We start from the raw sequence: 144,179 nt of genomic DNA, 5'->3' as shown, positions 1-144,179 counted from the left end.
TCTAATCACCTCTCCCTCAGCTCGTCCTCCCTGTGACCTATGGTAACTGCTGATGCAGCGCTATGAGACCGTCTGGTGATATATGCGCTTAATAAATGTCACAAAACATAACATAACATCAAATGTCCAAATGACGTGTTTCGGCCAGACATGCGGCCTTGATCACTTTTGAATAAATATATTCAAAAGCTCTGCTTTCTCCAAGTCGTGCTCAGGACAGAACGGACAGGGACCACAAATTAACATGTGGAAGACTTTATTTTGGATTGTACGCCATAACGAGTTTCGGCCGCCCTCGCCTTGATCACATGACGATTGATATATAATTACCTACTGGCGATAGCCAGTAGGTATATATAGTTAGGATTTTTTTCCTATGGGATTTTTGAAAATTCTATGTCTAATAACTTTGGCGTTTGAGGACAGAATTGGCTGAAATTTTCAGGAAAATGGAACATTTTGTTTCTGAGCAGCCCCTGAAAATTTGGGGGGGTTTCGTCAAGGGGGGGCCGAGAAAAAAGGGGGGTCCCAAAACGCGTTTTCCCATGCAATTTTCCATAGGGCGGTTGGCCTCACTTTTAGCCTGAACGGCTGAATGGATTTACACCAAACTTGGCAAAATTGTAGGGACTGGTAGCCCGATGTGCCTTTGCTATGTCTCAAGATATAGGCTCCAGTGGTTTTTACGAAAATTAACTTTGAAAAATATATATTGGGCTACATTGGGCTATATATATGTTGGAGCCCAAATGTAGCCCAATGTAGCCCAATGTAGCCCAAAGATAGCCACCAGAGACAAAAAAAACAAATGTAGCCCAAATATCAGCCAGATGTAGCCCAACTATAGCCCAATGACAGAATGTCCCAGAGTGTTCTAAAGAACAACTAGAGTGCTAACAGTCCTACTTATTACAAAGGTATGGCACACCTGAAGCCATCTTGATTGGAATAAAGTGGTAACTCTTAAAACATTTAATTTAAAAAGGAACAAAATGAGGGGGTTAATTTTGCCATAGAAAGTATGATTAGCGAATATATGACGAAATCCCGCATACCATCAGTCCGCAAAAAAAATCCCGCATGTACTATTAGGCCGCAAATTAAAATAACGAAAACATTTAGAACGAATATGCCTTTAGCATACACTAAACAACTAAACTACCCTAAACCCTAAAACACTACCCCCAGCATGACCCTACACTACACAAACAGTACAACACTACCCTAAACCCTAAAACACTACCCCCAGCATGACCCTACACTACAAAAACACTACAACACTACCCTAAACCCTAAAACACTACCCCCAGCATGACCCTACACTACGCAAACACTACAACACTACCCAAAACCCTAAAACACTACACCCCAGCATGACCCTACACTACGCAAACACTACAACACTACCCTAAACCCTAAAACGCTACCCCCAGCATGACCCTACACTACGCAAACACTACAACACTACCCTAAACCCTAAAACACTACCCCCAGCATGACCCTACACTACGCAAACACTACAACACTACCCTAAACCCTAAAACACTACCCCCAGCATGACCCTACACTACGCAAACACTACAACACTACCCTAAACCCTAAAACACTACCCCCAGCATGACCCTACACTACGCAAACACTACAACACTACCCAAAACCCTAAAACACTACCCCCAGCATGACCCTACACTACGCAAACACTACAACACTACCCAAAACCCTAAAACACTACCCCCCAGCATGACCCTACACTACGCAAACACTACAACACTACCCAAAACCCTAAAACACTACCCCCAGCATGACCCTACACTACACAAACACTACAACACTACCCAAAACCCTAAAACACTACCCCCAGCATGACCCTACACTACGCAAACACTACAACACTACCCAAAACCCTAAAACACTACACCCCAGCATGACCCTACACTACGCAAACACTACAACACTACCCAAAACCCTAAAACACTACACCCCAGCATGACCCTACACTACGCAAACACTACAACACTACCCAATACCCTAAAACACTACCCCCAGCATGACCCTACACTACGCAAACACTACAACACTACCCTAAACCCTAAAATACTACACCCCAGCATGACCCTACACTACGCAAACACTACAACACTACCCAAAACCCTAAAACACTACCCCCAGCATGACCCTACACTACGCAAACACTACAACACTATCCTAAACCCTAAAACACTACGCCCAGCATGACCCTACACTACGCAAACACTACAACACTACCCTAAACCCTAAAACACTAGCCCCAGCATGACCCTACACTACGCAAACACTACAACACAACCCTAAACCCTAAAACACTACCCCCAGCATGACCCTACACTACGCAAACACTACAACACTACCCTAAACCCTAAAACACTACCCCCAGCATGACCCTACACTACGCAAACACTACAACACAACCCTAAACCCTAAAACACTACCCCCAACATGACCCTACACTAAACAACCACCACAACTCTACACTACACTAACACAACACTACACTACACAACACTACACTACACTACACAATCACTAACCCACGAAAAAATTAACACAAACCCACTTACCTCTCTCGTCATCGTGGTTTTCACAACGCAAATGCATTTACCATACATGCCTTTAAAACGTAATTCTTTGTAAAGGCATGCGCGATAAATGCACATGCGTTTTGAAAAAATGCGGGATAATGGTATGCGAGGTCAATGACCTTGGGGGATAATGGTATGCGGACTGAAAGTCTGCGGGATAAAAAATGCGGGAAAATGGCTGCAAACCATGATTAGCAGCAGACTTCCCTGGTGAGCACTAGCTTTACTACAGTGATCTAATGAGCAACTAGAGTGCTAACATTCAGAATTTATGGCAAATGTGTGACACATCTGAATGCCTTCTTGATAGAACCAAAGTAAACAAGCATTGAAAATGCAATAGATCTCGCCCTCGTTTAAGTTAAAGCCATTCTGTTTGTAATGAGGTGGCTTTTTAGCTTTGCTTTTATTAGTGTTTTTAAAACTTTCATGTAAATACCATGCATATGTATGCATATATGTATATGTATGCATGCATTTATATTTATATAGATATGCAGATTATATATGTTTATATATGTATATTACCTACTGGCGATAGCTATCTATGGGATTTCTGAAAATTCTATGTCTAATAACTTTGGCGTTTGTGGACGGAATTGGCTGAAACTTTCAGGAAAATGGCACATTTCGTTTCTGAGCAGCCCCTGAAAATTTGGGGGGGTTTCGTCAAGGGGGGGCCGAGAAAAAAGGGGGGTCCCAAAACGCGTTTTTCCCATTCATTTTTCCATAGGGCGGTTGGACTCACTTTTAGCTCGAACGGCTGAATAGATTTACATGAAACTTGGCAAAATTGTAGATATGGTTTGCCCGACGTGCCTTTGCTATGTCTCAATATATGTGCTCCAGTGGATTTTGAGAAATTAACGTTTAAAAAAATATATATATCTGTGACAGCGCTCCGGTTAGCTCCCCGGTTCGCGTACCTGACGTGTAACGGAACTTCGCGAAGCGAAGCTGATTGGCTCTCCGGTGTCTGTCAACATTCTAAACAGTCCGGAGCGGCCGCCATCTTGTCTCTCGGTACGATCGAGAGACAAGATGTGGTGAAAAACAAAGGGGGAAATGAAGGAAAGGGGGCAAGGTAGACCACTCCTGACCCCCTAGGATTGATGAGGGGGATATTAAAGTGCCCCGCGGGGCAAAAAAAAAAAAAAAACGGGCAGCTCACCGGGCAGCTCACCAGGCAGCTAACCGGGCAGCTAACCGGCAGCGTAGCTGTCAACATTGTAAACAGTCCGGAGCGGCCGCAATCTTGTCTCTCGGTAGGTTCGAGAGACAAGATGTGGTGAAAAAAGAAGGGGGAAATGAAGGAAAGGGGGCAAGGTAAACCCCTCCTGACCCCCTAGGATTGATGAGGGGGATATTAAAGTCCCCCGCGATTTTTCGCGGTAGAGGCGCTTCCCGGTACGCGAACCGGGCAGCTAACCGGCAGCGTAGCGGGAGTCCGCCATCTTGTGTTTTTGGAGCGTCCGGTTCGCGTACCGGGTAGCGTCCCGGTAAGCGTAACAAGGGGAAAACCAAGAGAAACAGTAAAAAAAAATTAAGGGAATAGATTTCCAGCAAACTTGGCAAAATTGTAGGGACTGTTTGTTTGATGTGCCTTTGCAAGGCCTCAAGATATGTGCACGTGTGGATTTTGTCTAATTAAGGTTAAAAAAAATATATATATCTGTAAGCGTGCTCCGGCACGCTTACGTTACGGGTTTTGTTTGCGCTGCAGAGCCGATACGTCACGGTTATGCGACGCGTCATGAGGCGTCTCACGTGGCTACGTGATACGTCACGTAATAAAGAATATATTTTACAGCTATAGATATTAGCTTTTAAAAAACCAATGAAATTCACTGAAAAAACCATAGGTTATAGACCATATATAATTAGGAATTTGCATTAACAAAACCTTGAAAATTCACTGAAAAAACCATAGTTTAGAGACCATATATAGTTAGCTGGACATTTTATTGACATAAAACCAATGAAATTCCATATATAGTTAGTTGCACTAACTATATATCGCGCACCCGCAATCCACTGCTGATGATGTCACATATTACATCATTCATGACATGGTCAGTGACATCACTGATGACATCACTGATGACAACTCAAATGACATCTCAAATGACATCACTGATGACATCATGACACACCAATACCAGTTACTACATACGCACTCACTGATTCCTACGTCTACACACACATTCACTCATTCACCCATACAATCACTCATACATACAGTCACTCATTATTACAACACTATCATATGCACTCATACACCTATGCAGACACTCACACACTGCCACTCATCCATGGAGTTACTCACACACCTAGTCAGTCCTGTAAAGAATCAATCACACTTCCATTTCCTCATCTATACAGTTAAACACAGAACACCATATTTCAGTGACAGCACTGATGACATCACTGATGACATCTCAAATGACATCACTGATGACATCTCAAATGACATCACTGATGACAGCATGACACACCAATACCAGTTACTACATACGCACTCACTGATTCCTACGTCTACACACACATTCACTCATTCACCCATACAATCACTCATACATACAGTCACTCATTATTACAACACTATCATATGCACTCATACACCTAGTCAGTCCTGTGAAGAATCAATCACACTTCGATTTCCTCATCTATACAGTTAAACACAGAACACCATACTTTTCACACATATACTAACACATACTTACTCTCTTATATAATCACTGATACAAGTACACATTGATATGCACAGAGTCACACACCTCCCAGCCAGCCACACACACACTCAGTCGTCCATACATCCACTCATTCTTCAATATGTAAAACATATTTAAACTTTACAAAAACACACAGACACTAGATGATGTCATCAGTGATGTCATTTGAGATGTCATCAGTGATGTCATCAGTGATGTCATTTGAGATGTCATCAGTGATGTCATCAGTGATGTCACTGACCATGTCATGAATGATGTAATATGTGACATCATCAGCAGTGGATTGCGGGTGCGCGATATATAGTTAGTGCAACTAACTATATATGGAATTTCATTGGTTTTATGTCAATAAAATGTCCAGCTAACTATATATGGTCTCTAACCTATGGTTTTTTCAGTGAATTTTCAAGGTTTTGTAAATGCAAATTCCTAACTATATATGGTCTATAACCTATGGTTTTTTCAGTGAATATATATATATATACATATATATATATATATATATATATATATATATATATATATATATATGTCTGAGTCTTTCTTTATTACATTTTTTAGCAAACAAATTGATTGCAATAATTAAGATTATGTTGAAAGAAAAACTCACACACAGACATGTTTATTTTTTAATATATGTTTAATAAACATTTCTGTAATAATCACTATTTTTAAATATGACATTGTGTAAATTATTGAAATGTACACTAGAAAAAAATAGTGATGATTTATGACAAAAGATGATGATAGGGTCACTTTTTATATTTTGCTTTTATGATTCTTTGGCAGAGTCTGTAAGTCTACCTGAGTTCAACCAGGACCTGCGTAAGCCAGAAGGCTGTGAAATGCATGACAAGGGGATGTCTGCTTGCATGTTATTTGATGCAGGACCTGGCCAGAGGCCAGGCTCTGTGACCAGCCCCACGCTTTGTACAGCAGAGGGTTGACTGCCAGCTGGGGTACTGTAAGTGGGGCCTGGCTGAACACCATGCATGGCAGGAGATTGGCTTTACGTGTGACAATAAAATATAACTTTACATTCCCAAAACACTTTTAGGCAGCAGCCATGCTCGGGAATCAGTCCTGAATCCTAAAAAAAAAGATATAATGGTGCAGGGTAGGGATACCCTGACCACCTAGGCCAGGTACTGTTTGTTTATTTTTTGCCCGTAAATTCACAGAGGAGCTGCAAATCTGCAGCAATTGTTGAAACAAAGCACGGTGGGATCTCATGAGTGAGTTGGTTTTCTCACAATCTTTCTCGGGGGTTATCACCTTTCATGATAACGTGTTCAGCATTGAGGTTTGACTATGGGCTGATCCACATCAAGATTATATTGGTGGTGTGCTTCAACAACCTAATTTTTTTACTTTGATCTTACTATTATAGTTTTTTTGTTGCTAAGTTCTATATGTAGATTTGACTTAAAATAAGGGGTCTAGAAGTAATATCAACACACTGTCCTGGAGGACGTCTCAAGTACTGTTTAGACTCCGGGGACCCGATTCACAGAACTAACTTAAGACAAAATCCTAAACTTACTACTTTTGGTATTCACAGAAGTTAGGATTTTGTCTTAAGACAGACTTAAGACAAAATCCTAATTTAAGTCTGTCTTAAGTCTGTCTTAAGTCTGTCTTAAGACAAACTTAGGACAAAATCCTAACTTCTGTGAATACCAAAAGTAGTAAGTTTAGGATTTTGTCTTAAGTTAGTTCTGTGAATCGGGCCCCTGGAAACTGAAACATTGGTGGATATACCACCACAATTGCCAAAGAATGGACTTCTCTTTAGAACAACCTAATTTAAGGAAAGCATTTGTAATGAACAGTTAGGTGGTTGCCCTAGCTGTCTCAGCTCACTCTGTGAGAAAACATGGAACTTTCGTGATTGCTGATTGACAGTGGGATTGTGCTGTTCATTTTAACCCTGTGTACATGTGGATTATTGTCTAGATTGTTTTGACTACTTAAAAGGAGCACACCAAATACTGATGCAATGTTTGTATACATTTGAGTGCATATTTATCATTCAGTTGTTTTGTCCTTGGACCATGCAATGTGGCTCAAGGGCAACACAACCACTTAATCAGATTTATGAAGTAAAACAAGGCCATCTTTCATGGCCCTGCATGATTTGATCAACCTAAAGCATGGGTACTCACAACATTTCTCACGGGGGCCAAATTGACAGTGTGGTTTTGTGGCAGAGAGATGCACTGGTGGGGCGGGGTCAGTGGGGGGGTGGGGCTAGAGCAAAAAAAAACTGGGACCATGAGGTTGAACACAGCCCCCTGCAGCGGATGCATTTGTCTACTGAGCCACTAGACCCGGCAAACACACATCTCTCTATCTCTCTTTCCCTCTCTATCCCTCTCTCTCTGTCTCCCTCTGTCTCCCTCCCTCTCTCCCTCTGTCTCCCTCCCTCCCTATCTCTCTACCTCTGTCTGTCTCCCTCCCTCTGTCCCCTATGTCTGTCTCTCTCCCTCTCCCTCTGTCTGTCTCACTCCGTCTCCATCCCTCTCTGTCTCCCTCCCTCTTTCTCTCTTCGTCTCCATCCCTCTCTCTCTCTTTGTCTCCCTCTGCCTCCTTCCCTCCCTCTCTCCCTCGGTCTGTCTCCCTCCTCCCTCCCTCTGTCTCTCTCTGTCTGTCTCATTCCCTCTGTCTTCCTGCGTCTGTATCCCTCCGTCTGTCTCCCTCCCTCTATCTCCCTCTATCTCCCTCTCTCCCTTCCTCTCTAATCTCTCTCTCTGTCTCCTTCCCTCTTGATCACTCTCTGTCTCCCTCTGTCTCCCTCCCTCCCGCCCCCTCTCCCTCTCTCTCCCTCTGTCTGTCTCCCTCGGTCTCCCTCCCTCTGTCCCCCTCTGCCTGTCTCCCTCCCTCTCTCCCTGCATCCGTCTCCCTCTGTCTCCCTCCTCCCTCTGTCTGTCTCCCTCCCTCCCTCTGTCTCCCTGCATCTGTCTCCCTCTGTCTCCATCTGTCTGTCTCCCTCCTCCCTTCCTCTGTCCCCCTCTGTCTGTCTCCCTTCCTCTGTCTCCCTGCGTCCCTCTCCCTCTATCTGTCTCCCTCGTCCCTCGCTCTGTACCCCACTGTCTGTCTCCCTCTGTCTCCCTGCGTCCCTCTCCCTCCCTATGTCTGTCTCCCTCCCTCTGTCTCCCTCCCCATGTCTCCCTCCCTCCCTGTCGTCCTCCCTGTCTCCCTCCCTCTGCGTCCCTCTCGCTCTCTCTCTCTCTGTCCCTACCTCTGCCCCCTATGTCTGTCTCCCTCCCTCCCTCTATCTCCATTTGTCACCCTCTCTCTGTCTCCCTCCCTCTGCCTCCTTCTCTCCCTGTGTCTGTCTCCCTCCTCTCTCTGTCTCCCTCCCTCTGCCCCCTTTGTCTGTCTCCCTCCCTCTGTCTCCCTGCATCCGTCTCCCTCTGTCGCCCTCCCTCTGTCTCCCTCTTTCTGTCCCCTCTGTCTGTCTCCCTACCTCTGTCTTCCTGTGTCAGTCTCCCTCTGTCACCCGCTGTCTGACTCCCTGCGTCCGTCTCCCTCCTCCCTCTGTCTGTCTCCCTCCCTCCAACTCCCTGCATCTGTCTCCCTCCTCCTTCTGTCTGTCTCCCTCCCTCTCTGTCTCCCTCTTCCCCCTGTCTCCCTCGCTCTGTCCCCCTGTCTGTCTCCCTGCGTCCGTCTCCCTCTTTCTCTCTCCCTCCTTCCGCTGTCTGTCTCCGTCTCCCTCCCTCTTCCCTGTCTGTCTCACCTTCTCTGTCCCCCTCTGTCTGTCTTCCTGCGTCTGTCTCCCTCTATCTGTCTCCCTCCTCCCTCTGTCTGTCTCCCTCCCTCTATCTCCCTCCCTCTGTCTCCCTGCGTCCGTCTCCCTCCCTCTGTCTCCCTGTGTCCGTCTCCCTCTGTCTGTCTACCTCTGTCTGTCTCCCCCTGTCTGTCTCCCTCTGTCTCCCTTCCTCTGTCTCCCTCCCTCTGTCTCCCTCCCTCTGTTCCACTATCTCTCTCTCCCCCTTCCTCTCTCTGTCTTCCTCCCCCTCTCTCTCTCTCCCTGTCTCCCTCTGTCCCTCTCTCTCTCTCCGTCTGTCTGTCTCCCTCCTCCCTCTATTTGTCTCCCTCTGTCTCCCTTCCTCTGTCTGTCTCCCTCCCTCTGGCTCCCTGCATCCGTCTCCCTCTGTCTCCCTCTTTCTGTCTCCCTCCTCCCTCTGTCTGTCTCTGTCTCCCTCCCTCTCTCTCCCTCTGTCTTTCTGTCTCCCTCCCTCTTCCCTCTGACTGTCTCCCTCTGTCCCCCTCTGTCTGTCTCCCTGCGTTCGTCTCCCTCTGTCTCCCTCTTTCTGTCTCCCTCCTCCATCTGTCTGTCTCCCTCCCTCCATCTCCCTCCCTCTGTCTTCCTGCGTTTGTCTCCCTCTGTCTGTCTCACTCCTCCCTCCCTCTGTCCCCCTCTGTCCCCCTCTGTCCCCTCCCTCTGTCTCCCTGCATCCGTCTCTCTCTGTCTGTCTCCCTCGTCCCTCCCTCTGTCCCCCTCTTTGTGTCTCCCTCCCTCTGTTTTTCTGCATCCGTCTCCCTGTCTGTCTCCCTCTTCTCTCCCAATGGCTCCCTCCCTCTGTCTCCCTCCCTCCCTCTCTCCATCCCTCTCTGTGTCCCTCCCTCTCACGCTCACTCTGTCTCCTTCCTTCTGTCTCTCACTGTCTCCCTCTCTCTCTCTGTCTCCCTCCCTCTTTCCCTCTGTCTTCCTCCCTCTCTCTCTCTCCCTGTCTGTCTCCCTCCTCTCTCTCTCTGTCTCCCTCCCTCCTCCATCTCCCTCCCTCTGTCCCCTTCTGTCTGTCTCCCTGTATCCGTTTCCCTCTGTCTCCCTCTATCTGTCCCCCGCCTCCCTCTGGCTGTCTCCCTCCTCCCTCCCTCTGTCCCCCTCCCTCTGTCCCCCTCCCTCTGTCTCCCTCCCTGTCTCCATCCCTCTCTGTGTCCCTCCGTCTCCCTCTCGCTCTCTCTCTGTCTCCCTCCTTCTGTCTCTCTCTGTCTCCCTCCCTCTCTCTCTGTCTTCCTCCCTCTCTCTCTGTCTCCCTCCCTCTCTCTCTGTCTGTCCCCTTCTGTCCGTCTCCCTGTATCCATCTCCCTCTATCTGTCCCCCTCCTCCCTCTGTCTGTCTCCCTCCCTCTGTCTCCCTGCGTCCGTCTCCCTCGGTCTGTCTCCCTCCTCCCTCCCTCTGTCTCCCTCTGTCTGTATCCCTCTGTCCCCCTCTGTGTGTCTCCCTCCCTCTGTCTCCCTCCCTCTGTCTCCATCCCTCCCTGTCTCCATCCCTGTGTCCCTCCCTCTGAATCCCTCTCGCTCTCACTCTGTCTCCCTCCTTCTGTCTCCCTCCCTCTCTCTCTGTCTCCCTCCCTCTCTCTCTCTCTGTCTCCTTCTGTCTCCCTCCCTCCATCTGTCGCATTGCGTCTGTCTCCCTCTATCTGTCTCCCTCCTCCTTCGGTCTGTCTCCCTCCCTATATCTCCCTCCCTCTGTCTCCCTGCGTCCATCTCCCTCTGTCTGTTTCCCTGCTCCATCTGTACCCCTCTGTCTGTCTCCCTGTGTCCATCTCCCTTGGTCTCCCTCTGTCTGTCTCCCTCGCCCCTCCCTCTGTCCCACTATGTGTGTCTCCCTCCCTCTGTCTCCCTCCTCCCTCCCTCTGTCCCCCTTCCTCTGTCTCCCTCCCTCCCTGTCTCCATCCCTCTCTGTGTCCCTCCGTCTCCCTGTCGCTTTCTCTGTCTCCCTCCTTCTGTCTCTCTCTGTCTCCCTCCCTCTCTCTCTGTCTTCCTCCCTCTCTCTCTCTGTCTCCCTCCCTCTCTCTCTCCCCCTCTGTCGGTCTCCCTCCTCTCTCTCTCTATCTCCCTCCCTCTCTCTCTGTCTCCCTCTCTCTCTCTCTCCCTCTGTCTGTCTCCCGCCTCCCTCTGTCTCCCTTCCTCTGTCTCCCTTCCTGTCTCCCTGCATCCATCTCCCTCTGTCTCCATCTGTCTGTCTCCCTCCATCTTTCTGTCTCCCTCTGCCTCCCTGTCTCCTTCTCCGTCTCCCTCTGACTCCCGGTCTCTCTGTCTACCTCTGCCTCCATCTGTCTGTCCCTGTCTCTGCCTCTATCTTTCCCTGCCTCTATCTCTGTCTACATCTCCTTCTGTCTCAGTCTGTCTCTGCCTCTATCTGTCTCTGCCTCCATCTGTCTCTGCTTCTACCTCTCTCTGCCTGTCTCTATCTCTGTCTCTATCTGTCTCTGCCTCTGTCTGTACCACTCTGTCTCTATCTGGCTCTGTCTCTACCTGTCCCTGTCTCTATTTGTCTCTGTCTCTATCTGGCTCTGTCTCTATCTGTCCCTGTCTCTGTCTGCCCCGTCTTTATCTCTGTCTGCCTCTTTCTGTTTCTGTCTCTGTCTCTCTATCTGTATTTGTATCTCTGTCAGTCTCTGTCCAAACAGGAAGCTTCCTGAAACGCCCTTTTAAAAGTCAGCTGGGAAAGCACTTACAGCTGACAAAAGGGCCTTTTGGGAAGCTTTTTAAAGGTGCCCTTATGTCACAGAGGCGGGCAGTAAACACAGAAGATGGCCACAGGAGCATACGTAGTGAATACCTATTTAATACGGATTCACTACGTAGGCTCCTGTGGTCATCTTCTGTGTTTACTGGCAGCCGTGGAAACTGAAAGGCAAGGTCTGCGGGCCGCCAGAGAAGACGTGTTGGGACCCTGGTGGCCCGTGGGCCATAGTATGAGTACCAGTGATCTAGAGTAATACAACGCAGTGCAAATCACTGCATTTTGTTACTCTACCCAGGGAGGCGTTCCATGGGTGGAGTGTGGGTATTTCCATACATGGATTATGGCGAATTCCCATATTTACCAATACTGTTGTATATGGGACTGTGTCAAAATGCTGCACCTTCCCAGGTGAGGCCTAGCGAGAAGAAAAATATTTATCTCTCGTAGTTTTTTGCTCTTTCTTTGTGTGCTGCATTCTTCAGCACACATATAAAAAGGATAATGCCTCTGAGGATCGTGTTTCTGCTCCTTCCTCCACAAAAATGGTCCTGCCGTCAATGCAAGCACCCTTACACCACGACACAAGAGTGCCTGCATTGTCGCAAAAAGGTGTCAGCACAAGGAAAGGACAGGAATGCACCCTTAAATGTTAAATACAGTGCATTCCTGCAATTTCCCTTTCCTGCAGCGTGGCAAGGTGATTTGCTGTGCAGCGTGAAAATTTGATAAACGTGAATCTTGATTTATTCTCTGTATTTCAAACTGATTTCTGTATGCGAGTTGGATGATATGACCAAACCAGGATATGTACATGGGCATACCTTCATAAAGCCCTGCCCCATTGAATAACATCAAAATGGCAGACACGCTCTACACCAAAGCCCTGAGAAAGCAAGTAATTGTTGAATGTGCGCTTAAGAACAGGGTTACATCACATTGATAAGAGAGTAGTGGGACCTATGCTATTCATAATATGGGATGCATTCATTTAAGGTATTATTAAGAATGGCGCAGATAGTTGTATCTGCAAGATGTGTTTGAGTAAGCACAATGTGTTGTCTTTATAATGCTAACAAAGTGTTCCTACTTGGCGGGTTGAAAGGTTCCAGCACTGAGCACCCCTATTCAGACAGATGCTCTAGATGCAAATCATATTTAGATCCTGGCGCCTATAGAGGATCAATTCATTCTCAGATTGTTAGATTGCTGTGGTTTCCATTAAGACATTCAGCACCATCACCATGTCAACACATCTTGAATTAGGCCAGTGTTGTAATCTGTTCCATATCGTGGATAGGGGGATGGGGGGGGGGCGGTGTCAGATACCTCATACTGTTGATATATGGCACATAGACAGCAACAGTCTCCTCGGTCCTCCAAGCCAGAATGCCCCGAGGTGCAACTCATGAATTGTAATGGTTGTCAGGTAAACATCTACGTTCCATTTCGGTTCACAAATTCAGGCAAGCTAAAACAGATTTTTTTTAATGGTGACCTGTTTTTTCCACATTTATGAATCAGTGCCAGGGTGAGGCCTAAAATGAGATCTGTATTTATTGAGTCACATTCCCCTTGATCACATCCTACACCAGCATAAAAAGTAATGCATATATACATTTTAGTGTTCCAAAAACATCGAGATAAGGAATCATAAGCATGAATGTAGAGAGGCGAATAATGCCTTCACTCTAACACAGAAAACCTTCACACGGTTGGACCCATTGGCCAGCCTTAGCATCGCAACGAAGCAGGTGAACACGTTTAACTTAAGAAAGTGCCTGCCCACCTCCTTGTCCAGGGTAATGGTTTGAAGTGGTTGTAAAAATAGGCATAAAGTCATTTTGGTACTTTCTGAGAGGGCCCCAGATGTTTCAACAAAACGTTCTATAACCCTCAGTTGGAGACCCCTTGTAAAATAGTCAAGTAAAGAATGCAGTCTACAAATTAAAACAAAAATAACAAAGGGCCTATTATACTAAGCATTTTTACTGCTATAAACAGTCAGTTTTGGGTCCATATTTATCATTTTTTCATGCAACGCAGCTAGCAACTTGCTGTGCTGGGTGAAATGGAAAGGGCAGGAATGCGCCGTAATTAACATTACACTGCACATTTCTGTCCTTTCTTAACTCATGGGCATTTTGGCTGCCTAAGGCCAAAGCAGGCGCCCTTGTGTCATGGTGCAAGGGTGCCTGCGTACTTGGCAGGATTGTTTTGGTGCAGGAAGGGACACTTTCCTGTACAAATACAATCCTGAGAGGCATGTTACTCTTTCTATGTGTGCTTCAGAATGCAGCATGCATAGAAAGAGTTAAAAACTAGGAGAAATAAAGATATTTCTCCTCGTTATGCCTCACCCTGGGTGGCTTATCATTTGACAATTCCCAGGTCTACCACTAGTAAGTCTGGAAATGCAACAAAATCCAAGGTTGAATTTGTGGGAACACCCAGGCTCCACCCATGGAATGCAAGTGGCAGAGTACCACAAAGCAGTGATTTGCACTGCTTTGTGTTACTTTCGATTTATCAAGCCATGCAGGGCCACACAAGGTGGCATAGAGTGGCTTGATACATTTCACTTAGGTTTCGCAACGCCCGTGCACCACAAAACCTTAATAAATCTAGCCCCATTTGGGAGTAGGTAACCTTTTACAGACTCCTAAAACGGCTTCACAAAAAAATATGTGTTCACAATTTCGAAGGCAAATGTAGGCATCCTTTTCAAATTGAAAAATCAGTATGTGTTATATCAATGTTTGAAGTAGGCAGTGGACAATTCTTGAACTTTAAAAAAAAGATTTTTTTCAAAAGCCCTGTTTCCTTTAAGCAAAATGGGAACCATTTAAAAGGAAGTTTTCTTATTGAGATATGTCAGATTGAGACTATCTCCAAATTTTTTTGTGAACTAAACTATTCGTATATGGTTAAATTGTCAGAAACTTCCTGGCTGCAAAATTACAGGTCACAACTTGCGACCAGTTTTTATGACCAGAAAGTACATATATCTGGCCCAAATTTGAAATTAGCCTCTGCAATAATGGACCTAACACATAAGATGCTAAAATAGCAGGAAGGAAGTTTAACATTTGGGGTCCGCATAATGAACGAATTACAGTTGTGTAGAGTGCAGTTCGATGAAAATGAGTTAAATATCAAGTTATTTGAGGGAAAGGGATTCCTCTTAGGCAAATCAAATAAATCCTTCTGATACTAATAAAATATTTTGGAATATTTCAGTTCTCAGCACTTTTTGCATCTGTACAAAAAAGTCTTCATCTGCACTAGATATTAAATTACTAATGTAATATTTTCATAGTAATTTCTGAGTGAGAACACTATAAAACCAACATTAAACCACACACTTAGGACCTCATTACGATGTCGGTCGGAGTTGCCTCCCACCGACACAGTCTCTGTGCAGGGACCGCCCGACCACAGGTCCGTGGTTCCACACACCGAATAAGGATGCGACAGCTTATGATGCAGTTGCAAACTACCATTTCTCTATGGGAGCTTGTGCGGAGGGCAGAAACCGTCCGCAGCACAAGCTTCCATTGTGAAATGGGAGTTTGTGAAAATCCCTGCACCGTGTGCCCCCAGGCCCTAAGCAAAGGTCCAAGGGGTGAAGGGGACCCTGCTAGTGGCCCCCAAAGTCACTTTGTGACAGCCTTTCCATGTCAGAAAGCCTGAAATGGAAAGGCTGTCAGAAACTGACATCTTAATCCCGGCGGCAGAAACGTCGTCCTTAAGGTACTATGAGGCCAATCCAACTGGCTAACGGGCTCCTTGAGCCCGTTGGAACTGCGTTGGATGCCCCAACTGGTTTAAACTCTGATCTCCACGTTTGTCTTGAAAATGAGGTTGCACTGAACTGCAGTTCATTCATCCAAATTGATTTATTAGAGGAACCGGCAAGTTAACTTTCCAATCATTGTGCCTTCCTTGACGCGTTTCGGAGCCCCGGCTCCTTAGTCATAAGGTTCACTCCAACTGTGCAGATGCACTACAACCAATGCTTTTAATGTCACTCTAATGAGTTCAATCACCACCCAATGGGTCCCGCAGGTAAATAATTATTTTCACATTGCATGAAGGGGTTTGTAGTTTTATCAATTCTTACTCCGACTGCCGTCATTGTAATACGGCGGTCAGTCTTTAAACCTACCATGTTGGTCGGAAAACCTCTGACCAGCAGTGGCATTCTGACTGGCATCGTAATTAGGCCCTGAGCCTACACATGGAACACCCACAAATATAACATGTACCCACCCAACACTATCACCAATAGTAATAAAGCAGTTACAAAACAATAAACATATTACCTACTGGCGGTCGCCAGTAGGTATATATAGTTAGGATTTTTTCTCTATGGGATTTTTGAAAATTCTATGTCTAATAACTTTGGCGTTTGTGGACGGAATTGGCTGAAATTTTCAGGAAAATGGAACATTTTGTTTCTGAGCAGCCCCTGAAAATTTGGAGGGGTTCGTCAAGGGGGGGGGCGAGAAAAAAGGGGGGTCCCAAAACGCGTTTTTCTCATGTTAATTTCCATAGGGCGGTTGGCCTCACTTTTAGCCCGAACGGCTGAATGGATTTGCATGAAACTTAGCAAAATTGTAGGGACTGGTCGCCCGATGTGCCCTTGCTAGGTCTCAATATATGTGCTCCAGTGGATTTTGATAAATTAACGTTCAAAAAAATATATATATCTATAACAGCGCTCCGGGTAGCGCTCCGGTTCGCGTACTTGACGCGTAACGGAACTTCGCGAAGCGAAGCTGATTGGCTCTCCGGTGTCTGTCAACATTCTAAACAGTCCGGAGCGGCCGCCATCTTGTCTCTCGGTAGGATCGAGAGACAAGAGGAGGCCAAAACAAAGGGGGAAATGACCATAAGGGGGCATAGTAGATCCTCCCTCACCCTCTAGGTTTGATGTGGAGGCTTTAAAAGGGCCCCGCGTTTTTTTGCGTGGGGAGCGCCCGGTACGTTTTTGTGCAATGGGCGGTGGTAATCTAAATGATGAGGGGGGGGGGGCAGCGTTCAAAAGACATCAGCGTGCATAAACACGAAAATGTTTTTATCTACCACGTACTTGACTTATCTCTAGCTTTATTAATACAATAATCAATAATGAAAAATCGACATCAATAGGGTTGTCCGTATTCCCAGTCAGTACCCTTCCCCGCCCGCCATGTGCACAAAGACCGCATACATCCCCCATAACGTCAAGGCTAAGTAACTAGAACGTCATAAGGAGTTGCAAGTCGCTCCCATACTGGCGCCATTTTGGTCGAGGCCAGGCAGGTCCAGAGTATAGTTCAATGTCTCCAATAAGTAGCGGCAGGACCAGAATCCCTTTCGGCAGTTCTGGCTTCGTCATTACGAGCACTAGAAAACAAGACATTCTGGGCAATACCACCCTTGACGCAGCCCTTTATTCTACAAGATGGTGTCTTTCAAAAGCCAGGGGTATAGGAGTATGTAACAAGCGGTCCATTTAATTGAAAAAACTAAACGTGACAAACGGTTGCAGGATCAGTGAAGGTTGATTTTATAATTGAAAGTATAACAGGATCAGTTACAATAAAATCGTTCATACGCACACCATGGGCGAGTATCATGGGTAACATTATTTCGAAGCTTTATTAATACAATAATCAATAATGAAAAATCGACATCAATAGGGTTGTCCGTATTCCTAGTCAGTACCCTTCCCCGCCCGCCATGTGCACAAAGACCGCATACATCCCCCATAACGTCAAGGCTAAGTAACTAGAATGTCATAAGGAGTTGCAAGTCGCTCCCATACTGGCGCCATTTTGGTCGAGGCAAGGCAGGTCCAGAGTATAGTTCAATGTCTCCAATAAGTAGCGGCAGGAGCAGAATCCCTTTCAGCAGTTCTGGCTTCGTCATTACGAGCACTAGAAAACAAGACATTCTGGGCAATACCACCCTTGACGCAGCCCTTTATTCTACAAGATGGTGTCTTTCAAAAGCCAGGGGTATAGGAGTATGTAACAAGCGAGCCATTTAATTTAAAAAACTAAACGTGACAAACGGTTGCAGAATCAGTGAAGGTTGATTTTTTAATTGAAAGTATAACAGGATCAGTTACAATAAAATCGTCCATACGCACACCATGGGCGAGTATCATGGGTAACATTACTTCGAAGCTTTATTAATACAATAATCAATAATGAAAAATCGACATCAATAGGGTTGTCCGTATTCCCAGTCAGTACCCTTCCCCGCCCGCCATGTGCACAAAGACCGCATACATCCCCCATAACGTCAAGGCTAAGTAACTAGAACGTCATAAGGAGTTGCAAGTCGCTCCCATACTGGCGCCATTTTGGTCGAGGCCAGGCAGGTCCAGAGTATAGTTCAATGTCTCCAATAAGTAGTGGCAGGACCAGAATCCCTTTCGGCAGTTCTGGCTTTGTCATTACGAGCACCAGAAAATAAGACATTCTGGGCAATACCACCCTTGATGCAGCCCTTTATGCTACAAGATGGTGTCTTCCATTCAGAAAATATTGTTGGCAGCATTTTGAAAGGAAAGATAAACGGCCGTTCTCCTACTGAGTCTCACATTGTTACATTTATGAAGAATGTTGAAGAGTAGTATGTTGAAAATCTGAAGCCATCGTTCTACAAACTCTCAACCAGCCTTGGATGGAAAAATCCTGAAGAATGTACAAACTGAAAACCAGTTTTTGTCTGCATAGCATCAGCAGCAACACTTGAGTCAGCTTTGTGTGAAGCCGCCATCTTGATCCAATCAATACTGTCCACCTGCACACATTCAGGGACCAGGCCGCATTGCGAGGGCACCGCAAGACGTGTCTTCAGGTCAAACGGATTGTGGGACAAGGTCCAGAATGAAGAGTCACCAAAAGGCAAAAAGTTCCGCCGGACCCCGGGAGCCAGCCGCCTATGTCGGGGGCGATCTCAGGCCACACCAGGGCAACAAGACTTGGGGAGGGGGCAGGAGCCAAGCGCCACCTCCCAGTCCGCACCACCACACCGCCCCTCGGGGGCCTCCGTCAAGCGGTTCAGGGAGGCACCGCAGGCAGCGGTTCTTCAGGTCAGTGGCTCTCACCGGCAAGGCTCCCCTCCGTCAGCAGCGATCGTTGGCGCTGTGGTTGCGGCCGGAGGCCCCGCCTAGTCAACGCCCCGGCCTCTCCATGTCGTAGGCCGCAAGAGTGGGCGCAACTCAGCTGGATGGCGGGTGAGACGCTGTAGCCGCAAGAGTAGGTGAAACTCAACCGGCCGAGTGAGGCACTGTGCCGCAAGAGCGGGCGGAACTCAGCTGGCCGAGCGAGGCACTGTGCCGCAAGAGTGGGCGGAACTCAGCTGGCCGAGTGAGGCACTGTGCCGCAAGAGCGGGCGGAAATGTGCTGGCCGAGCGAGGCACTGTGCCGCAAGAGTGGGCGGAACTCAGCTGGCCGAGGGAGGCACTGTGCCGCAACAGTGGGCGCAACTCAGCTGGCCGAGTGAGGCACTGTGCCGCAAGAGCGGGCGTAACTCAGGTGGCCGAGCGAGGCACTGTAGGTCTTCCTCTCACAAAGATGAAAGTCAGAGTGAGGAAACAAGGAGGGGTTTTCATCATTTGGGACAAAAAAATAGTTCTAAACCAATGAAAAGTGTCATTTTTAGGTCACATGACCTAGCCTTACATCATTAGGAAACCAAAAGTGAAATGAACCAATGAAAATTTTTATTAACAAGTAACATGACCTGTTATGCTTACGTTACGCGCTACGCGTCGCGCCCCGGATCGCTTCCGGGAAGCTGCGCTTCGCGCCTCGCTTCGCGCCTCGCTTCGCGCCTCGCTTCGCGCATCGGGTGCGCTAACACGGCGCGTCATATGACGCATTACGCGACAACGCGATACTACAGTGTTTCTGGATGTTTCAGACTGAAGCTGGCGTCAGCATGAGAGCACCACGTGGCTACGTCGTGACTGTTCCGCGAGCAATCATGGCAGTCGCTCCCCACCGGAAGTCTGCGGGAGTCGGGGGCCCCGGTGACTCTTGTAGAATCTTCAAGGCTGAGGGGACGCTTTTGGGAATGGGGCCCATGCCCTAGCAGTCAAGCGTCCGAGTTCCAGGGTTGCCCAGAGCCATCCTTGCAGGCCAGGCCCAAGTCTGTGGAGCCGACCGCCATTTCGTGAGCTCCGTGGCAGCCGCCTGTCGCTGTACCGCAAGAGTGGGTGCAATTCAGCCGGATGGCGGGTGAGACGCTGTAATAGCAAGAGCAGGCGCAACTCAGCTGGCCGAGTGAGGCACTGTGCCGCAAGAGTGGGCGTAACTCAGCTGCCGAGTGAAGCGCTGGGGTTCAGCTGAGAAACCTCCACCTGGGGAGGTGGGGGAGGCTCGTTCGCGCCGCCTCTCCCTTCCAGTGCACCCCACGCCGTCTCCTGGCGCAGGTATATGTGATGGTCGGACCAGGGCACCGCAGGACGTGTCTTCAGGTCAAACGGATTGTGGGACAAGGTCCAGAATGGAAGAGTAACCAAAAGGCAAAAAGTTCCGCCGGACCCCAGGAGCCGGCCGCCTATGTCGGGGGCGATCTCAAGCCACACCAGGGCAACAAGACTTGGGGAGGGGGCAGGAGCCAAGCACCCCCTCCGAGTCCGCGCCACCACACCGCCCCTCGGGGGCCTCCGTCAAGCGGCTCAGGGAGGCACCGCAGGCAGCGGTTCTTCAGATCAGTGGTCTCACCGGCAAGGCTCCCCTCCGTCAGCAGCGATCGTTGGCGCTGTGGTTGTAGCCGGAGGCCCCGCCTAGTCAACGCCCCTGCCTCTCCATCTCGTAGGCCGCAGAGTAGTCGGGGAGAAATCCCGGGAACGGCGGCATGTATTTGGATCGATGTTGCAGCAGGCTGCCATGTAAATAGTTATTTAATAAAATGTTTTACCCTGTTACTTTGCTGTTGTGTTGTATATATTTATAATATTTGCATAGGGTTTGTCGTTATTTTGGGCGGGGTGGGCGGCGGAGCCGAGCTGTCTTGCAGCCATCATGGCGTCGAGCTCGGTTCCTCTCACTAGTTTCGTATTTCTCATGAGGGGTTGTTCCTAATGTTTCTATTTTAGCAAGGTCAAAAAGAGATCCCATTAGTGGCCTACTGATTTTGCTTGATTCCTTTTGTTTTTTCTAACGATTTTTCACTATCTGCAAAGACTAAACAGAGTATTGCGACTCTGTGCTTGTTTGTAAATAGAGAATGAACCAAAGAGAATCAATTCCAAAACAGTAAATGCTTGGATAACAATCAATCAAATGGAGAGGGAAGCAGGCACGACGGATTACAACGGGGGCAAAGGCCTGCGTTACCTACCCTTCACTATCTGCAAAGAGAGAATACTCCTAAAAGAAAAGAGGGGGGGGGGCAGCGTTCAAAGCACATCAGCGTGCATAAACACGAAAATGTTTTTACCTACCACGTACTTGACATTTTAAAGCTTTTGATATTTGCTAATAAAAAAACATTGAAATTCACTGAAAAAACCATAGGTTATAGACCATATATAGTTAGGAATTAGCATTTACAAAACCTTGAAAATTCACTGAAAAAACCATGGGTTATAGACCATATATAGTTAGGAATTAGCATTTACAAAACCTTATTTTACTCACACAAAACCATTGAAATTCCATATATAGTTAGTTGCACTAACTATATATCGCGCACCCGCAATCCACTGCTGATGATGTCACATATTACATCATTCATGACATGGTCAGTGACATCACTGATGACATCTCAAATGACATCACTGATGACATCTCAAATGACATGACTGATAACATCTCAAATGACATCACTGATGACATCACTGATGACATCTCAAATGACATCACTGATGACATCTCATTTGACATCAATGGTCACATCACTGATGATATCCTTCATGTGACAGTACAATGCATCTCCTCACACTTTAATATAACCTCTGTTACACCCAGTGTTAAATACAGAATATAATTTTTTAAACCATTGACACACCAATACTAGTTACTACATACGCACTCACTGATTCCTACGTCTACACACACATTCACTCATTCACCCATACAATCATTCATACATACAATCACTCATCTTTACAACACTATCATATGCACTCATACACCTATAAAGACACTCACACTCTGCCACTCATCCATGGAGTTACTCACACACCTAGTCAGTCCTGTAAAGAATCAATCACACTTCCATTTTCTAATCTATACAGTTAAACATAGAGTACCTTACATTTTCAAACATATACTAACACATACTTACTCTCTTATACAATCATTGATACAAGAACACATTGATCTGCACAGAGTCACACATCTCCCAGCCAGCCACACACACACTCAGTCTCCCATACAAATACTTGGACAATCAATCAATAACCCCTATAGTTACTCATATAGCTACTGATCAACACATGCAGCAGTTTACAGAACAACAGACATAATGATGCACAAATTAAGACAGTTTAGTCACTAACCCATGCATTCAGTGAGACACATTTAATCACTCAATCATACAGTCAGTCACGCACCTACTAAATCCTTCATCCAGACACTTCTACATCTACTCATTCTTCAATATGTAAAACATTTAAACTTTACAGAAACCACACAGTCACTGGATGATGTCATCAGTGATGTCATCAGTGATGTCATTTGAGATGTCATCAGTGATGTCATCAGTGATGTCATTTGAGATATCATCAGTGATGTCACTGACCATGTCATGGATGATGTAATATGTGACATCATCAGCAGTGGATTGCGGGTGCGCGATATATAGTTAGTGCAACTAACTATATATGGAATTTCAATGGTTTTGTGTGAGTAAAATAAGGTTTTGTAAATGCTAATTCCTAACTATATATGGTCTATAACCCATGGTTTTTTCAGTGAATATATATATATATATATATATATTACCTACTGGCGGTCGCCAGTAGGTATATATAGTTAGGATTTTTTCTCTATGGGTTTTTTGAAAATTCTATGTCTAATAACTTTGGCGTTTGTGGACGGAATTGGCTGAAATTTTCAGGAAAATGGCACATTTTGTTTCTGAGCAGCCCTTGAAAATTTGGGGGGGGTTCGTCAAGGGGGGGCCGAGAAAAAAGGGGGGTCCCAAAACGTGTTTTTAACATTGAGTTTTCCATAGGGCGGTTGGCCTCACTTTTAGCCCGAACGGCTGAATGGATTTGCACGAAACTTGGCAAAATTGTAGGGACTGGTAGCCCGATGTGCCTTTTGTAGGTCTCAATATATGTGCTCCAGTGGATTTTGAGAAATTAACGTTTAAAAAAAGATATATATCTGTAACAGCGGACCAGGCAGCGCTCCGGTTCGCGTACTTTACGCGCAACGGAGCTTTGTGAAGCGAAGCTGATTGGTTCTCCGGCGTCTGTCAACATTCCAAAAAGTCCGTAGCGGCCGCCATCTTGTCTCTCGGTAGGATCGAGAGACAAGAGGAGGTCAAAACAAAGGGGGAAATAACTATAAGGGGGCATAGTAGATCCTCGCTGACCCCCTAGGTTTGATGTGGAGGTTTTAAAAGGGCCCCGCGGGGCAAAAAAAAATAATAATAATAATAATCGAACGGCTGAATGGATTTGCACGAAACTTGGCAAAATATTAGGGACTGGTAGCCCGATGTGCCTTTGCTAGGTCTCAATATATGTGCTCCAGTGGATTTTGAGAAATTAACGTTCAAAAAAAGATATATATCTGTAACAGCGCTCCGCTTCGCGTAACGGAGGTTTGCGAAGCTGATTGGTCATTCTGTCACTGGGCTATAGTTGGGCTACATCTGGCTGATATTTGGGCTACATTTGTTTTTTTGTGTGTCTGGCGGCCATCTTTGGGCTACATTGGGCTACATTGGGCTTCATTGTGCTACATTGGGCTACATTTGGGCTCCAACATATATATAGGCCAATGTAGCCCAATATATATTTTTCAAAGTTAATTTTCGTAAAAACCACTGGAGCATATATCTTGAGACATAGCAAAGGCACATCGGGCTACCAGTCCCTACAATTTTGCCAAGTTTCGTGGAAATCCATTCAGCCGTTCGAGCTAAAAGTGAGTCCAACCGCCCTATGGAAATGAAGGAAATGAATGGGTAATTTGTAATTAGCAAATAGCTAATCGCAAACTAGGAATGGTAAAGAATCGCTATTTATTCCTTAAAGTTCGCTATTTAGGAAATGCAAAAAACTTTGATGATACATATGGCGGTTCATCTCTAACAAGATAAGAAGCATAGGGATACATTTATGATGACTGGCGCATCACCAGGGATGTGTTAGTCATTCTGTGCCGCTGTTCCGTCACCTATGGTGTGCTGCATTTACAATGCGGCGCATCATGGGGCAAAAACAGCACAGATGCGTGATGTATCTGTGCCGTAAAGGTGGCGCATTGCTGGAGTTGTATCGCAAGTGTGATGAAGCTCCAGCAAGGGTCGGGGGTGCCCCTGTCGCAGGGTTTCTGTTCTCACACAGAACTGTGGACAGAGGATTGGAACCTCAGCGAATTAGGGTGTCCCAAAACTCACGTTAGTAATCAAAAACTCCTTAGCAAGCTAGGTACAGTGTCACATTGGATATAACAAACTCTCAATGTTTAGACAATCCAGAATATGAACTTATAGTACCTCAGGATACGTGGAACTCATGAACAGTCGGTCGTTATATATTTCTTAGAAACCAGAACATGGAGTTAAGAAGAACACATGTGTATTTGAAATGTTTATTTACTAATGCCGTCTTCTCAGGCGTAGTATCTTAGATAATAGAAGTACACATATTATCAGTAGCAAAATTACCAGCATAGTTACTAGTACATAAAAAGCGAATGGTGACAGTATGTTAACATGCTGTAAATGAATAAGAGTTAGCAACACTTATAAGCAGCCGCGGGCCGTGGAGGGAGTTACGGTGGGGCAGGGAGGCGGGGAGGGGGAGGGGCAAGGTAGAGAGGGCTCCACCCTGCTTCTCCCCCTCCCCGCCTCCCTGCCTCACCGTAACTCCCTCCACGGCCCGCGGCTGCTTATATCTCACCCTCCCTAATACACATATTATATTATTTGCTAAGAAGGTCTCTTTGTGTTGGTTTAGGGCGTGCCCATACTTTAGTGTCTTAGATTTGAAGGAATCACATCAGCATACACCAGCTCTCTCTTCATGTGAACCGCATCAACTGTTGTGTATGTGTGTTCGGCAAAGCAATATAAAACTCGCCTCATGCCCAGAATTGGCAGAAGTTGCACTTATGTTATGAGTATGAAGTCGTGGAGATCAGACCTCATAACAATTCTGTATCGTGTTGTTCTTGAAACTTTAGCACTCGCTGTACAGATATAGTTTAACAAGCAAAGCAGATAGTAGAGCAATAACATATTATTCTCATGTAAACCACGATGAACTACTAGGTGGAAAGCTAAAGCAACAACTAAGTGTCGTGTGCAGAAGTTGCAAAAAAGGAAAAATGGCGTTTAAACCGGTAATGAGCCCATGCTAACTTAACACGGTGTAAAGATATCCAGGACCTAGATGACACCTCCCCATGATCCGGAAACAAACTGAATAAGATAATAGAAGTGCCATCTCATGAGAGCAGATTGCAAGTTTATATGTGGACGGTCCGCAAGGTAAAGCATTAAAAACTAGGAAAATTTAATGCTAAAGAAAAATAAAACAGCCAAGTACTTTATCGAGTCTTAAGCCAATAGGCAAGGTAAATAATAAAAACTTGACAAATAAGTCAATGAATTGTCAATGAAATGCTAGTACTCAGCATATCAAACATGAAAAAGGTCTATGACATAACTGTGTATGCAAAATAAGCTGCAACAGCCTCCAATAGGAAGTCACCGTCTTCATCCGAAAACAGTTCAGCCATCCAATTTAAAAGCGGAAAAGAACATACGTGCTCTCCCAGCACCGGATCCTCTATCACCATCAGAGGACAGCTCGGTGGGTTTTCAAGAAAGCTCTGTTCCAAGAAAGACTGTGCTGCCGCCAGTAAATTCCAGGGACCAAGTAGTCCATGCATCAATGCCACAGCCATAATCCTTTCGCCAGGACAAACCAACTTGTGAGTAATGATAGGAGTCATCAGCTGATTAAAGTCGACGTCAGGAGAAACCGGTCCGCAGAGACACAAATCAATGGCCCAATCGAAATCACAGGTCAGGCAGTGAAATACAGGCTGGACACAGGTGAAGTAGGAGAATCGAAAAGATAATCCATATGCCGTGCTTAATATCGCCAACGGCATTGTGCCATAATATTCTAGCATGCGATTGCGGAACAGTGTCAGCAGCTGCAGGGTGGGAGGTTGCATAGGAGGGACATCCATATTTAAAAATGTAAAAAAGCACAAGAGCGTCCGCTGGTAATGCAAGTAAAAATGCCAATCCACGAACCGGAGTGGAGAAAATGGAATGAAAGGAAGCAGGGATGACTCCAAAGATTTTCTCAAATGAAGTCACGAGACCACTGGTAACAACTTTAAAAAAGTGCGCCAGGGTCTTTGTGGAGGATGCGTTAAAGATAGTCGGAACCATCTTGCTGAAATTGAAAGGCAAATCTGAATTAAAAGTATTCCTTTTATCGTAACAGTAAGTGAACGGGTTATTTGCTGCAGAAATGTTCTATTTCCTCCCACACATGAACATAGGGAGTTTTCAATCTGGCCACAAATACCAACCTTGGGACAGATTTCAACGGCATGGCAAGAATAAGAGCTCTTTTGTCTCAGAGAGAGGTGGCCTTGAGTTCGGCCCGTGAAACTTTCGTGCTTCACATAGCGAACACCCGTACAGAGGTGCAGACCCTTTTCAATTAACTCAGAACAATCTTCATTATTGAGCATCAAATAACTACCATTTTCCAACAACTTGAACGTGGGGATGATAGCAGGAACTGGCGTGCCTTGCAACACGCAAGCCATATTTGGTCGGTGTTTGTTGCATGAACCGTGTAACTGTATGTGCCTACACATTAGTGAATGATCTGGCGTCTCAGTGCATTCCTCTCCATTCAGATAAACTTCTTGATCATCTTTGAAACATCTGTATGTGTATGGAAGCGACCAGACCTCATGAAGAAAAGCACTACCTAAAGGTTCATAACGACCTATTGGTATATATTTCATACAATTTGAAAACTTATATAAAGCAAAAGGCAGCGTTATTAAACCGTGGATAAGGCACGTTGCCAAAAAACCCGCAATCCTCTGCTGATGATGTCACTGAGCATGTCATGAATGATGTAATATGTGACATCATCAGCAGTGGATTACGGGTAATAGTATCTCTAGTTTACTCCCCTATAGCTGTCTTTCTTTTAACATAAGTGTCTGTTTCCTTCCCTTATACTTACTGTTTTTGGTTCGCTTCTAGTTCGCGTACCGGCGAGCGAACTGGGAAGCGAACTAAGAGAAATAGAGGTTGGCACAGTTCCAAATATTGTACCAATTTTTTAATAACGGGGAGGTAGTTCTGAAAAGAACTTTTTTTTTATTGTTTTCTGAAGTTTTATATTTTTTTGGGTTTTTCTTGGAGGGGGCAATGAAAACGATTCATTGTAAAGGGCTCAACAGGAGCAACAAAACAAAAAAAGAAGTATTTATTATTTTGGGCGTTTCGTACAAACTTGCATATGATAGTCAATAGCTCTGTTGATCAGAGTGATGCTTTTTTCTCCGTAGGAAATGAATCCATCGCAAAATACGCAGGTGTGTTTTACTTCACCAAATTTCATTTGTATATTTGGCACCATCTCCCTGCCCTCTGGTCCCGTTACTTCCGGTACAACAGATCTTCTGGCCATAATAGGGAGATTATCTAGGTCGTTCCGAAACTGTGCAGCACTGTAGTTGTTAGGATGCCACCTAGTCATATGGCGATGCATTGTGTAGTTTCCGAAACTGTATTTTTTCTCGGTTCCTCTGGACAGTCTATCTTGACATATAAGGCAAGTTACGTATCTTGCATTTACTTTTTTCTGACCTTTGGGAATTTTAAAAAATTGCCAAATGAAGTTTTCTTTCCGGTGAGACGTCCTGGGCTGCTCAGGCAAAAACTGCCTCTCTTCGTGCTCGTCGTCCTGTTCCTCTTCTTCTTCTTCTTGTTGAATTATAACTTGAGCAGGTGGTCCACTCTTCCTTGGATGTGGTGGAGGTGGTGGGGAAGCACCAGCTGAAGCTACTAAAGAAGCCATTGCTCAGTGATCACAAAGGGTCTTTCTCTCACAATGATGAAAGTCAGAGTGAGGAAAGAAGGAGGGATTTTCATCATTTGGGAAAAACAAGAGTTCTCAACCAATCAAAAGTGTTCATTTTAGATTATATGACCTAGTCTTACATCATTAGGAAACCAAAAGTGAAATGAACCAATGAAAAGTGTTATTACCAAGTCACATGACTTGCTGTGTTTACGTTAAGCGCTTTGCAGGGCCTCCCGGTTTGCTTCCAGAAACCTGCGCTTTGCGACTCGCTTCGCGTACCAGTTCGCTAACGTAGTACGTCATATGACGTATCACGCGACAACGTGAAACGTCATGCGGACGGGAGGCGTCACGATGTTGTTTTCTAACGCGGCACTTGCGGTAAAGAAACGTTTACCGGCTCGCGGTCTATTTCGCGGCATCAAGGTCAGCTAACGGGAAGCTTCCCGATTCGCGAAGCGGGAACGAAGAAAAAAAAATATTAAAAAAAAAATTATTCATAAACATATAAAATATATTTTTGGATTTAAAGAAGAATACATTTTACAGCTACAGATATTAGCTGTTAAAAAACCAATGAAATTCACAGAAAAAACCATAGGTTATAGACCATATATAGTTAGGAATTAGCATTTACAAAACCTTGAAAATTCACTGAAAAACCCACAGGTTATAGACCATATATAGTTAGGAATTAGCATTTAGAAAACCTTATTTTACTCACACAAAACCATTGAAATTCCATATATAGTTAGTTGCACTAACTATATATCGTGCACCCGCAATCCACTGCTGATGATGTCACATATTACATCATTCATGACATGGTCAGTGACATCACTGATGACATCACTGATGACATCTCAAATGACATCACTGATGACATCACTGATGACATCTCATTTGACATCAATGACCACATCACTGATGATATCATTCATGTGACAATACAATGCATCTCCTCACATTGTAATATAACCTCTGTTTCACCCAGTGTTAAAAAGAGAGTATAATTTTTGAAACCATTGACACACCAATACTAGTTACTACATACGCACTCACTGATTGCTACGTCTACACACACCTTCACTCATTCACCCATACAATCATTCATACATACAATCACTCATCTTTACAACACTATCATATGCACTCATACACCTATACAGACACTCACAGTCTGCCACTCATCCATGGAGTTACTCACACACCTAGTCAGTCCTGTAAAGAATCAATGACACTTCCATTTTCTTGTCTATACAGTTAAACATAGAGCACCTTACATTTTCAAACATATACTAACACATACTTACCTTCTTATACAATCATTGATACAAGTACAGATTGATCTGCACAGAGTCACACACCTCCCAGCTAGCCACACACACACTCAGTCTCCCATACAAATACTTGGGCAATCAATCAATAACCCATATAGTTACTCATATAGCTACTGATCAACACATGCAGCAGTTTACAGAACAACAGACATAATGATGCACAAATTAAGACAGTTTAGTCACTAACCCATGCAGTCAGTGAGAAACATTTAATCACTCACTCATACAGTCAGTCATGCACCTACTAAATCCTTCGTCCAGACACTTACACATCCACTCATTCTTCAATATGTAAGACATATTTAAACTTTATAGAAACAAAAAATCACTGGATGTTGTTATCAGTGATGTCATCAGTGATGTCATTTGAGATGTCATCAGTGATGTCATCAGTGATGTCACTGACCATGTCATGAATGATGTAATATGTGACATCATCAGCAGTGGATTGCGGGTGCACGATATATAGTTAGTGCAACTAACTATATATGGAATTTCAATGGTTTTGTGTGAGTAAAATAAGGTTTTCTAAATGCTAATTCCTAACTATATATGGTCTATAACCTGTGGTTTTTTCAGTGAATTTTCAAGGTTTTGTAAATGCTAATTCCTAACTATATATGGTCTATAACCTATGTTTTTTTCTGTGAATATATATATATATATATATATATATATATATATATATATATATATATATATATTACCTACTGGCGGTCGCCAGTAGGTATATATAGTTAGGATTTTTTCTCTATGGGTTTTTTGAAAATTCTATGTCTAATAACTTTGGCGTTTGTGGACGGAATTGGCTGAAATTTTCAGGAAAATGGCACATTTTGTTTCTGAGCAGCCCTTGAAAATTTGGGGGGGGTTCGTCCAGTGGGGGCCGAGAAAAAAGGGGGGTCCCAAAACGTGTTTTTAACATTGAGTTTTCCATAGGGCGGTTGGCCTCACTTTTAGCCCGAACGGCTGAATGGATTTGCACGAAACTTGGCAAAATTGTAGGGACTGGTAGCCCGATGTGCCTTTTGTAGGTCTCAATATATGTGCTCCAGTGGATTTTGAGAAATTAACGTTTAAAAAAAGATATATATCTGTAACAGCGGACCGGTTAGCGCTCTGGTTCGCGGACTTTTCGCGCAACGGAGCTTTGTGAAGCGAAGCTGATTGGTTCTCCGGCGTCTGTCAACATTCCAAACAGTCCGTAGCGGCCGCCATCTTGTCTCTCGGTAGGATCGAGAGACAAGAGGAGGTCAAAACAAAGGGGGAAATAACTATAAGGGGGCATAGTAGATCCTCGCTGACCCCCTAGGTTTGATGTGGAGGTTTTAAAAGGGCCCCGCGGGGCAAAAAAAAATAATAAAAATAATAATTGAACGGCTGAATGGATTTGCACGAAACTTGGCAAAATATTAGGGACTGGTAGCCCGATGTGCCTTTGCTAGGTCTCAATATATGTGCTCCAGTGGATTTTGAGAAATTAACGTTCAAAAAAAGATATATATCTGTAACAGCGCTCCGCTTCGCGTAACGGAGGTTTGCGAAGCTGATTGGTCATTCTGTCACTGGGCTATAGTTGGGCTACATCTGGCTGATATTTGGGCTACATTTGTTTTTTTGTGTGTCTGGCGGCCATCTTTGGGCTACATTGGGCTACATTGGGCTTCATTGGGCTACATTCGGCTAATTAGCAAATAGCTCATCGCAAACTAGGAATGGTAAAGAATCGCTATTTATTCCTTAAAGTTCGCTATTTAGGAAATGCAAATAACTTTGATGATACATATGGCGGTTCATCTCTAACAAGATAAGAAGCATAGGGATAGATTTATGATGACTGGCGCATCACCAGGGATGTGTTAGTCATTCTGTGCCGCTGTTCCGTCACCTATGGTGTGCTGCATTTACAATGCGGCGCATCACGGGGCAAAAACAGCACAGATGCGTGATGTATCTGTGCCGTAAAGGTGGCGCATTGCTGGAGTTGTATCGCAAGTGTGATGAAGGTCCAGCAAGGGTCGGGGGTGCCCCTGTCGCAGGGTTTCTGTTCTCACACAGAACTGTGGACAGAGGATTGGAACCTCGGCGAATTAGGGTGTCCCAAAACTCACGTTAGTAATCAAAAACTATTTAGCAAGCTAGGTACAGTGTCACATTGGATATAACAAACTCTCAATGTTTAGACAATCCAGAATATGAACTTATAGTACCTCAGGATACGTGGAACTCATGAACAGTCGGTCGTTATATATTTCTTAGAAACCAGAACATGGAGTTAAGAAGAACACATGTGTATTTGAAATGTTTATTTACTAATGCCGTCTTCTCAGGCGTAGTACCTTAGATAATAAAAGTACACATATTATCAGTAGCAAAATTACCAGCATAGTTACTAGTACATAAAAAGTGAATGGTGATAGTATGTTAACATGCTGTAAATGAATAAGAGTTAGCAACACTTATAAGCAGCCGCGGGCCGTGGAGGGAGTTACGGTGAGGCAGGGAGGCGGGGAGGGGGAGAAGCAGGGTGGAGAATACAAGTACACATATTATCAGTAGCAAAATTACCAGCATAGTTACTAGTACATAAAAAGCGAATGGTGACAGTATGTTAACATGCTGTAAATGAATAAGAGTTAGCAACACTTATAAGCAGCCGCGGGCCGTGGAGGGAGTTACGGTGGGGCAGGGAGGCGGGGAGGGGGAGGGGCAAGGTAGAGAGGGCTCCACCCTGCTTCTCCCCCTCCCCGCCTCCCTGCCTCACCGTAACTCCCTCCACGGCCCGCGGCTGCTTATATCTCACCCTCCCTAATACACATATTATATTATTTGCTAAGAAGGTCTCTTTGTGTTGGTTTAGGGCGTGCCCATACTTTAGTGTCTTAGATTTGAAGGAATCACATCAGCATACACCAGCTCTCTCTTCATGTGAACCGCATCAACTGTTGTGTATGTGTGTTCGGCAAAGCAATATAAAACCCGCCTCATGCCCAGAATTGGCAGAAGTTGCACTTATGTTATGAGTATGAAGTCGTGGAGATCAGACCTCATAACAATTCTGTACCGTGTTGTTCTTGAAACTTTAGCACTCGCTGTACAGATATAGTTTAACAAGTAAAGCAGATAGTAGACCAATAACATATTATTCTCATGTAAACCACGATGAACTACTAGGTGGAAAGCTAAAGCAACAACTAAATGTCGTGTGCAGAAGTTGCAAAAAAGGAAAAATGGCGTTTAAACCGGTAATGAGCCCATGCTAACTTAACACGGTGTAAAGATATCCAGGACCTAGATGACACCTCCTCATGATCCGGAAACGAACTGAATAAGATAATAGAAGTGCCATCTCATGAGAGCAGATTGCAAGTTTATATGTGGACGGTCCGCAAGGTAAAGCATTAAAAACTAGGAAAATTCAATGCTAAAGAAAAATAAAACAGCCAAGTACTTTATCGAGTCTTAAGCCAATAGGCAAGGTAAATAATAAAAACTTGACAATTAAGTCAATGAATTGTCAATGAAATGCTAGTACTCAGCATATGAAACATGAAAAAGGTCTATGACATAACTGTGTATGCAAAATAAGCTGCAACAGCCTCCAACAGGAAGTCACCGTCTTCATCCGAAAACAGTTCAGCCATCCAATTTAAAAGCGGAAAAGAACATACGTGCTCTCCCAGCACCGGATCCTCTATCACCATCAGAGGACAGCTCGGTGGGTTTTCAAGAAAGCTGTGTTCCAAGAAAGACTGTGCTGCCGCCAGTAAATTCCAGGGACCAAGTAGTCCATGCATCAATGCCACAGCCATAATCCTTTCGCCAGGACAAATCAACTCGTGAGTAATGATAGGAGTCATCAGCTGATTAAAGTCGACGTCAGGAGAAACCGGTCCGCAGAGACACAAATCAATGGCCCAATCGAAATCACAGGTCAGGCAGTGAAATACAGGCTGGACACAGGTGAAGTAGGAGAACCGAAAAGATAATCCATATGCCGTGCTTAATATCGCCAACGGCATTGTGCCATAATATTCTAGCATGCGATTGCGGAACAGTGTCAGCAGCTGCAGGGTCGGAGGTTGCATAGGAGGGACATCCATATTTAAAAATGTAAAAAAGTACAAGAGCGTCCGCTGGTAATGCAAGTAAAAATGCAATCCACGAACCAGAGTGGAGAAAATGGAATGAAAGGGAGCAGGGATGACTCCAAAGATTTTCTCAAATGAAGTCACGAGACCACTGGTAACAACTTTAAAAAAGTGTGCCAGGGATTTTGTGGAGGATGCGTTAAAGATAGTCGGAAACATGTTGCTGAAATTGAAAGGCAAACCTGTGTACGGGTGTTCGCTATGTGAAGTACGAAAGTTTCACGGGCCGAACTCAAGGCCACCTCTCTCTGAGACAAAAGAGCTCTTATTCTTGTCATGCCGTTGAAACGTGTCCCAAGGTTGGTATTTGTGGCCAGATTGAAAACTCCCTATGTTCATGTGTGGGAGGAAATAGAACATTTCTGCAGCAAATAACCCGTTCACTTACTGTTACGATAAAAGGAATACTTTTAATTAACTCAGAACAATCTTCATTATTGAGCATCAAATAACTACCATTTTCCAACAACTTGAACGTGGGGATGATAGCAGGAACTGGCGTGCCTTGCATCACGCAAGCCATATTTGGTCGCTGTTTGTTGCATGAATCGTGTAACTGTATGTGCCTACACATTAGTGAATGATCTGGCGTCTCAGTGCATTCCTCTCCATTCAGATAAACTTCTTGATCATCTTTGAAACATCTGTATGTGTATGGAAGCGACCAGACCTCATGAACAAAAGCACTACCTAAAGGTTCATAAAGACCTATTGGTATATATTTCATACAATTTGAAAACTTATATAAAGCAAAAGGCAGCGTTATTAAACCGTCGATAAGGCATGTTGCCAAAAAACCCGCAATCCTCTGCTGATGATGTCACTGAGCATGTCATGAATGATGTAATATGTGACATCATCAGTAGTGGATTATGGGTAATAGTATCTCTAGTTTACTCCCCTATAGCTGTCTTTCTTTTAACATAAGTGTGTGTTTCCTTCCCTTATACTTACTGTTTTTGGTTCGCTTCCAGTTCGCGTACCAGCGAGCGAACTAGGAAGCGAACTAAGAGAAATAGAGGTTGGCACAGTTCCAAATATTGTACCAATTTTTTAATAACGGGGAGGTAGTTCTGAAAAGAACTTTTTTTTTTATTTTTCTGAACATTTTTTTACTGTAAGGTTCCCGATTCGCGAAGCGGGAACGAAGAAAAAAAAATATTTAAAAAAATAATTATTCATAAACATATAAAATATATTTTTGGATTTAAAGAAGAATAAATTTTACAGCTACAGATATTAGCTGTTAAAAAACCAATGAAATTCACTGAAAAAACCATAGGTTATAGACCATATATAGTTAGGAATTAGCATTTACAAAACCTTGAAAATTCACTGAAAAAACCATAGGTTATAGACCATATATAGTTAGGAATTAGCATTTAGAAAACCTTATTTTACTCACACAAAACCATTGAAATTCCATATATAGTTAGTTGCACTAACTATATATCGCGCACCCGCAATCCACTGCTGATGATGTCACATATTACATCATTCATGACATGGTCAGTGACATCACTGATGACATCACTGATGACATCTCAAATGACATCACTGATGACATCACTGATGACAACATCCAGTGACTGTATGTTTCTGTCAAGTTAAAATATGTCTTACATATTGAAGAATGAGTGGATGTATAAGTGTCTGGATGAAGGATTTAGTAGGTGCATGACTGACTGTATGAGTGAGTGATTAAATGTGTCTCACTGAGTGCATGGGTTAGTGACTAAACTGTCTTAATTTGTGCATCATTATGTCTGTTGTTCTGTAAACTGTTGCATGTGTTGATAATTAGCTATATGAGTAACTATATGGGTTATTGATTGGTTGCCCAAGTATTTGTATGGGAGACTGAGTGTGTGTGTGGGTGGCTGGGAGGTGTATGACTCTGTGCATAGATGTGTGAGCAGTTGATTCACTAGATGTATGGTTTCAAAAGTGCATGTGGAAACAGCTGTATGGGCGGTTGACTGTGTGCATGAGTGTATTGGTGAGTAAATGGATATCTCAGTGCTACATGTCAAAGTAAGTACATATGTAAAACACAGTACATGTGAGAGTTGACATATATAAATAACTGTGCATAAGAGCCAGTGAATGTGTGAGTGGCTGTATGGATCATTGTGAACTTGTATCAGGGATTGTATAAGAGAGTAAATATGTGTTAGTATATGTTTGAATAAGTAAAGTTTGTATAACTGTATAGTTGAGGAAATGGAGGTGTGATTGATTCTTTGCATGACTGACTAGGTGTGTGAGTAACTCCATGGATGAGTGACAGTCTGTGAGTGTCTGTTTACACTGATTGTATCTAAGGTTATATTAGAGTCTGAAGAGGTTCATCGTATTATCACATGAATGATATCATCAGTGATGTGATCAGTAATGTCAAATGAGATGTCATCAGTGATGTCATCAGTGATGTCATCAGTGATGTCATTTGAGATGTCATCAGTGATGTCATCAGTGATGTCACTGACCATGTCATGAATGATGTAATATGTGACATCATCAGCAGTGGATTGCGGGTGCGCGATATATAGTTAGTGCAACTAACTATATATGGAATTTCAATGGTTTTGTGTGAGTAAAATAAGGTTTTCTAAATGCTAATTCCTAACTATATATGGTCTATAACCTATGGTTTTTTCAGTGAATTTTCAAGGTTTTGTAAATGCTAATTCCTAACTATATATGGTCTATAACCTATGGTTTTTTCAGTGAATATATATATATATGTGTATATATATATACACACACACAACTTCCACCTCCTCTGAAAAAGCCTGGACACTCCACGCCGCGGTGCATCTCCGGGTCAGAGGTAACCCGGTTACCCAAATTCCTCACTGTTCTTTAAAGATTGCACTGCTTTTTGGCGCTCTATTCAAACATCAGAGTAAGGCGGATGCCGAAACGCGTTATGTTTGCTCCTAATAAACATTGATGGATATTGATAAAGAACCCCCGTGAGTGCCTTTTTCTTGGATGAGACTTTCAAGAAAACTGAGCAGTTATATATATATTCACTGAAAAAACCATAGGTTTCCCGAGTGTTATAGTTAGCTGGACATTTCTCTCGTACAAAACCATCGAAATTCCTCTGTTATAGTTAGTTGTGCTAACTTTAACTCACGCGCCCGCAATGCACTGCTGATGATTTCACATAATACATCATTCATACATGGTCAGTGACATCACTGATGACATCACTGATGACATCTCAAATGACATCACTGATAACATCATCCAGTGAATGTGGTTTTGTTTGAAATTTAAAAATCTATTATATATATACCAATCTGTATTGAATATTGAGTGGATATATAACTGTCTGGATGGAGGATTTAGTAGCTGTCTGACTGTTTGATTAAGTGAGTAATTAAAGGTGTCTCACTAAATATATGGGTTAGGAACCAAACTATCTGAATGTGTGTATCACTGTCTCTGTTGTTGTATAACCTGCTGCATCAATTGGTCCCTAACTACATGAGTGTCTATATTAGTTATTGATTAGTTGGCTGAGTATTTGTAAGGGAGACCGAGTGTATCTGTGGTTAGGTGGGGGAGTTGTAACTCTATGCATAGATGTGTGAGTGGTTGATTGTCTAGGCATATGGGTTTAGGAGTGTTTATGAAAACAGTTGTTTGGGTATCTAAGTGTGTTTATTTGTGTGTTGGTAAGCGAATATATGTGTCAGTGGTACATCTCCAATAAAGTAGAAAAATAAAAGGCATTATATATGAGAGTTGGTGTATATAAATAAGTATACATAATAGCCAGTGATTGTGAGAGTAACTGTATGAATGAGTGTATAATTGTAATAGTGATTTTTTAATATAGTTACTATGATTTACTATGTGTATGTATAAATCAGGTGTTGTGTGTATAACTGTGTAGGTGAGTAAATGTAAGTGTGATTGATTCTTTTCATGAGTGAGTAGCGTCACTGCATAACTGACTAGGATGACTGCTGATGTGTCAATGTCTGTATAGGTGTATGAGTCCATTTGATAGTTTTACCATTGATCGGTGACTGCATGTATAAGTGATTCTGTGGGTGAAAGGACAGTTGTGTGTGTAGACTTAGGAATCAGTGAATGCGTATGTAGGAACTGGTATGTGTGCTTCAATGCTTTCAAATATGGTGCTCCGTATTTTACAGTGAGTGATCAAAGGTTATACTAGTATGTGATGAGGTGTATCAGATTGTCACATGGAAGATTTCATCAGTGATGTCATTTGAGATGTCGTCAGTGATGTCGTCAGTGATGTCACTGAACATGTCATGAATGATGTAATATGTGACATCATCAGCAGTGCATTGCGGGCGCGCGAGTTATAGTTAGCACAAGTAACTATAACGTAGGAACTTCTATGGTTTTGTACGAGTGAAATGTCCAACTAACTATAACACTCATGAAACCTATGTTTTTTCAGTGAATTTCACAGGTTTTTTAAATGCTAATTCTTGACTATAATGTCTCTGAAAATTATAGTTTTTTTCAGTGAATTTCAAAGTTTTTTTAAATGCTAATTTCTAACTATAACATCTCTGAAACTTAAGGTTTTTTCTGTGAATTTAAAATGTTTTTTAAATGCGAATTTTTAAGTGCAATAGCAGTTATATCTATTTTTTTACTGAATTTCTACAGTTTTCTTTCTGTTGATTTATAAATATTTTATTTATTAAACATTATATATTTTTCTGAAAATTGCAAAATAATGAAAAATAAATTTAAAACAAATATTTTTTAAGATGTTGTTTTTTTGTATTTTAATATATTTATATAATTTGCTTTTTATCAATTTGTTTTCAAATATTTTTGGGGAGTCGCACACCCAAAGCGTACCTACCGCAGCGGGTCTGCGTATTCTAGCTGTCATCTTGCAAAATTCGTGAAGGATCCGTGTATGGTGAGCGACGAGTGCGTGTTTTTTTTCAGTTACGTTATATACGTACAATGTTACGTGGTGTGCGCGACTGGTATGCGACTGGTCCATGACTCCTGCTCCTGCGCATTCGCAGCACATGCGTATTACGGTACACGACGATTGTGCGGTGGCCGGCCCCATGTGACGTCATATTCGTGCTGGGGCGCGCTGGGTGCGCGACTCCTGTTAAATTTTTTATGTTTTAAAATTATATGTATGTGTCTTTAATGTACATATTAGGGGAAAAGATTATCTAAGGTATTCATAAAATTAATATATTTCTACTTGTAATAAACGTATATTATTTTAAAATATATTTTCGTGAAGTCGCGTCGGGAGCGCGCTTCGTGAGCGCACGGTGCATGGATCGCATGTGACCTCCTAAAAAAAAAGATTTGATTGGTTCATAACATTTCCCACTGTAACTATTGAAGGACCCCACCCATTTTAATTATTTTGTTTGGAGCAGTTGATAAGAGACATCTCTTCTTCTTCCAGAGCTGTTTTTGGAATTTTTTTGGTGTTTTAAAAAAATTGCATTGGAGAAATGGCATCTGGTTCGCAAGCTCCTCATTATTCTTCAGATGAAGATATCTTGGAGGAAGATCCACCCAAGCAGAGTGCCTGTATCAGTAGTATGGACATTTTTCATCTTTCCTGCCGGAGAAAAAAAGGCCAATGCAAGAAAAGTCACATGCTTGCTGTGTGACAGGGTCCTGTTGCGAGGCAGTGACAAGAAATACTCCTGTGGAACAGTAAGTATGTATAAACATCTGCGGACCATTCACCTGAAGAATCTGGCAGGAGAAGAAATAAGGCATTCAGCAAAAAATCCACCACCAGGCATTGCTAGCACCTCCGGAGCGTCCACTTCAGCACCACCAGTAGACATTCGCCCAGAATTTGCTTTTCTACAGCAGCACTGCACTAAGTGCAAGACCATCATCTGTTATGGTGAACAGTCAGTGGACGCTATTTGTGCAGCTCAATGGAACCACAAATGCAATTTATTTATTTATTATTTTTTGGGGAATTATGTTGAATTCCAAAAGCTAACTGTTTACTTAGTTCCTTTTTTGTTAAATTAAAAAAAAACACCAAGAAAAGTACAAAACTGTTAAAAAAAACTACAAAAAAATAGAAAACAAAAAACAGAAGAAAAAAAAAGATCAGAACTACCTGATCTGGTTTAAAAAAATAACTATAATTGCATGGTAATGTCTGAAAGTTTGGTTGAATGTATGTGTAGAGCATGGTTGACTGAAAGAATGCATTAGTACTGTATGGTGAATTTATAGGGGCAGATCTATGAGGAAGTGCTTCAGTGTGACACTGCAAGCCCTTTAGCTGCACCGCGCAGCGGCACTTCTGAAGCACAAGGATGTGACATATTTACATGAATATGTTGCAATTCTGTGCTCCCTCTGCACTAGCACACAAACTGCAGCCATGCAGTGACGCAGGCACCCTTGCACCATGGTGCAAGGATATCTGTGTCGTGGGGAGGTTGTTTTTGTGCAGGAAGGGACTACTTCCTGCACAAAAACAATCACTAAAGGCATTTTCCTCCTTCAATGTGTGCTGTAGAATGCAGCATGCATTGAAAGAGGAAAACACGAGGAGAAATAAAAGCATTTCTCCTTGTTGTGCCTCGCTACATCACCTCTACGGTGGGGCACCATTCAATAGTATTTACAGATTTACATTTTCTCGTAAATCTTGAGATGTGTTATGCCATGGGTGTTGTGTGAGAACATACACATAAACACCCATGGTACGCCTCTTCAAAACAAAGTGCTGCGTTTGAATGGGTTGTATTTTCAAGGAGAGGAAAAGCCATGCAGGGTTGCTTTTCCTCTCCTTGTAAATATGGAGGAGTCCCCAGCGCCATCACTACGTTACAAAAAGTGACATTCTGGTGGCGCAGGGGGCTTGTAAATCTGCCCCAGAAGTGCTTAGGTGTTGGCAGAGTGATACAATAAGAACATGGTGCTTGATGGGTGATTGACGAACTGCATGAGACTGACAGGAGGTATCCTAGCCAGCATGAGTGCTACTTCAGTACTTAGTGGAGTGTACCAATAGTATGTATCTGCTTTGAGTTTTGTAGGGATTGTGGACAGAATATTGTACTGTACTTGTGTTGATGCCTAGGCCATTCTATAAGAACATCACTAATAACTAGAATGATGACAGTGCTGCAAACAGAGTGTTCAGTTAATTTATAAGTGCTTAGGTATTGTCTCAATGCCTGAGTCATTCTGCAAGTGCAAAGACTTTGACTGGGTTCCTATAGTGCTAGTAGTTGACAGCAGGATAAGTTTATAAGCGCTTATGTTTCAGCAGAGTGATTAGATACGGACATGCTTCTGTCAGGATGATTGTAGGAGTGGACACAGACTCACAGTGTGATTCCAGACAAGCATGACTATTACATGGACTTTTCCAAGACTGACTCAGTAGTCTGCAAGGGGTAAAGGGACCGCATACCTTGTGCACATTTGACTTACCACTGCTTGTTTCAATGCCAGTGTCATTCTGCAAATGCATAGACAGGGACTGGGTTCATAGAGTGCTAGTAGTTGACAGCAGGATAAGTTTATAAGCGCTTATGTTTCAGCAGAGTGATTAGATAAGGACATGCTTCTGTCAGGATGATGGTAGCCGTGGACACAGACTCACAGTGTGATTCCAGACAAGCATGACTATTACCTGGACTTTTGCATTACTGACTCAGTAGTCTGCAAGGGTTTAAGGTACCGCATACATTGCGCACATTTGACTGTAACACTGCTTGTCTCAATGCCTGATTCATTCTGCAAGTGCATAGACAGTGAATAGGTTCTTAGAGTGCTAGTAGTTGACAGCAGGATAAGTTTATAAGGATTTATGCTTCAGCAGAGTGATTAGATAAGGACATGCTTCTGTCAGGATGATTGTAGAAGTGGACACAGACTCACAGTGTGATTCCAGACAAGCATGACTATTACCTGGACTTTTGCAGGACTGACTCAGTAGTCTGCAAGGGGTTAAGGGGCCGCATATATTGTGCACATTTGACTGTACCACTGCTTGTCTCAATGCCTGAGTCATTCCGCAAGTGCATAAACAGTGACTGGTTTCCTAGAGTGCTAGTAGTTGACAGCAGGATAAGTTTATAAGCACTTAGGTTTCAGCAGAGTGATTAGAGACGGACATGCTTCTGTCAGGATGATTGTAGGAGTGGACACAGACTGACAGTGTGATTCCAGACAAGCATGACTATTACCTGGACTTTTGCATGACTGACTAAGTAGTCTGCAAGGGTTTAAGGTACTGCATACATTGTGCACATTTGACTGTAACACTGCTTGTCTCAATGCCTGATTCATTCTGCAAGTGCATAGACAGTGAATAGGTTCTAGAGTGCTAGTAGTTGACAGCAGGATAAGTTCATAAGGACTTATGCTTCAGCAGAGTGATTAGATAAGGACATGCTTCTGTCAGGATGATTGTAGAAGTGGACACAGACTCACAGTGTGATTCCAGACAAGCATGACTATTTGTAGGACTGACTCAGTAGTCTGCAAGCGGTTAAGGGACCCCATACATTGGGCACATTTGACTGTAACACTGCTTTTCTCAATGCCTGAGTCATTCTGCAAGTGCATAGACAGTGAATAAGTTCCTAGAGTGCTTGTAGTTGACAGCAGGATAGGTTTATAAGGACTTATGTTTCAGCAGGGGGATTAGATAAGGACATACTTCTGTCAGGATGATTGTAGGAGTGGACACAGACTCATAGTGTGATTTCGGACAAACATGACTATTACCTGGACTTTTGCACGACTGACTCAGTAGTCCGCAAGGCCTTAAGGGACCACATATATTGTACACATTTGACTGTACCACTGCTTGTCTCAATGCCTGAGTCATTTTGCAAGTTCATAGACAGTGACTGGGTTCCTAGAGTGCTAGTAGTTAACAGCAGGATATGTGTATAAGCACTTAGGTTTCAGCAGAGTGATTAGATAAGGACATGCTTCTGTCAGGATGATTGTAGGAGTGGACAGAGCTGCTTTAGAGCTGTAGAACAGGTCAGCAGAGCTGCTTTAGAGCCAGAGAACCAGGTCAGCAGAGCGTTTGTAGAGCCAGAGACCCAGGTCAGCAGAGCTGCTGTAGAGCCAGATAACCAGGTCAGCAGAGCTGCTTTAGAGCCATAGAAACAGGTTAGCAGAGCGGCTATAAAGCCAGAGAAACCAGGTCAGCCGAGCTGCTTTAGAGCCAGAGAACCAGGTCAGCAGAGCTGTTGTAGAGCCAGAGAACCAGGTCAGCAGAGCTGCTCTAGAGCCTAAGAAGCAGGTCAGCAGAGCTGCTCTAAAACCAGAAACCCAGGTCAGCAGAGCTGAGCTAGAGCCAGAGACCCAGGTCAGCAGAGCTGGTCTAGAGGCCGAGAACCAGGTCAGCAGAGCGCCTGTAGAGCCAGAGAAACCAGGTCAGCAGAGCTGCCTTAGAGGGAGAGAACCAGGTCAGCAGAGCTGCTTAAGAGCCAGAGAACCAGGTCAGCAGAGCTGCTCTAGAGGCAGATATCCAGGTCAGCAGAGCTGCTTTAGAGAGAGAGAACCAGGTCAGCAGAGCTGCTTTAGAGCCAGAGAACCAGAACATCAGAGCTGCTCTAGATCCAGAGAAACCAGGTCAGCAGAGCTGCATTAGAGGGAGAGACCAGGTCAGCAGAGCTGCTTTAGAGCCAGAGAACCAGGTCAGTAGAGCTGCTCTAGAGCCAGAGAACCAGGTCAGCAGAGCTGCTCTGGAGGCAGAGAACCAAGTCAGCAGAGCTGATTTAGAGGGAGAGAACCAGGTCAGCAGAGCTGCTCTAGAGCCATAGAACCAGGTCAGCAGAGCTGCTTTAGAGCCAGATAACCAGGTCAGCAGACCTGCTTTAGAGTCTAAGAACCAGGTCAGCAGAGCTGCTCTAGAGCCAGAGAACCAGGTCAGCAGAGCTGCTGTAGAGCCAGAGAAACCAGGTCAGTAGAGCTGCTTTAGAGTGAGGGAACCAGGTCAGCAGAGCTGCTTTAGAGGGAGAGAACCAGGTCAGCTGAGATGCTTTAGAGCCAAGGGACCAGGACAGCAGAGCTGCTCTAGAGCCAGACAACCAGGTCAGCAGAACTGCTTTAGAGCCATAGAACGGAGTCAGCAGAGCTGTTGTAGAGCCAGAGAACCAGGTCAGCAGAGCTGCTCTAGAACTTAAGAACTACGTCAGCAGAGCTGCTCTAGAGCCAGCGAACCAGGTCAGCAGAGCTGCGGTAGAGCCAGAGAAACCAGGTCAGCAGAGCCGCTTTAGAGGGAGAGAACCAGGTCAGCAGAGCTGCTTTAGACCCAGAGAAGCAGGCCAGCAGAGCTGCTTTAGAGCCTTAGAACCAGGTCAGCAGAGCTGCTTTAGAGCCAAAGAACCAAGCCAGCAGAGCTGCTCTAGAGCCGGAGAACAAAGTCAGCAGAGATGCTTTAGAGCCATAGAACCAGGTTAGCAGAGCTGCTTTAGAGACAGAGAACCAGGTCAGCAGAGCTGCTCTAGAGCCTAAGAACCAGGTCAGCAGAGCTGATCTAGAGCCAGAGAACTAGGTCAGCAGAGCTCATGTAGAGCCAGAGAAACCAGGTCAGTAGAGCTGCTCTAGAGCCTAAGTTCTAGGTCAGAAGAGCTGCTCTAGGGCCAGAGAGCCAGGTCAGCGGAACTGCTGTAGAGCTAGAGAAACCAGGTCAGCAGAGCTGCTTTAGAGGGAGAGAACCAGGCAATCAGAGCTGCTTTAGAGCCAGAGAACCAGGCCAGCAGAGAAGCTTTAAAGCCAGAGAACCAGGTCAGCAGAGCTGCTTTAGTGCCAGAAAACCAGGTCAGCAGAGCTGCTCTAGAGCCAGAGACCCAAGTCAGCAGAACTGCATTAGGGCCAGAGAACCAGGTCAGCAGAGCTGCTCTAGAGCCTAAGAACCATGCCAGCAGAGCTGATCTAGAGCCAGAGAACAAGGTCAGCAGAGCTGCTGTAGAGCCAGAGACACCAGGTCAGTAGAGCTACTTTAGAAGGAGAAAACCAGGTCAGCAGAACTGCTCTAGAGGGAGAGAACCAGGTCAGCAGAGTTGCTCTAGAACCAGAGAAGCATGTCAGCAGAGCTGTTGTAGAGCCTAAGAACCAGGTCAGCAGACCTGCTATAGAGCCAGAAACCAGGTCAGCAGACCTGCTGTAGAGCCAGAGAAACCAGGTCAGCAGAGCTGCTTTAGAGGGAGAGAACCAGGTCAGCAGAGCTGCTTTAGAGCCAGCGAACCAGGTCACAAGAACTGCTTTAGAGCCAGATAACAAGGACAGCAGAGCTGCTCTAGCTGACACTGACTGACTGAAACTGACCGACTAACACTGACTGACACTGTTTGACTGACACTGACTGACTGACATTGATTTACACTGATTGACTGACACTGACTGATTGACACTGATTGATTGACACTGACTGACTGACAGACTGACACTGATTGACTGACACTGACTGACACTGACTGACTGACACTGACTGACTGACACTGACTGACTACTCTCTACTACTCACTCTCTACTACTCTCTACTACTCACTCTCTACTACTCACTCTCTACTACTCTCTACTACTATCTCTCTACTACTCTCTACTATTCACTCTCTACTACTCACTCTCTACTACTCTCTCTCTACTACTCACTCACTACTACTCTACTACTCACTCTCTACTACTCTCTACTACTACTCCATACTACTCACTATCTACTACTCACTATCTACTACTCTATACTACTCTCTACTACTCACGCTGTACTACTCTCCTACTCACTCTCTACTACTCTCTCTCTACTACTCACTCTCTACTAACTCTACTACTCTCTACTACTCACTCTCTACTATATCTCTACTACTCACTGTACTATTCACTCTCTACTAACTCTACTACTCTCTACTACTCACTCTCTACTTCTCACTCTACTACTCACTCTCTACTACTCACTCTCTACTACTCACTCTCTACTACTCTCTACTACTCATTCTACTACTCACATCTACTCACTCTCTACTATTTCACTACTCTCTTCTACTCACTCTCTACTACTCACTCTCTACTACTCACTCTCCACTACGCACTCTCTACTACTCACTCTCTACTACTCTCTACTACTCACTCTCTACTACTCTCTCTACTACTCTCTCTACTACTCTCTACTACTCACTCTCTACTACTCACTCTCTACTACTCTCCACTACTCACTCTCTACTACTCTCTCTACTACTCTCTACTACTCACTCTCTACTACTCACTCTCTACTACTCACTCTATGACTCTCCACTACTCACTCTCTACTAGTCACTCTCTACTACTCTCTACTACTCTCTCTCTACTACTCACTCTCTACTACTCACTCTCTCCTAATCACTCTCTACTACTCACTCTCTACTACTCACTCTCTACTACTCTCTACTGCTCACTCTGTTCACTACTCATTCTCAACTACTCACTCTCTACTACTCAATTTCTGCTACTACTCTCTACTACTCTCTCTACTACTCACTCTACTACTCTCTACCACTCAATCTCTACTACTCTACTACTCACTCCCTACTACTCTCTCTACTACTCACTCTTTACTACTCACTCTACTTCTGTCTACTGCTTACTCTCTACTACTCTCTCTCTACTACTCACTCTCTACTTCTCACTCTTTACTACTCGCTCTCTACTACTCACTACTACTCACTCTCCACTATTCACTCTCTACTACTTGCTCTCTACTACTCTCTACTACTCTCTCTATTACTCCCTCTCTACTACTCACTCTACTACTTGCTCTCTACTACTTGCTCTCTACTACTCACTACTACTCACTCTCTACTACTCTCTTCTACTCATGCTCTACTACTCACGTTCTACTACTCACTCTCTACTACTCTACTATTCTCTCTCTACTACTCACTCTCTACTACTCACTCTCTACTACTCTCTACTACTTACTCTCTACTACTCACTCTCTACTACTCTCTCTCTACTACTCACTCTCTACTACTCACTCTACTACTCCCTACCTACTACTCAGTCTATTACTCAGTCTACTACGCACTCTCTGCTACTCACTCTCTACTTCTCACTCTACTACTCACTCTACTACTCTCTCTGCTACTCACTGTCTACTACTCACTCTCTACTACTCTCTACGACTCACTCTCTACTGCTCTCTACTATTCACTCTCTACTTCTCACTCTCTACTACTCACTCCCTACTACTCTCTCTACTACTCACTCTCTACTACTCTCTACTGCTCACTCTATACTACTCTCCCTCTACTACTCACTCTCTACTTCTCACACTCTACTACTCACTCTTTACTACTCGCTCACTACTACTCTACTACTCACTCTCCACTATTCACTCTCTACTACTTGCTCTCTACTACTCTACTACTCTCTACTACTCTCTCTACTACTATCTCTATTACTCACTCTCTACTACTCACTCTACTACTTGCTCTCTAGTACTTGCTCTCTACTACTCACTACTACTCACTCTCTACTACTCTCTTCTACTCACTCTCTACTACTCATGCTCTACTACTCACTACTACTCTACTATTCTCTCTCAACTAACTCTCTACTACTCACTCTCTACTACTCTCTCTCTACTACTCACTCTCTACTACTCTCTCTACTACTCTCTACCTACTACTCAGTCTACTACTCACTATCTGCTACTCACTCACTACTTCTCACTCTACTACTCACTCTCTACTACTCTCTGCTACTCACTGCCTACTACTCACTTTCTACTACTCACTCTCTACTGCTCTCTACTACTCACTCTCTAATTCTCACTATCTACTACTCACTCTCTACAACTCACTCTCCACTATTCACTCTCTACTACTTGCTCTCTACTACTCTCTACTACTCACTCTACTACTCTCTACTACTCACTCTACTTCTTGCTCTCTACAACTCACTCTCTACTACTCACTACTACACACTCTACTACTCACTCTCTACTACTCTCTACTACACACTCTACTACTCACTACTACTCTCTACTACTCACTCTCTACTAGCCCACTACTCTCTACCACTAACTCTATACTACTAACTCTCTACTACTCTCTACTACTCTCTCTACTACTCACTCTCTACTACTCTCCTCTACTCACTCTCTACTACTCTCTCTCTACTACTCACTCTCTAGTACTCTCTACTACTCACTCTCTACTACTCTCTACTACTCACTCTACTGCTCACTCTCTACTACTCTCTGCTACTCACTCTCTACTACTCACTCTCTACTACTCTCTGCTACTCACTCTCTACTCCTTACTCTCTACTACCCACTCTCTACTTCTCTCTCTATACTACTCTCTACCACTCACTCTCTACTACTCTCTACTACTCACTCTGTACTACTCACTACTCTCTACACACTCTACTACTCACTCTCTACTACTCTCTACTACTCATTCTCTACTACTCTCCACTACTCACTCTCTACTACTCTCCACTACTCACTCTCTACTACTCTCCACTACTCACTCTCTACTAATCTCTACTACTCACTGTTCTACTCACTACTCTCTAATCACTCTACTACTCACTCTACTACTCTCTACTACTCACTCTCTACTACTCACTCTCTACCTCTCTCTCTACTACTCTCTACATCTCTACCTCTCTACCTCTCTACCTCTACCTCTCTACCTCAACACCTCTAACTCTACACCTCTAGCCTCTCTACCTCTCTCTACATGCACACATATGCACATATATATATGCATACATATGCATTTATATATATGTATGTGTGTATATATATATATATTCACTGAAAAAACCATAGGTTTTACACACGTTATAGTTAGGAAGTAGCATTTAAAAAACCTATGAAATTCACCGAAAAAAACATAGGTTTTACACCAGTTATAGTTACCAGGAAATTTTACTTGCATAAAACCATTGAAATTCCCACGTTATAGTTAGTTGGACTCACTATAACTTGCGCGTGCAATGCACTGCTGATGACGTCACATATTACATCACTCATGACGTGGTCAGTGACATCACTCATGACATCACTGATGACACCATCCAGTGAATGTTTGTCTTTCTGAAAAATAAATATTAGTAAGTAATGTTTAAATTTTTAAACATATGTATTAATGTTTCACTTTGTGTATAAGTGGCTGCATGGGTTGGTGAGTAGCTACATGTGTAGGTATATGGGTTATTAGATGTTTTTTTAATATCAATATGAGCGTCTATATGTTTGGTGGGGGTGTTACTTAGCACATAGATGCATGAATGACTGACTCTCTGTTTGTATGTTTTTGAATACAGCATATGTGCAGGACTGTATGGGTGGATGAGTGTGTATATATGTATGTTAGTGAGTGAATCACTGTCTCACTAGTGTCTTTATCTGTAACTACATATGTTTTAATCTAGTATATGTGAATATTGATGTATATAAGTGAGTATATGTGAGAGTAAGGGATTGTAAGAGTTCCTGTTTAAATAAGTATGTGTTTCTATAAGTGATTGTTTAAGAGAGTAAGTATGTGTAAGTTTCATTAGAAGTAAAGTGGTAGTGTGTGTATAGCTGTATATGCAAATAAATGGATGTTTAATAGTTTATTTGCATGTGTGAGTATGTGTGAGAGTATCTTTTGGATGACTGTCGTTGTGTAACAGGATATATAGGTGTATCACTATATATGATGAGTGAGTATATGTATGAGTGACTACATAGAACTGTTGGTGAAAGAGTGGATGTGTATATAGATGGTGGATTTACTGAATTGGTTGTTGTAACTGGTATGGGTATCTCCATTTTTTTGAAAATTTTAGTTTCTATTTTTGAATATGTGTTTCAAGGGTTACATTACAGTGAAAAGAGGTCTGTCACTCTGTCGCAAGGATGGTGTCATCAGTGATGTCATGAGTGATGTCACTGACCACATCATGAGTGATGTAATATGTGACGTCATCAGCAGTGCATTGCACGCGCAAGTTATAGTGAGTCCAACTAACTATAACGTGGGAATTTCAATGGTTTTATGCGAGTAAAATTTCCTGGTAACTATAACTGGTGTAAAACCTATGGTTTTTTCGGTGAATTTCATAGGTTTTTTAAATGCTACTTCCTAACTATAACGTGTGTAAAACCTATGGTTTTTTCAGTGAATTTCATAGGTTTTTTAAATGCTACTTCCTAACTATAACGTGTGTAAAACCTATGGTTTTTTCAGTGAATTTTCAAGGTTTTGTAAATGCTAATTCCTAACTATATATGGTCTATAACCTATGGTTTTTTCAGTGAATTTCAATGGTTTTTAATAGCAAATATCAAAAGCTTTAAAATGTCAAGTACGTGGTAGGTAAAAACATTTTCGTGTTTATGCACGCTGATGTGCTTTGAACGCAGCCCCCCCCCCCCTCTTTTCTTTTAGGAGTATTCTCTCTTTGCAGATAGTGAAAGGTAGGTAACGCAGGCCTTTGCCCCCGTTGTAATCCGTCGTGCCTACTTCCCTCTCCATTTGATTGATTGTTATCCAAGCATTTACTGTTTTGGAATTGGTTCTCTTTGGTTCATTCTCTATTTACAAACAAACACAGAGTCGCAATACTCTGTTTAGTCTTTGCAGATAGTGAAGGATAGGTAACGCAGGCTTTAGCCCCCGTTGTAATCCGTTGTGCCTATTTTTATCCCTCATTTGATTGATTGTTTGGCCGAACATTGATCGTTCAGAATTGGTTCTCTATGGGTGATTCTCTATTCACAAATAAGCACAGAGTCGCAATACTCTGTTTAGTCTTTGCGGATAGTGAAGGATAGGTAGTGCAGACTTTTGTCCCCTTTGTAACCCGTCATGCCTATCTCTGCCCCGTTTGTTGGTAGTTGGTTCAGCCCGGACCGTTTATTAGAGGTAGATCATCCGACTCCACCGGAGGACACCCTAATAAAAAGGACATATATATAAAATGCGGACTAGCCGCTGTATCGTGCAAGCAAACTATAACATAAAAATCGTTGGAAAAAACAAAAGGAATCAAGCAAAATCAGTAGGCCACTGATGGGATCTCTTTTTGACCTCGCTAAAATAGAAACATTAGGAACAACCCCTCATGAGAAATATGAAACTAGTGAGAGGAACCGAGCTCGACGCCATGATGTCTGCAAGACAGCTCGGCTCCGCCGCCCACCCCGCCCAAAATAACGACAAACCCTATGCAAATATTATAAATATATACAACACACCAGCAAAGTAACAGGGTAAAACGTTTTATTAAATAACTATTTACATGGCAGCCTGCTGCAACATCGATCCAAATGCATGACGCTGTTCCTGTCGAGGTAGCATAGGTGGCGGCCTAGGGGTGGAGCACCGTTGTGCAAATAGCCCGGGGGCGACACCACGCGCCAAGGCCCATCCCCGCGGTCAGCTGCAGCAGGGCGACCCTTAGCGTTTCACTCCCCGGTCAGCTGCACCATGACTGCCATTGGCGTTCCACTCGGTTGGATGGCCGGGGACCCGCTCCGGTGGCCGGGCTGAAGAGCGGCTGTTGCTGTGGAATGCTCAAAATGGCGGCAGACTCCCCGGATTTGGGCCTGGTCCACTAGAACGACTCTGGACTACCCTGGAACTCGAATAATGGCATAGATTTTCTGTCAATACACACTCATATATGTCTCCTCAACCAATCATATTTGTTTCCGCACAATTTCATATTCAAATTAACATTTCAGTTGGATATCCTTTCAATATTTTCAAAGTCACATAACGGTCACCCTTCACCCTCTGCCTTCTCTGGCTATTACCATGGTAACAGCTCAATCTGCACCTAGCTGAAGGCACAGGTCAAAAGTTCATATCTCAACGTTCTAAATCCAAGCAAAAAGGATAATTTCCCTCCAAACACACCTGCCTATCCACTCTTGTTTTACATTTCTTTATTTTCCACGACCAATAGAAGATTTGTTTATAATAAAACTATAACATACAGCGTAGTCTTCAATCTTGAAGTATATCAATTAACCAATCATGTTCAGTTTTCCTTTAACACCAAACCTCACACACTTTTTTTATCGTGACTTTCACCATCTACTTGCCATTCCACTTCACGAACCCATCGGAGTACTACTGCATCTACCTTGAAAATGAAGGTTTGGCTTGTAGGACACAGTTATATTCACTGGAGTGAAAAATATGCTGCAAACAGACGAATTTGTAACCTTGACTTAGCAAATGTGCAGATTACGTGGATTGGCCAAAGAGGATTAAGATGTCACCAATTGATACCATTGGTGAAAACTTTTATGCATCTCCCTGAACCTAACCTGATAATTGTGACTGTGGTGGCAATGATCTAGGCACATTAACAGGGGTAGGTCTGGAAATGCTTCTAAAAGACACCTTTCGTCAATTTATGTCACTTTTTCCTCGAACTGTCTTGGTGTATTCAAATATATGCCAAAGACAAAAATGGAATTGGTCCAATGAACGTTGTCCACAGATTGAGAAAGCAAGGAAACATGTAAATAAATCTGTTTCTGCTTTCCTCAGAGAATATAACATGGGTTCTATATACAACAACAACCTACGTTTCAACATGGAAGGCATCTATCGGAGAGATGGTGTTCTTTTCACGGATGAGGGAAATAGAATTTTCCTCTGTAACATGAGACTCTGCATCAGAACTTACTTATAAGTTCAGCAAAAACTCAATTAACACAAGTGCTCTTTTAAGAGCCACCTTAGATCTAAACACTCAAACTTGTAATTTATCTCCATCTTTCCTTATGTTTTTTGATCGCCGTGCGCGACCGAGTGCGCGCACCTCGTAACTTATTTGCGAAAAAAAGCTACTTTTACACTTTCGTCATCCTTAATAAACCCCTCAAGAAACCTACGAAATCAAACACTCTCCACCCTGCTCCCTTTCCATTCTCACCACTATAGTTTTTCACAGTCTTGTAAATAGGGGTGCGCGACCGAATGCATGCACCCCGCAAATGTTTTCTCCCAAAAAAAAATAGTATTTTCGCGTTCAGGGTCCATACTGTACCCCCTTAGAAAACCTACCCAGCCAGACAATCTCTACCTTCTCCCCTTTCCATGTACTAACCCTTTGTTCTGTATTATATATTCACTCGCACTAACAAAATGGCAGACAACACTTCCTGATTTCCTCCGAATCGAATGTTGACAGACGTTAAACAGCAAATCACAATGCCGCTCGCGCACACCCGCATAGGTGCGCGCACCCGTGCTCGCTTACAGATATATAACTGATTTCAACTTTAATTTTCTCAGCAACTACTGAACGGATTTACACCATTTAAACAAAAGCGTGATCTGCGACCCACACTCTACCTTTCTACCAAATTTCTTATAAATCCATTCAGCCGTTCGAGCTGTAGCCGTGTCTAAACGTCCTATGGAAAATAACATGGGAAAAACACATTTTGGGACCCCCTTTTATCTCAGCCCCCACTTCACCAATCCCCCCAAAACTTTCACAGAATGAGCGCAGCGGACCTAGCCATCTTCTTTGAGAAATTCGCAAACATTCGTCCACCAGGGCCAAAGTTATTCCCAATAGAATGTTGCGGATTTCCTATGGAAACTAGGTCCTAACTATAACTACCTACTGGCGACCGCCAGTAGGTAATATACATATACATATATGCATACATATGCATGTTATGTACATGAAAGTTGAAAAACACTAAAAAAGCTAACAGAATTGCTATAACTTAAACGAGGGTGAAACCTATTGCATTTTCAATGCTTGTTTACTTTGGTTCCATCAAGAGGGCATTCAGATGTGTCACACATTTGCCATTAATTCTGAATGTTAGCACTCTAGTTGCTCATTAGATCACTGTAGTAAAGCTTCTGCTGACCAGAGAAGTCTGCTGCTGGTATTCAAAGGGCATGTTTCAGTCTGCATGTTAGAATTTTGTAATGAAATAGAAGTAGATTTGAGAAGTCAAAATGTGCCCTAATTTTTCTTTCTGCAGCACTAATCATAATTTCTATGGCAAAATGAAGCCCCTCATGTTGTTCCTTTGCAAATTAAATGGTTTAACTGTTACCACTTTATTCCAATCAAGATAGCTCAGGTGTTCCATACTTTTGTCAGAAGTAAGACTGTTAGCTCTCTAGTTGTTCTTTAGAACACTCTGGGACATTCTGTCATTGGGCTGTACTTGGGCTACATCTGGGTGATGTGTGTGCTACATTTGGGCTCTTTTGTCTCTGGCGACCACCTTGGGAGACTTATTTTTTATGAAGTTTCCTAATTTCCTCATTTACTACAGTCTCCTCAGTAGGAAATACTTTCAGTTTTTTACTTTGGTTCCATCAAGAAGGCATTCAGATGTGTCACACGTTTGCCATAAATTCTGCATGTTAGCACTCTAGTTGCTCATTAGATCACTGTAGTAAAGCTACTGCTCACCAAGGAATTCTGCTGCTGGTATTGAAAGTACATGTTTCAGTCTGTATGTCAGAATTGTTTTTTATGAAATAGAAGAGGATTTGAGAAGTCACTCAAAATGTGCCCTAATTTTTCTTTCTGCTGTACTAATCATACTTTCTATGGCAAAATGAACCCCCTCATTTTTTTCCTTTTTAAATTAAATGTTTTAAGAGTTACTACTTTATTCCAATCAAGATGGCTTCAGGTGTGCTATACTTCTATGAGAAGTAAGGCTGTTAGCACTCTAGTTGTGCTTTAGAACACTCTGGGAAGCTGCAGTAGAACACAAATGAATCAACTGACAGTCTCTGCCCTTGTTGGATGTACACGTTTTACTGAGAATGTCAGACTTCATTCTCACATGATTGAGAAAGATAATGTGAATTTACAGAAAATATGCTCTCAGTTTAGAGAGCCTTCTCGCCGTATACGGTGAGAAACACAAGTGGCAGGAGTTTGAATAGAAATACACGGAGAAACCAGGATTTGAATGTCAAAGGAAACTTTACTTTGGATTGATTACAAGTAAAACTAGCCGCTTGAACCGGAACCCCAATGTGGGTTGGAAGTATCACCACATTTAAAATTTCACTGTTTGGAAGGTTCTAGCCTTGAGGAAGTGGCGGGACCACGCCTTTTAAGCGACGAAACACGTGTTGGCTTTGGCTGTTAACAACTGGTGTACAAGACCACGAGAATAAAACTCGAATGAAAAGAAAAAAAGACAGAATTGTGTACAATTTATGTTGTGTGATAAATAATTATTGGCCTGTGCTTATTAACAATGGGGAGACCCTTTTGAATTTAAAACGTGTGCTGGGGAGTGAAGTATAATGCTCTCAGTTTAGCTTATAGATCACCTTCCAAACCTCAGTGGGAAAAGCATGAGAAAATAGTTTTCTCTCAAACATAATTCATGATATCCCAGCAGAAGGCTTTTTCACATGGTAAAATCACCTTAGAACACACCAAAAATCCTAAAACGAGTATGGTACCATCAACAATTGATTTATAATGTAACTAAAGTCTTAAAACCTTCTATTAACTGCAATGCTTTTTAATGAGGTGCTATCATGTATATCGGTCCCAAGATGGCTGCCAACACTTCTTGGATGAAGTGCTGACAGCCAATCTCACGATGAGATGTGTGGTTAGTCTCCGCCCAGATATATATATATATATGTATATATTTTTCCTTTAATATCTAAAAAACTACAGAACAGATTTACAACATTTAACAAAAAGGCAAGAGTATGAACCAAGGACTACCTCTTTGCCAAACTTGGTGTAATTCCGTTCAGCAGTTCTGGCTGTAGCTGCGACTAAAGGTTCCTATGGAAAATTGCGTAGGGAAAACAAGTTTTGGGACCCCCCTTTTTTCTCGGCCCCTGCGTGACGAAACACCCCAAGACTTTCAGGATAGGAGCGGACTGGAGCTGGCCAAAAGTTTTGAAAATGTCGCGAAGATTCATCAACCACCGCCAAAGTTATTGGGAATAGATAGTGCGGATTTCCTATGGATTTGTGAGCAAGGTGTGAGGAGACATCGAAACGCGTCGATCAATCTCGCTTTAATGTCCTTTCAAATGAAGGAGAAAAGTCAGTAAAAAGTGCAAAAAGTACTTCGGGAGTGCGGTCCGTTATTTCTTCCTGTCAGGAAGATTTGTGTGGTAATAAGTAGCGGCGTGGTTCGACCACAGGAGATCACACCCACATACATTGAGCGCTGTGGAACCCGGTGTCGGAGAACCAAATTGGTGAGATATTACCTACTGGCGGTCGCCAGTAGGTATATATAGTTAGGATTTTTTCCCTATGGGTTTTTTGAAAATTCTATGTCTAATAACTTTGGCGTTTGTGGACGGAATTGGCTGAAATTTTCTGGAAAATGGAACATTTTGTTTCTGAGCAGCCCCTGGAAATTTGGGGGGGGTTCGTCCAGGGGGGGCCGAGAAAAAAGGGGGGTCCCAAAACGTGTTTTTAACATTGAGTTTTCCATAGGGCGGTCTGTCGCACTTTTAGCCCGAACGGCTGAATGGATTTGCACGAAACTTGGCAAAATTGTAGAGACTGGTAGCCCGATGTGCCTTTTGTAGGTCTCAATATATGTGCTCCAGTGGATTTTGAGAAATTAACATTTAAAAAAAGATATATATCTGTAACAGCGGACTGGGCAGCTCCCGGTTCGCGGACCGGGGCGCGTACCAAAACTTCGCGTAGCGAAGCTGATTGGTTATCCGGCGTCTGTAAACATTCCAAACAGTCCGGAGCGGCCGCCATCTTGTCTCTCGGTAGGATTGAGAGACAAGAGGAGGCCAAAACAAAGGGGGAAATAACCATAAGGGGGCATAGTAGATCCTCCCTGACCCCTTAGGTTTAATGTGGAGGCTTTAAAAAAGCCCCGCGGGGCAAAAAAAAAAAAAAAATTTTTTGTTTTTTTGCGTGGGTAGCGCCCGGTACGCGAACCGGGAAGCGTTCTGGGCAGCGTACTGCAATGAAAAATGAATGATAGACTTTTCAAATGCTGTATGTTAATTGATTGTTGGTTTTGTTGATTATTTTTTATTTTTTTTTATTTTTTAAGCATTTTTTATTGTGTTTCATAATTTATTAAACTTTCTAACATTTCATTGTCAGAAATTTCAAAATTATCATGGAATATACATTGTAGTCTCTGAGGTTGTAAAATGTCCTCATTTGCAAGGAGGTTATCTACTGCTTGTACACATTGCAGTAGTTCTTGGTCCCAAGTTTCATCCATAAATTCAATCTCATTTGGATCAATGATTTCTGTGTTGGACTCTGGAAGGACAATTTCAAATGGAATTTTTTGTTCGCTTTCCATTTTCCCTGAAATTTGCATAAAAAAATATATATTAGTAGAGGTAGGGCACTGTTGGGATTAATTTTAGATAGGCAGTTTTTAACAGTGAATTTATCTTTGGGCAGTGTATAGTATCAGAGTGGAAGTAGGAATATAAAAAATTGTATCTAAATTTATAAGTACTACAGAGGGATAGTATATAACTAACAGAAAAAGTTTGCCATATTAACTTAAAGTGCACAATATACTTCAGTTTTAAAAATAACAACTTACCTTTAAAAAGAAGTTGAAGTTATTAATGAAAATCCTATTGAAATGTACACCAGGAAGTAGTAGTCAAAATGGCTGTGTTTCCTTCTCTTCCTTTATATATATTCGGGTACATAACCAATCAAATGTCAGGTAAAAAAAGTAGAAAATGAAAGTAACATTTTAATTGGTTGTCAATTCCAACACTTCAGATGTGTTTTGTGAAGTAATTTACCTCACGGTATTTAGAGAGGTCTACAGGCTAAATGGCTAAATGGAATTCCAATCAAATTTGTGAAAATGGTAGGGATTGGTATGTAGTATGAGCTAATCTATATTTGGTGAAATTGTCTCAAGTGGCTTTTGTGTGAACTACTTTCCCACCTTTTTTGATGGTGCGCTTCCCAGGGAGCGACCCGGTACGCGAACCGTTGAGCGCCCCGGTTCGCGGACCTTAAGCGTTCCAGGAGTCCACCATTTTGTGTTTCGGTCGAATTAAGATACAAGATGGAGGGCAAATAATGTTCAGAATGGGTAGAAGGGGGCACGGTAGAGTTATCTTGACCCCCTAGGTTTTCTGAGGGTGGCTGAGGAGGCTTATATGTGCGAAAAAAAAACATTTTCAAAAAAAATTTCGCGAGGTTAGCTCCCGGTTCGCGTACCGGGTAGCGGCCCCGGTAGCGTATTTTGTTGAAAATTAGTGAAAAATGTTAGAGTTAAATAATAATTGTGAGTGATCAGATGTAGGGTAGCTCTGAGAAGAGCTTTTGGGTTTATGGTACATTTAGGTACTTATAAGTAGGTACCAATGCACATTCTTAAATTCAGAGTGAAAATTCTGTTGCCCTCATCTGAGAAGTGAACTCCATCTCCTCTGTAGATATCTTGCATGTAGTAACGCAAGTTATTGTTGTACAGGGAGCCCATTCCATGGTCTCTCATGTAAGCTGAAACAGATTTGTTTACATGCTTCCTCGATTTCTCAATTTGTGGACAAAATTGGTTTGACCACCTCCATTTCTGTCTTTGGCATATATTTGAATATACCAAGGCAGTCTGAGGAAAAAGTGCCATCAATTGCTCAAAGGTGTCCTTTAAAAGCATTTCCAGACCTACCCCAGTCAAAGTGCCCAAGTCATTACCTCCACAGTGCACAATTAACAGGTCAGGTTTGGGCAAATGCATAAAGGTTTTCACCAATGGTATCAATTGGTGACATTTTAATCCTCTGTGGCAAAACCACTTAATTTCCACATCTTGTAAATTGAGGTTAGGTAAATTCCTGCTTTCAACGTACCTTTGAGCCCAGTGAATATAACTATGACCAACAATCCAGACAGAAAACATGGTGAGAGAAGGTTCTCCTGCAGTCAGATGAAGTGTGGCAATGAAATGGCAGTTGAAAAAATGAGAGTTTGAAATGAAAAAAACTGTGGAGTTTCTGTGTTCATGAAGCAGTAACAGTGATTGGTGGATTTTGATTGCTGAAAACAAAAAGTTAGGGTGCACGGATGTGTTCTTTGAAAGATGTATTTTGAGTGGTCAATAAAAAGTCATTAAATGAAAGAATGCACTGGATATGCAGGTGCACTGAGAGTTCAGAGTTCAATTGCAACATTGTTGTGTGAACTTGCAAACAACAGAGTTCTTCCAGGAGGTGGTTGCCATGCAGATAAAGCAGAAAGGGCAGAGGGGGGATGGGTTTTCATTTGAAAAAAGTGAGGGAAGACTTTTGATTGGGTGACATGAGAGATATGTGTGAAGAATTACAGCATTTCTGTGCTTTTCATAGCTGCAGACTCTGGAGTGCATACCTTTTGCTCTGCTGCAGACAAATTGGTGTGTTTCTGAGACTGTTTTCAAACTCAAAGTATTTGCTAAGGTGAGAAAATATTTCTTTACTTTAGATAGAGAATAGTGTGTTTTAAGGAGAAAATTATGATTTATGTGGCGCAAATTGCTTGTAAATATGCTCTCACATGTGTATGGAAAATTTTGATTTTGAATGTTTGTGTTACATAGCCATGTTAAAAGTGACCCAACCATGCTGGAAAGGCAATCAAAAAATGCTTTCATGTGTTTTATTGACATTTTAAGTCATTTTCCCATGTGCAGTGTTTAGAAATTATGATTTGAAAATCGTTTTTGGGGAAAAGGAATTGTTTTTAAAATCATGACAAGGAGATAATGGTGTATACTTCTTTATAAGGCTATTGACTGTCCTTGATGTCATTTTTCTCATTTTAGTGTAAGACCTTTCTCTGTGGCGCAAATTGCTTGTAAATATGCTCCCACATGTGCATGGAAAATTTAGAGTTTGAATGTTTGTGTTACATAGCCATGTTAAAAGTGACCCTACCATGCAGGGAAGCCAATCAAAAAACGCATTTATGTGTCTTAAGGACATTTTAAGTCATTTTCCCATGTGCAGTTTTTAGAAATTATGATTTGAAAATCGTTTTTGGGGAAAAGGAATTGTTTTTAAAATCATGACAAGGACATAATGGTGTATGCTTCTTTATAAGGCAATTGACTGTCCCTGATGTTATTTTTCTCATTTTAGTGTAAGACCTTTCTCTGTGGCGCAAATTGCTTGTAAATATGCTTCCACGTGTGCATGGAAAATTTTGATTTTGAATTTTTGTGTTACATAGCCATGTTAAAAGTGACCCAACCATGCTCGAAAGGCAATCAAAAAACGCTTTCATGTGTTTTAATGACATTTTAAGTCATTTTCCCATGTGCAGTGTTTAGAAATTATGATTTGAAAAACGTTTTTGGGGAAAAGGAATTGTTTTTAAAATCATGACAAGGACATAATGGTGTATGCTTCTTTATAAGGCAATTGACTGTCCCTGATGTTATTTTTCTCATTTTAGTGTAAGACCTTTCTCTGTGGCGCAAATTGCTTGTAAATATGCTCCCACATGTGCATGGAAAATTTAGATTTTGAATGTTTGTGTTACATAGCCATGTTAAAAGTGACCCTACCATGCAGGAAAGCCAATCAAAAAACGCTTTTATGTGTCTTAAGGACAATTTAAGTAATTTTCCCATGTGTAGTGTTTTGAAGTTATGATTTGAAAATCGTTGTTGAGGTAAAGGAATGTTGTTAAAATTTATGTGCGCCATATGACCCCAAATTTCTTTTTCAGGGGTGCAGCAGGGTGTTCTTGAGATACCCCTGCACGCTTGAAAAAAATCCTATTTTGTGATGAGCTAATTGCTAATCACAAATTGCAACCTTCATTCCTATGAGCCTCCTAGCCCATGGAAATGAATGGTTAATTTGCAATTAGCAATTTGCTCATTGCAAATTAGGAATAGTAAAGAATTGCTATTTATTCCTTAAAATTTGCTATTTAGGAAATGCAAAATAGTTTGATGGTACATATGGTGGTTCATCTGTAACAAGATAAGAAGCTTAGGGATACATTTATGATGACTAGCGCAATAAAGTGCACATTACTTACTTCATTGGTAGGCCTTTACATGTATTATCTCCTCTGTATTCTTCATCAAGCGTAACTTTAATCTGCAATCCTGAGTAGGCCTCACCTTAAACAAACCTCTGGATAGGACACACTTTATTGTCATCCTGGATTAATCATTTAAAATGGTAGGGACAGATTTATGATAGGTGTATGCCTCTTTTGTGCCACTGTGCGTCACTTTTATGATGCAGCGGTGGTGCAAAAGATTTGCTATGAGGCGACAACATTACAAATTGATGCATTTAGGCAGATATGTCATGGTGTAAAAAAAACGTACCACATAAAACCCAAGCAGCAGTGATGCAAAAGATGCACCATGCCGCAAGACAGGCCTCACTTGGGGCCATATGTATGAAGGTAATTAGCATTTGCAAAGATCAAAATTCTACGAATTTCAGCCTTTGTTAATGTTAATTAGACAAATGGTATGTATCAAACAAGTTTGATGCAAAATAAGGAGTAGCAACATTTGCTATTCCTTATTTTGCAATTGCACTGAAGGATTTGCAAATTTTGTGATTCCTTAAATGCAATGTATCAAACAAAAAATATGTAAAAAATGACATTAAGGATTTGGAAACTATTGTGGTAAATTGGTGGTAATTTGTGAATTCTTTTCAAAAAGCTTTTTTTCAAAAAAACAAAAGGTGCTATATGACGCCAACACATGCCCTTAGGGCATGTATGTGTGCCATATGCCCCCAATTTTCTTTTTCAGGGGTGCAGCAGGGTGTTCTTGAGACACCCCTTCACCCTTGGAAAAATTCCTAATTTGTGATGAGCAAAATGGTAATCGCAAATTAAACCTTCATTCCTATGAGCCTCCTAGCCCATGGAAATGAATGGGTAACTTGCAATTAGCAATTTGCTCATCGCAAATTAGGAATGGTAAAGAATCGCTATTTATTCCTTAAAATTCGCTATTTAGGAAATGTAAAATATTTTGATGATACATATGGCAGTTCATCTCTAACAAGATAAGAAGCTTAGGGATACATTTATGATGACTGGCGCATCACCAGGGATGTGACAGTCATCCTGCGCCGCTGTTCCGCCACCCATGGTGTGCTGCATTTACAATGCGGCGCAGCATGGGGCAAAAATGGCACAGATGCGTGACGCATATGTGCCGTAAAGGTGGCGCATTGCTGGAGTTGTATTGCAAGTGCGATGCAGCTCCAGCAAGGCTCAGGGGTGCCGCATCTCCACAATGCTGCGTCAAGACCTATGCCAGCTTCAAGCAGGCGCAGGGTTTTGACGCAGCTTTCTCCTATCTGATTGTAAATGCGGCACACCATGGGTGGCAGAGCAGTGGTGCACGTTAACTGGTGCATGCCTGGGGATGTGCCATTTAATATAAATCTGCCCCTTTACATTTAAGTATGTGCAGGGGACACAGAGTCGGTGAGGCTTATCCAAGGTTAAGAAGAGATGAGTCCTGTTCAGTGAATAATTAGACATAGGCTTCACCTGCTCAGCATTGCTGGACATGGCTAAATAATAGCTGCTAAATGTTAATCTTGTTAAACAATTTTACTAATATAATCTCTGAGATTTGTCTCTTACTCTGCAACATCTCATTGTTGTTATCTTTCTTTAAAGATAAAGACAACCTCAACATGAGCGACAATCTGCAATCAGTTGATTTTGACCTCATCATTGAACTTGTAATTGAAACATCAGTGGATGTTGATCCTTTGGATGATTTAAATCCTGAGGATGAAGAAGAGCGTGATGAGGATGCAGATTTGTCCGAACTATATGATATTGGATGGGAAGCTGACCTGCTTGAGCCTTTGGAAATATAAACATTTATTTTTAAAATTTATAATTAATAAAAAGTAAAAAGGTAAACCGTTTAATTTAAAAATAAAGACACCTTCAAAAACAGGTTATGTGTAGTGTCTTCAATAAAATATTAAAATATGTTCATAAAATTAGATCAGATTCACATATAAAATAGCATAGATTCTTTTCTGGTATTTTTGTATTGTAAGATTGCCAATGACTAAAAAATCTTCAAATTAAAATGTCAAGTAGTGTGTTAAGTTTTTGATCACTGTTACTGATTTACTGTTTGGTAATAATGTTTATTAACATTTTTTATTATATTTTTCCTCAGATTCAACTGCAGATCATTTCAAGATTTTACCATGCCTACAATACAAAGACAGATTAAGGCTGCAAAACGTCAAAGACAGCAGGTGAAAACAAAAACCCAGCAGTCCTCTAACAAAAAGATTTCTCAAGCCACGAAGAAAGCACCGGGTAAGAGCTCTAAATATTTCATAAGAAATATTTGTAATAAAAAAAATATTACTACAGAAAATGTTTCAGTCCATAACACGAGAAGGAAATCAAATGGAAAGAAAAGGACAATGAAAAATGTTACTGCTAGAGCAAGAGATAAATCTGTGCATGATAGTAGAAGGAAACAACAGTTTAGGGAGATTCGTAAACGAATGTTCCGCAACAGGATAATTGGCAATTTGTTAAAAAATATTAAGAAAGGTCAACAGAAACTAGTTTTTTATAAGAGAAAAAAAATAGTTGAGAAAGTTATTGATCAGGCATTTGAAATTAAACGTAAGTTATTTATTTTGACAATCAATAGAATTAGGAAGCTAAACAAGGCAATTTTTGATTTCAAAAGAAATAGTAGATGAAAGAGAATAGTTAATCGTAGTAATTTTTGTGAAGTTTTTTCTGGAGAATGGATGCATAGTTCAAGCTCTGAGGCATTTTTTAATGAGGAGAGTTATTTCCAGGATAATGATTTGGTGCATGCAGTTGACACCAGTGGTCGTGCTTATGAAGTGAAAGATGGTTGTCCAGTTGAAAAAGAAAAACTTGTGACAACAGAGGCAGAAGAGGTGTTAGGTAATGAGGTTTTAGGAAGACGTGCTAAGGGTCCTGTGTACACCTGGAAGTGTAGTAGTATTTGCAGTGTGCGACAGGATTCCATCAATTTGCTTTGTGATTTTGTACGGTCATTTAACAAAAAAAGTTTGAAGCAGAAAATGATGTTGTTGCAAGAATTAGATCCTTGCAGAGTAAGAAAAGTGACAGGTTTGCATGGTCATTCACTGGCTTGTCTTTCCAGGAGAGTATGCCAGAGTGTTTTTCATCATTTCAGGATGCTAGCAGTGCATCATAACAAAGTGAGGAAATTAGTTAGAATGTTGTATTATGCTAAGAGTCCAGCAATTATGCTGAAACAATTATGCGCTGCTCTTTTGCATGGTTCTGAAATAGATGTGAAGAATATGTGTGAAGAAATTGAGTTTTGTTACTTTGGAAGTAAAGAGGAGAATGTTGAAATTGAGCAAGAAGTAGAGGGTCATGTGGAAGATAGTGTACAGGTTTCCAGTACAGATAATTTCCAGAGGGAAATTGCGACGTTTGAGGTGAAATCAAGTGAGAGGCCTAATTTCACTTGTGTGTGTTGTCGACACACTTATTATAAGAATCAGACTAAGTTAGTGGATTTATATGCAAAAAGTGAAAGGGAAAATAATAGTGAATGGAAGGATTTTGCAACATACTTGATGGTAGAAAATTGTTTTGATTTGGGATTGGATCAACGTGTGTGTACTTATTGTTGTAACAAATTAAAACAAAACCAGATGCCTGCTAGAGCAGTTCATAATAATCTGGAATTGGTTGAGATTCCTTCTGAATTGAAGGACTTAAATACTTATGAATCTATTTTGATTCAAAGTATCCATCCCTTTCAGGCTATTGTAAGAATGGAGCCAAAGACAGGGAAATTGCCTCCATCAGATTTACAGAGAGGATTAAAGGGAAGAGTTGTTTATTTGCCTCTAGATTTCAAGAAAAACATTAACACAATTGGAGTAGAAAAAGTGGAAGAGGAACCTCTGGTTATCTTAGTTAATGGGGTTCCGACAAAGAATAAGAAAATATGGCAAGATTTAGTAGATGTTAGGAAAGTTAAAAAGGCAACATTGTATTTGAAAAAAAATAATAAATACTATAAGAATGTATATGTTGCAGAAGAGGAAGTAAGTGAGGAAGAGGATAGCGATTTGTGTGCTGGTCAAATTGAGAAAGTAGAAACCTCTACTAGTGAAGAAATATATGAACATTATAGTGTTCATCCTTTGCATTCCAAGGAAGTCATGGGGAATGCTATTGAGTTGTTTCAAATGAAACAAGCCAAAGGGAGTCCCATTAGTGTTTGGGAGGAAAGTTTGGAAGCTCGGTGTTTCCCACAGCTTTTTCCAACAGGTCAGGGAGGAAGATATGATGAGCGACCTCATCAAATTCCTGCTTCTGAATACCGGACTTTGCGATTGTATGCAGGAGATGCTAGGTTTCGACAATGCATTCCCTATTTGTTTCATCTCCTGTTTGAAAGCGATCTGTCTGGACTGTCATATGCAGTGAACCACATCTTGAAAAGTGGTATACACATGCAAAACATCTCGGCAAGTGACTTTATGGATAAAGTCAATGTCCAAGATAGTATTTTGGATTCTCACCTGATTAATCTCATGGCGTGTCAGCGTGGTACTAATGAGTACTGGTACCGTCGTCATGGTGATTTAAAATGTATGCTGAGGAACTTAGGTACTCCCACATGGTTCCTCACTCTGAGCTGTGCCGAGTATGGCTGGGAAGACTTACTTGAATTTCTACGAGAGGCAAATGCTAATGTAGATAACATCGAATACAAGACACCCAGAGAACTGTGCTCTTTGGATCCAGTCAATGTATGTAGGTACTTCAATCATAGATTTGAAGCTATGATGTCTTTCATCATGAATAAGAAGAATCCACCTCTTGTAGAGGTGTTGGATTTCTTCTGGAGAAAGGAGTACCAAGCAAGAGGTGCTCCTCATATACATATGTTGCTGTGGATCAAGGATGCACCTAAATTTGGAACGGATCCAGAAGACTCAGTGATGAGTTTCATCCAACAGTATTCTACGTGTGCTGTTCCAAACGCAAAGGAGAAGAAAAGCCTAAGAGAAAAAGTTCTGCGTTTCCAAAGCCATCGATGTGGAAAGTACTGCCGACGTAAATTCCGAAACAAAGACAAGTTCTACACCAAATGTCGTTTCGGCTTTCCACGACCGGTGATTTCTAAAGGAAGAGTAAACAGTTTGATGTCTTCGCTGCGACACAATGTGATGAAGAAATCACCTAAAAACACATACAATTTGAAGAGGAACGAAGAGTCCAAGTACATCAACGACTACAACCCGGTGATTTTGTCCATGTGGAATGCTAACATGGATATACAGTTTGTGGCTGATAACTGTATGGCTGTGGCTCGGTATGTGACGTCTTACATCACCAAAAAAGAGAAGACAGAATTGAAGGATATGTGGGAAGACATTTCCCATGAAAAGAGCCTCAGCAAGAAGTTGTACAGTTTCAGTCTGAAGATGTTGTCGCATCGAGAAATCGGAGCGTACGAATGTTCTGACCGGTTGTCTTCAGCAAGTCTCTATGCCAAGTCCAGGAGTATCGTTTGGGCGAGTCTTGGTCTTGCTGCAACGCGTAATAGAGTTCTCAAACCTGTGCGGGAAATTGAGTATTTGTCGGAAAAGGAGCCAAACAGTACCGACATTTTGAAGACAAACATGTTGGATACATATTATCCAAATCGAAGCAGTCACCTCGAGAATGTTTGTCTGTATGAGGTTCTGCAAAATTACATATTCAAGAGGAACATCAAAGAAGATACTGAGAAAGGAGTGTATGCTGTAATAGGAAGTGAGGGATGTCTGGTCAAGCAAAGAAAATGCCACTTGATAAACCATCGAAAATTGAGTGGCGAATCTCCTGAAAAAAAGGAGTTTTTCTATTTAGCACTTTTGCAACTTTTCAAGCCTTGGCGTGCAGAAGAGGAACTGCTTGGAGATTTCCTCTGTTACGAAGACTCTTTCAATGCCGCCAAGGAGACCATAGAATGTCCTGCTTTTCCCAAATATGTAGAAATGTTGAATGCGGAAATTAAGCAGGAAGCAACAATTGCAGCCGAGATTGCCAGAGACAGTTCTCAGGACAGTCAGAGTTCTGCTTCATTGAGTCAGGATCCACTAGGAGGACCTCTTATCGAAAATGAAGCTGCCACTGCTATGAATGAAGTGGAAAGAGCCATGGCACATGCTCAAGAGGATGCGGTTAACTTAGAAGAGTTGGAAAGGCAACTCAACGTTGAGCAGAGGAAAATATATGACGAAGTTACCATGCAAATTGATCATGGATTAAGTCATGATAAGAAAGAGTGCTCATGTACGTCGTTGAAGCCTGTCCGACTGTACGTGAGTGGAGAAGCGGGAACTGGAAAAAGTTTCCTCATTAAAGCAATTTCATGCTATTTGCAGGAAAAGACAGAGTCATCGCTGTCTTGTGTTGTCACTGCTCCAACTGGACTGGCAGCACATAATATTAAAGGGATTACTTTACATCGTTTACTGATGCTGCCAGTGGAGCATGACAACAAATTAGAATATCACAAGCTATCTGGAGATGCTTGTTTTGAAGTTTCAAGAATCTTGAGGAAAATGAAACTTCTTATCATTGACGAAGTAAGCATGGTTTCCAATGTCATGCTTGCCTTTGTGCATTTGAGGATGCAAGAAGTTCTCAAAACAGAGTATGATGTGTTATTTGGTGGCAAACACATCATTGTTTTCGGAGATCTTTTGCAGCTGACACCAGTGAAAGGGCAACCTGTGTTCAAAATGCTCACGCATGAAGATACCAGGAAGTGCCTAGGCAGCATTGGCAACGTCAATATATGGTTAAACTTCAATTATGCTGAACTGCATGAAAATATGCGTCAGGCGAAGGATGAAGTTTACAAGACTATTCTACAAGATGTTAGAATTGGAAAAGTGACCGAGCATGGGAAAGAAGCTTTACATGCACGATTACTGTCAAATTTATATCCAGAACAAGATGTTGTGCCTGAGAATATTTTTCAGAAAATTACTGAAAAGAAATCTGGAATATGTTTGATGCCAACTCTTGCAGAATGTGCCAAATTTAACAACAAAATGTTGCATTTAGAAAAGGAAGAGATTGTGAAACTGGAAGCTATTGATAGAGTAGAGCATATGGGATCAACAATTATTTTGTCTGAGAATCTGAAAACAAAATTGGATTCATTAGAGAAGAGTATATCTAAAACTGCAGGTTTTGAAAAGACTCTGAATGTGTGCTTGAACTGCCGTATAATTTTAAGAAGGAATTTACATGTTGAAAGAGGTCTGGTAAATGGATCAATGGGTAATGTTGTTGATTTTGTGAAATACAGAAATAGAGATGGAATTGAATTTTTAAAAATTAAATTTGATGGCATTGAGGAAGTACAGCTAATTGCTCGTTGTTCTGCTAGATTTTTGCTTGTAAAAGACTTATATGTTCGCCGTAAGCAGTTTCCAGTTTGCTTGGCATATGCGGTGACAATCCATAAATCGCAAGGTTTAAGTGTAGACAGTGCATTGGTGAATATTGGCAGTTCTGTGTTCAAGGAGGGTATGGCATATGTGGCATTGTCACGAGTTAGAACTTTATCGGGATTGTACTTGATTGAGTGTGATGTCACAAACATTTGTGCAGATCTAGATTGTGTTAAGGAATACAATAGGTTAAGAAGAGAGTATGCGCCACATTTGCCTCAGTTTCCTTTGTTTGAGAAACGTCTGGTAGGCCGGAAACGAAGAAATGAGAACAATACTGGGGAGGTTATAGCAAAAAGACAAAAAGTGAATGAACCTAAAATTACAAGCAGAAACAAAAAGGATTCTGTTGAAGATGTTGTTGGTTTTCAGTTTGAAAACAGTTCTGGTGTCAACTGCTATGCTAATGTAGTAATTAATGTTTTGTTTTCTCTAAAAAATGTAAAAGAAGAGATTGTGGTCAATTCTGATCAAAGATTTTGCGGTTTGTTAAATTCTGTGTTAGAGAAATGTACCACTGATAGAAGAAACATAGAAAGTGTGTCTGAAATTCGAAATCTGTTAGACAGATGTTCAGGCCAAACACAATTCTCTCAAAATATTCAGCAAGATTGTCAGGAGTTTTTAATGTATATGCTTGATGTATTACATGCTGAAGGTGTAGATGTAGATCAGCTGTTTGGGCTTTCTTATCAATGGCAGCATGACTGCGAGAACTGTATGATATCAAGTACTACTAGTGTAGACTCAGAAAGATTTATATATTTAACTTTGCCAGACAGTAAATCAGTCTCCTTTAATAAGCTAGTAAAAGCTGCTAATCACAACATGGAGTGTAGCCAATGTAAATCTGAAATGATGTCCACATTATTTATACGAACATATGGCCAGTACGTCATTTTAATGTTCCAACGATGTAGGCCTGATGGAACAAAATTGACAACTTTAATAAAAAAATTTGTAGCTTCGCAGTTGTCAATATCAGGAAGGACTTTTGTAACTACAGCAATTATATATCATGACGGCCCTTCAATATCATCAGGACATTACACAGCTTATTTAAAGTCTAGAAATGGCTGGTCATTCTGCAATGATTCTGTTTTAATTTTCACAAAAAAATTGCCGTATGACCTTAAAAACTCTTACCTGGTGTTTTTAAAACCAAAATTTTAGGGAAATAATCTCGGGATGTGCTCTGTGGAATTTCAAGAAGTTCTAATGGCTCCTACACAATTTGGCCTTGAGGATAAGTGTAGTTCAGAGACACAACTTCTAATCATAGGACTGGACATCATGGAGATATATGTGCACTTTGAATGAGTTCAGAAAAACTGTTTCTTTTTATAAGCTAATTGAAGCAGCCAATCAAAACATGGAGTAGAGGGAATGTAAGTCTGCAATGCTGTCTACTGTTTTACATTGCTTTGTGATTACAAGTGATGTAGAGAATTAAATAATTGTTGTAGTCATAGAGGTAGTGTAAGTCTGCTTCATATTAAGCAGTATCAGTGTCATAGGAAATGTAGAACATGACTGAGCAAGAAGGGGAAGATATTACTATTCCAGGATTGTGAAAATGATCTTCAACATTTTAATTCTGAAAGTTGCGGGAATGCCAAATGATGGGATTGGCTAACAAGAAATCCAAGAGTTATACATGGCTCTGACAAGATTTGGCCTTGTGGAATCTTGTGGTAGAGAGCAAGAAGTCATTTATTGTATGTAACATGTTTTTAAAAACGATGGAGATTTTCTTTCAGAAAGTGGCGGGCTGAAAGTAATAACAGCACAAAAGAGTGTAAGCTATTCATAGGACATCCTTGGACGTCATGGAAAGTAAGTTAACTTTAAGGAGTTCTGATTTTTGATTTCTGATGTTGTATGGGTTTTTTAAACACAATCATTTTGATTGTGTTTTTTTTTCCCCGCTGTTACATGATGAATACCTTCAAGTCACTGTTTTTAGTGAATTTTGATACATTCTGAGAACAGCAAAAATAAACCATTTAACATGTATAATTAATTCTGTACTGTTTGCATTTATGATGTATATGTAGAACTGTGTAGGAGGCATGGAGAAGGTGAGGCTTCTGTAAGTGTCAAAGTTGTTGCATGCAGTGCTGCACTTCTGCGTATTCTTTGATATGCTAGACTACATCTGCACAATGAGATACCTAAGCAAAGGAAACACAAGTGATGTGATTGTGAAATGAGCAAAATAAATTGCATGTATTTCAATTACATCATGTGTGTTTCCTATCATTACGAATCACATTGTGCAGATCAAGTTTAGGTCTGTCCAGGGAAACATAGGAGGTTTGGACTTTGTTGAAGATTGCAGTGGACATGACTCACTTCATTGGTAGACCTTCACATGTATTATGTCCTCTATTCTCTTCAACAACTCGAAATTTCATCTGCAACCCTGAGTAGGCCTCACCTGAAACAAAACTCTGGATAGTAGACATCTTATTGGCATCCTGAAGCAATTATTTTAAATTTTAGTGTCTTGCGACACTTTTCTGAGACAACAGCAATGCAAAAGATGCACCATGTTTTAAGATAGGCCTCACTTCATCTGCATCAAGATAGTGTTATTTTAAAATGTATATCTTTAGGACTGTGTAGCTTCTGTAAGTGTCAAAGTTATTGAAAAACTGTTTGTCCTTCAATCTTTGCCCTTGTCTTTTGTAATTTTTTAATACATGTTTTTATATTTTTCAAATGTTTGTTCTCTCTTTCACAGATTGAAAGTATAAAAATAAAAAGTGAGGAATTTAACGACAATTATAAGGTAAGTATTTTGTACTCTTTTCGTTACATTTCTATCACATTGAACTACTATTAGTTCCACTGCTTCATTTCTTTAATCCTCAGTTTCCTGCCTTTGCTACTTCCCTCATTCCTTTCTCTATTACCTACTTACTCAACTCCTTCCACTCTTTTTCTCAGTCCCTCTCTTCTCATAGTTCCTCACTCTTGTTCACTCACTCCGTCTCTATTACTCTTAGTGTCTTTGACTGATCACTGTATCACTATTTGTTCATAATGCTTTCTCTGTGTAGTTGAAGCACACTAAGGGGCATATTATGAATGCAGCCAATAAAATTATTGCTCTTTTTATTGGCAGAAAACTGGTGCAAAAGCGGCTTTAGCTGCAGTTTTCTGCCGCAAAAGCAGCTTTAGCGACACATTTCTGCCGATAAAAGCTGCAAAACTTTTATTGCCTATGTTGATAATATGCCCCTATGTTATTTACATTAGGGCTATATTGTCCAGTATAACAATCAAAATTGCTCTCCAAAGACACCAGGCAAAGCAGACGCTCCCTCAAACAGATCACCAAGCGCAATTTACCCTACTTACAATCTAGCCTGTTCTCTGTCGAGACTTTAGCAATCTTTAGAGCACAAGATAAGATTTTTTTACATGGAAGAGCCATACGTATTGCAATTCTACTTAAGAAACAAGCATTGGCATAGACAATAGGTCTCGCCTTTGGGACCTTATACGTGTTTAGCCATGCAACAGTTGATGTTGCTGCACCAAGGATATTATGCTGCATAACTAAATACTTAGAAGGTCCCAAAGTCGATACCTATTGGCTATGCCAATGCTTGTTTTTCTTTCACTTCGTTATCTATTTTGTTTTTCACAATTATACCCTCTTCTGTCTGTTCTTTGGTAAATAGATCTATTAAACAGTATCTCTTCTTTACTCCCTATAGCTGTCTTTCTTGAAACATCACTCTCTGTTTACTTTCCTTATACTTACTCTTTTTTTAAAAAAAAAATTTTTTTTTGGTTAGCTCCCGGTCCGCGTACCGGGAAGCTAACCCGGGAGCGAACCAAAAGAAAGAGAGCTTGCCAGAGTGCTAAACATTGTAGCAATTTTTTTGGAAAGGGAAGGTAGTTCTGAAAAGAACTTTTTTTTTTATATTTTTGTTGTTTTATATTTTTTTTGTATTTTTTGAACATTTTTTGTTTTTTTTGTATTTTTTGAACGATTTTATATTTTTTTGGGGTTTTTTGGGGGGGGGGAAACAACAAAAAACAGGCGTTGAAAAGGGCTCAACAGGAGCAAAAAAAAATTACTGGGGGCGGTTAGGGCAATCATGGTGTTCATACGCCAGGTTCAGTGCATTGATGCTCATGTTGCCACAAGCTAATAATGCACGACAGCGCATACATAAGTGTATCATGTTCCCAAAATTGGGTTGGATATTTGGCACAGTTTCCCGTGCCTCCTCTGGTGATAAAGAAACCGATGTTGCTGGTCTCGTCACAGGAGTTGGTCGAGGATTGTCCATCATATCCCTTAATTCCGCCCGGCTGTAATTTAAGGGATGTTTCCTCGTCATATGCCTATGCATGGTATGATTACCGTAGCTGTATTTTTTGTCCGTCCCTCTGGACAATTGTTCCTTGCATATGAGGCATGTTGCGTACCTGGCATTGACCTTTTTTTGGCCACGAGGGATGGAAAAAAACTGCCAGATGAAACTGGGTTTCTTTCTTGAAACCCGGGGCAACTCTTCAAGAAATTGTGGTTGTTCTCCCTCCTCATCCATCTCTTCATCTTCCTCCTCAGTGTTGGTAACCACCTGGGGAGGTGGTCCTCTCTTCCCATGAGGAGGTGGAGGTGGTGGTGGGGGTGCACCAGCTGAAGCAATCAGTGAAGCCATTTTCATACAATCAAAATAGGTCTTCCAAGAAGCAAAATAGGTCTTCCTCTCACAATAATGAAAGTCAGAGTGAGGAAAGAAGGAGTGGTTTTCATCATTTGGAAAAAACAATACTTCTCAACCAATGAAAAGTGTTATTTTTAGGTCACCTGACCTAGCCTTCCATAATTATGAAACTAAAAGTGAAATGAACCATGAAAAGCTTTATTAACAAGTCACATGACCTCTAACTTTCATGTTACGCGCTGCGGAACGCTCCCCGGTTAGCTTCCGGTTCGCTGCGCTTCGCGCCTCGGTCCGCGCCCCGGGACACTTCCGGGTGCGCTAACGCGATACGTCACAAGACGCATTTCGCGGCAACACGATACGTCGCGCTTTCGCGCCGCGGATCGCTTCCGGGGAGTTGCGTTTCGCGCCTCGGTCCGCGCCCCGGGGCACTTCCGGGTGCGCTAACGCAGTACGTCATAAGACGCATTACGCGGCAACGCAATACCGTCACTATGTTGATTTGTTACCGGTTCGCGGACCGGATCGCGGAATCGAATTGAGCTAACGGGAAGCTTCCCGGTTAGCGGACCGGGAGCGAAACAAAAAAAATATTTAAAAAAAATTATTAATAAACATATAAAATATATTTTTGGATTTAAAGAAGAATACATTTTACTTCTGTAGATATTAGCTTTTAAAAAACCAATGAAATTCACTGAAAAAACCATAGGTTATAGACCATATATAGTTAGGAATTAGCATTTACAAAACCTTGAAAATTCACTGAAAAAACCATAGGTTATAGACCATATATAGTTAGGAATTAGCATTTAAAAAACCTTATTTTACTCACACAAAACCATTGAAATTCCATATATAGTTAGTTGTACTAACTATATATCGCGCACCCGCAATCCACTGCTGATCATGTCACATATTACATCATTCATGACATGGTCAGTGACATCACTGATGACATCACTGATGACATCTCAAATGACATCACTGATGACATCACTGATGACATCTCAAATGACATCACTGATGACATCACTGATGACATCTCATTTGACATTACTGATCACATCACTGATGACATCATTCATGTGATAATACAATGAACCTCTTCAGACTCTAATATAACCTTAGATACACAAAGTGTAAACAGACACTCACAGACTGTCACTCATCCATGGAGTTACTCAGACACCTAGTCAGTCATGCAAAGAATCAATCACACCTCCATTTTCTCAAATATACAGTTATACACACCTTACTTATTCAAACATATACTAAAACATATTTACTCTCTTATACAATCCTGGATACAAGTTCACAATGATGCATACAGCCACTCACACATTCACTGGCTCCTATGCACAGTTATTTATATATGTCAACTCTCACATGTACTGTATTTTACATATGTACTTACTTTGACATGTAGCACTGAGATATCCATTCACTCACCAATACACTCATGCACACAGTCAACCGCCCATACAGCTGTTTCCACATGCACTTTTGAACCCATACATCTAGTGAATCAACTGCTCACACATATATGCACAGAGTCATACACCTCCCAGCCACCCACACACACACTCAGTCTCCCATACAAATGCTTGGGCAACCAATCAATAACCCATATAGTTACTCATATAGTTACTGATCAACACATGCAGCAGTTTACAGAACAACAGACATAATGATGCACAAATTAAGACAGTTTAGTCACTAACCCATGCATTCAGTGAGACACATTTAATCACTCACTCATACAGTCAGTCACGCACCTACTAAATCCTTCATCCAGACACTTCTACATCTACTCATTCTTCAATATGTAAAACATATTTAAACTTTACAGAAACACACAGTCACTGGATGATGTCATCAGTGATGTCATCAGTGATGTCATTTGAGATGTCATCAGTGATGTCATCAGTGATGTCATTTGAGATGTCATCAGTGATGTCATCAGTGATGTCACTGACCATGTCATGAATGATGTAATATGTGACATGATCAGCAGTGGATTGCGGGTGCGCGATATATAGTTAGTACAACTAACTATATATGGAATTTCAATGGTTTTGTGTGAGTAAAATAAGGTTTTTTAAATGCTAATTCCTAACTATATATGGTCTATAACCTATGGTTTTTTCAGTGAATATATATATATATATATATATATAAGTATATATATATATATACCCAACTCCGGTTTTGTATGTCCACAAAACACATTCGAGAGCACGCAAAAAGCAATCCAGGGTGGGCTCAGTTATATATTATTTAATTAACGCTTCAGCAAGCAAGATGTGTTTTGTGGACATACAAAACCGGAGTTGGGTATATGAATGCGCGCTGCACCACGCGCCGAGAAAGCACCTGTAGCAAGGAGGAGCAACGGCTGGTAAAGAAACGAGTTGGGAATATATATATAAATATATATATATATATATATTACCTACTGGCGGTCGCCAGTAGGTATATATAGTTAGGATTTTTTCTCTATGGGATTTTTGAAAATTCTATGTCTAATAACTTTGGCGTTTGTGGACGGAATTGGCTGAAATTTTCAGGAAAATGGCACATTTTGTTTCTGAGCATCCCTTAAAAATTTGGGGGGGGTTCGTCAAGGGGGGGCTGAGAAAAAAGGGGGGTCCCGAAACGTGTTTTTAACATTGAGTTTTCCATAGGGCGGTTGGCCTCACTTTTAGCCCGAACGGCTGAATGGATTTGCACGAAACTTGGCAAAATTGTAGGGACTGGTAGCCCGATGTGCCTTTGCTAGGTCTCAATATATGTGCTCCAGTGGATTTTGAGAAATTAACGTTCAAAAAAAGATATATATCTGTAACAGCGGACCGGGCAGCGCTCCGGTTCGCGGACTTTACGCGTAACGGAACTTCGCGTAGCGAAGCTGATTGGCTCTCCGGCGTCTGTGAACATTCCAAACAGTCCGTAGCGGCCGCCATCTTGTCTCTCGGTAGGATCGAGAGACAAGAGGAGGCCAAAGCGAAGGGGCAAATGACCATAAGGGGGCATAGTAGATCCTCGCTGACCCCCTAGGTTTGATGTGGAGGTTTTAAAAGGGTCCCGCGGGGCAAAAAAAAATAATAATAATAATAATCGAACGGCTGAATGGATTTGCACGAAACTTGGTAAAATATTAGGGACTGGTAGCCTGATGTGCCTTTGCTAGGTCTCAATATATGTGCTCCAGTGGATTTTGAGAAATTAACGTTCAAAAAAAGATATATATCTGTAACAGCGCTCCGCTTCGCGTAACGGAGGTTTGCGAAGCTGATTGGTTCTCCGGCGTCTGTAAACATTGCAAACAGTCCGTAGCGGCCGCCATCTTGTCTCTCGGTAGGATCGAGAGACAAGAGGAGGCCAAAGCGAAGGGGCAAATGACCATAAGGGGGCATAGTAGATCCTCCTTGACCTCTTAGGTTTGATGTGGAGGTTTTAAAAGGGCCCCGCGGGGCAAAAAAAAAATAATAATAATAATCGAACGGCTGAATGGATTTGCACGAAACTTGGCAAAATTGTAGGGACTGGTAGCTCGATGTGCCTTTGCTAGGTCTCAATATATGTGCTTCAGTGGATTTTGAGAAATTAACGTTCAAAAACAAGATATATATCTGTAACAGCGCTCCGCTTCGCGGAGATAAAATTATATCTGTATTACCTAGCTGTTGCTAACACCAGTTAGCGACGGCTAGTAGGAGATAGCGACCATCTTGGGCCCCACTTTGCATGTGAGTGATATTTATCACTAATGACATGCAAAGTGGGCATGCCAAGATGTTAGCGACTGGAAACAGTCGCTAACATCGCTATCTCCTATTATCAACTTTTGGAAATATTCGAGATAAGCGCGAATATCTCCAAAAGCTGGCACCTGCCCTGAGCAGTTCTTAGCCATGTTATCCAATGGGAGGTGGATAACATGGCTAAGAGCATTAGCTCGGTAATGCATGAATATCGCTGAGTTTTCAGCGATATTAATGCATTGCGGTCGTTTATTATCGTATTTGCGATAAACCTTGATAATAGCAAGGTTTATCTGCGATAATTTCTGACGATGCTTAGCGGTAAAAAAATCGTTGCTAAGCATCGTTAGGGATAAATATCGCTTAACTTTGGTAATATGCCCCAACGTCTGTTAACGTTCGATTCGAAGGAAATCAGGAAGTGTTGAAAAACATTGTCTGCGCCATCTTGTCTTTTTTCAAATGCCACACTTTTGTCGTGCACGGCAGCCATTTTAGATGCCTTGACCACACCCACTCTGTGCACGCTGTCGATCCTTAGCATGGCTCCCCACCCTCGCAAGCATCTCCCCCAGGCAGTGGTCACCCCCGCTCTCTGTCTTATGCATGGGTAATAAACCTCCCCCCATCTGCGCTGCTCTTCCCTGAGAATCACACCCTGTGCCCGCCCGACACCTCCCTTTCGCCCTATTCACTACCGCACCCTCTGACACTCCTTTTCCTCTGTGTCCGATTGTCCAGGCTGGTCCTAGGGTATCAGCTAGCCCTGCAGATGTAGTTTATGGCCCCAGCTGTAAAGAATCACCCCTCTTCAAAGGAGTTATAGTAGATCAAGGCCCACACTCGATGAGATCCGTCACAGCAGACGCGTTCCTATTATCTGAAAACCATCCTGTATTGTGATTGGGGAGGGGACCGAGCCTGAAGCGGAAGATTCCAGGGATGACTCTTTGTACATCAAAGTTTTTACAATTATGTGTCACATTAAAAATATATAGCACTCCGACAAAGTAGTAAGATTATAAAACTTTAATAACTTATAAATATATACAAGAAAACAAAAATAGTAATAACATATAAACATTTTTAGGGAAAAACAACGAAGTAGCGGTCGGCTGTGCGAATAGTCCCAACGCAGCACAACGTCCAGATTTCCGGCGTGGGGCGTCGCGGGGGGTGGGTCATCAGTAGCAAACTGTTGTGCGAATAGTTCCAAGGCAGCAGAACGATGGCACCAAGGTGATGTCCAGTAAGTTGCCGCACTGGTTTTGGTATCCTACAATGCTGCTCCGAATAACGGCGTGGGGCGCCCCGGGGGAGGCGGCGTGAACGGGCCTCTCCAGGTGGAGTGTCATCTGTTGTAGTGGGGCGCCCCTTTACCGTTTCAGTTGCCATTCCGTCCGTTTTTGGTCCACTGTGTCAAAAGCCGCAATTCAGCTGAGTTGCGCCCACTCTTGCGGTGCAGCGATAGGCGGCTGTCACAGGACTCTCAAAATGGCGGCAGGCTCTTTCCTTTTTGGGCCTGGTCCACTGAAATGGCCCTGGGACACCTTGGAAATCGGACACTTGTCTGCTAGGTCTTGGACCCCATTCTCGAAAGCGTCCCCTCCGCCTTGAGGATTCATCAAAAGTTTTGGGGGCCCCCGACTCCTGTAGGCTTCTGGTGGGGAGCGGTTGCCATGATTGCTCGCGGAATGACCACGACGGAGCTACGAGATGGTGGTGCTCTCATGCTGACGCCAGCTTCAGTCTGAAACATCCAGAAACAAGGTGGGGCTTTCATCGTTTGGGAAAAAAAAAAAGTTTTCATCCAATGAAAAGTGTTGTTTTTAGGTCATATGATCAAGCCTTCCATCATTAGGAAACCAAAAGTAAAATGAACCAATGAAAAGTTTTATAAACAAGTCACATGACCTGTTATGCGGCATAGGGTATAAAATGCGGAGAAAATACGTTGGCACGTGAGGCGGCGTCAGTAGCGGACCGATGTGCGAATAGGCCGAAGGCAATACAACGCGCCAAGATCCGGATGGCACCGAGGTGGTGTCCAGCAAGTTGCAGCACTGGTGTGGCCATCCTACAATGCTGAAAATCGGCGTGGGGCGCCCCGTTGGCCTGTGAGTTTGCGTCAGTAGCGGACCGATGTGCGAATAGGCCGAAGGCAGCACAATGCGCCAAGATCCGGATGGCACCGAGGTGGTGTCTAGTAAGTTGCCGCACTGGTGTGGCCATCCTACAATGTTGAAAGTCGGCGTGGGGCGCCCCGTTGGCCTGTGAGATGGCGGCAGTAGCGGACCGATGTGCGAATGGGGCCAAAGGCAGCGCAACAATATTTTCGGAATAGAAGACACCACAAGGCGCTGAGATGCCAAGATCCGGATGGCACCGAGGTGGTGTCTAGCAAGTTGTGGCACTGGTGTGGCCATCCTACAATGGTAAAAGTCGGCGTGGGGCGCCCTGTTGGCCTGTGAGATGGTGTCAGTAGCGGACTGATGTGCGAATGGGGCCAAAGGCAGCGCAACAATATTTTCTGACTGACACCACAAGGCGCTGAGATGCCAAGATCCGGATGGCACCGAGGTGATGTCTAAGTTGCGGACCGATGTGCGAATGGGGCCAAAGGCAGCGCAACAATATTTTCTGTATGGAAGATACCACTAGGCGTTGAGATGCCAAGATCCGGATGGCACCGGGGTGATGTCTAGCAAGTTGCTGTACTGGTGTGGTCATCCTACAATGCTGAAACTCGGCGTGGGGCGCCCTATTAGCCTGTGAGATGGCATCAGTAGCGGACCGATGTGTGAATGGGGCAAAGGTAGCGCAAGAATATTTTCTGAATAGAAGACACCACAAGGCGCTGAGATGCCAAGATCCGGATGGCACCGAGGTGGTGTCTAGTAAGGTGCACTGGTGTGGTCATCCTACAATGCTGAAACTCGGCGTGGGGCGCCCCATTAGTCTGTGAGATGGCGTCAGTAGCGGACCGATGTGCGAATAGGCCGAAGGCAGCACAACGCGCCAAGATCCGGATGTCACCGTGGTGGTTTCATAGTTGAGAGGCACTTCATCTGCAGTGGGGCGCCGAGATCCGGATGGCACTGAGGTGATGTCTAGCAAGTTGCTGTACTGGTGTGGTCATCCTACAATGCTGAAACTCGGCGTGGGGCGCCCCATTAGCCTTTGAGATGGCGTCAGTAGCGGACCGATGTGCGAATAGGCCGAAGGCAGCACAACGCGCCAAGATCCGGATGTCACCGTGGTGGTTTCATAGTTGAGAGGCACTTCATCTGCAGTGGGGCGCCGAGATCCGGATGGCACCGAGGTGATGTCTAGCAAGTTGCTGTACTGGTGTGGTCATCCTACAATGCTGAAAGTCGGCGTGGGGCGCCCCATTAGCCTGTGAGATGGCGTCAGTAGCGGACCGATGTGCGAATGGGGCCAAAGGCAGCGCAACAATATTTTCTGAAGAGAAGACACCAAAAGGCGCTGAGATTCCAAGATCCGGATGGCATCGAGGTGGTGTCTAGCAAGCTATGCAGTTGAGTTGTGTGCGCACTTGCGGCGAATAGGTCGAAGGCAGCATAACAATGTTTTCTGAATAGAAGACACCACAAGGCGTTGAGATTCGGTTACCACCGAGGTGATGTCTAGCAAGTTGCCGCACTGGTGTGGCCATCCTACAATACTGCTCCGAATAACGGCGTGGGGTGCCCGAAGGGGGGGGGGGAGGCGGCGTGAACGGGCCTTCCTAGGTGGAGGCTCGTCTGCTGTAGTGGGGCGCCCCTTTACCGTTTCAGTTGCCATTCAGCTGAGTTTCGGCTGCTCTTGATGCTACAGCGACAGGCGGCTGCAACAGGACTCTCAAAATGGCGGCCTGTTCTTTGGATTTGGGCCTGGTCCACTAAAATGGCCCTGGGACACCTTAGAACTCGGACGCTCGATTTTTTTTTCCTTTCCTGTACATGCAAAAAAAGGTAAATGCCCGGTACGTTACACGCTTCATCTGCCACGATGAACTCTCCAGAGGAACCGAAAAAAAATATAGTTATGGTAACTATACCATGCATCGTCATATGGAGAGGTGGCACCAATTAATTATAGTGCTGCATAAAAGAGAGATTTGGAGGAGAACCCCTGACCTGCTAGTACATTCATCAAAGAAGTGGCACTGACAGCATCAGAGACAAGGGAAACGGTCCCAAATATTTAGAAGAACTTTGGAAAGATTAAAATGACATGTTTAGATTGTGGCAAATTAATTTCATGTGGACAGATGAGTGTTACTCTAATAAATACAGCATATGAACATCATCATAGTCGATGGTTGGTAGAGACATTTTGACTATATCCTGGACCTGCCCGTCCTCGCCCAAAATGGCGCCGGAATAAATGGGACTCGTAACTCCTTGTTGTGTACTGGTTGCAGAACCTTGAAATCACGAGATACGTATGCAGTTTTGAAGCACATGGCGGGCGGGGACGAGAATTGATTGAATATTTCGACATCCCTATTGATATTAAGTTCTGATGTGTTATTGATTACTGTACTATTGAAAGTTCGAATTAACGTCACCCATGGTACTTGCCCGCAAATGTATATCTAGATAATTTTATTGTAACTGGCCCTGTCGTATTTTAATTATAAAATGTACGTCCACCGATTCCGTAACTGTTAGACACCTTAGTTCTTGCAACCTAATGGCCCGCCCGTTACGTTCCTCTACAGTGTAAATGTCTACTCATCATATACGATTACAGTTTGCTCCGTGGCAGGCCCACGTGGTTATAGGCTCGTATTTGTATAATGAAATTTTCACAATAAAGGTTTTTAAAAGAAAACATGGTAGTAGTATATACATTGGTAAAGTTTTTAATAATAGTCACTGTTTTAGAATCATTAAAAGGCAAGTGAAATAAAGCAGACCAATTACATGAAGGGTAAAAGGTATAATACGAAGGAACGCAGTAAAGATAAATGGTCAAGGGCTGTTGTGTTTTCTATTCCTGCAACATAAAGTGATCGATAAGAATCTCATATTCAGGCATATCGGCGACTAAGACAGCAGGTCGACCCTCTTTTGCTCAACGGCTCCGTCATGGGACGAAGAAACGCTCTTTTTTTCGAAAAAAGAATATATTTTACTTGCAGGACAGTTGTAAATTTTCCGGGAAAGTACATTAGCCTGGAACATTATAACATATATTTAAGAAAAAATAATGTTCGGAAGTAATAAAAAGCGTAATTTTTAAGTCACATGACCAAGCCTTTCATCATTAGAATAAGAAAAGTAAAATGAACCAATGAAAAGTTTTATTAACAAGTCACATGACTTGTTATGCTTACGTTACGCGCTGCGCGCCCCGGATGACTTCCGGATGCGCTAACGCGGCGCGTCATATGACGCATTACGCGACAACGCAGGTCCAGAATATAGTCAAAATGTCTCCACCAACCAGCGGTCGGAACACAACCCCTTTCAGCAGGCTAAATAGTTCTGTTAAATGACAACAGAAGGGACAGGCAACAAGAACCATCAGTCAAAGAGGGGAGGGCTAGTTCTTCTCTACCGGGTTACATTGGGGCGCTACCGGAACTGATCGAATTGGTAGTCTACAGTGTTTCTGGATGTTTCAGACTGAAGCTGAGGTTAGCATGAGAGCAGTACCATTTCGTAGCTCCGTCGTGGCCATTCCGCAACCAATCATGGCAGCCGCTCTTTATCGTTATTTTGGGCGGGGTGGGTGGCGGAGCCGAGCTGTTTTGCAGCCATCATTGTGTGGAGTTCAGTTCATTTCACTAGTTTTGTATTTGTCATGAGGGGTTGTTCCTAATGTTTCTATTTTAGCGAGGTCAAAAAGAGATCCCGTTAGTGGCCTACTGATTTTGCTCGATTCCTTTTCTTTTTTTTTTTACACGATTTTTCGTTATCTGCAAAGACTAAACAGAGTATTGCGACTCTGTGTTTGTTTGTAAATAGAGAATGAACCAAAGAGAACCAATTCTAAAACAGTAAATACTTGGATAACAATCAATCAAATGGAGAGAGAAGCAGGCACGACGTATTACAACGGGGGCAAAGGCCTGCGTTAACTACCCTTCACTATGTGCAAAGAGAGAGTACTCCTAATAGAAATGAGGGGGGGGCACCATTCAAAGCAGATCAGTGTGCATAAACACGAAAATGTTTTCACTTACCACGTACTTGACATTCGACAGCTTATGATATTTGCTATTAAAAAACCATTGAAATTCACTGAAAAAACCATAGGTTATAGATCATATATAGTTAGGAATTAGCATTTACAAAACCTTGAAAATTCACTGAAAAAACCATAGGTTATAGACCATACATAGTTAGGAATTAGCATTTAAAAAACCTTATTTTACTCACACAAAACCATTGAAATTCCATATATAGTTAGTTGCACTAACTATATATCGCGCACCCGCAATCCACTGCTGATGATGTCACATATTACATCATTCATGACATGGTCAGTGACATCACTGATGACATCACTGATGACATCTCAAATGACATCACTGATGACATCACTGATGACATCTGAAATGACATCACTGATAACATCTCAAATGACATCACTGATGACATCTCAAATGACATCACTGATGACATCACTGATGACATCTCATTTGACATCAATGACCACATCACTGATGATATCATTCATGTGACAATACAATGCATCTCCTCACACTTAAATATAACCTCTGTTACACCCAGTGTTAAATATAGAGTATAATTTTTGAAACCATTGACACACCAATACTAGTTACTACATACGCACTCAGTGATTCCTATGTTTACACACACATTCACTCATTTACCCATACAATCATTCATACATACAATCACTCATCTTTACAACACTATCATATGCACTCATACACCTATACAGACTCTCACACTCTGTCACTCATCCATGGAGTTACTCACACACCTAGTCAGTCCTGTAAATAATCAATCACACTTCCATTTTCTAATCTATACAGTTAAACATAGAGCACCTTACATTTTGAAACATATACTAACACATACTTACTCTCTTATACAATCATTGATACAAGTACACATTGATCTGCACAGAGTCACACACCTCCCAGCCAGCCACACACACACTCAGTCTCCCATACAAATACTTGGGCAATCAATCAATAACCCATATAGTTACTCATATAGCTACTGACCAACACATGCAGCAGTTTACAGAACAACAGACATAATGATGCACAAATTAAGACAGTTTAGTCACTAACCCATGCACTCAGTGAGACACATTTAATCACTCACTCATACAGTCAGTCACGCACCTACTAAATCCTTCATCCAGACACTTCTACATCTACTCATTCTTCAATATGTAAAACATATTTAAACTTTACAGAAACACACAGTCACTGGATGATATCATCAGTGATGTCATTTGAGATGTCATCAGTGATGTCATCAGTGATGTCACTGACCATGTCATGAATGATGTAATATGTGACATCATCAGCAGTGGATTGCGGGTGCGCGATATATAGTTAGTGCAACTATCTATATATGGAATTTCAATGGTTTTGTGTGAGTAAAGTAAGGTTTTTTAAATGCTAATTCCTAACTATATATGGTCTATAACCTATGGTTTTTTCAGTGAATTTTCAAGGTTTTGTAAATGCTAATTCCTAACTATATATGATCTATAACCTATGGTTTTTTCAGTGAATATATATATATATATATATATATATATATATATATATACTCGTATTCTCCCAAATATCTCTCGCACTCCAGCCGGTAATGCTCCGAGGAACGGGAAACGGACACCAGATGATGTGGTTACAGCAGGTCTTGATTTTATTCCGCCATGATCAGACGCGTTTTGAATACCGAGGTATCCTTGATCACTGGAGGAAACGCAGTCCGCTTACTATTTTCATGCCGTGTTTTTTCCGTGAAGCTTACATCCCAATCACGTGATACATGAACATGGAAGAAACACTAGTGGCTTAACCTTGTATTGTTACTATTGTAAACAATGATGGTGTTATGTTGAAATTAAGCATACATTGCGAAATATAATATTTGAGCACCACATTTGTTGATAACCATATTTATGCTTGAATGCGAGACATGGTACTGTATGTGAGTCATTGAATTTATACATGACTAGAATTGAAGCATTTTAACTAATTAAACATTGTAATCAGTAAACCAATACATATATAAATAATAGAATAAATAACAATTCTATACACAATAATATTAATATAAAAATTAATATTGATCAATTCGCGTCTGTACCAATGATAACACTATATATCGGAATAAATTTCTATGTCTCATAAATCCTATACAAATGTAAGTGGGATTGCATATCAGTATGAATGTGCAAAAGTAGCAATGTGCAAAAGTTAACGCTGGTCAAAAAGTTGTGTATGGTATTAGCCCTAAAAGTGCTGTTGTAAAGTGCAGAGAAATAGTGCAAATGTGCAAATGGTGCATATGTGTTTGAAGGGGATCGTATTTAAAAAATATGCATATTAAAAAAGTCAATATGTATATTAAAATTCTATACTAAAAAACAGGCTCATGGGAAAGCGGGGAAATTAGATTACAGTAAATGAATGATTAAAGTGTATACAGTACACATCAGTAATCATATATGGTTGTTATATTTGACACTTATTATGTGGGAAGCGATGTTCTACATTCTTTCGACATCGTAATTCAGGAATGAGAGACATCCCGTTGACCCATGCATAAGAGAAACTGTATATGTCACAAATTTGAGATTTATGTTTATTTTGCCGATATACGGCAGGATTATGCTGTGGTGGTTTTTCACAACAATAACATGCACATTCAAAGATGGCGCTTAACATGAAATGTTGGAAGCAGTCCTATGTCTGTTACTACCACCCACAACGGATGTACATAATGATGCCGCGCAGCGCGTTCGTTTGTAACACTGACGAAGGGAGTTTCTCCCGAAACGCGTTTGTTTTGGTAATAAAACCATTTTTGCTGACTATTGGAACTCCGAGAGTGCTGTACTTCTTCTAACCCGGCTGGGTATCATTTGAAGAGATTGGAGAAAACATTGTTATCGCGTTCCATCACCGCAGAAACAGCACCTGCTGCACGAGTGACTCGTGTTATTGGTGTTTTCGGAGAAAAAATTAAAGTTGAACGAGTGCACCGTCGCTTATGTGGATGTCGAAATAGGATGGACTGCTGTTTTTCTATTCGCATTCATACTTGAACGGACAAGTTGGAAGTGGACGCAGCAACCTGCAGAAAGAGCCAGGACCTGGATGCGTTAAGCCTGCATTCCATTTTATCTTCCAATTGAACCAAAGTGGTGAATTGTTTAAGCGGCGCAGCGAGGAGTTCCATAGAAATTCAGCGCTATTAAGGACTGGCATTCCGGGATCGGGACGCCAGAGAAGTAACCATTACAACATGTTCAATATATCAGAACACAGAGACGCGGCTGGGGACATTTTTAAAAACAAAAATCCCGACATCTCAAAACCGCCTCCGAAAACCAACACAGAGGCAACAAATACATTGATTATTCAGTTTCATAAATTGGAGAACCTTTATGAGAGAGAACTTCGAAAATGGTGGAGGGGACCTCTTTGCAAGGGTACATTGAGGTACAAAGGGTACCTAGAGGATTACGGATTTTTACTGTCCCTGCATATGAAAATCCGGATCCCCTCCTACTGGAAACCTGGGCTACACACATAGCCCATTCATGCAAAGGGATGCTTGAGATCTTAGTCCAGTTTGCATGGAGTGATCGTGACAAGGTGATAAAGGAGATTGAGCTAATGGAAGAAGAGCTCTCCAAAAATCCAGAGAAGGATGAACAGGAACAACTAAGTGCAATGATGAAGAAGAGATTACAGAAATACGAAATGAAGATCAAACTGAGAAAACAAGAAAAATTTGACCGAGACGAGCGGGACTATGCGATGGGCAGAGTCCTGACCTTTTCGAAAAAATATGACCAACCACGAAAAAATCTGGCAAAGAAAAATCAGATGCCGAGAGCAACACCAGAAGCAAGAGTCGAAACCTCTGACTCGGATGTCACAGCAAGTGAGGTTTCAGGCGATGAAACAACAGGCCCTGCGAGTATAGTTACTAATACTCCTTTTCAGCAGGAGTTCAAAGTAATCAAGGAAAGCTGGCTCAGGGTCGGCAAAAACAAACCCCCGGAAGAGGGAGACAAACCAGATGTGGTGGCTGGAAAGGGAAGAGGCAGCGGGCAAACCAATATGGCCCCAGGGACGAGAAGTCAAAGAAGGGGGAGGTGGTAACTCAATCAGACCACCTAACCATTGTAAACTTGTCCCATAGACCGCTAACATATTCGGAAGAATCTGTATTGAAATTGTGACTTACATTCTGTCGAAATGTAAATATGGAATATACCCAGATGAGGATTGATCTTTATAAATTCATTCGTAAGATCAAGTTACATAAATTCTTCAAAGTTAAACCCACTGCTAAAGAGGTCAAACAACTGAGAAACAGCAAAAAGGACACTGACCTTTTAAACATCAATGATCTGACCGCTTGCGAAATACTACAAAATCTCCAATCAGAGAGCAGTACGGAGACAAGTGAAGCCACAAATACTCTCACCCAGAGGCTAGCAAACATTGAAATTGATCAGGAAGCACCCACAAGCGGGTAGAAACTAACATCAAAATTTGTGCCACAAACCGCCATGGATGCTATTGACTCGTTTTCTGACGCAGTTATTTAGGACCTGATGAATATGAGGACAGAACAAAAGTCCAAACGGAAAGATTTTAATATTTCGAAAGAACAAAGATTGGCTATAAAACAACTATCAGGGGATAATTCAATCGTATGTAAACCCTCCGACAAAGGAGGTAATATTGTCATCATGACAAGAGAGCAATATCTGACAGAAGCTATGCGGCAGTTAAAGGACGAGACTTGTTATGCCATAATAACCAAGAAGGAGTATCTTGAGAGCATTGATATGCTACATGATCTTTTGAAAAAATGGCATGACAAGCAGATGATAGAACTTGAAGAATATTTGTTTCTAAAAACTGTGAACCCAATTCTGCCCACGTTTTATCACCTGCCCAAGGTACATAAAAACATTGACATTCCCCCAGGAAGACCGATCATCTCTTCCATTGGGGGATTAACTGAGAATCTCTCCAAATTTCTGGACCACTACTTATTTGAGTTCGTACTTTCATTGAAGTCGTACATCAGAGACACGTCTGACTTCATTCAAAAGATTGAGAACTTAAACTGGCAATCGACCTATGCATTAATAACTCTTGATATACCGAGTCTCTACACGTTCATTGAGCACGAGAAGGGCCTACATGCCATAAAACATTTCTTGGACAAATAATCACTAAAATATGCCATGCACAACAAGATGTTGCTAGAACTAATTCATTTCTGTCTACATCATAACATCTTTCTTTTCCAGGATGACATATACAGACAGTTGTCTGGTACGGCGATGGGCTCCTGCTTCGCCCGCAGCTACGCGAACTTGTTCGTTGGCTGGTGGGAGGAGCAGGTAGCCTGGGCCCCTGGGAATCCCACATGGAACACCAAGGTGGTGGCTTGGTGCAGGTACATTGATGATCTGTTCCTAGTATGGGATGGGTCTGTGGCAGAGGCCCATGAGTACATACGAGTGTTAAACAACAATGATTGTAACCTAAGATTCACGGGGGAAGTGAGCCAAGAAAAAGTTAACTATCTAGATCTGCAAGTGAGCATTAGGGAAGGTAAAATCTGTACCCTTTTATACCGTAAGCCCACAGCAGGGAACAGTGTGCTACACGGATCTAGCAGCCACCCCCGAAGACTTATAAACAGCATCCCATATGGGGAATTTCTTAGGCTAAAACGTAACTGTACCTCAGTAGAGGATTTTGAGAAGGCAGCCAGTGAGAGTTTGGACAGATTCTCTGATAGAGGATACAAACGGAATCTTCTATTTGATGCATTGAACAGGGTGAGGAAATTGGATCGAAGTTTGCTCTTTCAGAAGAAGTTACGTCCACAAACTGATGGGAAATTTCGTATGATTACCACCTACTCAGCCAATTCCTTTAGGTTAAGATCTATTATGACAAAACACTGGCATATCGTAAAAACTGACCACATTGTTGGTCCGGATATTCCGGCTGTTCCCTTGATCATTTTTTAAAAAGCGAGATCTTTACGAGACTGTGTGGTTCAAAGCCATTTGAAATCCCAACAAAAGATCCAAGGGACGTTGAAAGATGCCAAGGGCTTTTTCCCTTGCGGAAAATGTAAAGCCTGCGCATCGAGTAAACGAACGTTAACATTGCATGTGAGGGGCTGTAAGGGAGGAAAAAGAATAAACAAATTCATGTCTTGCCATACAAACCATGCAGTTTACTGCTTGATGTGTCCATGCCAACTAAAATATATTGGCAGTACCATCAATCCAGTGAAATTGAGAGTGCTAGAACACATGCAGGCGATAGCTAATAAAGATTTTTCATATCCTGTCGCCCAACATTTCGCAATAAAGCACAACAGCAATAGGGACCTTCTGAGATTCTTCTGCCTGGATTGTGTTCCCGAAAGGCCACAGGGTGGCAATAGGTTACAGATACTCAGGAGATTAGAGTCTCGATATGTAATCGATTTAGAGACCAAGGCACCGGGGGGTCTAAATATGGGAGAAGAAATGTCATCTCATTTAGGATGAATTTGGAACGTCAGTTACTGGAATGTCAATTCTGAAATATGATGATATATGTGTGATAATCATAGTGCAACAGTGATTTATATATTTCTTGAACTCTGAATTGCTGAAGGGATTGTTTAATTTATGATGTATTGGTTATGAGGGCTAATTAGTTTTTTTAAAGGTAATCATATTTAGTGGCTATATAGTGTTGAGAAAATGCAAGAATATGGGTAAATCTGGGAGCATCTCACTAACTTGGATTTTTGGGCGGCCTAAAAAGGCTGCAATTGCCGATCCACGGCAAGATATTAATCATATATGGTTGTTATATTTGACACTTATTATGTGGGAAGCGATGTTCTACATTCTTTCGACATCGTAATTCAGGAATGAGAGACATCCCGTTTACCCATGCATAAGAGAAACTGTATATGTCACAAATTTGAGATTCATGTTTATTTTGCCGATATACGGCAGGAATATGCTGTTGTTGTTTTTCACAACAATAACATGCACATTCAAAGATGGCGCTTAACATGAAATGTTTGAAGCAGTCCTATGTCTGTTACTACCACCCACAACGGATGTACATAATGACGCAGCGCAGCACGTTCGTTTGTAACACTGACGAAGGGAGTTTCACCCGAAACGCGTTTGTTTTGGTAATAAAACCATTTTTGCTGACTATTGGAACTCCGAGAGTGCTGTACTTCTTCTAACCCGGCTGGGTATCATTTGAAGAGATTGAAGCAAATATATATATATATATATATATATATATATATATATATATATATATATATCTCTGCTCCACACTCCGTAACCAGGGACAATGTCCAAACGGAAAAAAAAGCACTCTCGGGGGCCAGTTTGGGTTCGTTTATTTCAACACCAAACAAACACTCCAAAAACAGACGCGTTTCGGTAGTAAACCTTCATCCATGTTTACCGAAGCGCTATCATGGTCATGGCTATGAACACAAGGGTAATAGCAAACAAAAAAGGAATTGATCAATTCGGCGAAACCCAGGCTTTCAATGAGCGCCATCTTAGAGTGTCTAATTCAACCTCTAAAACACTGTCTATATCCAATCACGCCCATGGATGGGCATATCTATATACAAATCATGCATATATACAAAAAAAGGAACATTTATATCAATAATAACCATCATGCCCTGGATGGGCATACGCTCATCTCCTATTGTTTCCCCTGCGACACACAATAACCACGAAAATAACAAGCTGAAAGAGAGAAAAAGAAAAGAAAAGAAAAAGAAAGAGAAGGGAGTAAGGAGAAAGGATCAAGAGGTTAGAGGAGAGCAAGAGACATTCTATATACAAATTCCTTAATAGATTAAGACATATATTACAATATATACAATATACACAGTGGCTTATGGTCAAAAGGTGTCATCCCCTCGTTGTTATCACAGCAGACCATAAGATCCCAACAAACTCTAGTAGCTAGCTGAGCCAACCCTCTACGAAAGTCCATACTTATTCCCCCAAATGTATTGCAAGTTCTTCACTGCTATTCAACCCCAGAGGATATTTTGTGTGCATATCAATGATGTATCTCGACTCGAGTAGACGGAGTCTCAGCAATCGATCTCCCCCTCTGGGGTTACTGGGAACATGATCCAGGCCAAAATAACTCAATTGATCCCTGGTGCGTTGATGGACTTTGTCAAAATGACACGCAACAGGGTATGCCTCATCACCCTTGGCAATGGCCCGCATGTGTTCCAGTATTCTCATTTTCATGGGGTTGATTGTGCTTCCCACGTAACGCAGCCCACATGGGCAGGTTAAGCAGTAAACACTGTAGGGCGTTGTACACGTTAGAACACTTCTGATCTTCCTACGGACACCTGCAATCGGAATTTCATAGCTTAAGACTCTTTTGCTGATCTTGCAAGCTTTGCATTTTCCACAAGGGAAAAAGCCCTGCATGGGTCCGAAGGCTGATTTCAATTTAGTGGCAAAATGACTCTGTACCAGATCATTTTTTAAAGATCTCGCCTTTCTAAAAGTGATTAAAGGATGGGATGGCAGATCTGTGTTCAGAGCCTCATCAGTCTGCAATATATGCCAGCTCCTCCTCAGAATCTTTTTTAGGTGCATGGCACTTTTAGAATAAGTTGTTATGAGGCGAAATTTGCCTACATGCTCAGAACCTTGCTGTTCTCTAACTTTGGTTTTAAGGAGATTTATCCTCTTAAGTTTGTTGGCTCTTTCAAATGCATTACTTAGGATTTCCTCACTGTAACCCCCGTTTTTGAAACGTTGCATACTGTTTTTGGCAGCAGCCTGAAATTCTCTCTCATCTGAGCAATTTCGTTTAATTCTAAGAAGTTCCCCATAGGGGATACTTCTAATGAGATTCGGAGGGTGACTACTGGTGGCTTCTAACACTGAATTGCCTGCCGTGGGCTTGTGATACAGCCGAGCATTCAGTTCTCCAGCATCTACATAGATGTTGATATCTAGGTAATTCACAGATGTAGTGTTCACTTCACCCGAGAATTCCAGGTTAATTACATTCCTATTGAGGACATTGATGTATTCCTTGGCTCTCTCAGGGGGTCCGTTCCATATGATCAGTAGATCGTCTATGAAACGATACCAGCCTACAATGCGATCTGTCCATTCTTTATTGGGTGCCCCCCAGGCCACCTGCTCCTCCCACCAGCCAACGAATAAATTTGCATAGCTGGGGGCGAAGCAGGTGCCCATAGCTTTCCCAGCCAGTTGTCTATACAGCTGTTTCTCAAAAAGAAAAATGTTATTGGACAAACAGAATTCTACACATTCCAATACCATAGCACTGTGTTGTGTATATTTCAATGGCCTTTTTTCAAGGGAATACCTCATGGCTAAGAGGCCATCCCTGTGTTCAATTGATGTGTACAGGCTGGTTATATCCCGAACCAGCATGCAATATCCCTCCTCCCATTTCAATGCAGACAATTTGTCTAATAGGTCCATAGTGTCCCGAATGTAGGAATTTAAAGTTTTCACATGTTGTATCAGAAAGAAGTCAATATAAAAGGACAAATTTTCAGTCAGACTTCCTTGTGAAGCTACAATCGGTCGACCCGGGGGCATGCTCTTATTCTTGTGGACCTTGGGTAGGTGATAAAATGTAGGGATAATAGGGTTCAAACGTCTCAAAAATAGGAACTCATCCATATCCAGTTGCCCTTTATTATGCCACTTCGATGTTAGTTCCTGGTAATCTAGCACGCTCTGTTGATATTCCTTAGCTGTAATCGGGGAATATGTTTCCTTGTTGTTGAGTTGACGGAGAGCTTCCCCCTCATAGTTAGACTTGGTCTAGATGACAATATTGCCGCCTTTGTCTGATGGTTTGTAGACAACACTTTTATCATCACATAATTTCAGCAACGCTTGTTTTTGTGTCTCAGAGAAATTATTGTTCGATGAGTTAGAATATTTCTGTTTGCGTCTAAATTTAGTTAAGTCTTTCACCACTGCATCAGCAAATACATCAATGGCATCCACAGCCATCTGCGGGTGAAACTTGGAGGCAGGTTTGAAAGGTGTCGACCCTCCAACTTGTTCTATTCCAGATACAGTGAGTTGTTGTGTCCTACTTAATGTGGTCACACATTCCTCCGTTCTCAGCTCCTCGAGGGTCATAATTGCTCCGAGATCTTTCACAGCCAATTTATCCGTTTCAGTTACCGTGTTACCTTTCTTCATTGGTCTACCAGTTTGAGGTTTCGTCTTGAAAAACTTATGCAGTTTCAATTTCCGGGTGAATTTATACAAGTCAATACGCGTTTGCGTAAATTCCATGGTTTTTTGGGGGCAGAATGTCAATCCCTACCTTAGTACCGACTCCTCAGTACTAGTAAGTTGTTTCTCTGTCAAATTAATGATTGTGAGATTGTTTTCCATTATTGCCGTTTCTGATTGTAGATTTTCTTGCTCCTTGTTGCAGGTGGTGAGAAGTTGCCTCTTCCGGCCCCCCTGCCCCCTCCTATGCACACGAAACATCCTCTGGGGTTGAATAGCAGTGAAGAACTTGCAATACATTTGGGGGAATAAGTATGGACTTTCGTAGAGGGTTGGCTCAGCTAGCTACTAGAGTTTGTTGGGATCTTATGGTCTGCTGTGATAACAACGAGGGGATGACACCTTTTGACCATAAGCCACTGTGTATTTTGTATATATTGTAATATATGTCTTGATCTATTACGGAATTTGTATATAGAATGTCTCTTGCTCTCCTCTAACCTCTTGATCCTTTCTCCTTACTTCCTTCTCTTTCTTTTTCTTTTCTTTTCTTTTTCTCTCTTTCAGCTTGTTATTTTCGTAGTTATTGTGTGTCGCAGGGGAAACAATAGGAAATGAGCGTATGCCCATCCAGGGCATGATGGTTATTATTGATATAAATGTTCCTTTTTTTGTATATATGCATGATTTGTATACAGATATGCCCATCCATGGGCGTGATTGGATATAGACAGTGTTTTAGAGGTTGAATTAGACACTCTAAGATGGCGCTCATTGAAAGCCTGGGTCTTGCCGAATTGATCAAGTCCTTTTTTGTTTTCTATTACCCTTGTGTTCATAACCATGACCATGATAGCGCTTCGGTAAACATGGATGAAGGTTTACTACCGAAACGCGTCTGTTTTTGGAGTGTTTGTTTGGTGCTGAAATAAACGAACCCAAACTGGCCCCCGAGATTGCTTTTTTTTCCGTTTGGACATTGTCCCTGGTTACGGAGTGTGGAGCAGAGATTTGACGAGTGGGTGCACCCCCACTTTGAGAAGCACCCGCCTGTGAGTGCATCGTCCTGGTGTTGACAGGAGCGACGATATATATATCAACTCGTATTCTCCCAAATATCTCTCGCACTCCAGCCGGTAATGCTCCGAGGAACGGGAAACGGACACCAGATGATGTGGTTATAGCAGGTCTTGATTTTATTCTGCCATGATCAGACGCGTTTTGAATACCGAGGTATCCTTGATCACTGGCGGAAACGCAGTCCGCTTACTATTTTCATGCCGTGTTTTTTACCGTGAAGCTTACATCCCAATCACGTAATACATGAACATGGAAGAAACACTAGTGGCTTAACCTTGTATCGTTACTATTGTAAACAATGATGGCGTTATGTTGAAATTAAGCATACATTGCGAAACATATTATTTGAGCACCACATTTGTTGATAACCATATTTATGCTTGAATGCGAGACATGGTACTGAATGTGAGTCATTGAATTTATACATGACTAGAATAGAAGCATTTTAACTAATTAAACAATGTAATCAGTAAACCAATACATATATAAATATTAGAATAAATTACAATTCTATACACAATAATATTAATATAAAAATTATTATTGATCAATTCGCGTCTGTACCAATGATAACACTATATATCGGAATACATTTCTATGTCTCATAAATCCCATATAATTGTAAGTGGGATTGGATATCAGTATGAATGTGCAAAAGTAGCAACGTGCAAAGGTTAATGCTGGTCAAAAAGTTGTGTATGGTATTAGCCCTAAAAGTGCTGTTGTAAAGTGCAGAGAAATAGTGCAAATGTGCAAATGGTGCATATGTGTTTGAAGGGGATCGTATTTAAAAAATATGCATATTAAAAAAGTCAATATGTATATTAAAATTCTATACTAAAAAAAAAGGCTCATGGGAAATCAGGGAAATTAGATTACAGTAAATGAATGAATAAAGTGTTTACAGTACTCATTATATAATGCACTTTAATAGTCATGTAAAACATGATCTTAAAGAAAGGTGTGAAGGTCTTCTGTATTATCAAGCCCTTTGGGGTGCTTGCTGTCCAATTCAAGAATGAACTTGGACTCTAGTTTCCTTAAAGCCTTTTCTCTGTTGCTCTGGGCCGGTCACCCCACGCACCGCGCACACTCCCCGAGAGTGAGCACAGGCTGCCCCCCGTTCCCGCAGAGTGCCGCCGCTGCCCGCAGCTGTGCTCCTGGCCCTCGACTGCTACTGCTGCTTACCCTGTCTGCGCAGCGTTGTTCTATCCCTGTTCTATCCCTCTGTAAATTCTGGTACTTGTTTAATTTTTGTGTAATTCTCCCCCTGTTTGCCGCCTGTTGTATTTTTTTGCTCCTTGTTTCTATTTAGTGTATATCTCCCTCTGTTGGCCCCTTGTTGTTCCCTGCCGCGGTTCCCGCCACCTCCCCGCTCCCCGCCGCTGCCCCCCTGCGGCCCCGCCTCCTTCCCTCGGTCGCCCTTCCCATTCGCCGCCCCGCTCCCGCCTCCCAGCTGCTCCTCCCTCCCACTGGGCCATATAGGGCAGAGTGCACGCGGTGGTGAGCCGTGACCTCTGACCCTCTGGGCCGGTCACCCCACGCACCGCGCACACTCCCCGAGAGTGAGCCCAGGCTGCCCCCGTTCCCGCAGAGTGCCGCCGCTGCCCGCAGCTGTGCTCCTGGCCCTCGACTGCTACTGCTGCTTGCCCTGTTTGCGCAGCGTTGTTCTATCCCTGTTCTATCCCTCTGTAAATTCTGGTACTTGTTAAATTTTTGTGTAATTCTCCCCGTTTGCCCCCTGTTGTATTTTTTTGCTCCTTGTTTCTATTTATTGTATATCTCCCTCTGTTGGCCCCTTGTTGTGCCCTGCCGCATTTTCCGCCACCTCCCCGCTCCCCGCCGCTGCCCCCTTGCGGCCTTGCCTCCTTCCCTCGGTCGCCCTTCCCATTCGCCGCCCTGCTCCCGCCTCCCAGCTGCTCCTCCCTCCCACTGGGCCATATAGGGCAGAGTGCACGCGGTGGTGAGCCGTGACCTCTGACCCTCTGGGCTGGTCACCCCACGCACCGCGCACACTCCCCGAGAGTGAGCCCAGGCTGCCCCCCGTTCCCGCAGAGTGCCGCCGCTGCCCGCAGCTGTGCTCCTGGCCCTCGACTGCTACTGCTGCTTGCCCTGTTTGCGCAGCGTTGTTCTATCCCTGTTCTATCCCTCTGTAAATTCTGGTACTTGTTTAATTTTTGTGTAATTCTCCCCCTGTTTGCCCCCTGTTGTATTTTTTTGCTCCTTGTTTCTATTTAGTGTATATCTCCCTCTGTTGGCCCCTTGTTGTGCCCTGCCGCATATCCCGCCACCTCCCTGCTCCCCCCCGCTGCCCCCCTGCGGCCCCGCCTCCTTCCCTCGGTCGCCCTTCCCATTCGCCGCCCTGCTCCCGCCTCCCAGCTGCTCCTCCCTCCCACTGGGCCATATAGGGCAGAGTGCACGCGGTGGTGAGCCGTGACCTCTGACCCTCTGGGCCGGTCACCCCACGCACCGCGCACACTCCCCGAGAGTGAGCCCAGGCTGCCCCCCGTTCCCGCAGAGTGCCGCCGCTGCCCGCAGCTGTGCTCCTGGCCCTCGACTGCTACTGCTGCTTGCCCTGTTTGCGCAGCGTTGTTCTATCTCTGTTCTATCCCTCTGTAAATTCTGGTACTTGTTTAATTTTTGTGTATTCTCCCCCTGTTTGCCCCCTGTTGTATTTTTTTGCTCCTTGTTTCTATTTAGTGTATATCTCCCTCTGTTGGCCACTTGTTGTGCCCTGCCGCGTTTCCCGCCACCTCCCCGCCGCTGCCCCCCTGCGACCCCGCCTCCTTCCCTCGGTCGCCCTTCCCATTCGCCGCCCCGCTCCCGCCTCCCAGCTGCTCCTCCCTCCCACTGGGCCATATAGGGCAGAGTGCACGCGGTGGTGAGCCGTGACCTCTGACCCTCTGGGCCGGTCACCCCACGCACCGCGCACACTCCCCGAGAGTGAGCCCAGGCTGCCCCCGTTCCCGCAGAGTGCCGCCGCTGCCCGCAGCTGTGCTCCTGGCCGTCGACTGCTACTGCTGCTTGCCCTGTTTGCGCAGCGTTGTTCTATCCCTGTTCTATCCCTCTGTAAATTCTGGTACTTGTTTAATTTTTGTGTAATTCTCCCCCCGTTTGCCTCCTGTTGTATTTTTTTGCTCCTTGTTTCTATTTAGTGTATATCTCCCTCTATTAGCCCCTTGTTGTGCCCTGCCGCGTTTTTCGCCACCTCCCCGCTCCCCGCCGCTGCCCCCCTGCGGCCTTGCCTCCTTCCCTCGGTCGCCCTTCCCATTCGCCACCCTGCTCCCGCCTCCCAGCTGCTCCTCCCTCCCACTGGGCCATATAGGGCAGAGTGCATGCGGTGGTGAGCCGTGACCTCTGACCCTCTGGGCCGGTCACCCCACGCACCGCGCACACTCCCCGAGAGTGAGCCCAGGCTGCCCCCCCGTTCCCGCAGAGTGCCGCCGCTGCCCGCAGCTGTGCTCCTGGCCCTCGACTGCTACTGCTGCTTGCCCTGTTTGCGCAGCGTTGTTCTATCCCTGTTCTATCCCTCTTTAAATTCTGGTACTTGTTTAATTTTTGTGTATTCTCCCCCTGTTTGCCCCCTGTTGTATTTTTTTGCTCCTTGTTTCTATTTAGTGTATATCTCCCTCTGTTGGCCCCTTGTTGTGCCCTGCCGCGTTTCCCGCCACCTCCCTGCTCTCGCCGCTGCCCCCCTTCGGCCCCGCCTCCTTCCCTTGGTCGCCCTTCCCATTCGCCGCCCCGCTCCCGCCTCCCAGCTGCTCCTCCCTCGCTCCGCCCCCACCACTCTCCAAATATGGCAGAGTGACGCGCAGCGGGCGCGCCGATTGTGCGCCGAAGGCGCGCCAAAGGTAAGCCCGTCTGCGCCCGTCCACGCCTGGCCCGCGCCCAGCGCCAGGACCCCTGGCCCCCACCGACGCAGGACGACCCGCCAAACCTACGACGACGCTGCCCTCAACGCACTCAACACCGGCCGGAACCCCACCTGCTGCCGGGCCGCCCTGAAACGCTTCCACGGACCCTTCACCTGCACAACCTGCAAGTTCACCTGCCTCCCAACATGCACCGCGCCCGCCAAGCCGAACACCAGCAGCGACCTCAAGTGCATCCTGCTCAACACCCGCTCCGTCCACAGACACGCCGTCGAACTCTGGAACCTGCTCGACACAACATCACCAGACGTCGCGTTCCTCACCGAAACATGGATGAACGCCTCCTCAGCCCCCGACATTGCCATCGCCATCCCGGACGGATACAAGATCATCAGAAGGGACCGCGTCAACCAGACCGGAGGAGGAATCGCCATCATCCACAAGAACACCATCCGCATCACGACCGACGCCGACGACACCTTCGCCACCGCCGAGCACCTCCACTTCCAGATTCACACCGACCCAAAGACGACCCTCAGAGGCACCCTCATCTACAGACCCCCGGGACCACGCACACAATTCAGCGAAGACATCACGGACTTCATCAGTCCACACGCCCTCCCCTCCGCCGACTACATCCTCCTAGGGGACCTCAACTTCCACCTGGAGAACAACAAGGACCGCAACACCGTCACACTGCTGGACAACCTCGCCAACCTTGGACTCAAGCAACTGGTCAACACCCCCACCCACTACGCCGGCCACACGTTGGGTCCCGTCTTTTCATCCAGCAAGCACATCGCCTTCAGCCACTCCACCGGACTCCACTGGACAGACCACAGCTGTGTCCACTTCAGCTTCAGAAAAACCACTACCCACCACCACCTGCAGCAGGTTCCTCACAGAAGCTGGAGCAAGATCACCGCCGACCAACTCACCACCTCCCTCAGCCAGAACCCACCTGCCAGCACGCCGGACCCCAACGAAGCAGCCCGCAACTTCACGCAGTGGCTGACCGCCTGCGGCAATGACCTCGCACCACTGAAGAACCCTCCCAGCAAACCCAGAAGCAAGAAGGCCCCCTGGTTCACCGACGAACTCAAGGACTCCAAGAAGACCTGCCGCACCCTCGAGAAAGCCTGGCTCCTCGACCAGACCACTGACAACATGACAGCCCTCAAACACGCCACCCGCAAGCACCACCAGCTTATCCGCGCCACCAAGAAGAAATCACTGAAGGATCGACTGGACAACAACGCCCGCGACAGCAAGGAACTCTTCAGCATCGTCAAGGAGTTCTCCAACCCCAGCACCGGCAACAACGACATCACCCCATCGCAAGATCTCTGCGACTCCCTCGCCTCGTTCTTCCACCGCAAGATTGCCGACATCCACAACAGCTTCGACGCACCATCCTCGCACCCAACCGCCGAACCAACGCACCCCACCGCCACCCTCCGCACCTGGACCGCAGTGACCTCCGAGGACACAGGCTGCACGATGAACACCATCCACTCCGGATCTCCGACTGCCGCCTGCCCCCACCACGTCTTCAACAAGGCCGCCTCCACCATCGCACCCCAACTCCGAGACGTCATCAACACCTCCTTCGACACCGCCACCTTCCCGGAGAGCTAGAAGCATGCCGAGCTCAGCGCCCTACTGAAGAAACCAACAGCGGACCCCACAGACCTCAAGAACTTCCGCCCCATCTCACTCCTCCCTTTTCCGGCCAAAGTCATCGAGAAGATTGCCAACAGACAACTTGCCGCCTTCCTCGAGACGAATGGATCCCTCGACCCCTCGCAGTCCGGTTTCAGAGCCAACCACAGCACCGAGACCGCCCTCATCGCAGCCACTGACGACATCCGAGCCCTTCTCGACAACGGGGAAACAGCGGCCCTCATCCTCCTGGACCTCTCCGCCGCGTTCGACACTGTCTGCCACCGCACCCTAGTCCAACGTCTCAGCAACACCGGCATCCAAGAGAAGGCATTGAAGTGGATCATTTCGTTCCTCGCGGGAAGAACACAGAGAGTCCGCCTCCCCCCGTTTCGTTCCAAGGCCACCGAAGTCATCTGCGGCGTCCCGCAAGGATCATCACTCAGCCCCACCCTCTTTAACGTCTACATGAGACCTCTCGCAGCCATCGCACGCCAACACAACCTCAACATCATCTCCTACGCCGACGACACCCAGCTGATCCTCTCCCTCACCAGAGACCCCGACACCGCCAGAACCAGCCTCCACGAAGGGATGAAAGACATCGCCGAGTGGATGAAGAATAGCCGCCTGAAACTGAACTCAGACAAGACGGAAGTCCTCATCCTAGGACCATCACCCTCCGCCTGGGACGACTCCTGGTGGCCCCCAGCCCTGGGCACCGCCCCCAAGCCAACAGACCACGCACGCAACTTGGGCTTCATCCTGGACTCCTCCCTCTCGATGACCAGACAAGTCAACGCCATCTCCTCTTCATGCTTTCACACCCTCCGCATGCTCCGCAAGATCTTCCGATGGATCCCGACCGAAACTAGGAAGACGGTCACCCAGGCACTCGTCACCAGCCGTCTGGACTACGGAAACACCCTCCACGCCGGAACCACTGCAACGCTACAGAAAAGACTCCAACGCATCCAGAACGCCTCCGCTCGACTCATCCTGGACATCCCTCGACGCAGCCACATCTCCGGCCACCTGAGGAACCTGCACTGGCTCCCCGTCAACAAGAGGATCACGTTCAGGCTCCTCACCCACGCACACAAGTCTCTCCACAACCTGGGCCCCAAGTACCTCAGCGACCGCCTGACCTTCCACACGCCCACCCGCCAGCTACGGTCCACCAGCCTCGCCCTCGCCGCCGTACCACGCATCCGAAGAGCCACCGCCGGAGGCAGATCCTTCTCCTACCTAGCAGCCAAGACTTGGAACTCCCTCCCCATCCACCTTCGGCTAACCCAGGACCACCTCACCTTCAGGAGACAACTCAAGACCTGGCTGTTCGAGCAGTAGCGGCCCCCCTCCCCCAAGCGCCTTGAGACCCTTCCGGGTGAGTAGCGCGCTATACAAGTGTTATGATTGATTGATTGATTGAACCCTAGGGTACTCTGGGATGACGGCAATCACATATTATTGCAGGCATTTGAGGTCGTTGCCGTGCACTGTTTTAAAGTGCTTGACAACTGGGTACGCTGTATCGTTGTTGACTATGGCCATCAGGTGTTGAAGGATTCTGACATGTACCTGTAATTTTGTACTGCCTACATACTGGAGGCCACAGGTACATGTCAGAACGTATTCGGCGTACTCCGTTTTGCAATTGTAACAACATTGGATTTTAGTTTTGTAGGAGCTGAACATAGTTTTGTATTTGGTGGTGGAAACTCCAAATTTGCAGGCCCTGCATGATGTGCATTTGAGGAAACCTTCTCTGGGTTTTACCCACATGGTTTTAATGTTTTGGGAGATTTCTGGGTTACTGAGCACTATCTGGGATCTCATGGAGATTCCTCTGTGGTATGTGATAGTGGGAGTTTAGGTACTTCTGGAGCCATAACTGCATCAGTCGAAACTATGGGCCAATTCCGATTGATGATGGATCTAATTTGGCGGTGCTGTTTGTTAAACGTGAGGATGAGCCTGGGTATGTTGTTTTCATTGGTGGGCTTTGTGATGGCAACTGGAGGATCTAATAGTGATTCTCTAGATCTCATGTTTACTTTAGTCAGTGCTTGGTTGAGGGTAGATGTTTTGTAGCCTCTCTTGCAAAATCTCTCTAGTGCTTCCCTTGTGCATACCTCGTGTTGATCAATGGTGCTACAAATTCGCTTTATTCTGAGTAGTTCACCGTAAGGTATGTTTTGAATTAAATGTTTGGGATGGGCACTCGTCGCGTGAAGCGTAGAGTTGTCTGCTGTGGCTTTTTTGTAGAGCGTATTGTTGATTTTCCCTGCTTCTACATACACTTTGACATCTAGAAAATCAACCTCCTTGCTGCTTATATGTGAGGTGAATTTCAAATTTCCCTGGTTGTCATTGAGATTATTGATAAACATTTTGGCACTGTCATCATTACCATACCACTCAATGAAGACATCATCAATAAAGCGGAGCCAATATTTGACATGACTGTTGTTTTGTTCTTGGTATTCCACTTTGAGGACCTGCTCCTCCCACCAGCCTACCATTAAACAGGCATAGCTGGTGGAGAAGCAGGATCCCATTGCTACTCCCCTCTGTTGTTTGTACATCTGTGTGCCAAACATGAAGTAGTTATTGTTAAGGCACCATTCAATGCTTTTGATTATAATTTTGTTGTGCTCATAACACTCTGCTGGTTTGTTGTTCAGTAAGTGCTTGATCGCCTTGAGCCCCACGTCATGATCAATGCATGTGTATAAATATTCGATGTCTAAAGTTATTAGTCTCGTGTTGGCATTCCATTCAATGTTTTTGATTTTATTTAAGAAGTCACCCGTATCTTTGACACAGGTTGGAAGATCTTTAACCAAATTCTGTATAGATATATATTTTTTAATAGAAAGCCTCGTGGTTCTCGGATGAGTCTCTATCACCGCCATCATTCTTACCAGGACCAATTTTCACCCACTTGCCAGTGGAAAAACTATAGTTCAATATTTCATAAAAACATTGAATTCCTTTAAATAACTCATGAGTTTATTTTCTTCAGGAGAAAGTGTCAAATTGTATCACAAACTGCATTTTGCTTCCTGAATCAGCCAGTCAAACTGGCTGTGTAGATGATTTCATTTAAATCAGTCTTCTATATTAAATAATGCCAAATACACAACCTTATTTGGCCAATCAAACCAGTTTATTCAAAATGAGTTGCCTGAGTCAACAGATAGAACTGACTCATGACAGAATCTTCTATTGTCGACAATCTTCCACCCATATCATCTTCCAATTAGTACTTCTTGTTCCTAGCAGCAAACAAATCTATTGCCATATGGGCTGAGACAGCGAACTAAATATTAAGCAACCATAGCCAGCCCTTGTTCGGATAATAGAACCAAAAGTCTCTGCAATTACTCACCTTGCAAAGGCTATACTTATCACGGCTTATACAATTAGGCCACTGCGAGATAAGTGGCAATTAGGAACAGGGAAGATAAACAAACAGACAAAATGTACCATTGAAGAGCTTACAGTGTTCCAGGGTAGACCGTGCTGGCAGCATTTACCAGTGAAATACTGGAAAAAACGTGAATTGTTTTATTTTGAATTGAAGTTTGTTCTAGCCACAAAAAATATATTTAAAAAAGTAGTTTGTGTGCTGAATATTTGTAATTAAATGTTTCTTATACTGATTAACTGTTTTACAACTGGGTTTATACTAATGCACATGGCATTCATTCATCTATTGTATATCATTGCTCAGATATATTTAAAGAAAATGTTAACTACATTTTTGTAGCATAGACAACACATAGTGGGGAGGCAGGGGTCTTCCAAAAACCATGGGAAGCAGATCAATTAATATCCAGGGTTTCTGGGTGTATCTGAGAAGAATTATGGTATACAGCTGAAGTTCACTTTAAGCAAACAATCATGTTTCACTTTGTGTATTTGCGTTTCATGAACATGAATGTAAATGTCCCCTTTTCTGCATGAGTACAATATCGTTGGAATATGTTCCTGCCAGCCATTTAAAGCATACCTCTTGTGTTTCTATCAATATACATACAGTGGGGTACTTTTCTATTATTGCTTTAGGAGAGGTGGTTAACAGGGGAGTTCTAAGCCCCGGTTTAAAACAAACGTTGAAAACGTGCCCATTGCAAGTTTTCAAAGTTTTGTACCTTTGGGGTTTCATGGAATACCATGTAGTAAATACGGAAACCTTTGCAGGTTGCTGATTTCCAAGAGTCCTCATACTTCGCAACTTTCACTCTAGATTGTTTGCCGAAATAAGTGCGTCAACAACACACATTTGCAAATTCTACAGTTTTCCTACTCACAGCAAATATTTTATCTTGGGGAGAACATCTTTCCGCTTTGCAGCTTGAAAATGTGGAGGCTTAGGGGACTTTTGACACACACTTTCCACTCCAAGACCAAATATTTAGCATTAAACATATATGTGCAGTTTCGGTGTAAATATCGATCAGGAAGGTTTGTGATTAGTGACAAATGTAAGACTTTGAAGGTGCTCCCAAATTGTATTGATTTGTATTAGCACTCAAATTATGTTTTTCACCCTGGGGAGTATTTTGTGGAACGGGTAGTCCTGCTACTCTGTAGGAAGTTTACAACACAAGATACTTTATCATAGATAAGGAGTTATAGTTGCAATACTGTTTACAACACGGTTGTCAAAAAGTTGAAGCAATCTGCCATGGAATTTACCTTAGAATTTGTTGTATACATTTTTCACAAACTGCCATGCAATCTGCCGTGCAATATGTAATGAGGTGATTATGCCATCGGAGTCTGAGGTCATGCAAGAATCATGTCTGTAAGCATGTGCATACATGCATACATACTATCATACCTAGAAGCTTATTTACCAGCCCCTTGCACTGCCAGGATGTCATTTTTTCCTATACTAAAATGATGCATCTGCAGCACAAGGGTGTCTAAGTTCCCAATCTATTAGATTATTGTCGCCTTTATGAGCCAAAAGCAAGGGTGATTTTTACAGGTTTTGGGCTATTTAGTAACATTTAACTTCTTAATTGATAAGAGTCTCACTTAGAGTTTGGTGGGCAGCCCGTCGTCTGCCAGAGGGTTGGAGGTAATATCCTCTGATTTTCTAACGGACTACTATCCACCATATTTAGAGATCTCTGCCGCCTCCACCTGTTTGGTGGAGAGCATTATTTCTTCAGAGGACCTTTTGCAGCTCCAATGAAGTCACTGTGCGTTGGCTGAGTAGCCGTCATTTTCATGGGGCCACTCAGGAAAGGTTTTTTGTTTTACAAAAGTCACTCCAAGAGTTTTCTAGCAGGATGTTGGGTTCTGTTTGGACTTTTTTGCTGTTTGGGACCGTAAGCTTTTCTTGGTGGAAAAAAACTAAAATGTCGGACCATCCACTCTAAATAGACACCAGCAACCCGGACTTCATCGGACCATTGGTCGAAGGTTTCCTTAGAGGGAGCTGGTAGGGGCACCGCTTGTGGAAACAGGATGGTCCACCTGACTCTAAAGTAGGCAGACCTCAAGTTTGGCAGACAAGGTACTCGCCTAGTTTAGTGGTGGAGTACAATACCATGTCCCCCAAACTCTAAATAAATTCCATATAAAGAGCAGCATTATAGTTCACAACTTTGTCAATGATCTGGATGATGCAGACAATTTTGATTACAATTCCATTTTTATTAGACATATTAGCGATAATACAGTTAAAGAATTATGGGAAGCTCATCCTTTCCCCTCTAGATGCCTTATTGGAACATGACACAATTAAAAATAACTACCAATTTACCCACTAAGCTAATTTCTGGAGTAACAAAATGTTGAATTTCCGCAGTAATAGCATCAGCACTGTGGGACAATCAGGGCAGTACTGCTTGTATGTCTTCATTCACAAGAATATTAATTTTTATGCGTTAGACAGAATACTTTACAGACATCTAACGCAGCTCAAATATGCCTTACAGACCGCTATCATATTGCTCCCACTCATCCCCAAGATACGCGTCCCATTGCAGATAGAACATCTCACACATGTACCCAAAGCAGCACATATCTATACTTTTAGCTGTTTCTGTGTCATTTCCAACAGCAGTAACATCTAAATATGCCACATGGAACACAGCAGAAATTTGTAAATCTCTCATTAGGATAACGTTGGAGAACACATTAGAAAGAACATTTCATTTTCATCCATTCACAGCCTACCACGGGCACTAAAACATAAGCCACCAATGAGACTTCCTCATTGCAAACACAAATAACCCATTAGCCAGTACCTCAAAGATGTCTAGATGCTCAGAAAAGACACACTGCGAACACAATCACACCAAAACAAGATGGACCTGCTCTGCAAAAGGTAACATCTTACCAGCCTAAAAGATGCATATGCAATCAAAGTAATGATGCAACATGTGTCAGACATTAAAACACGCAGTGATTGGTTTATTAGTGTGGTAATGCCACTCAATCATCAAAAAGAGGTGAGCTCAAATAAAAATAATAATCCAACAGCCAACCTTAGCCAGTATTAGACATGGACTACAACACAATTTCCAAAAGACACCATCATGGGGTGGCTTGAACCTAGTCTACGATGAAAACCTAGAGCAATAATTTGAAAACATATCCATAGACAACAGATTGGTCTACAATGCCAGAGTAAAAATAGACAATGCAATATATGGGCATGAACCGCTAGAGTATTGCGTTGCATTAGAGTGAAGGCAAAACTCAGGTAAAACATAATGGCAGCTGAATCCATAGATGCCTTCTTCTCATTAAGAGGTGTAGGGGGTAGAAAGCAAAGCAGCAGGGGCCTTGCCTCAGCCCACAACCTCAGAGTCCAGGTTTAACTGCACAGTAGTTCGAGAGCAGGCAATTTCAAGGCTAACTCGGTAGCAAATGAGAACTTAAGAAAAATGACTGAGTGGTGATGTTGAAAAGTGTGTGGTGTAGAAGGGTGCATAAGACCCAGTCGCCAATGTCCATTACCTTATACTTATGCTTTATGTTTCATTGACAACTTTTTATATTTAAACTTTAAAAATGTTACATCTGGTTCTCTAATCGAATCTTGGTCATTTTTGTGTATTTCCACTTAACAAATGTTATTCTTGTTTAGGTGATTTGGAAATGTTATAGACTGATTTCTTGGTTTTAATGTTATTTTGGCAGTGCTTACTTCATGTGCATTTCTCTTTTAAAATCTAAAAGAGACAATGCAGGTTTTGTTAATGAGAACGCTTTTCGTATCAAGGAACGCATGGATTTATTAACTTTGTGAGAGGTCATGCCAGTTCTTTCTCTTGATAATAAGCCATGGTCGTCTATGTGGAAGTGGGAACGAGGATATTATTCACGTCATCTGTACTTGTCCCAACCTAAAGGACATAAGATGCACCTTGTTACGTCATTTTTTCACGTCTTACGGCACCCGGACCTGTAGTAGGCAGTACAGCTTTGCTTCAACCCTGTTGAGGTTCAGCTAAACTGTCGGCTAACAAAATTCTTTGAGATGGTAACCATGAGACTCAAAGATTTGTTGCAAACAGAAGTATGACAAAAATGAGGTAGCACAAGGGTCATATGAAGGGAGCCGCTAAAAGTGAGTAATAGCACCTTATAATTGCGCCTGCACTTTAATTTAATGTTGCCTATAGGTTAAAAACAAAATGCACTTTACTATGTTAAAAGTAACTACTAGCATCTTATGGTCGCATTAGCACTTTATTAAATTAATGTAGCCACCTGCTCAGAACAACGCACCTGGTTATGCTGTGTCAGGATGCCTGGACAACCAAGGGACGTTATCGCCAGTTTAGCTCTCCCAGAAGCACAAGGTTTTTAGTTTTATTGTCTCCCATAAAAGCCAATTGATTAAATTGCAAACATTGTTATTGATGGTCTTTTAACACTGTTTTTATATTTACACTATCTGTGTAGAAGGACATTTTGTTGTTATGTATTTGCAAAGATTTTAATTAATCATGCAAAATAAACATTACCTTATCTTACCTTTTTGTATCAAGGAATGCATGGATTTTTTAAATTTGTGAGAGGTCATGCCAGTTCTACCTCTTATTAATTAGCCATGGTCTTATACTACCGAAGCCTTTTTTGTATTACTCACATTCACAGCTTATCTCTAAACAAGGATCCCCAGCTGCTTCACAACCACTTGATACTAAATGAAAGTCTGCTTATTTGTTTTATATTCATCCAAAACCAAAGTAATCTATTTCCTGCTGTTTATTGACCTCAACATTTTCAGTCACAAACCCGGGGGCACACTTCAGACCCTCCATGAAGCTGGACACTTTCATAACTAAATCTGCCAAAGAAGATCAATTTCAATTACGGAAAATCAGAGCAAAAGTTTATTTTCACACAGCCAAGACACCAATCTCCTCACTAGTCCTAGACAAACTCAACTAATGTAATATTCTACTAGCAGGTCTCTCACAATATTCTTTTACTCCATTGGACAAGGTTTTAAATATACTTACAAGGACCCTGACTAATATTCCCTGGCGCACTCTCACCTATAAGTATAGTCACTTCCCCAATCGGCAGGCATTCAGCTTAAAGCAGCCTCCTTGCAAGCCTCTTATGTTCGTGTCCAAACCTTTTAGTAGCACATCCACACACCACCCATCAAAAGTCCTGGGTAAATATGTGCAAACTTGAAACTTTGGCTCAACTCTAAAAAAAACTCCTAGCCACACCCAAAAATTATTGTGCTGTATTTAATTCTGATCCTTCCACTTATTGTGTATGCACACAACATTGGAACTTTTTTCTACTGAGGTATTTAGTAGCTCTTTATTAATTTAGAATGTTCTCAAAGACCACCCTCTCATACAGGAAATACCTTACTAATTTTAATTCCACGTTCTACACGCCCCTGTCTGTTCGCATATATGTATATTTAGGCATTGTTATGTTTTTGTTCAACATCTAAAATAATTCTTGTTGAGCTACTCTATTGCTGTAGAAATAAATACAAATTTCAGATTCATCTAAATTTAGCAGGTTTTCACTGATCATTCCTACAGCTCTACATATTGAGAGCAAAAAGTGTGGCATAAAGTAGGCAGGACATAAAATGGAGATTCATTATTAGGTCAAATCCTATAATTGTTGTGAGCGATCATCCTTACGAACAAAACATGAAGCATAGTTATTTGACAAATTCCATATTTTCTTTTCTCCCCTCCCTTTAAAACCAATCGAGTACCTCAGGCACCACTGCCAATATTTCCTAAGCGTACTTATGTAATTTTTATATCCCATGTCATCTTACTTTACCTCACTGGTCAATCCAGTCTTCGAGTACGACTTATGGTATTCACCGGATATCCTGTCATGGTTACATCTAAACTTAAATCCTACTTCCTTTTCCATCTCATTTTAAATTACTGTTTCTATAGTTATAAAGATTTTTTTGCAGTAGATTTAGGATTCAGATTTGAGACTGGTACAATGTTGATTTTTATTTTTATCTAAACGGACTTTCCCCACGAAGATTTTCCTAGATCACCTTAGTTTAGCTTTGAGAGGACAAACTGTCAAATGCCCAACATAAATATACAACTGTATTCCAGATATCCCGATCTTCATTCATTTATAAGCTTGCTGCTTAATAGTTTAATTGTTACCTTGGAAGAAAATTGTTCTAGTATTTCAGTTTCCATGTTAAAAGAAGGAAGAACAATGTTTAGCTCTCTGGCTGTCTCCTTAGATGCTGTCCTTTTTTGTTTGGGATGATGGAACAAGCCTAAATGCAAATACAGCTATTATAAAATATGGTAGGTAGGGAAATGACATCATTGAGAAGTGAGTTCTTGAAGGATGAAGAGTGATGGGATGTCTGCCATCAGAGCCTCCCTGCAGCACTGATAATTAAAAAACATCACAACGCAAAGTGCATTGACATGCTGGCTCCCTGGAGCTAATTGGCTACAGATAGTCCCCTGAAATAACTGTAGTCTTCCAGCCTGAGCTTGACTGCAAACTGAGATCTAGTTATCATGCCAGGGTCTGCTATCAAGGAGGCAAAATGATTCTGCTGCATGAGACGCCCCAAGTGCAACCCAAGGTAATGACCGCTTTCTTGAAACTGATAACTACTGAGTGTTGGCTGACATGTAAACAACTATCTAACAGGCATTAAGTGGGACATCACTGGGAAGAGAGGGCCCATATACTGTCATCCCATAATTTCTGCATTGAGAGTGCAGAGAAACTACAGGATCTTTCAACAGGGACTGTGAGAATCAACAATGTTTATCTTCTAATGGGCTGAGGCAAAAGACTCATTGGAATCACCTGGTCACTGGACACCATCAACAGTAGCGTCTTTGCCCAGCATGCAAATAGATGATGCCACACGGGAGCTGCAATTAAGCATTACTTTATTCTCCAGCATTCACTTGCATACTGTGCATTAATCATACTTCCCATAACCACACCCTAACACCTCCCTTCATATCATGTAGTTTCTGTTTAGAGTGTGCCCCAGAACCACAAGCGTCCTAGTATTGTTGTATAGCATTTTAGGACCCTAGTGTAACTTTCCCGATTCATGCCCTTATATAGGTATAAATGACCTTGTCCTTATATAGGCATAGAATTCATAACCATATTTAGACATAGCTCATGCAGTCCAAATACAGGCATGGACACTTCCACTAGTTCCGAAAAGCCACAACGATTTCTTGGAAAACTCGGCTTCAGCAGTCAGGGACTTCCCCTTGCTTGAATATTGATTTGTCCAAGAACTCTTGGAGTTTTCAAAGAACTGCGATTCTTTGATGACGTTAATATGTCCACCTTTACGTCAAACTCAGTACCTTCAAGGTATAAATATGCCCACACTTGCCTTAGCAAACACACAGTGGTTTGGAGCAGTTCGACTATCTACTTGCCCGACGCAGCTCGCTACAGCAAGTGCCGAAGGTAGCCAACCCTCCAGCTGATGCACTGAGAGAGAACCTGTCTTTTCTCTTGCTGCGAAATCCAGCTCCAGTGTTTCCAAGCTTCCCTTGCGGGGTGTTGGGAAATCGAATCCTGAGACAGAGAGATGCCAGACCTCCTTCATTCTAAAACCAAAGTACGGAGCTGATTAGAACATAAGAGAAATCTTGGATAGATTCCGGGCAAAAGAATATTAAACGTATGCTACACCCAACTCACTTCTTCCCTCGTATTAGACTTAGGTTAGGTACATCGGGGTAGGCGTATTTTAGAAGCACCAATTGAGTACTTTTAGTTTTTATTTATTTATGTATGTATTTTATAGCTAAGAAACCAAACCATGCTTTTACAGTATTATTTTATAATACTCTTCTTGCTGTATGCATTATACTTTACAACCAGTATTACGATTGTAGCAGTTCATTTCTTCTGCATGAGAAAGAAGACTGTTCAATAAATACTTTTATTGAAAACGCCCGTCTCTCTATTTTCTCTGCACCTCTGATGAAATGAAGCATGCATGAGTAACTGAGTAAAATATCTATCTATTGTTTCCACGACTCTGAAGATAAGTTTTATCTTGGGGAAACAAAGTTGTCATGTTTATGCGGTTGTCAGAAACTAATCCCTTCTTGTTTATTCGAGAAAGTTTCTAGTGACCTCTGAGCTAGCTGGCACTCACAATTAAGTCTAATATTTTCGATAGAGACCTAGTCGACCTAAGTCCTACGTCACATCTATAGGATATATTATTCCAATACGCAGAGCCTATTGGGAATATAGGAACTACACTACAGTATGTATAACGTCAATATGGTTGATCTAGAGACTAAGTCAACACACACGAAGAAACACTCACCGAATAATCATGGCACAGAACACAGGACTATCCTTTTCGGAGGATGAAGTTGATAGAGCCATTGCCTCCATGTTACCACACGCAGGAGCACCCACAGGAGAAAACAGTGATGCGAGCCAATGTTGGGACGAATTGACTGAATTAAAGAGAACACAGATAAAAACACTGATTCATGGCGTCATGATGGCAGAATACTTACAAGCCAACGCAGCACCGAGGGGTCTCATAGTCAGGAATGAACCCTTTATATTCCAGCACGACAGACAATTCAAGCTGGACTGGTCCAAAATATCCTGGCATTGTACCAGAGACTGGCTGGTCTTGATCATTAAAACCGCAACCAGACTAGTAGATTCCCTGAAGGAAGAGATAAATTCCATGGAGATACGCCTCAAGTCTTTTCAAACTCCAGCAGAACTAACGAAAAGACTGAATGAGCTAAATAAGACGATGTCTGAATTCGAAATTAGCCTAAGAGATTCAAAATACATCAAACTATCTAAGGATAAAAAAGCATTCGCTCACGAGAAAGTGTATCCTTACATTAGGGATGATTACAGAACCAACAACAAAAACTCAGGATACAACACTGATAGTGACGGTTCCGACACAGGATCTAATAGCTCTGGGGGATCAAGTAATTACAGCACTACCCCTAACAGAAGAGCCAGAAGAGGACGAGGCAATGGAAGGGGTTTTAGAGGCAACCAAGCACCGATATGGCCTATGTACCAAGACCCATATAATTATTGCCCTCCGCCCCCGCCTTTCTTCTATGGCCCACCCATGTACAACCAACCCAACTATCAGAACTGGGGAAATGATCAAGGAAGCCAGGGAAATCAAATGAAACCTTTTTTAGGGAGAGGCCGCCAGGCACAAAGAGCAAAAAACAAACCCAATCAGGGAGTACAGTGGGCGGAACCAGTGGTGACTACCACACGTCACACACGGAGCAAAGGCCCGCCGGAATCAGCAGCGAGCGCCAGCTCGACTTAGTGGTAAATCTATCCTCACTATGCCTCACAGCTATACAGACCCAAGTGCTTAACAAAGGCCTGGGTTTTGTACCCACCCCAACCACAGACAAGTTCAAACTATGCTGTGAACTAAAAGAATTCCTGAGGAAAATCAAACTACAGGTATTCTTTCAAGACAAAGATCCCCGAGTACAAACAAAGAGTGACACAGGACTACATAAGAAATCAAACTTTGTCCCTCCATCACACAGCCTACCAGTGGAGGTATTAACCTTTGAGAAGGCGGTCATGCGAGAGGTTCAGGAGTTAGATCCACGAACTGTCAAAGTATTTCATAACACCAGCAAAGCTGAATATTCCGCGTTACAAGAACTGTCAAAAAACAATCAAATTACCATAAAACCAGCCGATAAAGGCGGGGCAATTGTTTTACAAAATACCACGGATTATAGGAATGAATGTCTCCGTCTACTAGGGGACACAAGGAACTACGCCAAACTAGATGAAGACCCGACAGAACGTCTAAGAATCTCAATTGCGTACCTAACAGAGGAATGTCAAGCCAATGACTGGCTTAGTAAAAAAGAAATTGATTTCTTAACAAACAAAAAACCAACAACACCGTACTTTTATACCATCCCCAAGATACACAAGAGACTGGAGAACCCACCAGGGAGGCCCATAGTCTCGGGGATAGGCTCAATTTTAGAGCCCCTTTCACAATTCGCAGATGCCTTTCTCAGACCCCTTGTGCAGAAAACAGACACCTATCTGAAAGATACCAAGGACGTACTATGCCTGCTACAAGATCTAACCTTTGATACGTCATCCAGCCTATTGATAAGTCTGGACGTTGAAAGTCTTTATACCAGCTTGCCACACAGAGAGACTTTACAGATTCTAGAGGAAGTATTGTACGAAAACGAGTGGTCATTCCAGACTCCTCGCCATGTAGTACTCGAATGCTGCCAACTGGCACTATGTGAGAACTTCTTCCGTTTTGAATCGACCCTGTATAAACAACAACATGGGACCAGTATGGGCAGCACATTCGCGCCGAGTATAGCCGGATTGTACGTCCACCAACTGGAGAAAAACAAAATACTGATTGAAAGAAATCCACATAGACATCATATCCTCCACTGGAAACGCTATATCGACGACATTTTGTTGATCTGGCAAGGCACTGAGGAAGAAGCACAGACCTTTCTCACCTGGCTTAACACACAGGATCCTTTCCTGAAGTTCACCTGCTCAATGAGTAAGACAGATCTAGTTTTTCTTGATCTAAACATCCATGCTGAGTCTGGTAGACTGGTGACAACAACTCATTTTAAAGAGACGGCAAGAAACTGTCTCTTGACCTTTGACAGTTTTCACCCTCGCCATCTCAAACAAAACCTGCCATTTGGACAATTCCTCCGTTTACGCAGGAACTGTAGCAAGAAATCAGACTACCTAACCCAAGCGGAAGACTTAAGCAACAAGCTGAAATACAGGAAATACCCAAATAAACTGATCAAAGAGGCTAAAAAACGGGCGGCCAACAACAACAGGGAAGCACTTTTAGAACCCAAAGAAAGAACTCAACCTGAGGACAAAAAACCAATCTGTATCACCACGTACAATCAAGTCTCGAACAATGTGTCTAAAATAATCAAAAAACATTGGCCAATACTTAACAGCGGCGGCCTACACATACCTACTCCTATGTTTAGTCATAGGCGGGGTAAAAATTTGAAGGATTATTTGGTACACACCCGTCCCACAGCATTAATTCAGACAGTAAGATCCCAGCCACTACCGGACGGTCATTTCCCATGCAACAACTGCAGTGTTTGTCATTTGACCTCCCCAACCAAAAACGTTATCTTCAACAACAGTACGAGATGGGAACTAAAAGGTTTTTCTAATTGCAACACAAGTGGGGTTGTGTACTTGATAACCTGTACGTGCAACCTTCACTATGTAGGAATGACGACCAGGAAGGTCAGTACTCGCATAGTAGAGCACAGAAGTAACATCAGGTGCAAGCGAGCCACAACAAGAATGACCACCCCCTTCATTGAGCAGAACCATACACCCAATGATCTGACCTGGGTAGTATTAGAAACAGTGAAAAACAAAGACAATCTGGAACGCACCCTCCATGAAAAAGAACAAAGATGGGTGTTTCGTCTTCATACAGATACCCAACTTAATGATGAAATCCCGTGGGGAGCATTTCGCCCATAGTTACTTTTTCCAATGACTGTTTGGGGTTGGTCCGAACTGTTTGAATACCATAGGAAACTGTCGCCCAAAACAATACAAACCCTACTATCAGAAATACCTTTTTCCTTAAATACTAATACACCCAGCTGAGCCTTCCCAGACACGATAGGTACCATCCTTCCTATCTGCCAAAGTTAAAATACCCGCCCTTTCATAAATAAGCCTAAACCAATCTAAAAACTTCTCCAACCCCGAGAAGTTATCCTGTGTTCTAAATTCATGTGCAAGGACGCCCTTGTCCACATTAGCGCCCTAAATTATTCCATATCCCTGTACCCAGCGGTACTCGGTAATATTCACTGTTTTTAACTTACACTCGCGCCGAGCGCGATCGCATCCTACCAATATGGCCGCCCCAATGCGCGCTCTAGCAAAACAAAGGCGTTTCCCGCCACCCGGAAGCTCACGCGTTTTAAATACACCGCGAGCCCGGCTTCAGATCAGTATGCGGTCGGGTGAGGAAGCAACCAGGTAGTACCGAGCGGGTCTGCCGATAGGAAGTAAGTGTATGGACTATGTAATTTTGCAAGAAAGTCGGCAATTCCGAATGGGCAAACAAGAAAAGAAAAAAACCTCCTAACTCTGCAATTTGATAATCCTTTTTTCAGCAATGTTTCCACGAGGCGTTCCTGCCCTTGCCTAAGACCATGGGGTGTAACCATACACTCTTTTATGTAAATATGACCATCTGCCATATTATTTCGTGTGTGTATGTTGTGTGTTTTGTCAATAGTCACATTTAGTCTATATGTTTGTATGTTTTTATGTGTGAAACCACTAAACCACTTTATTCACAGTGATTTATTTTTCAACACCGTCTTGAAAACCAGCACGCGTCAATATGATGCCATGGGCACACTCACGCCCTAGTTGGAGTGAGATGCTTGTGAGTTGTTCCCCTTCTTGGAAGGGGATGTCCATCATTTAACAATTGTTGTTCTATTTTGCAGAAAACAAAGTGAAATACAAAACGTATGTACAACACGCATGCTTTATTAACAACAGCGTTCATTGTAAAATATATATTTTTTAGCAACACTTTTTTCATTTGGAAACAGGAGTGGCAATACAGGGCTGGACCCTGTATGGTCCTGAAGAAAAGCTTGAGGGAGCTTGAAACATGTTGACCTTAACACTGATCTAGCTCAGTAAAAGTTAGAATACAGTGTTACCCCTTTTTAAATTTTTTATACCACACTAGGAGCGAAATAAATTGTTGAGGCCCACTAGCACGGTATTTTTAATCCCACACCCACTCCACCATTATCACACTTGCACCACACATAGTCATCTCACAAAACCAGTGCTCCAGCGTAGTCGCCTTGTCGCAGCACGCCCCTTTTCGTAGAGAACTGGGATGGCCCCAATGATGAAGCATGTCACCGTGGGGCAACCCCGGTGAGTGAGGGGACTCTAGAAAGAAATTTTTCTTTCTTATATATATTTTTTGGTACATACTGACTCAGTAAGCAGTAACCATAAAATCACCCACCAGGTCTCTGGACCTTTGACATAAGGTCCCTGTATTTCGTACACAGACTGGAGGCCGACCTGGTCTGGTTTAACCTCCTTCTCCCCCTTCTTTGTTAACGTCAATATGCTTCATCTTCCCCTTTGTTAAATAAAAAGTGTCAGTCATCATTAAGAACCACAAGTTCCCAATCAGTCGGTGAGGTGCTTGCACTTGTCTGCGGGCTCAGTTGAGCCGAGTTGTTCGAGGTCCATCCTGATCAGGCAACAGTGACACAGGCTTAGGTTCTTAAGCCAGACCTGTGAGCGGGGTAGCCTGAATCAAGTTTTTAGGAGTCAACAAGTGTTGCAGTGGGTGTTTAAAGTGTGATGTGTTCTGAGTGATGGATTTTCCAGTATGATGCACTATTACCATTTGTCCGTTGTACACCACAGCCGACAGAAGGTCAACAGCAAAAGTAGTGTCCATTTTTCGCTTGTGTCTCCTGGTTATGACGGCGCTGATCTGCATACGTTTTTCTCTTTCTTTTCCGTGTCAAGTTTGTGTTTCAAACTTTGTCAGTATTAACTTATCCATCCGGGGTTCATTGAGTTAGTTTTGTTCTGATGGCTTTCCCAAATAGCAAGATGGCTGGACTCTCACCAGCTGTGGAGTGATGAGTTGATCAATATGCCCGGAGGGCCTGGCACACGGCTTGGTTCAGATCGATTCCTTCCATAGGTGGTCATTGAATGATCCCCTTGACGGTGCCCATGAATAGTTCAACTACACCATTGTCTTGCTGCTAGAGGGGTCTACTATTTGAACTCTCTGCTGTTAAAGGGCAGGTCATTATCAGATTTGAGGATCCCAGGGATATCCCAGGGGGTAAAGATGTCATCAAGCCATTGTATGACATTGTCATTGGTTGGCAAAAACAGGTTTCTACCAAAGGAAAACGTGAATATTCATTGATGACTATCATGAGATGGTGTCCATTTCCTAAAGGCCAAAAGATGTCAACGGTAACTCTCCCTCAGGCGTAGGCAGGAAGGCTGATGTCACTGGGTGCTGCGTCACCTTTGGGGGCAAATAATTGCTGAACCTAAGCACTTGCACTTTACAGATGGATGCGTCTGTTAAATTGATCACATATATAATCTATATCTCAATTCTTATGGAAGTTATCATTTCTTTTAAGGAATATTGATTATGAATATGTATGGTAGCTGTGCACAAGGAACTTTGATCGTTGTTGTTACTTTGGCACTGATTAGAGAACACGTTTTATCCTATAACTAAGGTTGTATTTTTACATTCTTATTATGTATTGTTTATATTTTGTTTATATATACATTTGAAACTGTGTTTTATGATAAAATATTGATCAAATAAATCTATCCATAATAGGACAAACAATTGCAAATGTGGCACACTTCCAGCTCTTTCTCAACTTGCTCATCTAGTCGAGGAAACCACAATTGATCTCTTAAGGCTCTTTGTTGGCTACAATACTACGATGTCATTCACGGGCCAGCTCAATGACCTACTGCTTCAGGCTCTCAGGTATCACAATTCTTGAACAATTGGCCCTAGGAGTGAACAACTATTGCTGTTGTGCACTATACAGAGTGCAGTAATACTATATCACAATTGCTCTGGTAGGATTTGTGTTAAATGATGATTCTTGAGCCCCTTAATAGTACAACTTCTTGGGTAACTGCCAACTTCCTGTAAATTTTTTACTTTTTAAATTCAACATCATCGGCAAAGGGCTGGGTAATTTTTCTCTATGATTGTGTTGTACTGAGTTTTCTGATGATGGTCAAGTCTTTGTCTGTGTAGGCGGCAGCACTGATTTGTTCAGAGACAGAGCCACTGGTGTGTTGGACCTCACAATAAAATTAATATATTCCTCAGCTGTCCTGGATGTCGAACTGTGACGATGTAGTGGCACTTGTGGAAAGTAATCTGGTGAGTTTTGATCCTTTCCAGGTTTGCGTACAATCTCATAGTCGTACTCTTACAGCCTTTTTTTCAAAAAAACTTTATTCGTGAATGTATATTCGCCACATACGTATACAGTATTACCAACAGACATGTAATACATCACGCTTTTCAATTTACTCCCAGTCCCAAAGGAAAGGGTGGAGACTCGTCCTCTAGAGCTTCTCCATACAAATATTTGCACAGTATTAGAATTCTCCATTATTATCAGGAAATGCCCTTATACCCACCCTCTCTCACCCCAACTGTCCCTCCCCCTCCCATCCAACTCAGGTATGCATTTCCTCCTAACTATTCCATCTCAGCTCCCCAGCGTTGACCACTTTCTGCCAGAATGACGTAATATAAGCTCTTTTTAACCACCTCCGTCCCGCCTCAGTGTCCAATATATACTATATTAGTCCCTCAGGGTCTCAGCGTGCACAGTTGCCCTGGGACAGGGGCCGATCTATACTGTCCAATTCTAGTAGCATAACTTCCCAATCCAGTGCCATCGAGATTTTTCGCCTCCCACTTTCTTCCTTTTTTCTAAGGGCAACACATTCTGCTCTACCCCATTTCACCACGTCTGCCCGCCATGTCTCCACCCTAGGCGCTCTCGAGGACTTCCACTGCATTGTAATCTTCCTGATCGCTAATAGGAAAGCTAAGTCCACAAATCGCAGTTTGGGTTTTAATGGTTTGGGGCGAGGCCGGGCTCCCACTAAGCAGTAGAGTGCACTCTCCTTCACCTGTATCTGAGACACCTCTCTCATCGTCTGGCAGACCTCTTTCCAGTAACCGCCCAACTGTGGGCACGACCAAAGCATATGTAGGAGGCCTGCCCCATCCGCCCAACATCGCGGGCACTGATGAGAGGCGTTGGGAAGATCTTGTGAATCCTCTCCGGGGTGAGGTAAGCCCTGTGGAGTATCATGGCTTGAATGTATTTGAATTTCACGTTTCGGGAAACCCTCTTTGGATGTTCCAGGGCCACCCGCCAGGTCATATCGGTAAAAACCTCCCCTGTGTCCCGTGACCTGGTCTCTCGCAGAGTGTCCAGGGATAATGCAGCATGAGTTCTGATCCCCGTGTACAGCCATCTTACCAAGTGGCTGCCGGCCCCCATATAGTGTACCAGGTGCACTAGTTCGTGTTGCTGTGGTTGGATGCATTGTGGTGCCCAAGTCGTCCTGATAAAATGAGAGACAGTGGAGTGCAGTAAGTAATGTCTTTCCGAAGTCCCGGTCGCCTGTACGAAAGTGCGATGGTCCAACAGTTGGTTGTCCCCGAAGAAACTACCCACCCCCTCAATCCCACTTGCCGTCCAGTCCCTTATGACGTGGTTGGTAAGTTTTCCCTGTGGTGTCGGGATACCTAGTAATGGGATATTATCTGCATATGGTAGCACCGTAGACGTGTAAGCCAAGGCCTTCTTCCAACAAAGAAGGGCGGTACGGAGCAGCGGGTGACATTCTCGTGGAAGTTTACTCTTAGGTAGCAATAAGGTATGTAAGTCACCCCGGCCTAATTGGTCTGCTGTCCATCCGATCTCGTGGAGATTCTTTCCGGCTAGCCAATAAGACAACCATTGGAGTTGACTTGCGTAAAAATATCCTTGGAAGTCGGGGGCACCGAGTCCCCCCTGGGAAGTGCTAAGTTGTAATTTACGCAGGCTGAGCCGTCGTCTGCCCGACCCCCAAATAAGGGTAATCAGTAAGGACTTAATGGACTCAAAGGTACGGTGTGGGATACATATAGGCAGGTTCACGAAATAGTACAGCAAGCGTGGTAACATTACCATCTTTGCTATCGCAATGCGGCTCATAACTGACATGGGGAGTGAGGTCCAAAAGCCGATGCTGCCACGGAGACCTGCGATGGCTCTAGAAATATTACCATCCAGCTGGTCATCCGACCTCCTATATATGCGGATTCCTGGAAACGGCCTCTACAACGAAGCCGTTTCCACGAAATCCTTAACCACGCATGCAGTACCACGCATGCGTGGTTAACACGAAAGCCTTTACCACCATACCTTTACTACGAGGTTTGTAGTAAAGGCATATGTGGTAAAGGTAAAAAGTAAAAAAAGGGGGCCTTGGGGGGGTTTCCCCCCCCAAAAAAAATCTCACCTGAAGTCACGTCGGGTTATGTATTTATTCAGCGTCGTTAAAGAGAAATCGGAAAATAAACTTCCGCTTTCTTTTAACGACGTATGATGTCACCACGCAAGCATCCGAGGTAAAGGTTATGCGTGGAAAACAAATTCCGTTGTAACGCATGCGTGGTAAAGGCATGCGTTGCAACGGAATTCGTTGTAACGTCATACATTTGCGGATTCCCAGGTATTTAAAGCTGGACTGGGCTACCGGGATCCTGTAGGTGCCGAACGGCAGAGAAGGCGGATGAGGCCCGTCACGGAAGTAGAATCCCACAGATTTGTCCGGGTTGATGGCCTGTCCCGATACCGTTTCAAATCGGCGGAAGGTGTCATATAATAGCATGTGGTCCGACTCTAGGTCCCGGAGGTATAATAACATATCGTCCGCGTAGACAGACAGGAGATGGGACGTCCCCGCCATCGGTACTCCCAGCATGTCTGCTTGTTTGCGAAGAGCAATGGCCAGTGGTTCCAGTGCCAGCACAAACAGCATTGGAGACAGGGGGCATCCCTGCCTGGTGCCTCGGTGGACTGGGTATTCGGCCGATATATACCGCCCGTTCTCGCCCTAGCTGTGGGATCGGTATACAGCAACCAGATCCATCTTATTAACGGGGCTGAGAAACCAAATCGGCGCAGGACTTCAAACATAAAGGACCAGGAAAGCGAATCAAACGCTTGTTTAAGGTCTAACGCAATGCATCCCGCCTGTGCCAGCTCCGCCGGCGACGCTGTCATTATAGCGTGCAGGCGTCTCATGTTGAGGGAGGTGCTGCACCCCGGGAGGAACCCACACTGGGCGCGGTGTATGAGTGCATTCAGGTGGGGCTGGACACGTAGGGCAATAGCTTTGCTCAGTATCTTATATTCCGTAGCCAGCATGGATAGAGGCCTGTAATATTCTAGCTCCAGGGCGTCCCTACCCAGTTTAGGAATAGAAATCACTAAGGCCTGCATGGTTGTGTGTGGTAGACGGCCCTCTCGAAGGTTTCCTTGTAGATTCGTTCCAGAACCGGTACCAATGTGTCGGCATAAGTGGAATAGAACTCCACCGGGAGTCCATCCATGCCCGGTGTCTTGTTTCTATTTAAGTGTTTGATCGCAGTGCTAATTTCGTGTTGGGTAATGGGTCCCTCAATCGATTTTTGTATCTCCGCCGTCAGTTGAGGGAAGGGGAGGTCCTGCATGAATTCAGTCACTCGCGCAGGATCTTCCATCTCAGTTCGATCATATAGAGCCTGTAAGTGGTCATGGAATGCCCGGTTGATGTCAGATTGTGTGTCCACTAGGTCGCCCGCTTGGTTACGGACTTGAGTAATGATTGGGGTGTCTGGCCGGTCTTGCACCAATCGGGCTAGCAGCGTCCCGGAACGGTCCGCCTCCGTGTGTTGTCTTTGCAAGTAGGCCTTGCAGTCAAGGGTGCGCAGAGTTTCTAACGTCTCTGCATGTAGAATGTATTGTGTCTGTAGAGCCTGTTTTTTCCCCGGGTCCTCAACTGCCTCCCGTTCAAGTCCCGTCAGTCGGTCCTCTACCTCGCACAACTTCCGGTGGATCTCTTGCCTGGCACCAACCAATTTCCCAATCGCCACCCCCGCATTACCACTTTCATCGCATCCCAGACCACCAAGTTGGAGGAGGCAGTATCCCAATTAACTTCCCAGTAATATGTCAGGGCCTCTGAAAGGGTTGCTTTGAATGGTCCGTCTTCCAAGTGCTGTGGATTGAGTCGCCATGTAGGGACTGGGGTCGGGACCCTGACCCAGGAGATGGTGCATTTTAGGGGCCTGTGATCCGAGAAGGTCTTTGCTAAGTACTCTTGGTCTCTTATCTTTGAAATCAGCGCATGGGAGCACAGGAATCGATCGATACGTGTGTGTAAGTCATGTACGGGGGAGTAGAACGAATATTCTTTGTGTGAGGGGTGTGCCTCCCGCCAAGCATCACCCAGTCTCCAGCCCTCCGCCCACGCTCTGAAAAAGTCAGTAAGCTTATTAGCACCAGCGGCCTGTAGGGGGGGTGTGATCTATCCAGGGCCAGATCCAGTACAGCATTCCAATCCCCTCCGAGTACCCAGGGAATGTCCACCCACGGGGAGAGTGCCCTCCCGACCCTCTGCAGGAACGATTCCTGGTCATAGTTTGGGGCGTATATGCAGCCCAGGACAATCAGTTTGCCATCTAGGGTACCTTTGACCAAGATGTATCTGCCCTGCGCATCTACCTTCCTTTCCAGTTCAATAAATGGTGTCCCGTGCCTCACCCAGATAGTGGCCCCCCTAGAGAATACTGATTATGACGTGGAGTATATAGTCCCTCTCCATTTGTTCCGTAATTTCTGGGCTTCAGATACCGTGAGATGCGTTTCCTGTAGGAAGGCAATGTGTGTCTGCTGTCTAAGGAGGTATGAGTGGACTCTGTGTCTTTTCTGCACTGCCCCTAGCCCCCGCATATTCCAGGTGATGACTTTGTAAATTCCATATTGTTCAGCCATGATCTGTAGGAGGCGGAAACATTTCCGTCAGTGGTCGTGTTTCTAGAACACCGGTGAGCTGAACCCAGGAGAGTGCACCTGTAAATACTTCTAACATATCTAAAACGAACTTGGCGCAGCCATAAAACATAGCCGTGCCCAACATTGACAAGAAAAACATAAAGAACCAAATTTTTGTGCATTCACCATGGGGGGGTTGGTCCAGCACACATGCGTTCATTTTGTTACCAGGTCCGGTCTCCACCGGCTCGACTGTGGCCCGGCCGGGCGCTTGTTGCATAGGAGAAAGGTTCAGTGTGATATACAGACAATGCTTGTGGGGTTGTCAATAAGCGACCTGAAGCCTTGCCCCGAGGTGCCCAATACAGTGTCAGGTCCAGGGGATGTGAAGTACATTGGGGGATAAGTCATTGTCCTCTCATCCCATGCATCACCCCCCTCCCCATACATATCTACCCAAACGGAGGCAGGCACCAGGAGCGCCAATTACAGCAGAAAAGGATACCGTGCAATGACAGCTGCAGAAGTGTTGGTTCGGGATGTCACCCGACAGGTCAGCTGTCGATGAGGTCGGCGGCGGCTCTAGGTGTGATTGTAGGAAAAAGCAGCACACTGTTTTCCGAGTCTGAATGCACCGTGTTATCGTCAGAGTCCGTGGCTATTTTCGCCGAGTCCGCCCTAAAGGTGCCAGCGAGCGAAAGAGCCTCCAGTTGACCTTCCTTCTGATGGTTCCGCGACGGGCCGCGCCCAGCAGCTCCCTTTCCTGATCCAGATGAGGAACGGCGGCTACCTCCCGGGCTCTTCTCCGACGTCCTCGCCTCCGCCTCCTGGGATGCCTCCTGACTGCCGTCCAGGCCCATCACCTCCAGCCACTCCTCAGCGTCCGTAGGGCTCTCGAAAAAGGGTGATTTCTTCTCGTGGATAGCTTTCAGACGGGCGGGGAAGAGTAATGCGTATTTCAGTTGTGCGCTTCTCAGTTTCTTCTTCACCTCCATGTAGGAGGCCCGCTGTTTTTGTACCATGTTCGTGTAATCCGGGTAGAGCGACAACCTCTGGTTCTCAAAATGGATGGTGGATTTCTCACAAGCTTTCCTCAGGAGGACATCCCTGTCACGGTAATTAAGGATGCGGAAAATGAGAGGGCACGGTGGGCGCCCCGGCCTAGGCTGTCCCATTGGGATCCTGGGCGCCCGTTCCACACAGAAGTATGGGGAGTGTCTGTCCGTCGCTACGTGATCTCTGAATCACTGCTCCATGAACTCTGCAGCCCGCGGTTCCTCGCAGTTTTTTGGCAGGCCGATCACCCTTATATTATTTCTTCGATTACGCCCTTCCGCGTCCTCAACTCTTTCCATCAGCGCCCCGACCTGACCCTGTATGTCCAGGATAGACTTGCTATGTTCAGCCACCTTAGGCGCAAGGTCCGTGAGTGTTAGCCCGTGATCCTTGACTTTGTCCGCCAGCTTGTTGTGGTCAGCTTTTAGGAGGGATAAGTTAGTGGTGAGGGTCCCCAATTGTTGCTCCAGCGCTTGGCGGGAGTCTCGGATTCCCTGGAATATAAGATCCAGCTTGTCCGGCTGTTGGGTAATCGACCTCAGTGGGTCAGCCAGGCCAGGTCCGCCCCCGCTCGCTCCAGCCCCCATCTGCGGGCCGGGTCCTGTTGGCTCCCCCGGGCCCTCCACGTTCCTCTGGCCCTTCCGAACCATGTTGCGCCTGGCCTGTAGTGCTTATCCGCCCTGTAGGCGCGCCGGCCTCATGGGCCCCGCAGCCCACAGAGTGTGCCCCCGTCTCTCCGTGTGTCAGCTCTGACTATCCCGCTCCGAGCTCCCAGGTGGAAGAGGGGCCGACAAGCAGGAGGATCTGGCGCCAAGCAGAGTCGTCTCTCAGGGGGTCCAGACCCCCACTGGAGCCACACTGGGCAGCAGCTCACGCTGTAGTGGTGTTTCTCCCAGCGTAAGGCCTGTACAGGGTGAAGACGGAAAGCGGGGGCAGCTCCCGGCCACAGCCACCGCCTCAATCACGGGCTTGCTGATTCTATGCCACACCTTACTGTCTCTCGATTCGTTGGCCCCTCCCGACCCCCCAGTTGGGCTGGTCCGCCGGCTTCAGGAAAATCGAGGGGGGGGACAGGGTTGCGGGAGAGCCACAAAGTTCCCAGCGCCGTGGGGGCCACACTGCAATCTCAGATCACCTCACCGGCCGGTCGCCACAAAATGGCCTCTCCTCCCAGCCCAGTGTCTCTTATCCGGATCACGGGACCCGGTGTGCCTCACCCGCCCTCCTCACCGTACTTCGCCGTCCCTTCCGCTGTCCGGCGGTGTCTGCGGGGGGCCAGGTGGCCGTCTCCACCGTCCACAAGTTGCCGGCTCTGCCCCCACAAGCCCGGCGCCCACCTCCAGTCGGGTCCCAGGATTCGCAGGGCCGCCGCCGGGTCGCAGCACCACTCCACCTCCCGGCTGCGGAGGCCCGCGCCGCGAGTCTCGGCGCCTCTCAAAGTTGTCCTTCCCGGGGCTCTCCCTCGCCGCCGCACAGGATCCCGAACTCCAGGCAGAGTCCCGCAGCCGTTGCGCACGGTTTAGCAGGGCGATGTCCCCCTCAGTTCCTTATAATCCGGCCGGGCACGGAGCTCTAGCGGAAGCCGTCCGCCATCGTGGCTGTTTGGCCACGCCCCCGTACTCTTACAGCCTTAACCCTCATTTCTCAATGTGAGGGGGCATTTTAGTCTTTGGGCTTCCGAAGATGGTGAGCCACGCCTGGTGGTTCCATGATGAGGGTGAATTGTTTCCCATAGCGGAATATATGAAAATGTTTGCAGGCCCACACCACAGCCAGACTCTTCTTCTCTGGCTGAAAATAGTCACGTTCTATTTCAGACAGGCTTCGACTGTCTCTGTCTCTGAGCATACGTGTGGCCATTGTGTTGAGCAAGAATTTCCCAGGACCGACTCAGGCTCACATCAACTGTTATTTCCGTATGCAACTTGGGATTAAAGCAGGCCATTTCAGTTCCATTCTCAATCGCATGCTTTATTTCTTTGAAACTCTGGTCACATTCAGGAGAATTTGGAAATGGGGTATTTCGCTTTAAGTCTCTTAAAGGGATGCTCACTGTAGGAAAGTTATAAATGTATCTTGAGCAGGGGGCGCTAGGTGGCGCTGCACCAAGATGGCTGCGCGCTAGAGAAGCTCTTGCCCGTCTGAGCTTAAGCACGATCCTGCAATCATCCTGAGTGCACGAACTTGTGCACAGATATCACCGCTGGATCCGTGAGGTGGAGAGGATCGCTCCGGCACCAAGGCCGCCACTCTTGCTGCCCCACACAGCGAGATATCGATACTGGTGCCGCCCCGGGAACCCTAGCTGGAGCCTGAACTGCTGCGGGATCGGCCGCGGCGGGCACTCTGGTCCGCGGCTTTGAGGCCTATTCTTGCGGCACCTTCCTGGACTTGCCTGCAGGCCTGGGCGGCCCCGAGACTGCCCAGGCCCTCACCCACTGCCCCCGGCGGCCCCGCCGACACTCCTGGGGAGGCGGACCCAACTCCGGTCAGACCTGCCTGCGGCCTGGCCACCCGGGCCTGAAATCACCCGGGACCCTCCGGAGGCGGGAACACACGGCCCTCTCGGCGCCCGCCCCATCTCCTCACCTGCCGCTGAAGCCACAACTGGCCGGAGGGGACTCTGGATGGTGAGGGCCCCCCTCCCTGCTGCCTCGAGTCCGAGCTGCGGAGTGCTGTGCTCCGGGCCCCCTTACCCGGAGCCTGGGTCCGCCTCTGCCATCAGGGGCCTGGGCAGGTGCTCTGTCCATCCCTCCACAGGGAGCCGGCCTCACGTGGGAAGCCGCGAAGCTTACAACCGGATCGCCTGAGACGGCGTAATACACAGCCCCCCCCCCCTCCCTCCTTGGCAGTCAATCTACAGTGAGGGCCCAGCCCGGCCCATGCTCGGACTCGGCCCGAACCACCGATACCAACAGGTATGCTTGCATTGTGGGGGGCGCTGATCTGGACCTGTGACCTCCCCGGGGCCTTTGCCCGGCGGCACCGCTGTGGGCCTGTACAACGGACACTGCTCTCCCCACCTGGCCCGTCACTTGCCCATCCACCTGGGCCGACTCACCGGCAGACCTACTGGCGCCCCGGAGCTCCTGAACTACAAGGTGAGGCCTAATCTGCCACTCCCTGTGCCACCTCTTCACGTGCTTTCGGGCCTTGCTCGCTTCCACGGGGTCGCCTGCGCTGTCCCGGGGCGCCCATTGGAGTTTGGGGGTGCTGCCTCAGCCTGCTGACGCTCGCTACCCACGCCGCTGCCTGCGCTGACCCCCACGTGTGGTGGTTCTGCGCGTGCTGTCCCTCACCATCGCCACGAAACCCGGCCTCCACCTTCTTCTTGTCCTGACTCGCTGGCTTCACCTTTGTCTCACCCGCTCTGGGGCTGGGCCCGGGGCGCGCCGGTGGGGCCCCTAAGGCGCTGCTGCGCTCTGCACGAGAGCGGAGACCCTGCTCGGCCCACGCTTCACCTTCTGACTGGCTGGAGAGGATACATACCCCAGCGCGCCGTAACCCTCCCTGGTTGCCATCGCTGTGTCCTAGCCCAACAACCTCCTCTCCATCCCCTGAGATCTGCGTCAAGATGGGGCGCAGCGATGCCAGGCAATCTAAACTGCCATATGAGTCCCGAAAAACAGTGGACTCTCAGCGGGAGGTGCAGTCGGGGCCCGGTGCCACGGCGCCAAATGATGAAGACTGGAAATCTCTACTGCTGGGCATGAAAAACAGCCTCACGTCCATAGACTCCAAAATAGATGCCCTCAATTCCCGAATGGACTCAGTAGTGGCCAAAATGGACCAACATGATCACCGCTTAAAAGAGGCGGAGGGCCGCATATCCACACTTGAGGACACCTCTGCCACGTCGAACCGCCAGCTCACCCAAATGGACGGACTCCCTAAAATTATTGCGGACAAGAACGAGGACCTTGAAGCCAGGTCTCGAAGGAACAACGTCCGTATCCTGGGCCTTGCGGAGACGACCAACACTGGGCGGATGGAGGAGTTCATCGAAAAACTTCTGATTGATTTGTTTGGCAGGGACTCCTTTTCGGCACACTTTATCGTGGAGAGGGCCCATCGGTCTCTTGCTGCCCGCCCTCCCCCTGGAGCTACACCGCGTCCTGTAATAGCTAGAATCCTCAACTACCGGGACAGAGACACTATTTTACGGCTCGCCAGGGAGAAACAAACTGTCCCTTATGAAAACACTTTGCTATCCTTCTACCCGGACTTCACCACGACTGTACAGGAGGCACGCCGCAAGTTCACAGATGTATAGAAAAAACTGCAGAAGATGGAAATTCCCTACGCCATGCTGTACCCCGCCAAACTCAAGATCACGCACGATGGAAAGCAAAAATTTTTCGGTACTCCTCAACATGCGGAAGACTACCTTAAGCAGCACAGGGGAGGGGCACATGGGGGGGCGGCTGCCAGAGCTCACTCCAGATCGCCCTCCCCTCTCTCCCAACCTGGCTGACCCTTGACACACGCCCACGATCCGTCGGACTCCTCGCTTCTCTACACGTTGGATTGGTTGGCTGAACCTTTTGGTGATGTATGACTTAACAGTACATTCTGAACCTTAGTTAGTTGTTGTTGCACTCACTCCGATGCTCGGACTTATCTCTCCGTCCCACTACTGAGCTCTTAGCCTTGCTGAGAGCCTGGTGGGTGCAAGTAGGGAGAGATATGGGCTGGTCCGGCGCACCTAGTGACTTTTCACCCCCTTATGTGGGCGATCCCCCGATTTGCTCTTAAGACTTTCTTGGTACTTTCTTATGTTCTGGGTGACTCTGGGTGGGTTTTTGTACCCGGCGAGTTGGGGCAGCCGGTGTGGGAGGAGGGAGGGAATGTTGGAAACTGTAACACAACACAAGTATATAAACGTTCTGTGACTAGTCTACACTTTCTGACACATACACGCCATTCACTTACAGTGTCAAGTGCACTTCGACTGCAATCCACACTAGAGACAGAGGGGGGATGTGGGTATGGCCACACCTAACGAAGATAGTCTGCACCAACACGTCACGATTGCCACCTGGAAAGTTCGGGGACTTAATGACCCCAGAAAACGTCGACAGGTGCTGAGTTATTTAGATCGCCAAGACATCAAGGTAGCCCTCTTGCAAGAGATGCATCTGAACCCGCGAGGGCCTGCACAGTTCGCCTCCAAGTGGGCCACTAGCCGCACCTTTTCTTCTTACTCCGGTTACGCCAGAGGGGTTACTATTCTCGTCAAGAGAGGGGTAGCCTTTACACCACATGGGGCAGAGGTGGACTCAGGGGGCAGGTTCTGTTTAGTATGGGGACGCCTGTATGCACATGACATCCTATTCGCGAATTACTACGGTCCTAATACAGATGACCCCTCCGTCATTCTCGCATTATGGGGTAAAATCCAAACGCTAGGCATTACACACATGGTGTGGGGGGGCGATTTTAACACGGCACTACATCCCCAAGTGGACAGATCGAGGGCGCTCCCTTCGCACTACACGAACATGCAGAGGACACTCAGTGACATAATTCAGGACGGAGGCCTGCTGGACGTGTGGAGATTAGCACACCCCTCCTTGAAAGAAGGCACACACCACTCCTCAGTCCACTCCACATGGGCACGGCTTGACTACATATTTGTCTCAGCGGGGCTGAGTCCATGGCTGGCTCGAACGCAACACTTAGCTCACACCCACTCGGACCACTCACCTGTGCTGTTAGCCCTTCGACTCCCCCTCGCAGGCTCCCCATATTTTTCTTGGCGCCTTAACCCTGCACACCTTACAGCGCGGCCTTCAAGGCTGAACGTGAACAGGACATCCAAGAATTTTTTTAACGTAATATGTCCTCGGTGGACAGTGTGACCACGGTCTGGGAAGCTTTTAAAGTCACCGTCCGGGGTTGGTGTATCGCCAAAGGTGGGGGCATTCTCAAGTCACTGCGCACCGAGCTCCGCTCCCTGGAGATGGAGTTGCGCCAGCTCGAGAGAGACATTTCCTCCCGCCCTGATGACCTAGCACTCCATGCTCGAATGAGAGACAAACTCTCCGAATACACAGAATCTGCTGACAGGGAGGGCAAATTTTTGGGAAGACCGCACATGGCCCGTGTTTTTGGCGAGGGCGACAGGCCAGGTAAGGCCCTTGCGAACTCAATTAAACCCCCACGGTTCCAGTCCTATGTCTCTGAAATACCAGACTCCCGAGGCAATATACAGAGAAACCTCCCCGAACAGCTCCGTACCTTTCAGGAGCATTACAGAGCTCTATACTCCTCCCAGAGGACTGAACCCTTAGACCTCACAAACTATTTTGCGGACACTGCACTGGCGTGACTGGGTGAAAGCCAGCAGAAATTTCTCCATCACGAACTGGAGTTGGATGAGATAACAGACGCCATTATGAGCATGCAGTCGGGCAAGGCGCCAGGCTCAGATGGCCTGCCAATTGACTTCTATAAACTATTTGCTCCCATCCTGGCCCCCATTCTGAAGCAGGTCTTCTACTCGGCACTCGAGGAGGGCATCCTACCACGCACCATGCGCGAAGCACTCATTACGTCCCTATTGAAGCCAGACAAGCCACCCATGATGTGTGACTCATACAGACCCCTGTCGCTCTTAAACTGCGACACTAAAATCCTGGCTAAAACACTGGCGACCCGCCTTAACCTCCTCATGGAGCGCCTGGTACTCCCAGATCAAGCTGGATCTGTCCCTAACCATGCAACAGCACACAATCTCCGCACCCTACATGCCGTCCTTCAGGACATCAACCCCAGATGTGAGGCGGCAGCTGTATTCCTTGACGCTACCAAAGCGTTCGATTCCCTGGAATGGGACTACCTACTAGGCACTCTGCGTCACATGGGGGTACCATTCCGCTTTATGGACTGGGTTCGGCTACTTTATAACCAGCCGACGGCCACGGTACTACTCAACGGTGCTAGAACTGAGCCCTTCGCCGTGCAGAGGGGAACGCACCAAGGCTGCCCCCTTTCCCCTGCCCTCTTCGCTATTGCTATCAAGCCCTTGGCTGCAAAACTGCGCCAACACCACAATCACTGTGCCCTCAACTACCCCTCCCGTCCTTTACTGGTGTCCCTCTACGCGGACGATATCACCCTCTATATTGCAAAACCGAAAGAAAATCTCAACCCCATCTTGCGCGAGATCACTAAATTTGGAGGTCTGGCTGGAGTACATATTAACTGGGGGAAATCAGCCATTTTTCCTCTGACCGATATCACACTACCTCACCCGCTTGACTACCCCCTGGTATGGGAGCAAGATGATCTGAAATATCTGGGCATTCGCATCTCCCGGAACAAAGAGAACATGATGCGTGCCAATTACGGCACCGTTATAGACAAAATTACTGACAAAGTCACTAAGTGGATCCATCTCCTGCTCTCAATGGCAGGTAGGATTGCCTTAACCAAGATGGTAATCCTCCCCAAACTATTATATTTATTCGTCAATATTCCCTATTACCCAGGGAAATTCTTCTTCAGCACACTGCGATCCCAGCTTACTCGACTGATATGGGGTGGGAAGCAGTCACGCGTCAGCCTGGACACTCTTATGCTCCCCTTCCATCTGGGTGGTTTTGACGTCCCTAATTTCGAGAGGTATTATGATTGCGCACAGGCCCACTTTGCGGCCTACTGGTACTTTCCCCCTCCTTACATGGCACACCTCGCGGTGGAGGATGGCTACATGGCTCCCACGACCAGCTCAGGCTACATACACTCCGATGTGAAGCCCAGGGAACGTGACCCATCCACAGTGGACTGTACAGTGGCAGCATGGCGACGTTTGGCGCATACCCTGGACTGTGCATTTCTCTACTCACCCAAGTTACCTCTAGCGAATAACCCCAGACTCCGAGTTGCATGTGAAGAGATAGGGCGCAAACTCCTTAGAGAGCTGGGTTTCGTCCATTGGGGAGAGTTATACTCGAACGGGACCTTTCTCACAACTGAACAGTTCTTCAGGACGTGGTCAGCCTCAGTCTTGGACACCTTCCTATTCACCCGATTGCGTCAAAATGTGCGCACTATCACTCCTGATTTCCCCAGGGAGCCGGACACCTTCGCACCACTACATGCTATTGTACATGCAGATAACCCACGCCATGTAGTCTCTAAACTATACAAACATGTTCAGGACGTTGCACATCCTCCTCCCCTAAAAGCCCGGCTGGAATGGGATGGCGACCTCATGGAACCACTCACCGACGACCAGTGGGAAACTAGCTGCACACAAACAAAAGCCATCACCGGCAATAATAGACTGCGCCTCCTACATTACAAATTCCTGCATCGAGTATACCACACACCTGCGCGACTATATAGATTCCAGCTCCGAGACTCTGACTGCTGCCTTCGCTGCGGCTCCGCAGGGGCGGACTTCTTTCATTTAGCGTGGACCTGCCCACGGGTGGCTGCATACTGGTCACAGGTGTTTGAAGGGCTCTCCGCCATGCTGGGTATCACCATAGACCCCTGCCCTTTGATTGCTCTGCTGGGCCTATCACAACAAGTGGTCACCCCACACAGGAAACTCCTTGCACTCAGTCTCCTTATTGCCAAAAGGCGGGTGGCGTGCCGGTGGGGAAGGGGACGAGCGCCTAAATTTAAATGCTGGCTCCGGGACATGGCCACTTGGCAGGAACGCCTGCACGATTACGCCGAGCTAATGCCTGTGCGGTCTAAACCCAAAGACATCTGGGCCCCCGTGGCGACTTATCTGCTTGGCCGGCAAGCGGAGGAAGAGGATGCTCACGATCCTCCCATTACATGCAGTCCTGTCAGTCCTTGAGGTTCCTGGGCTGCGGTTGGACCGAGGGACTGCCCATCTTCCCCCCCCCCTTCCTCCTTGTTATACACAGTGAGCCTCATGCGATCATTACCTTACACTGGTACACCTGCCCCTTGTGGCACCGAAAAAGGCCAGGTGGCGCAGACAGCCGGTGTGACTAGGCCCCACGCCCCTCTCTTGAGCTTACCTCCCGATTGTGCACTTAACTGTGGATGAGATAATTTGTATATGAAACTACGTTCATTGATAGAAATACTGTGCTAACTGTTTCCCTGGGATTTCTGTTTAATGTTTGCCTTTCTTTTCTTGTTATATGCACTGAACTGTTCCCTGTGTCCTGCATAGCATGGGAATATGCAACGCATTGGTATCCCGCTTGACATACAATTGCCCGATCTGTATGCATAGATGTACCGTGCTCCCTAAAGAATGCTAGAGTCTGTCTTGGGAAGTAGCAAGGAACAGCGAATAAGAAAATGTAAGACAATGGCATGTCCTTAGCAAACTTGTGTGATTTTAATTTACATTTCAGACTACGCTGCCGGACCTCTGGTTGTCAGCTTAACAGCTGTGTAAAATGGTAGACAACTGAGTAGAGGTCCTTACCGCTGCCGGCCCAATGGGTTGTAGGCATCAGGCTGTGTCATGTTGGCAATTACCAATAAAGGTCTTACAAAAAAAAAAAATGTATCTTGAGCAATAACTGGCCATGCCTAAAAAGGATTGCAGCATGGTAACATCCTGGGTGCAAGTGGATGACAATGCTTGCACCTTGTTGTGGTCTGGAGTCAGAACCCTATCAGAGAATATGTGCCCACAAAAAGTAAGCTTGGTTTTATGAAACTCACACTTTGCTGCATTCAGAGTGAGAACCGCATCAGCATGTAACTGGCACATTTGGGAAAGGGCTTTCCATGTCTTCCCAAAAACCAGTTTATCGTCACTGTAATTGAAAGCATGTGTAACAGGTTGGATTACTTGCTGAATAACATCCTGAAAAATCTCATCAGCCGCAAATACCTAATTCAATTCAAAAACTTTATTCAGTGTGTATAAAACAACCATAAAAGTACACATAGATAAAAAAAAGCTGATTACATTACATATGATTAATATAAAATGTAAAATAATGCTAGAAATCAGTACCGGGTATACAACATAATACCAGATAAGACAATTCTTTATTGTTTGATTACTTAAATTCTTACAATGCGACATTATACATATAATATACACTATAATATAGAACAACTAAAAAAGTAAAACAATGCAGCATCAAATTCTAAACCAGTTACAATAAAAATATACCAATTTCAAAATGTAAACAAGGCTTCATACTGTGCAAATGTTTTCTTAATTGTAGTCTTCCAATTTGGCTCTTACTCTTACTAAAAACTTTACAAAAGCAGAGTTCATACTTATATCATTAGAATGCAGACACCTTATCAAAGCTTGCCTACATGTCCTTATTCCCCGCGCATTAAAAAAGTATTTTAAGTATAGTTTTTCTTTCATTTTGCAGTTCTGGGCAGATACATAATAAATGAATAATGTTCTCCTCTCCGGTTTACATAATCTGCATAATGTGTCCCCTTCTAACTTTTTCCATGGAGGAAGTTGGCATAGTCCAGGGAGTACACCAAATCTTGCCTTTATAAATATTTGTTTGTTTTTTAATGACCATGGTATTTCTAAATAGGCTTGAATCTGCTTTTTTGTAAACCCACTAGTTATTGGCCATGCATGTTTTCTTTTTGCCAATATGTCCTTATCTCGTATAAATGATAGATGATTTGTTAATCTGTTGATTGCCTTTTTGAATGATTCCTTGTTTATTGTGGTGTTCCAGATTGACATCACTTCAAATTCTTCCAGCGCTATATTTAAATATTTCCAGGCTTGTAATTTTCTGTTGTAATTTATTTCTTGCCATAGTAGCTGAGACATTTGAATTTCATGATAATTTTTTATCCTGCTCCATACTTTGATAAATTGGCCCTTTCTTGCGTACAACTGGTTATTTAGACCAAACTCCAGCCTTATTTGTGCGGGTGATGCATTGTTTGGTAGGAAAAAAAGGGATTTGAAAGTTTTTGACACTGCATTATTTATAGCCACAGTATCTTTCCCACTTAATGCCTTACTACCATATGTTAGAGTAGGGAGAAGTTTTGCCGATATAACCTTTAATAGGGGGCAATAAGTAAGATTTCCTAGTGATTTCTGCAGAATCCTAAATGCTGCTGTCAAAGCGTTTGCTTTCTTTCCTTTGTACATCTAATTTTTGCACGAAAGTTTCCATTGTCATCGAATAGTACTCCCAAGTACCAATATGTTTCAACTTGTTCTAGTTGGATATCCGCCAGAAACCATTTGGATTTATGTTTTAATCTTACATTTTTATTGATAACCATAACCTTAGTCTTAGTTTCATTTATCACCATTCCGATTTTCTTTTGAATATGAAGCTATTCGATCTATTAGGTGTTGTAATCCCACTTTTGTTTGGCTAAGGAGTATGACATCGTCTGCATATAGCAGATAGGAAATTTGTTTGCCAGCTGCTTTAGGTGGGTGTGCGTTTATTTCATCCAGGGCCGCCATTAACTAAGCTAGAAACAAGTTTAAAAGTAGAGGGACCAATGCACACCCCTGCTCAAGACCTGCTGTTGTTATTACTTCCTTTGTTAGTGTATGACCATCCCTCATCCTCACTCTAACCCATGTATTGGTGTACAAAAGTTAAATTAGTTTTAGCAATTGGTCAGGAATATTTTTTTTGCTTCCAATTTTCTCCATAAAAGGCCTCTGTGCACACAATCAAAAGCTGAACTAAAATCGACAAAGCACAAGTACAAAGGTTGTTTCATTAAAATTGTTTTATCTATTAAAAGTGGTAAGGCTAATATATTTGTTGTAGTTCCAAAGTTCTTGACAAACCCAGTCTGATTCAGAGGTAATATCTTATTATGCGTTGCCCATTCTGCGAGATTTATGAGCAAGATCCCTGCAAACAACTTAGCATCTGTGTCTTGTAATGTTATTAGTCGATAGTTTTCAGGGTGGGTGTTGCAGAATCCGCACTTTTCTAGGGGTTAATTGGTCCGTGCCATCCGCATCTTCTAGGTGACTAAAATGCTCCATATCAGTAACTATAGTGATATTGTTCCTTTCTTTTATTTTTTCACTGTCCTGTTTTTTTTTTCCTCCAAATGGTCATTTTGACATCTTTTAGTATGGTATTAAGAACCTCCAGTATTGTGGCCAATTTATCTATTATAGGTACACCAGTACAATCGGTGTTTATTTTGGCACTTCGCTTTGGCCTCTGACTATCAAGCCATTCAGCTGGGCAAGTTTTTGATCTATTCCGGCTACGGCATTTGCCATCATTCTAAGTAGGTCTATTTGTATATCCATTTTATTTGATTGGTATGTTAGTGCTTCCAACGTTAATGATGAAGTTTGGTAGAAGATATCCCAGATAGACCCCAAATCCTGGTTAACTATAGTTTTTGCCTTTTGTTCATTTAGATGCTCATGAACAATGTTGGTAGTACTTTTAAGTAGAATACTCTGAATTTCTTGAACTGCAGTTATTTTAGTGAAGTTATCCATATCAATATATTTGCTGAGATCTTGTCCGTTATATTGTATTTTACTATTATTACTACTTGATAATATTTCTGTTATTATTCCTAAATTTTCAGTTATTCTTGGTTTGCTATCTTGCATAGGTTCTACCCTTTGTTCTTCAGTAATCACTAGGTTTGATGACCCTCCATGTCCTCATTTTTATTTTTGAATTCATTCCTCCCTTTGATTTTAGTGTTGAGGCAGCCTCTGAGTTGTGATTAGCCTGATTTTCACCTTGATTATCGTGAGTAAGGTCTACTACCCCCAGGCTACAGTTTTGTATGGGTAGTTGCCTATGTGTTATGATGTCACGGGTTGTTTCTATTTTTTTCCGTATTTCTACTTTCACTTCTAAAGGTAGCATGGTCCTTGGGGTCAGCTTTCTTTGGTATACTTCTACCTGAAGTGTCTCATCCTGCAGTCTTCCTGTCGTATCCACATCTTTTTGACTTATATAGGTAGGTGATTTTATATTTAGCATTTCCTGATCGGTAATTTGGGATTCATTGTCAACAGTGTGGTATGTTTTGTCTTGGGATTGTCGCTCCTTCTCTTGTCCACTGGTTTGTATGTTTTGTACCTCATTACTACTTGGTTTAATCGGAGTTTGTAGTTAAATTTTTTCAGATTCTATTTGCATTGTAATTATGGCTCCAGTCGGATCTTTCATAAAATCAAATTTATCTTGGACTTTTGTGGATTTTTCAAACATCTGTGCTATCGGTGAAATTAACGATTGATTCAGTCCTATTGCATTAGCTTTTGCCTTTTTTAATCACTTTTGGCATTTGTATTTTCTTGGTTCGTCTTACTGAAGAACCTGTCACCCTCTCTTTACCTGAACGCATAATTCTCTCTTTAATTTTGATGATGACAGTGAACCAACAGCGCAACAATCTAAATATTCAGTATAGTATAGTATAGTAATTAAAGGGTTTTTCTTTCCGGTTCTTCCGATTCTTTTAGCCCTCCTGCACCTCTTACACCTCCTGCACGTCCTACTATAAGTATATAAGAAAAATTGAAAAGTTGAGTAGTTACCAATAGGTTGATTGTGAACTGAGCCTATAGAGGGGTGCAGTTTGAGGCAACAATGTAGAGATGTGAGGCGATGTGAAATATGAGGAGATGTGAAGAGCGCACTGGTGTTGCAGGGAAGAGCACAAGAGCAGGTCACACTGGAAACGGCTAACCGCACCCCACCTTGTTGGGCCGCCTCTGCGGATTTCCTGGGCACTACACTCCACGGCCATTACTAACAGGGCCACGCTCTCACACTTTTGTCCCTCTACTAGTCTATCTAGGCTCTGTTCTACTCCTCATCTCCAATGGGTTCCATAACTGATCAGAGGTTTAGCAATTGGGAAGGATTAAAAGGTTGCTCTGTGGTGGCACAGAAGAGCAAAAGGTGAGCTGGGGGGAGGGGGAGGGGGAGAATCAGGCCCCTCGCACCCTGCACACACCGTTTTCTCCCACTTGCTCCCACTGTCAGTACTCCTGCACAGCTTATCAACAGCGTAGCAGGCTAACAGCTTCTTAACAGTCATTAAGTGTCCTTTACCTGTCATTTAGTGGTCCCTTAATAGTCACCTACTGGTCTCACCACATGAGTGCGTTCCTCTCCCACTTTCCACTTTCCATGAGTCTCCATATCCCCCGGTGGCGTTCTGCAGGTTGCACCTTACACTGCAAGTTGGCGTGCCAGTTTTTTTTACTCGTCCTAGCTGTAGGTGCAGTCCTTTCGATACACATACAGTATTCGGCACCCTTCAGGAACTGGCTTCTCCCTCAGAAGAACTTTTTATTTCTCATGCTGGGGGATCAAGGATGAGGGGGATGATCCGGCCAGCCGGCCGACTGGCGAGAGTGATTAAGCAAGCAGGTAAGGCAGAATAACGGCTGATCTTGCCGTTACTCTGCTCAAACTGAAACCACGCGCTTACTGGTGGGCAGGCGAACGGATGAACGAGGGAGCGAGCATGCACGCAGGCAAGCAACGGCTATTCTCGGCGTCTATTACCTCGCCGACCCTGCTCAATCTCAAGCTCCGTACCCGCTCCTCCGCACCTCCGCGTTGCGTCGTGCTCCTCCTCCTGCTGCAATGCTTCCGGGTCAAGGTTCACTCTCCAAGTGGAACGGGTAATGCATGCAAATTACCAAAAAGGTAGTGGCGGTATGAATTACTCCAGCACAGTACATAATACCAAAATTGATCATATCTAAAAACACTTAAAAACATTTAAAGGAGGTACAATCTGCATTTAAATTCGCACAAGGTCATCACTAAGTCAGTATAACAATACTTTTGAGTATATTGCATTTATAATGAAAAGCGCTATATTAAGACAGGCCTTGGAGTCATTTAATTCAGGCATATTTTTTAAGGTGGGCAATATGCAATCTAATACCTTTTGCAAGCAAGAGTGGTTTTAAATAATAGCTTCTAAAACTTGCAAAAAAAACACAAAACAAAATAAGTGCATAGTGCTTTGCTTGCTCTGTCTGTCACATGGGCAAGGGGTCAAACCTAAAGGGCAAGTTTTCATATTGGGGAAGGCAACTAGGTGGTGAGCAATTCCAAATCTCAATCTAATTAGTACAAAACAATGCATGAGATTGGGAAGATAATTTACATAATCTTGGCAGCCCTCTGATAAAGTAAATGTTAAATAAAATTTGACAGTTGATTTCCTTCTCTCATGTACCAATCGAACATCACTTTTGTGGGTCAAAAGGGGTTCTCTGATAAGGAATTTGGTGAGTGAGGTTACCAATAAAGCGTTAGTCTGGACAGGAATCTTAAATAGTAAACTATACAGAGAATTAATATAACTTAAAAAGGAATCGCCATTACATTGTCCAAGGACAAACAATCTAAAATAATTGACTTGGTTCAACTAGTATCATCTTTGGACCATATGGAACGTCAGAGCAGCAGGGGGCGAAGTGTAACAATATCTGTAAGATACTGTAGCTCTACTTCGCTTTGAATGATCTCCGAGGATGACGAGGCGGGTAGACTAAGTAGACGTTTGAGCAAACCATTTTCCTCTGTCTGTAGCACCTTACTGTTATGATAGCCCCACCCACCATCCCCATATGTTGCTATAGATAGTATTTGTTCCCTATAAATAGCTATCATCTCCTTCACCGGCCTAGAGCCCAACTTGGCTGAAAATCTAAAAATACCATGAGTGCATCTATTTATTTTGCTCCTAACATTAGTAACTACCAGGGACCATGATCCAGTCCCTGAAAAAGTGATACTCAAGTAGCAAAAGGTATCGACAGTGGCCATCGGCGTCTTGTCCATAAAAAAGATCTTCATTGTTTGTTCCTTGGCCCACAAATCATTGTATAAGTTTTGATTTTATTGATGATCAATTTCCTGGCTGCAATAAAATCCCTGAAGGTATTCAATAAGCGCTGTAACCCCACAGGAGTACTAGCCAGCAGGACACCATCATCTGCATACAGGAGGACTGGGGTAGGGGCATCCAGTAACCTGGGGGCTGTCAGCATGCACTGATTGTAAGGTCTGATCCACCCAATTTATAAACAAAGAAAAGTAAAGGTGCTAGTACACAGGCCTTCCCGGATACCATGTTTAACTGCAAAGTTAATAGTGCATTCGCCTCGTGGGCTTTATCGTACATTACACATTAGATTCTCATATAATCTTCCCAGAAAGCAAATAATAGGCCTAGGCACTCCTGTAGCGAGCAGGGTAGACCAAAGGATAGCATGGTCTACTAAATCGAATTTGCTGCTCAAACCAACTATACAGACATATCATCTTCCAGCTTTGGCATGGGTATATTTACCAATTAATAGGTCCAGATTCACACATTGTCCCTGGGTCCTCACTCCTTTCCTAAAACCAAACTGCACAGGTGAAAGAATTAAGCAATTGTGAACCCATTCTTCTAGTCTCTTAAACAGGATTCTGCTCATTACTTTGACAGAGGAGTCTAGCACTAAAATTGAGAGATAATTCTTGGAATCTGATTTGTTGCACTTCTTAAAAATAGTGACTATAATGGATGTTCCCCATGTAGGGGAAATCACTGTTGTCGCAGCCATATTAAAAACTCTTGTTAAAATTGGGGCCCATAACTTGTCATCCAACTTAAAGATATCTACTGGGACTCCATTTGGCCTTTGGGCTTTAGCCCCTTTACTTTTCCTCAAAGTCCATAGCACTTCTTCTATCGTAATGTCCAGGGGTAAGGGTTCCTGGATCAACTGTTCCATATTATGGGTAAACACTATTTTTGCCCTCGGGGAGATAACAATTTACATACCATTAACAACCCAGGCATCACAGGTGACTTGTGACAATAACTCGGGGAAATAATCATCTTTTAGGAAAGGGGAGTTAACAGTATCCCAGAATAATTTGCTATCCGCTGTATCTGCAGACTTTGACAATTTGGACCGTGTACATCTCAGAGTTCTTTTTTCCTGGCTAGAAGCACCACCTTAAAATTAAATCTAAGAGATTAAATCAACAGATTATCTGTAGGTTGTCTGCAGAGGGCTAATTTCAGGCCCCCCTGGAGGCTGTAGTGCATGCATGGTCAAGCCATCTTCTACATTTGGCCGGAACTGTTTTTGTTCGGTCGAGTCATAAATGCATGTATTGTGGCGGTAATGCTAGTAAGGCTATGGAGTAACTAGTTAGGGGTAACTACATCTTCCAGGCAATGAATGATATTAGAGGATATGTCATGCAAAATTTGGGTTGGGCCCACTACTTCCCACTTTATGTGCGTCCCAATTCGTCATATTGGTGCAATGTCACTAACACAGCTAGGAGGTGTGTCACTGGTCTTGTCCCAGGAAAAAACTGTCTGTATAATGCAGTTGTGATCACTCAGGTTTGGGCTCACATCCCTTGGTATAGCATACCACTAGCATTCATTAGCTGATATTAGGATATGATCGATAATAGATGTAGAAGTCTTCAGTATAAAAGTTGGCACAGGGTCCCCATTGCTATCACAAGCACATTTTAGTAAATGTAAATCGAACTTGGTGATCAAGGAATTCAATTGATCACCATAATCATTGTGAGGGAGTGTAAATATCCAGTCCCAGCCTCATCAATAACCCCACAGACCTGTGCAGCAGCAAGTGGACATAATGAAGAATAAAATCAACTGCCTAGATTAACATAAAACTATTGGTAATTGACTGGAGTAAAGTCTCCAAACCCCCTTCAAGGGCTGCGGCCACCTTGCCTGGGTATTATTAAAAACTTTATTATAAAAGTTGACCAAAACTATATACCGTACACCCCTGAAAGTTAACCATAAGATTAATAGATGAGGGGCCAATGGTCATTTTTTTATTTATATTTATTGGGAGCCTATTCGATATAAGGACCATGAGCCCCCCTTTTACCCTCCCTGCAGTCGGTGGCTCAGCCGCCAACCAGTGTTTTGAGGAACCCTTGAAATAGACAGGTGTGGTACACCAAGTTTCTTGGATGGCCATATGCAAATCATCCTTGACCCTGTACCTCATGGGAACAGTCCAGCCCGAACTACCAAGCTGTTCCAGGGAAGACATGACTTGGCAGTTCGGGCTGGACTGTTCCCATGAGGCACAGGGTCAAGGCTGATTTGCATATGGCCATGTCTGAACTGGGGTGGTGTGGTGAGAAAAAACCTATGGATTTAGGCGCAGATCTCTCTACTGGGGTGAATGTATGACATTGTTCTGCATTCTGTCCATTAACTGTTGTTTTTGCATTTGTCACCCCGAGTGGGACGGGTATGCACAGACGTGAGTCCCGTGCTCTCCACACCACTGGTGTCAAGCTATCCTGGCTGAAGACGGCTGATAGCCTGAAACCGGTCCTAGGATGCTTGATTCCGTTCCAGGAAAGACATGGCTTGGCAGTTCAGGCTGGACTGTTCCCATGAGGCACAGGGTCAAGGCTGATTTGCATATGGGGGCGCTAGGTGGTGCATGAGCAGAATGGCCGCAGATCTGTGAGGCTCCCGCTGCGCGGTTGATTATATTTCAATTATCCTTTAAATACGATCCTCTACTGCATCGTCGCCCACTGCCCATGAAAGCCTGACTGGTGGTGATTTCTGCGGAGAGAGCGAATTGACTGTGCCGCGGCATTGGCCGTACGTGTGACAGATGACAGTCGGCCTGCGGTGCGACATCGGAGACTGTGTGGAACGCGGAGCAGGGAGCAGCAGGAACGGGAGAGCCGTGGTCCACACGTGGTAGGAAGGCCACGTGGAGGTAAGGGATGCTTCACCCCCGCGGCAGCGGCTGCAGTGCTGGGGAGAAACAGCGGTGATTGCCCCTGGAGTCCAATTAGCTGTGCCGTGGTACCGCTGATGCGAGAGTATCGGCGCAGAGGAATGCTGTGCACGTATTGAAGCGGAGAGAAGAGCTGCACACTGGTGGCGGCCATTTCGAAGCCGTCTGAGATCGGACTGAGAACCTGGGCAGAGAGTGGAGTTCACACAAGATATCAGGCAAGGAGAAGGAGGTGGGACTGCAGGGCATTGCCTCATATTTTGGGGAGCGAGAGGGCCCTCTGACTGATAGCAGCATTTCGGCGATACGCTTAAGAGATAGAGTGGACACTGAAGCGCTAGGCGGGCGCTACGCAAGCGCCGCGGTTCTATTGCGACGACCAGGCCGCATGCTTGTGGAGGCTGCGGCTTATTGGGGACCTGGCAGGGGCAGGAGTAAACGCTGATTGCCATAAACTAATTGCTGTTATCTCAAGGACAGGTGGTGGATACCTGACAATGGTTTTTTCAGAGGATAACGTTCTGATAAGAGGCTGCACATAGAGGCCGTCAAGGCGGCAATTTGAATTGGAAGCAGTGCATGACCTGCGACGCACGGCTTGCAGGCTTGACAACGTGTGGTCTGCAATGGATACACCTTGGTCTGGTTGGTACAGGGCGTAAGGTTGGAGAGGGCAGAGTACTTTATCCTTGGGTGCGGATCACCCCCTTTCGGAATCTTGGGAAGTGCAGGAACCGCAACGCTGTAACTTGGGCCCAAGTTGGCGAAGCCCTTACAGGAACGCTGCTTGATCGTGTGGGATTAAACACTTCATGGAATGGCCCTACTCTGACGGTGCCCTGAGGCCGTTGTAACTATTGATAACGGCATCGGAGTTCACCGGAGGAGGCTGTGATAACTGTACGTGCACCATTCAAAAGAACTCTATGTACAACTATCGAACTGCCATATAACTGCAGTGGCGGCTGAGTGACCTGGTATCAGCGCTTGACGGGCTACTCAAACAAAAAGTTGCGAGGAACTGCTGCAATACACAATTACAGTTTGATAATGAGACACACCTGGGTACTGGCTTGGCCTGGTGTGCTCGGGGCATCATGGGCAGACTAGATTCCCGCCAACCGTGCCTCACCTTCGACGCTAAAAAAATCCCTAAAAAGGCATCGGCGGGAGACGAGAATGGAGTGCCGGAGGCGACGACAGGTGGGAGTCCCGGCTCAGCTAATGATCTACACACTATACTCACTGAAATGAGGCAAGGCTTTGCGACAATTGCGGGAATGGTGGATACGCTCACGACTCGAATGGATAACATTGCGCGCAAGCTGGACCATCATGACGCACGGCTCAAAGAAGCAGAGCAGCGGATATCAGACTCGGAAGATGTTACAGAACAATTGAAAACAGCGGTGACCCAAATGGATAAGCTCATGCGACTCATTGACGCTAAGAATGAAGACATTAAAACTCGCAGCCACCGCAATAACGTTCGCATTTTAGGAGTGCCGGAGAGCACCAATACGGGGTGGCTGGAGCAATATGTGGAAAAAATGCTGACGGCGGTCACTGAAGAGGGAGCGCTCTCTGCC

Source organism: Lissotriton helveticus, chromosome 3_1 (assembly GCF_964261635.1).
Source record: "Lissotriton helveticus chromosome 3_1, aLisHel1.1, whole genome shotgun sequence".
NCBI classification, from domain to species: Eukaryota; Metazoa; Chordata; class Amphibia; order Caudata; family Salamandridae; genus Lissotriton; species Lissotriton helveticus.
Note: the sequence above shows the minus strand (reverse complement) of the source record.